Raw genomic sequence first — 115,867 nt, 5'->3', positions numbered from 1 at the left:
CAACCTCCATCAACCCCATATCTAACCTTCAATACCCTAAACCACAACCCCTCTCTATCAACCAGCATCCTCCAACACCATTTATCCAACAAAGCTACATTAAGTTCTCTGAAACGCCTAACCCCAAAACCACATACCTCCTTCCCCAAACAAATAAAGTCCCAATCAACCCAAAATATTTTCCTAACATCCTCACTACCTAAAAAAAACATTTAAAAAAAATACAATAGAGGAGATGATATCTGAAGGAGCTTTGAAGAAGGAAAGAAAGTAAACCAGACTACTAATTTTGGGCCTTTTGGCACTTTCCTTGAGGCAAACTAACTCCTAACAAATAGAAGAATATGTTTTTATTTCATTATGCAGTCATCTCTTTGTCTAATTAATTCTAAGCCAAACAAATAACCGTCAATCCATTACAGAAAAAATAAAATTAGTATTTGAAACTTAGAGAATAAAAATGTAAATGTCGCATAAAATTTTAGGGTTTTGCTAACGAGTGTCTTCGTACACTCTTTAAAGATTCATAATGAAAAAAATATTCTTTAAAAAAGTTAAAGATTTTGATTTGCGATGCAATAAATACACAGATTTTGATAAAATTTTACTATTTTAGGTTTAAAGAGTGTCCTAAAAGTACTCGTTAGTATTTCTCATAATTTTATCGCTAAATTAAGGACAAGGAAATTAGTGTTGAATTTTAAATAAAGTAATCAATTGATTTGAGAGAGAAACATATTTGAGAGTTGAGAGATAGTGTTAGCAATATATCCTCTAAAAAAAACTATTAGCAATATCTTTTCACAACTCATGTAAATACAACTCAAATGATAAAAATTGTACGAACATTCATTATTTTTTAGTTCTATGTGAGTTTTGCCACTATATTCTTTTGAAAATAAAAGTTTCATCTCTTCTCTCTCTTGAATAACCTTTGCTAGTCTAGTACTACTCCTAGTATATTAAGGAATAACCTTATGTGAGTTTTGCCACTATATTCTTTTGAAAATAAAAGTTTCATCTCTTCTCTCTCTTGAATAACCTTTGCTAGTATAGTACTACTCCTAGTATATTAAGGAATAACCTTAACTAGTATAACAGCTTAATATCTATATACACTACATTCTTGGCACTACGTGGTTTGTCCTAGGACCTCTAATCATCATTAAAATATTGACATTTTGCATTTACTTTTGGTAGTGTTTAGTTAATATTCTTCAATATCTAGGAGGACATTGATAGTATATGAAATAGGATAAGTGCTTAGTCCTCCAAACCACAACTTGATGTGGACCAAAAAGGAAAGCATATAGAGTACAACAACAAAAACGATTCACATGCATGAAATGACTGGGAAAAGAGTCGGTTTATGAAAATGCAATAACTAGCTGGCTTTGAAAATCACAAGGTTATATGAAGGGAAGGCTTTAGGGTTAAGAGCATCTAGCATCACCTCTCCTTGACGGCAATTGAAAGTAATATTAGTCCCCAATTTTGGTCCCAAACGTCAATCATTATTCATTAGTGGGCTATGTTGGCCAATATATCACTCTTTTAGAAGAATATCTTCCCTTGTGATTTTGTGCATGAATTTTTTTACCATTGGTGAATTACTGAAGTTTTTTTAGACATCAATATTTCACACAAACTTTTTTTTTTTTTTTTACAAAAAATAAATAAAAGAAGACATTTTTTTTTCTGGATATATTTCATATGGTGTCGGATTTTTGTGTCCAAATATAAGTGTTCCATGAATTATATTTTATGGATTTTTGCCATGATGTTTTATGGAATTTTTAGACAAAATTGTTTTAGACATCTCTTATTTTAATTTTAAATCCATCTATTATTTTCCTCTAAAAAAAAATCTACCTATTATTTTAAATTGTAAATAAAATAGTTAACATAAAGGTAAAATTACAAGCTTTACCTCAAAAAAATAAAGGTAAAATTAGAAAAGGAAAAAATGACGCCAAAAGTTTGTATTCCTTTGATGTATTATACTAGTATATATAAAATGTATAATAATAACATAAAGAACCCTTCAAAAAAAGAAACATAAAAAAGAGGAACCTAATTTTGAGTAAGCAATTTTCAATTCATCCAAGTTAAGCTCTCAATATTATTCAAGTTAATTGACTTTCTCCTCTATGTAGTTTGATTAAACCTCTATGTAGTTTGATTAAAGTTACCAATGAAAGGGTTACAGCCTAGTTTTAAAAATTCTTTTAACCTCTAGTTTTAAGGGTTACAGCCTAATTAAATTTATAATACTTGCATGTATAATATGGCAATTAATACATAAGTACTTGTCTTTATTTTATTTTATTTTGACAAGAAGTACTTGTCTTGATGTTAAAGCCCTTTTGACTATTATAGCAACTAGCATGTGAACGTGCCAAACAAATTCATTGAACACATTCTACTTCTCCACTAGTATTTGTTATGCGCTCTTATTTTGTTCATATACATACTTAGCTCATATGTGATGTTGAAAACTTTTTCCCAATGCCTTTATTAATTTGGGACTTAAAAGGGTAGGGTTTTGAAGAAAAATTATCCAGCAAAAAGAAGAGAAAGAGAAGGTAACCCTACCTTGCTGATTTTTTTATAGCACTAAAATCTTTCAATAAGAGTATGCATGATGCATATGCAAATGAAGTAATGACTTTAGATCTCCATTTTTTTTTTTACTTAATAACAATGATTATTTTTTCTTAATATAAATGATTTTTCTTAATAAAAAAAGACTTCATATGCTAGCAAAAAATCTCAACCTACCGTCCACTCTCTCACTTATAGGAAAAATGCCTATCACAAAGTTCACTTTAAGTCTAACTCTTTTTTAAGTAGTTGGAGTTCTCAATTTAGGAAACTCAGAAAATGAACAGCGGGAGAACTTAAAAAAAAAAAAAATATTGTTGTGGGTTCAACTCCTACACAAACATTTCTAATAAGTACTAATTGTTAACATGTTCTCGTGTTTAAGTCTTTGGATTGATGTTGTTTTAGAAGATTTAATTTTAATAAAATTTGAACAACTAGAAGAATTGAATGTAATTTAGGTTCTTTATTTTTGTCTATTCATGATTCTTATTATTTTGGTTTTTCTTAGATTTTCCTTACAGCGGAGACAATCTTATTTAAGACACTTTGAACAACTAGAAGATTTGAATGTAATTTAGGTTTTTATTTTTATTTTTGTCTATTCATGATTTTTATTATTTTGGTTTTTCGTAGGTTTTCTTTACACCGGAGACAATCTATTTAAGACACGGTCAAAATAAACATCGACATTTCCTAACATATTTTGGAAGGGGTTCTGTTCACTTTCCTCAAAACCCTCTCACGCGTCGTCTTTACTTGCAATTAAAGCATTCCGCTTTCTATGAGATTTAGGATGGGAAGGAAATATGAGAGGACTAAGGACAACGGCGAAGCTATAGTAATTTTTACGAGGGGGCCAAATGCAAAGAATTTTTTTTAGCCAAAGAAAAATTATCTTTTTTAAAAAATTATAGGCTTAATAGCTCATTTGGTCCCTCAATTAATTTCTAGTTTTCATTTTGGTCCCATATCTAATAAAACGCACGTTTTGGTCCTTCAATTATATCTCCGTCGGTCAAAAAAATCCCAAACGTTAACTAAATTCATTTCCGTTAGTTTTTTGCCACGTGGCCAAATCTTGGTGATTGATGTTTTTCATCCTCCTCCACCGTTGATGCCTTTCACCTTCTTGTTCGTAAAAAAATTCCAGAAGCAAAAAAAAAATTCATGGATTTTCATCCTTCTTCTTGTTCCAAAAACCCAGAAGCAAAAAAATCAATTCATAGAACAACAACATCAACATCAACCCAGAATCATCATGTGTGTTTACTGCTGGAAAAAAAAACCCATTTTTTGGAAGGAAAAAAAACCCATTTTTTTGGGCGTGTGTGTTTGTTGTTGTTTGTTGATGGCAGCTATGAAAAAAAAGAAACCCATTTTTCTGGGTGTGTTTCTTCCTTTTCACAAACCTCATCAGATCCTAATCTCACCATGTCAAAATTACAATCACAAAACCAAAAATCAAAAACTAAAAAACGAAATCGAAAGCTTTTGTTGCATAATCGATTTTGGCTGTGGCGTTTTTAGCTTTTGCAATTGAATCAGAATCAAGAATTGAGCTGAATCCACTCTGATAATGCTTGAATCAGTGTGAAGAATTGAGCTAGGGTTTTTGCGATTGTGATTCGTTCATTTGAGGAATTTTTGGTGTTTACCTACTCGCACCATAGAAGAAGACGGCGACGAGAGCGATGCCGGCCAATGTCGTGAAGAGCACCGCCGTCAGAGAACTTGACAAAACGTCAGAGAAGCCGTCAGAGAACTTGGCAGCCGTGAACGAGAACTTGGCAGCGGCGACGCCGTCAGAGAAGCACAGAGAAGATGAGATGAGATGAAGTTACTTGAATACCCCTGCCACAATTGTTCTTCGTTTTCTTCTCAAATGATTTTGCAAAACGTGATTTTGAGAAGTGAAGGTGAAAACAAACAAGACTTTGTTGTTTTGTTTTGATTTGGTTTGGTTTTCAATTTGAGGATTGATTGATTTGAGAATCATATTTAATCTGAAGCCAGATTCATATTCTTGTAGTTTGTTCTTGTAAGAATTGAATTATATTCATTGATTCAATTCTAGTAACAAAGATGAATAAGATGTTATTTAATTCAAGAAACCCAGATGTAGTATTCATGTGAATAAGATGAATTGAATTATTTATGGATTCTTCTATTTTGAAGATTAAAAAAAGGTTATGAATTGTAATGGGTTTGTTTCGATTTTTAATATTGAATATTGAGTTTACAGGTTTTTGAGAGGAGCATAGATAATGATTGAGTTTTTTAAAAAAATAATTTGAGTTTTCGAATTTACTGGGTTTTTGGGTTTCAAAATTTGAAGTTTGATGAATGTTGATAATGTGATGTTGAAGATGATGAACAAGAGAGATGGAGAAGATGAATAAAGGGAAAAGTAATTAGTTGTTGTTGTCTCACGGTAAGATAAAATAGACATTCATGATCCAACGGTCTTCTTTTTAAAAAATAAATTGAATGGTTTAAATTAAAGAAATTCATAGGGTCTATGGTGGACCACTCTTAATGTTGGTCCACCATAGACATTTGGGGTTAAACTTAACGGCTTGGGATTTATTTGACCGACGGAAACAAATTTGAGGGACCAAAACGTGCGTTTTATTAGATATGGGACCAAAATGAAAACTGGAAATTAATTGAGGGACCAAATGAGCTATTAAGCCAAAATTATATGTTAAATTTAAGGGTTAAATATGTTTAATCTCTATAAAATTAGGCTTCAAGGAGACAAATACATTCATAATTGAAAATTTTCTAAATAGACTAACAATTTATTTTTCAACATCAACAAATAAGCTATTTGTGTTAAACTATCGTTCATTTTATTTGACTATTGATAATTTTTGTTGCAAAAAATATGTTCACTGTAGTTGTTGTAGAGACCGTCAAAATAAGACAAATAAGTCTATTAATCAAGTAATTATTTTTTTAATATTTAAATTTATGCTAAGTTTTAGCAAATGAGTTTATTTACGTAGCTAAAAATATATTATTGGGGTTGCTAATTACATTAATATACCTAGTTATTCAATATAAATAAAAATTTTGGGGTAGCCAAAGCTACCCCTCAGATACAAAAGGATTCGCCCATGACTGAGGAAGGACGCGAATTTCATACCATGTTTGAGATTTTTTGAGAGGCATGAATAGACTAATATTTTTTTGCTTATTTTGGGGAGTATGATGAAAAAGACAAGTGATTTGTTGAATTTTTCAAAGTTGTCTAAACTACTCAAAAGACCTCAACATTCATTTGTTGAGTTTCCCATATTAAGGTGTTTTAATGCTTTGAAAATCCTCTCATTATATTCTCTTTCTCCACCTATCTTTTTTTCTTCACTATTTTTTTTTTTTCAAATTGTTTATTAACTAGAATTCATTTTTAAAACGAATGAGTAAGGTGTTCGAGATAAACATTTTGAGAGATATGAGAAAAGGAAAAGGGAAAGAAAGGAAGGCAACCACGTACCACCATAACATTCCAAAGCTCCACTTCAAGACATGATGTAGTTCCTTCAATTAAGCCCTAGTGGCAGTCGACCTCCCTAAAATTGATACTAAATTATGTCGTATTACTACCACTTTAATCAAACTACCAAACAAGCTTATCCTCTTTTTGACTATCCCATTATAACCGTCACATGTGTTAAAACAATTGTTCCAACAAGAATGACACTTTCAATTTTTAATATAATTTAAATTATTATTTTTTCGATTGCACCCACTAATAATTAAAATTATAAACATTAGTCTCCGTTGGTAAGGACAATGCATAATATATGCAAGGTCCGGGGGTTCGAATCCCTTGAACACCACAAAAAAAAAATTATAAGCATTACTCCCAAGTATTTTTTTTTTTTTTAACGAAATCACTCTCAAGACACATACTAAGAGAACTAAAAGTGAAAATTTCATATTGAATAAAACAATATTTTGGCTTTTAACATGCTGAATGCATGACTTTTAAAAAAAATCTATATTAAATTCTTTAACATGTTTCTTAAAGACATAAGTTAGTCTTTGCCATTAAGAAAAACAACGTAATAAATGTATTTTTTCTTCTTCGGAGAGAATAATAAATGTATCTTTTTTAGGTGTAAATCGGATATTTTTTATGGGCAATTGTAGAAATTAATCTCTCAACTCTTTAACATCTTTTTTAAATGTATCTTCGGAGACAAAAGTGTTATTTTAAGAGGCAAAAAATGAAACAACCAAAATTCATTTTTTTTTTTTGAAAGGAAACAACCAAAATTCATGTATCATCGGTATTGAACAAGAATAAATTATTTGCCGATTTTTTTTTAGAGGAAAAAATATATTTATATATATTATAAATGTATTTTTGAAACACCCTTTTGTTGAAGGCTCTTCCGAGAACCAAGAGTCAACCAAACATATCATGTGCACAGCTCGTGGTGAATAAATGAAAATGTATTTTGGCTTATCTAAAAAAACATGAAAATGTGTTTTGGTTTGCAAAGGTACAGTGTTATGTAAAATGTAGTTTTGGTTCGAAAACACAACAAAATAGGTGCATTGGCTTGATTCTAGACAAGCCATTAATAGCTCAATTCGATTTTACTTCATGAACGGAATTATGAACAATCTTACTAAAGGATCTAGTATGCCTGCACATTCAAGTTTTTCATTCGCTAGAAGGTGATAGAAAGCATGCAATGATCACTTTAGCTATGGATACTTTAATCAACTTGATAAATATATTTTGACACATAAATTTGATATCAAAATGTGACAACAATTTATATGGGTAACACACTTTAAATATATGATTAATCACGTTGAGTAGATGATTAATGAATATAATATAACAAATGTTGCAGTCATTAAGAATCAATACAACAAAATTAATTATAGGTTTGATCGTCATTAACCACAATTTTCAAGTGTATATTTGAATTCAAATTATGGTTGTTGAGTTTTGACTTAAAATTTAATGTTTGTGTTTTAGCAAAATCATGGTACTATTTAGGAAATCGTGGCACGATTTTGAATCAACAATTTGGAGTTATCGAATTCACAACAATCGGTACCCACCGTGGGGCAAGGGAGAAGCTTGTCAAGTGAGCATCATGGTTACAAAAGGTTACATCTTGGAGATAAAATCAAACATGGTTCAACAGAAGTGTATGGAAGCATTGAATAGTAAGGCGGTGATGTCGGGCAACGTAGCACAATCAAAGAAGGTAAAAGGTTAAAAGAGGAGGTCATGATGGTGATGTTGTGGCGGTGATGTGTGCTTTTAAAGGTCAAGTTCTGTATGGAGTTGTGGAGGTAACAATACTCAAGTTCAGCCTTAGAAGCAGTGATGACAGAGTGAAAGGCATAATGGATTTACACGTTTGAAAGTTGATGTTTAGTCTTCCACTAGTGACATTAAGAAGAGACAAATTGAAGATACCGAAATGGTACAACTATGGAGACCTTGGGTGATATGCTCTAGTTGTGAGTGAGGGAATTCTTCAACATGACGAAAGACATTTTGGGGGTTCACGAATGTATAACACGACTTGTGGGATTAACTGAAAAGACCAAGGGTAATTGGAGGCAAGTGAATCTTCAGGATGACGGATTTGATCACTCTGTGGAGCTGAAGAGATTATGGTGTAGACTTGTGGAACTACCTAAAAGTTCTAGTGTAGTTGAGTGCAAGGATCTTCAAGAGGGCGGGAGCCGTTCCGAGGTTTTAAGAGGTAAAGGTGAAAGCTTGTGTGACTATAAAGTGTAGTTGGATGCAAGTAGAAGAATCAGACTTGGAAGCTTGTGGGACTACCAAGTGGTTAAATGCAAGTGGAGGTGGTGTGTAGATCAAGGTTCAAGCAAGGATTTGGACTTGATGATTTTGTCTTGAGGAGTAGTCAATGCAAGGTTAAAGAGCAAAGTGATTGATGTTTAAATTTGCATTACCACAAATTTAGAGTCAAGGTGGAAAATTGTTAAGTTTTGACTCAAAATTTGATATTTGTGTTTCAGTAAAATCGTGGCACGATTTGGAAAATCATGACACGATTTTGAATCAACAATTTGGATGAAGAGAGAAGAGGTAGAAGTGTGGTATTTCGATAGGTGGATGCAGACAACTTTAACAACTTCATTGATATTAGTTTTTTGATTGATTTACCAATATGTGGCAGATTGTTCACCTGGTATCGGGGTGACGGTGTTTCGATGAGCAGGTTAGATAGATTTTTGGTGTATGCAAAATGGTGCAACTCTTGGCCCAATTGTATACAAGTGGCACACCAAAGGGGTCTATCTGACCATGTTCCCTTGGTGTTGAGTGTTGATGATGAAAATTGGGGACCTCGCCCATTGATGATGCTAAAATGTTGGGCAGATTATCAAGGTTATGCAGAATTTGTTCGTGGTAACTTGAACTCCTTTATTTTGGATGGCTGGGGCGGACATGTGTTGAAAATGAAGCTTAAAATGATTAAAAATTCCCTTAAGGCTTGGCATCAACAACACTCAAAAAATATCGAAGCCAAGATTGTGGAAGTTAAAAATCGAATGTCTTCCCTAGACTTAAAAGGGGACGAATTTGATTTGCTGGAAGATGAATCTAAGGAAATCCGTGAGTTAGCTGTTGAATTGCATTCTTTGTCCCGTGTGCATACTAGTATGAATTGGCAGAAGGCGAGGATGAATTGGGTTAGAGAAGGTGATGCAAATTCTAAATTCTTTCATAATATGATGTCAAACAGACAACGACGGAATTCTCTACATTTGATTCACGTTGATGGAGTTCTTGTCGAAGGAGTTCAGAACATTCGTACGGCTGCCCTTAATCACTTTGCCAATCAGTTTCGAGCTTCAGAGGGTGTTCGGTATGGGATTCAAAGTTTAAACTTCCGCAAGTTGTCTTATGCTCAGTCAGGTAACTTGATTCGTCCGTTTTCTTTGGAAGAAGTTAAACAGGCTGTTGGGGATTGTGAGAGTTTCAAAAGTCCCAGGCCGGATGGTATTAATTTTGGGTTTATTAAAGATTTTTGGAATGAGCTGAAAGATGACTTTATGAAATTTCTTCTAGATTTCCATCGTAATGGGAAATTGACGAAGGGTGTCAACTCCACTTTTATTGCTTTAATTTCGAAGGAGGCTAGTCCTCGGAAGCTTGCTGATTTTTGACCTATATCTTTAGTTGGCTGTATGTATAAAGTTTTGGCAAAGGTTCTTGCAAATAGGTTACGTTCTATCTTGAGTTTTGTGGTGTCAGATAATCAGTCAGCTTTTGTGCGGGGTAAACAGATTCTTGATGGCATTCTTATTGCGAATGAGGTAGTCGATGAAGCAAAGCGTATGAAGAAAGAATTATTATTGTTCAAAGTTGATTTCGAAAAGGCCTATGATTCGGTTGATCTTAATTATTTGAATTCCGTGATGCTTAACATGAATTTTCCAACTCTTTGGCGGAAGTGGATAATGGAGTGTGTCGGAACAGCTACTGCTTCGGTCCTTGTGAATGGGTTCCCGACAGATGAGTTCCCTATTCAAAGGGGGCTTAGACAGGGGGATCCTTTGTCGCCATTTTTATTTTTATTGGCGGCAGAAGGATTTGATGTTTTGATGAAGGCTTCAGTGTCGACAAATTTATTTAATGCCTATGGTGTTGGAGCTCAACGGGAGGTCAAAATTTCTCATCTACAGTTTGCTGATGACACTATTATTATTGGTAAAATGTTGGTTGAACGTTCGTACCATTAAGGCGGTGTTGTTATTACTAGAGGAGGTGTCAGGGCTGAAGGTAAATTTTAATAAGAGCATGTTGATAGGTGTAAACATTCCTCCAACTTGGTTGTCAGAAGCGGCTTCAGTGTTGAACTGTAAAACTGGTACAATTCCGTTTATGTACTTGGGTTTACCTATTGGTGGAGATAGTAGAAAACTCAGTTTCTGGAAACCGGTAGTGGACCGAATTATTGCAAGATTGTCGTTGTGGAATAATAATTTTTTATCGCTTGGTGGCCGTCTGGTTCTTCTGAAATCTGTCCTATCCTCTATCCCAGTTTACTTTCTTTCCTTCTTCAAGGCACCTACAGGTATAATTTCTTCTATCGAATCTATTTTTTTTTTTTTGGGGGGGGGGGGGTTGTGAGGTCTCTAAAAAAATTGCTTGGATAAAATGGGATTCAATTCGTTTACCTGTGAATCGAGGTGGTTTAGGGGTGCGAAGGTTAGGTGAATTTAATTTGTCTTTGTTAGGGTGATAAGTGTTTAAAAGTGATATATTTCGCATAGGAGTTTAGGCGTTTTAGTGACTTGTTTTGCAAGATTCTCTATGGAAAACTCCAAATATTGTGTTAATATGTCATTTATGCTTTTGAGCCTTAGTCTACCCTTTTTGTGCAGGAAATTACAAGCAAGGAGCAAGAAATGTCAAAGTTCAAAGAAGCTACGCCATTAGCGTGTCCTACGCTATTGGCGTGATAAAAAAATGCCAAAGGTCAGAGGGATACGCCATTAGCGCACCTGGGGCGTGGATCTGGAGCACTCTTGAAGAGTACGCTAATAGCGTATTCTGAGCTATTAGCGTACAATGTCCAGAGAGCTACGCTATATGCGTACCTGGAGCGTGGAAGCAGAAGCTGGGTTTGAAGAGCTACGCTATTGGCATATTTCACGCTATTAGCGTAAATGCTCCAGAGAGCCACGCTATTAGCGTGGCTGGAGCGTAGCAGCAGGGCAAGAACAACGTGGCAGGCTCCCATTGGCCAAATTATAGGCCGCCTTACCACGCTATTAGCGTGAGTTGCGCTATTAGCGCAGGTGCAAAAACACAGGCCATTTAAATAGCATTTTTACCTCTCTTTTAGGTATTCACTATTCCATTGAAAACATTTTACACATTTCTAGAGAGAGGTTAGAGCTATTTCATAGAGAGAAACACAAAGCAAGTGATTAAGGAGTAGATTCAACCCTAGATTCATTGAGACATCAAGGATCTTGGCATGGAATCTTCATCTTTCCTTCATTCCTTGCATTAGTTTACATGTCTATATGTAACTAACCTTCTTTGTAGTATTGAGGTAACTATCAAGCTATTATGTAATCTTTTGATCTTTTAATATATAAGGTTCTAGCTTAATGATTCAATATTGTTGTTATTCTTGCTTTTAATGCTTTCAAAGAGATTCAAGATGATTTGGACACAAACTCTTGAATCTAGAACTAGAATAACAATCTATCTTATGTTATATCACTCTTGACAAGTTTGTAAACCTTTGATAATTACTTTTAATCAAGATTTTAATGCTTTCGGATACTTAATCAGGCTGGACACGGTCGATTAAGTTATCCGATCGACTTTGTTATCGTTTAAGGAATTTGGACACGAATGTTTAAACGCTAACTTGGAAATAACGATGTCGCTTTGGACACGAAGGATATTGTAGAAATGATTGTAATAATATTGGTTATAAAGCTAGAGTCTGTTAATCGATCGAGAGATTGCTGCTGTTATGCTTGCTCGTTATCTTATACCGCAAGCGAAATAGTTCGATCCCCTCTCGTTTTTACTTTAGTGTCAAACATGGATATAGTGTTACACTCAAACAAATTATATCCAAACCCTTAATGTGAACGATTGTGTAAATGCTTATGATTAAACGTAACTCCCTGTGGAAACGATCCTATATATACTCACGTGTACATAGTTATATGACATGTAGGAAAAATCTTACATCAAAATGGCGCCGTTGCCGGGGAGAAACGGAAATTTTTATCATAATTATCGAAACAATTTTGTCATGTTAAGTCAATTTTGCACAAAATTCTTTCATGCATATACTTATACACATATATCATTCATTATTTTTTTATGCTAACCACCTGGTATAGTCTTGGTGAACTTTGTTTATGCGAGGTACCGTTGATAAAGAAGACCTACAATTTGATCCTGAAATTGAGAAAACTGCTAGGTTACTTAGAAAGCAAGCAAAGGAAGCTAGGAGATTAGCCAGGCTGGCTCAGCCGGAATCTTTACTTTTTATTCCTTCTCCGTCAGGTTCGGTGCATACTATATCACTAGGTGATTCTTCATCACATTCTTCTGCACATTCATCTCCGAGGAGTGATCCAGAAGTAGTCATGGCTAATGAAGATGAGAATGCTCTACCTATGTGGGTTAGTCCGAGGAGGCTAGCTAATCTTGGCAACCGTAATGCCAAATCTTTTGAGCTGAAGTCTGGGTTGATAAACTTGATAACTCATAACCAGTTTACCGGTATGGATCATGAGGATCCATATAGACATCTTACCAACTTCTATGTTACCGCCGGTACACTTGGTATGAAGGAAGATGAGGAAGAGGGTGTGTTTGTGCAATTGTTTCCTCATTCTTTGATCGGGAAGGCTAAGGAGTGGTATCTTGATCAACCAACTTCTTTGATGGAAAATTGGGGTGAGCTAGAGAAAGCATTTCAAGAAAGGTTCTTTCCGGAGGATAGGCATCTTGAGGCTAAAACTTCAATTACAACTTTTGCTCAAGGCCAAAGTGAGACTCTTTGTGAAGCTTGGGAGCGCTATAAATCATTGCTAAGGAATTGTCCAAAGCATGGTTTTGATAGCCAAATGCAACTATATCTTTTTCGTCAAGGGCTACAAGACATGTCCAAGACGATGCTAGATGCAAGTGCTGGAGGTTCTATTGCTTTGAAAAACCCAGCTGAAGCTGTCAAAATCATCAACCAAATGGCGCTCAACACAAGAAAATCTTCTCACAATCGGAATCCTAATCAAAGGAAAGCCGGTATTCTTGAACTTGAAGCAAATGATGCGGTCTTAGCTCAAAATAAGCTTCTCACTCAACAATTAGAAGCTATGCAAAAGGAGATGAAAGCTATGCCTAAACAAATTCTTGAATCTCTCAAGCAAGAAGGAGGAACCGCTCAAGTCTATACTTGTGGACTTTGTACGGGGGATCATCCCACCGGCTATTGTCCCGAGCCCGGTTCTTTTGAAGGGGAAGAGGTCAACTATGTGGGAAACCAACAAAGGCCTAACCAACCACAACAAGCCGGAACCTCACAACAAAATCCGGGTACTTCCAACTTCCAAGGAAGGTATCCGGCCAACCAACAAAGACCTTGGAGAACACCGTACAACAATAACTATCAATATCCACCATCAAACTACTACCAACAACCTTACCAACAACCATTCAATAATCAATACCAAAATCCACCACCAAATAACCCCCAACAACCGAATAATTCCCAAAGCACCGAGGAGGTCTTGAAACAATTCATGCAAGTGTCCATGGCTAACCAGAAAAACACCGACGCGTCCATCAAAGGCCTTGAAACGCAAGTTGGTCAGTTAGCTCAACAAATGGCTCAAGGTCCTCCACAAGGTGGAGCTTTCACCGCTAACACTCAACCAAATCCTAAGGAGCACAACAAGGCATAGCAGTCAAAAGCTATAGCTACAAGGAGTGGGAGAGTAGTAGGTATATGGGTAGGTGATGATATTGTTGTTGAAGAAAAGGATGATGAAGTTGTCAATGAGGAGGTCAAAGAGGAGTTCGAGGAGGATAGTGTAGAGATAGAGGAGGAAGTGTATATAAAGAATAAAGAAGCATTAGTTGAAAAAGAAAAAAATCAAAAAAGAGATCTAGTGGTACAAGAGGAGTTGGAGAGGAAGAATAAAGATGTGGGGAGAGATAAAGGGAAGAAACAAGTAGTTGAGAAGCAAGAGGTGGCTCAACGCTTACCATACCCACATGCTCCATCGAAGAAAGACAAAGAGCGGCAATACGCAAGGTTTCTTGAACTCTTCAAGAAGTTGCAAATTGATATACCATTCTCGGAAGCCTTGGAGCAAATGCCGGTCTATGCAAAGTTCATGAAAGATATCCTTTCCAAGAAAAGAAGAATCAACGATGAAGAGACGATCCAAATTGATGCCAATTGTAGTGCTATTATTCAAAGAACGTTGCCTAAGAAAGAGCAAGATCCGGGAAGAGTCACTCTACCGGTAGCTATTGGCACAACACGTGTAGGTAAAGCACTACTTGATCTTGGATCAAGCATCAATCTCATGCCTTTGTCCGTTGCCAAAAGAGTTGGTGACCTTTGTATAAAGCGGACTAGGATGATGTTGCAATTGGCCGACAAATCCTTTGCAAAACCACTAGGTATGGCCGAAGATGTTCTTGTAAAAGTGGACAAATTTATTTTTCCGGCTGATTTTGTGGTTATGGATGTCGAAGAAGATGAGGATGTGCCTATCTTAATGGGAAGGAATTTCATGCAAACGGCTCGGATGATGATTGATCTTGATGATAATATCATGAAGGTCAAGGTAAATGATGAAGAGGTTACCTTCAACATCCGAGAAGCTTTGAAGTACTCGAAAGACAAGGGTGCATGTTTCAAAATGGATGCAACCGAAGAAGTCATCTTGACTACTCGGAAGCAAGTGCACAATAGAACACCCCTTGAGAGTGCTTTGGTGGACGCACTCAATGCTATTGATGAAGACGAAGCAAGTGCCATTGAAGAGTGTTTAAAGGAGCTAGATTCCTTGAAGGAGGTTCTTCCTAATCAAGCCATACTTGAAGATTTGAAAGAAGAATCCAAGGAAGAAGCCAAAGTTGATGACACCAAGGTAGAATTAAAAATTTTACCATCTAATTTGAAATATGTTTTTCTTGAGAAAGATGGTACAAAACCGGTGATCATTAGTAGCTCCTTGTCCATCGATGAAGAAACAAAGTTGGTAGAGGTTCTCAAGGCCAACAAGGAAGCGATAGGGTGGAAGTTATCCGACTTGAAAGGGATAAGTCCATCTTATTGTATGCACAAGATCATGATGGAAGAAAACTTTAAACCGGTAGCACAACCGCAACGCCGCTTGAATCCAAACATGAAAGAGGTGGTGCGAAAGGAAGTAGTGAAGTTGCTTGAAGCTGGCATGATCTATCCTATCTCGGATAGTGCTTGGGTAAGCCCGGTTCAAGTAGTTCCCAAGAAAGGAGGAATGACGGTGATCACTAATGATAAAAATGAGTTGATCCCAACTAGAACCGTCACCGGATGGAGGATGTGTATAGATTATAGAAGACTCAATCAAGCAACAAGGAAGGATCACTTCCCCTTGCCCTTCATGGATCAAATGCTTGAAAGACTCTCCGGTCAATCCTTTTATTGCTTCCTAGATGGTTACTCCGGTTACAATCAAATCGCCATGAATCCAGATGATCACGAGAAGACAGCTTTCACTTGCCCCTTTGGTATTTTTGCTTATCGAAGAATGCCATTTGGCTTGTGTAATGCACCCGCAACTTTTCAACGGTGTGTTCAAGCAATCTTCTCCAAACTTATTGGTAAATGCATGGAGGTGTTCATGGATGATTTCTCGATTTTCGGTTCGTCATTTGATACGTGTTTGAATAGCTTGGATACCGTGCTGAAGCGGTGTATTGAAACTAGCTTGGTGCTCAATTGGGAGAAATGTCACTTCATGGTTACCGAAGGTATTGTCCTTGGTCATAAGATTTCTTCAAGGGGTATCGAGGTAGACCAAGCAAAGGTCGATGTCATAGGAAAGCTTCCTCCACCGGTAAATGTCAAAGGTGTGCGGAGTTTTCTTGGTCATGCCGGGTTCTATCGGAGGTTCATCAAAGACTTCTCAAAGATTGCAAAGCCTATGAGCAACTTTCTCAACAAAGATAAGTCTTTTGTTTTTGATAATGAATGTCTTGATGCATTTGAATCTTTAAAAGAAAAGTTGACCACCGCACCAATAATCATTGCTCCTAATTGGGATTTAAATTTTGAATTAATGTGTGATGCAAGTGATTATGCTGTTGGTGCGGTCTTGGGTCAACGTAAGGACAAAATTTTTCATGCTATTCACTATGCAAGTAAGGTTTTAAATGAGGCACAAATCAATTATGCCACAACTGAAAAAGAGTTACTTGCAATAGTATATGCAATGGAGAAATTTCGTTCTTACTTTGTAGGTTCCAAAATTGTTGTTTATACTGACCATGCAGCTATCAAGTATCTCCTTACTAAGTCCGACTCAAAGCCTAGACTCATCCGGTGGATGTTGTTGCTTCAAGAGTTTGACTTAGAGATCAAGGATAAGAAAGGCACGGAGAATCTTGTAGCTGATCACCTTTCAAGGTTGACAAACAATGAGGTAACCAAGAATGAACCGGAGGTTCGTGAAGAATTTCCAGATGAACGGTTGCTAGCAATCAATGTGAGACCGTGGTTTGCCGACATGGTGAACTACAAAGCAACCGGGTTCATTCCGGAAGATTTTGAATGGCAACAACGCAAGAAGTTCCTTCATGATGCTAACCACTATGTGTGGGATGAGCCTTACTTGTTCAAAATTGGAGCGGACAATCTCTTGCGTAGGTGTGTGGATGATGAAGAAGCAAAGAAGATCCTATGGCAATGTCACAATTCCCCCTATGGAGGTCACTTCAACGGGGAGAGAACCGCCACAAAGGTACTTCAATCCGGGTTCTATTGGCCAACTCTATTCAAAGATGCCAACTTACATTGCAAGCATTGTGATGAATGCCAAAGAACCGGATCAATGTCAAAAAGAAATGAGATGCCTCTACAACTCATCCTTGAAGTGGAAGTGTTCGATTGTTGGGGTATAGATTTTGTTGGCCCTTTCCCTTCATCATATTCAAATGAGTACATCTTGGTCGCTGTTGATTATGTGTCAAAGTGGGTGGAAGCCGTAGCATCGCCTAAAGCCGATAGCAAGACGGTGGTGAAGTTCCTAAAGAAGAATATTTTCACCCAGTTTGGTACACCAAGAGTGCTTATTAGTGATGGAGGATCACACTTTTGCAACGCACAACTTGCCAAGGCCCTAGATCATTATGGAGTCAAGCACAAAGTAGCATCACCGTATCATCCGCAAACGAATGGACAAGCCGAAGTTTCTAACCGGGAGGTCAAACGCATACTTGAGAAGACGGTCTCTACATCTCGGAAGGATTGGTCGGCTAAACTTGATGAAGCTTTGTGGGCATATAGGACTGCATACAAGTCTCCTATAGGCCTCACTCCTTTCCAAATGGTTTATGGCAAATCTTGTCATTTACCGGTCGAGCTCGAACATAAAGCCTTTTGGGCATTGAAGTTCCTAAACTTCGATCAAGAGAAAGCCGGTGAAAGAAGAAAAGTTCAAATGCATGAGCTTGAAGAATTGAGAAATCAAGCTTATGAATCTTCAAAGCTCTACAAAGAAAGGACCAAGAAGTATCATGACAAGAAGATCACTCTGAGACAATTCATGCCGGGACAAATGGTATTACTTTTCAATTCAAGACTGAGGTTGTTTCCGGGCAAATTGAAGTCTAAGTGGTCCGGACCTTTCATGGTTAAAGAGGTCAAACCGTACGGAGCTGTGGAACTTGAGGACCCAGTCACCAAAGCCAACTGGACTGTTAATGGGCAAAGGCTTAAGCCCTACTTCGGTGGTGAAATTGATCGGTGTTTGACGACGGTTTCACTAATCGAGCCATGATTTCTTCAAAATGTGTCAAGCTAAGGACGTTAAACAAGCTCTTGCTGGGAGGCACACCCAGTTTTGTAAGTATTTTTATGTTTATTGCATATAGTGGTAGTACATATACATTTACAAGCGGAATGAAAAACTTTGAAAAACTGATCCTGAAGCCTCACGCCATTAGCGTATTTTTCGCTATTAGCGTGGGAGCTCCAGAGAGCTACGCTAATAGCGTGGTTTTGGCGTGAGGGAAAAATTTTTGTGGGCCCAAGGGGAGTAACTCCCCTTAACTTCCCACAACCCACTCCTCTTATTCCTTTTACGGTTTCATTCTTCCCTTTCTCACTCTCACACACAAAAACTTCTCTCACTCACACACTAACCCTAAAAATCAAAACCCTTTTCTTTTGGGTCAATTGGTTCCAAGCATTCATCTTTACATCATTCATTCTATTGCTTGCATCCAATCACTGCACTAACAGGTTTGATTCTCTTCCTATCTTTGTTCTTAAATTTGAAAAAAAAAAAAACCATGCTTTTGACATGATTAGAGATGGTTAGGTTAGGGTTAGAGTTTGGATTTGTGAATAGAGATTGTTCTTTAATGATAATAGTTGGAAAAGGAACAATAATCATAACCCACATGCAACAAACATTCATCTTTTGATTTTGACCCATTTTGTAAATTTGAAAAACAAGGGTTTTGAATGATTTGTGTGCCAATGTTGTGATTCTGATTCCTTTTCATGATTCTATTGTGTTTTAGAGACATTGGATGAAACCTAGGGTTGAAATATGCTGGGTTGTGCTGAGAAATTGCAGGAACAAAGATTTTGAAAATTTGAAAATTGCAGGAACGAAGAAGTACGCTATTAGCGAAATATACGCTATTAGCGCAACTTTTCCAGAAAAATTTCGCTAAAAGCGTATCCTACGCTAATAGCGAAAGTTTCCCAGAAAAATTTCGCTATTAGCGTGACTGGCGCTATTAGCGTAGTTCTTCGTACTTGCCCAGATTTTCAAATTTTTTGATATTTTTAAATGACCAATTGTAGTTTGTGCTAATATTTTCTATGCAATATGTTGGTGTTTCCTGGTTTTGTTGCAGATGGCACCGAAAAATGTTGAAAAAACTACCGGGACTAAGCGTCCTAGAGGCAAAGGTGCCTCTTCCTCTGCTGCACCTGCAATCCCAAACCGTTTCCCCACCCCTGCCCACTCTGCCAGGTTTAAGAAGATGGCACAGTACAAAACCTGGCACGAGAAAACCTTTGACATTCACCCTAGTGGTGAGCATTCTGATATGCTCCACATTTTCACTGGTCGCAAATGGACCAAACTCCTCGTGCCCGCAACCGAGATTAACACCGACCTAATCAGGGAGTTCTATTGTAATGCTGTCCCTGATGCCTCACCCGCTACCTTTGCTGAGACTTTCTCTTGGACTTCTTACGTCCGAGGAAAGCAAATCCCATTTGATAGGGATGCAATCAATGATTTCCTTGAAAATGCTTTAAACCTTGAGCCATCTGAGGACCCCACAATGCCCACCTTGTGTACCTATGCTAAGAGAAACGCTCAAGGAAATTGGAAATATCAGCAAATTGAGCGTGATATAATGAACAAGGGTAGGCTATTTGTCAAAAATGACAAGGGAGAGATTAGGCATGCACTTACCAAGGAGATGACCGCTACTGCCCGCTTAATTTTCCAATTCCTTGTCCACAATGCCCTTCCAAGAGCCCATACTTCCGATGCCCCAAAAGCAGTTCTACCACTCATCTGGTGCATTATGAAAGAAGTGCCTGTTGATATTGCTCGCATCATTGCTAATGAGATGAAGGCTGTGGCTTTGAAAGTTGCCACTGGTGCTAAGAAGGTGGCATTGTTCTACCCGGGTTTGATTATGGGATTGCTGAAGGCTAATGGAGTGCCTATTTCTGGACCCTATGATGAAGATATTGAAGGGGCCATTACTGACACTCATATTCGCACCTGGGAGAAAACAGAGCAGAGGGCAGCCCAATACCATTTCTCTGATGATGAAGGTGGCCCATCTGAGGGTGCTGGTTCTTTTGACTTTTCAGGTTTACAGACCTTTATGCTGGAGCAGCAGATGCATAACCAGTACGTGAGGGACCAGAACAGCTTCTTAATGGACCAGAATGAGGCAATTTGGAGGAGCAACATGGGCATACACCAGGACCTCTACAATGCTCACATGCATCCGGGAAATGCTGAGTACCCGGTTATGACTCCTGAGCAGTACCAGGCTTATGTTCATTGGCCTGAGGGCAGGCCAAATCCTTATGTGGGGGTGGCTGATGCTGTTGATGATGAGGCGACACCTGATGATGCTGGAGTCGTGGGTGATGATGATGATGTGTACCAGGATCTTGATATGGATGATGCTGGAGAGGATGATCAGTGATCTGTTGGATTTTTAGTGATGTTTTTCTTTTTGCTTTATAACTCTTCGTTTTTATTTCATGTTGGAACATCTGTTTATTTTGGTTGTATTTTGTACTCTTCAAGCACTGTGGTTTTTAGTGCTTGATTTGTTACTTTGTTACTTTGTTACTTTATATTTGGTTTAATAACTTAGTTTTTTTTTTTTTTGGTTTTTAAATTATGCTTTGGATGAAATTTTTGTTTACATCTTGCTTGTGTCTCTCAAAAGAAAATTGCTCATGAACAATAAATCTTAAAGTGCTCCATGGAGCCATGTTTGAGCAAAAGCAGGTGAGTGATAATGATATTACTTGTGATAAAGCGTAAGGCCAAGGTATTGGTTTTCTTTTACTCTAGGTTTTTAATAAGAATTTGAAACTTGTACTTTGCACAAAATATATATCATTTAATTCTTTTCATAGACATAAATATTTTTGAACCACTTAGTACTTAACATAAATGTGAGGTAGCTTTAATCTGTTGTATATATGCTGGAGACCAATAATCACCGTCTAACTTGTTTTAGTTATGTTAAATCTGATAATTATTTTGAATTGTTTGAAAGCATGGAAAGGATCAAGGCACTTTTTGAATTGAGAGTAACCTACTTGACCACATAAAGCCTACCTGTGAGAAGAGCGAGTATCTGATACCCCAATCCGAGCCTAATGAATCAAGTCCTCAAACATGAACTGTCAATATTCATAAGCACAATGCTTGTTGAATTTGCCTGAAATTTTTCAAAAATCCAGTTCATGGTTGAATCTTATAGGACTTTGATATTTTTACTTTGTTGAACCCTTAACCTTTTTGTACTTTGTCCCTTGCCTTAGGATAGGGGAACATTCAATTAGAGTTTTTGTTGTATTCAAGTTGGGGAGAAAAAGGAGGCATTATATGTTAAGTTCTGGTGAAGTTGTAAAATAACCTGACAACATTGAATCAAAAAAAAAAATTGTACATTTGAAAAAGAATAGAAAAGAAAAGAAAAAGAAAGAGAAAAATCAAAAATAGAATAAGTTGTCAAGGTTATAAGTTTGATTGTTAATCACCAAAGGTTTTAATTCTTGGTAGGGAAGTATATGGATTTCAAGTTGTGATACAAAAAATGTTCCTCTTTGATAGGCTTTCTGATCAATTGCCCCACATATGACATTTCTTTTGTAGCCCGGCCAAGTTATAACCCTTGCAAGACCTTTTGATCCATGCTTTTATGCTTTTTGAGACGATATTTGGATGGACACCTAACTTAAATAGGATGTTAGCATGATTGTTGGATGTGTGTTCATTACCTCATTCATTGTTATCATTATATTGCATTTACTTTCAAAGAAGTGTGTTAGGTGTGGTTCATAGATAGATATGTTTATGTTTTGAAGTTTATGATGTATAGTTTGTGCTTAGGACATTTTTCGCATTCTTAGTTTGAACCTAGAGTAGCGGAGGACTTCATGCTTGTCCACGCGATCATTTTTGAATCACCATTTGTTTATTTTTGTTTTGAATTGTTTGACATCATGTTGAAAACCTTGTCCAAAGCCTTGTTAGTTTCCTTTTCAATTGATTTGTTTGAGGACAAACAAAAAGCCAAGTTGGGGAGAGTTTGATAAGTGTTTAAAAGTGATATATTTCGCATAGGAGTTTAGGCGTTTTAGTGACTTGTTTTGCAAGATTCTCTATGGAAAACTCCAAATATTGTGTTAATATGTCATTTATACTTTTGAGCCTTAGTCTACCCTTTTTGTGCAGGAAATTACAAGCAAGGAGCAAGAAATGTCAAAGTTCAAAGAAGCTACGCCATTAGCGTGTCCTACGCTATTGGCGTGATAAAAAAAATGCCAAAGGTCAGAGGGATACGCCATTAGCGCACCTGGGGCGTGGATCTGGAGCACTCTTGAAGAGTACGCTAATAGCGTATTCTGAGCTATTAGCGTACAATGTCCAGAGAGCTACGCTATATGCGTACCTGGAGCGTGGAAGCAGAAGCTGGGTTTGAAGAGCTACGCTATTGGCGTATTTCACGCTATTAGCGTAAATGCTCCAGAGAGCCACGCTATTAGCGTGGCTGGAGCGTAGCAGCAGGGCAAGAACAACGTGGCAGGCTCCCATTGGCCAAATTATAGGCCGCCTTACCACGCTATTAGCGTGAGTTGCGCTATTAGCGCAGGTGCAAAAACACAGGCCATTTAAATAGCATTTTTACCTCTCTTTTAGGTATTCACTATTCCATTGAAAACATTTTACACATTTCTAGAGAGAGGTTAGAGCTATTTCATAGAGAGAAACACAAAGCAAGTGATTAAGGAGTAGATTCAACCCTAGATTCATTGAGACATCAAGGATCTTGGCATGGAATCTTCATCTTTCCTTCATTCCTTGCATTAGTTTACATGTCTATATGTAACTAACCTTCTTTGTAGTATTGAGGTAACTATCAAGCTATTATGTAATCTTTTGATCTTTTAATATATAAGGTTCTAGCTTAATGATTCAATATTGTTGTTATTCTTGCTTTTAATGCTTTCAAAGAGATTCAAGATGATTTGGACACAAACTCTTGAATCTAGAACTAGAATAACAATCTATCTTATGTTATATCACTCTTGACAAGTTTGTAAACCTTTGATAATTACTTTTAATCAAGATTTTAATGCTTTCGGATACTTAATCAGGCTGGACACGGTCGATTAAGTTATCCGATCGACTTTGTTATCGTTTAAGGAATTTGGACACGAATGTTTAAACGCTAACTTGGAAATAACGATGTCGCTTTGGACACGAAGGATATTGTAGAAATGATTGTAATAATATTGGTTATAAAGCTAGAGTCTGTTAATCGATCGAGAGATTGCTGCTGTTATGCTTGCTCGTTATCTTATACCGCAAGCAAAATAGTTCGATCCCCTCTCGTTTTTACTTTAGTGTCAAACATGGATATAGTGTTACACACAAACAAATTATATCCAAACCCTTAATGTGAACGATTGTGTAAATGCTTATGATTAAACGTAACTCCCTGTGGAAACGATCCTATATATACTCACGTGTACATAGTTATATGACATGTAGGAAAAATCTTACATCATAGGGAAATGGTGCTGGAGGTTGTTGGTTGATAAAGATGGATTGTGGTATCGTGTCTTAAAGGCACGGTACGAGGAGGTGAGTGGTCGAATTCAGGAAGGAGGGAGAGAGGTGTCTGGTTGGTGGAGAATGATGTGTAACGTGAGGGAAGGGGTAGGATCAGGAGTAGGTAATTGGTTTGATGATAATATTAGAAGGGTGGTAGGAAATGGTAGTAGCACTTTCTTTTGGACTGATAATTGGCTGGAGGAAGTTCCCTTAAAAATTCAATTCAGCCGTCTTTATGATTCGGTGCATAAGGAGTGTTCGGTGGCAGACATGGAGCGCTGGGGGTGGGAAGAAGGCGGAAATGGGTGGGTTTGGAGACGGCGGTTGTTGGCTTGGGAGGAGGAGAGTGTTAGGGAGTGTATCACTTTGTTGAATAACGTTGTTTTGCAGGTTAATATTCAGGACCATTGGCGGTGGTTACTAGATCTTGTTCATGGCTACACGGTTTGTGGGACTTATCGTTTTCTCACAACTATTGAAGAACGGGTGGCCGATGGTGCAATTATTGATGTGTGGCACAAATTGGTTCCGACAAAAGTTTCACTTTTTGCTTGGCGTCTCCTACAAGACAGAAATTCCTACGAGATCCAACCTGGTGCGTCGTCATGTTCTTCAACCAAACGACAATTTATGTGTTGGAGGATGTGGTCTAATAGAAACGACGGATCATCTCTTCATAGGATGCGAATCATTTGGAAGTGTCTGGTTTTTAGTTTGTCATTGGATTGGGTTTTCTTTTGTTCCTCCAGGTTAAGTTAAGGATCATTACCCACAGTTTATTCACTTGGCGGGTTTGCCGCGACCTACACACTTTTATCTTAAAGTTATTTGGCTTGCTTGTGTTTGGGCAATATGGAAGGAGAGAAACAACCGAGTTTTCACTGATACGGTTATTGATCCTTTCCGTATTGTTGAAAAAGTAAAGTTAAATTCTTTCCTATGGCTATCTTCGAACTTTGAGCCTATTGCTTTTGTTTTTCACGATTGGTGGAGACATCCACTTCTTTGTATGGGTGTCTTGTAATTTGTTTGGTGCTTTATTTTTAGGTGGTGGCATCTTTATTAGGTGTTGTGGTGTTGTAACAGATATTAGGTGATTCATCACTTTAGCACACCTTGTGCGGGGTGAATCACTTTGCTTTTGAGCAATATATTCCATTTTGATTTGTTAAAAAAAAAAAAAACAATTTGGAGTTACCCGAATTCATAACAATGGTTAATGAATAACATGTATATTTGACACTCATAAAACATGTATATTTAAGCAGAATTTTGATGATTTTTGTTTTTGTTTTGAAGAAGCTAAATAACCCACCTAAATTGACATTGAGGAGAATCGAACATGACACCTTAAAAAGAAACACACTCCAAGATCTCAAGTCAAAATATCATCATGCCAACCCAAGTGAGTTTTTGATGATTAATATTAGATAAATAAGTTACAATTATCCACCTTGAGTCTAAATTTGTGGTAATGTAAATTTAAATACAATTAATCATAAAAATAATCGTTAATGAAGTTAAAAATTATGATTAATTGTGTTTAATTGATGATTAATAAGTTACAATTATATTCATTAATCATATGTTTGTTTTGAAGGTGATTAACACGGTATATAAACCATGTTAGCCATATAAATCGTTGAATTTTGATGTAAAATTTGTGTTAAATATACCAATTTAATCAATTTAGGTTACCCGGGAGATCAATATTTTATTGAAATTCCCATATTCATGGAGTATTGATTAATTAAACAAGACCCCTTGATAGTTTTGTCAAAAAAAAAAAAAAAAGACCCCTTGATAGTGATGGCCAAAAGATTGCAATATTCTGGGGATAGATACGTATAACTATAATGAATTGGAAGCACCCTTTTCATGACCATATTAGACCAAGTCTTGTTTGAGAGTTTTTTTTTTAAAGGTCGTCTTGTTTGAAATTTGTCATTATTCTTTTTTGAGCAAAAATTTGTCACTGTTCTTTTTTTTTTTTTTTTTTTTTTCTTTCAAGAATTTGTCATTATTCTATCAATAACCATAGGACAAATATCATCTTTTTCTTGTTAGTTTTCCGTCCTATTTCTTTATTGTAGTGTTCCTATTTAATTGACATTAGTAGTGAACACTCGATCAGGGCAATTTTTCTTAACATAAAGAATGTCTATGGAGTAATAATTAGAAGTAGTGATCACATCAAATAAACATCTTGTTATGTTGATTTAATATTAAATTGGACTCTGTCCTCGTGAGCTTAGCTCAGTTGGTATGAACAATGTATAAAATATGCGGTCCGGGGTTCGAATCCCGGCCACCACCAAAAAAATATATTAAATTGGACTCTTTCAAGATTTTTAGGACTCTTTCAAATTAAATTGGACTCTTTCAAGATTTTTAGGACTCTTTCAAGATTTTTAACATGAAAATGTTTTTTGATTTAAAAAATACATAATCCTTAAAAAAAGCATTGAAATATTTTTTAAGTATTCAAAATGGATTTTAATATAATTTTCGATATCGATAACTTGAAAATAACACAATTAATTGTTCTAAAAAACACGATTAATTAATGTCTAAGGTATTTGAAAGATCAATCTCATTTTGTTTGGGAGATAATCGAAAGATCAATTCAATATCTATTTATGTTTAAAAAAAACCAATATCTATTTAACTTTAAATAGTTAATTTGAAGATGTACTATTCCATTTATCATCTGTTTTTTTTTACAGATAATTTATCATGTGTTAGATAGAGTTATATTGGAGAATGAGGAGAAAGACACTAAGGAGAGTGCTGTTACTTGAGCCACAAGTAACACAGTTACGTGGACTGCAAGCTATTGCTTTAGTTTGTATCTTAAGTCATTGCACATATCATTGTTGCCTATAAATAGTTGATGTAACTCCACTTCACAATTAATGAACCAATTTTCCATTTGTTGCATTTCATAACAAGTTAGATACTAATTAGAATTAGTTCAATATTGTTTACTAGTTGGTTAATGAACTCCAAATAACAAATTGTTCGTGAGAGTCTGAGTTCAATTCTAAGGTGAAATAATTCTTGATCAGACTTTACTTTCCTTCCGACCGAACTTTGAATCGGAGCTCACTTGCTATAGTAACCGAAGGTTAACATTAGAAAAAGAAAATTGTTTACTGGTTAGCTATGATTAGTTTTTTTTTAATAGAGGAATTAGCCATGATTCGATAAAAGTTTGTTATATTACTGATTATACCTTAGGATTATTATATAAGGTACTTCATATACTCGTTGTATCACAACTTATCGACTCGGATCACTCACAAAATGACCATTGTTATGTCATAAACGAATAAGACACGTCATAAAAATGAGACGAGTGACCAAAGTTTTAAAAAAGTTCAAATTCTTAAAATAAATAAGTGGACAAGGGTGCATTGAAACATTTTTTTTTTGAAAGCCGCGTCACAAACTTTTTCATTTAGTTTTGCCATATTTCACAACATTTTGTCTTGTGAAAGCTCGACTTTCTTAGTCAGCATTTCGAAGCAAATTGATTTGTCTCAAATGTTCAGCAAAATACTAGAGGTATAGTTTTGTGCTTTAATGATTTACTAGTAAAAACACCCGTGCTGACGCACGGGTACAATTTAAATTTGAGTATTAAAAGTTAATTCATAGATTAATTAGGAAGATGAAACTTAATTTTGATTTACTTAGTTGCTGGAATTGTATAAATAAAAATGGGATATTGCAAAAAGGAGGTTATAGTGAATAGCGAAAGATATATATAATACTGGAATTTACAATGAAAAAATAAAGTTATAGATAATGCCAAATTGTTTTGGTTATGGTTACATAGTAGAAATAAAAAACAGAGAATTATGGATTATCATAAAAAAAAAACATGAGGTATAGTTTTGTGCTTTATTGTAAATGCCGCATGAGGTAACATTTTTTTTTCGAAATGCCGCGTCACAAACTTTTTCATTTAGTTTTGCCATATTTCACAACATTTTGTCTTGTGAAAGCTCGACTTTCTTAGTCAGCATTTCGAAGCAAATTGATTTGTCTCAAATGTTCAGCAAAATACTAGAGGTATAGTTTTGTGCTTTAATGATTTATATTCATTGCATTTCTTTAGACTAAGTTCATTGAAAAATCTTATCAAACTACTTTTTTTTTTCCTACAATAAAAACAAATGCAGAAAATCTTCACCCTATCCTTTGAAATAAGAAGAAGCACCATGTATTGAACAAATCATGCAATTGTGGTGGGGTTTTATTAAAAGAATATGTTAAATTATAAGTGGAATTGGTAGGATACCAAATGGGGCTTCCTTTGGGCATAGCTTGGGAGCAAAACAGTGACCCCATTTGATACCCGAGGCAAATGCACACATACAAAAGGTGGACCCTAATTGATACCGAAGGCAAAATCCTTATTAAGGATTGGATTTGGTTCATACGCTTTAGAAGAAAAAATAGGAGAAAAAGAGAACACAGTAAATTAATATAAAAGCTCAATAGAAAAATAAAAATGGGAAAGACAAATAACTAGGCCAAAACTACCTCACCTTCGTATGTCTCTTTAAGCTTATGTTTGATATCACGGTGGATATGACATAATACAATGATTTAAAGTGATTTTTCAAAAGCTAACTATAAAAAGTTAAATCACGATGATTTTGTCATACCTACGAGATATCCAACACACACTAAATCTTGCAAGTGACCCCTCTTTGTAAAAAAATTGATTCCCCTCTATTATGTGATTCTCCTTAGACCTTGGGTGAGCGACAAAATGACATAAAAAAACTCATAACAATGGTAGATTAGGGTTTTCTCTTTGAGGAATATGCTTATGATGAGTTAATTTTTGTTTTTTCCATACAAATTAAAAAAAAGTTTAAATATGTTTTTTTTTTTTGTTAATAGGTTAAACAAGTTTTTAGTCCATCTAAATATAACAACTTTAATTTTCACTCATGCTAATACAGACCCAAGTCCTTACAATAAGGAGAATATTCTAAGTCACCACATACTTACCAACTTGAGAAAAGTTATTTTGACAATTAAAAAATTGTCGAACATCGTATGAAAACACAGCTATATCATTAGATTATGTTTTTTTATTGATTTTCCTTTCTCTCTTCGTCTAATCGACAATTGGTTTGAGTGTATTGTGATATTGTGTCTATATATGATGCCCGATTTGTGATGTTTGAAACGTTAACAATAGAGATAACAAAATAGACAAAGGAGAAAGAGAGCAGGTTTTCAATAATGTGAATAACACAACTTATCAAAATAAGGGTTACAAAAAGAATATATAGTAAAAACATCATAAGACTAGATTAGACTACTAACTTAGAAATATAAAATGTCCAATGACACAAACTCAATACACTATTATCTAACACAAATAATACTGCTCTATCACCAACCTAGGACACAAAACTAAATGGAAATACAATCTTAATCGAAATACTATAACAAATTTCAACTTGTTCCTCCATGGGTTCTTGTACATGTCTAGGGATTATTCTAATTTGGTGATAGAGTTGAGGAATCTAATTTTTCATTTTGATAAAAAGACATGAATTACCTATGCTCTATGCTTGTTTCTAATGCTAGTTTTCACAAGAAATGTTGAATATTCACGAAGATATTACAAAAATGGGTTTGACTTTGAAATCAGTGTTTGACAAATATGTATTGAAGTTCAGCATTTAAGAGAAAAATCTTTTAACATAAATAATATTTGTTCTAAATCTGTTCTAAATTTTAACATAAATAATATTTGTAGTTGCACGCAGAAGATATCTAAAATGAAAAATGTCCGAAATGCACTTTGCCCTAGTGGAACTGCTAATGAAAAATCTATACCACATTTTGTGACCAATAATACAGTATATGCTAGAGGGTTGGTGAGAAATACTAATCTGCTACTATGACATATTATTGATGAGAGATTTGGCCCTGCATGTCAACATCTTCTGAACCTTTTGCAGATTGTATTTTTCATCATGATTCATGGGGTAGCCTTCACAGAACTAAACCACACTCGAGAGTTCCACACAGTAATCCTTAACCACACAATGTTATCAAGATTTTATATTATTCCTTGCTAATCAAACAACCTTGAAAATCACTCCTTTGATTAGTTAGTCCATGTGATCTTAGACATTGTTGTACCTTTTATTGTATGCCTTCATAACATGCTTCCCACGAGGTGGGGCTTCTATGCATGATATTGGTGCAACCATAAGAAACAATAGTACACTTCCACAACCCCACTTTCATCTTTTGCACAATTAATACATCAATCATAGCTTATTATCACTTATTACTTGCTATTTTCGTTGCTAAATACCAATTTGTATGCCAACAATTAGGTTAGTCGAATGGTAAGGATTCAGCTCACATCCTATAGAGTCTTTCGTTCGAATTCCACTGCCGATGTGATCAAGGACCTCGTTGGTAGGTAATATGTAAGTACTTATGCATTCTTTCCGGTTTCAGGATATCAAATATAATTATGCTCAATAGTATCTGCAACTTTCTTTCAAAAAAGACTCTTGAGACCAACATTGTGTTGCATGATTAGTAAAAAAAGACTCTTGAGACCAACATTATGTTCATTCTCCGTGCGCTTGAAAGAACATCGGTTGGAAGAGGTCAACCGTTTAAATGAATCTCAGTATGTTGAGGAATTAGTCTTGACTTTGGACCAAGGATAGTTGGACTCATCCGAAAGGACTTTTGTGGGTTTACCCTATCCTTGAGTAACAACCCTGTTTGGCTGCAGATTTTCTGCTTTTTGAAATAATTCTCTTTTGGCACAACCTCTGTATTGTACCCCAAGCAAGTGGGTTTAGCTCTCCAATCCATTATCTTTTGGAAAGATTCTGGTGAGATATTCATACGGGACCAGATAATTGCCAACTTTCACATGCTAAATTAACAAGTGAAAGATCTCAAGGAATTCTTATTCAACATTTGTATTTTATACTTACTTTAATACTTCATTACTTGGAATTTCTCCAAGCAAAAGTCAGAATTTTTTGTGTGCTTTATTCCTTTCAATCAAATACTTCAAACATCAGACAAACTATATATAATTCCTTTTCATCAACATGTGGCTTGAAGGCAACAATGAATGAACGGAGAATAGAAAAAAATTCTTGATTACACATTGTTATCTTAACCTTGTAATTCCATATTATTTATCAACATTATAACCTCACAAAATAGAATCAATATGCAATTGAACGTCAACTAATCATATGTGGGCCAGATGGGCCTTAATTGAATGGTGCTATATTTTCTAAAAAAAAAACTACACACATGTTCGGAAGTATACTTTTAGACGAGAAAAAAAAAAACTTTATTTTGCTTGTAAGTAAGCTTTTAGAGGGAAAAAACATCGTTTTTTCGGAAGTATACTTTTAAAGTAAATATAAGGGAGGGATGAGAAAAGAAACTCCCTAATCAGGTGTAAAAGGTCGTACTAATCAGTTGCGTTTTCATGTCGACCTATTCAAGTCAGGAGAAAAACATGACATATAAGGGAGATTAATCAATATATGAATGTGGATTAAGATAATCAGCAGCTTAATAATTGTGATTTTCTGTTAGTGGGGTTTAGACAAGTATTGCAACCCCTAAAAAAACCTCATTGGTCCACATGTGATGCTAACAAAAAGATCCATACTAATTCTGCTATAGTTGTCTGGTCTATCTTAAGATTTCAAATGTAAACACTAACCAATACGTTTCATACTGAATTTGTTCCTTCAAAGTAAGGGCCCATATTCAAATTCTTTATATATAATCTCCACCACCATTTCATTTGATGGAATTACCACCAAAACCACCATTAGAACAACCTAAATAGAAAAAGAAACACCATTTGTAGCTTCTTTGTACCCTCTCTTTGAAATCCAAAAATGTCTCCAAATGCATATGTAAGAAAATCTTCTGTCTGCCACTAGCAAGACTCTACCATTCCATCATCTTTCCTTCTATTTCTTCACAAGCTTTATTTGTTGAGACAAAGTGGAGGATTTTCCCTCCACGTTTTTACCACTCATTTATAAACTTAGTTTCTCATTAGATTAGACGCATAAGCTTCTTGTTTATTCTTTTATTTCAGCTTTACAAGGACAAGACATGAAAAAGTGGTTTGAAAGTCTGGCTATAAATATGGCCAAGTCCATAGAATTCTACCTCATGAATTGAAAAACTTAACTACTATACCTCTTTTGAAGCTTTGAGGATTCAATTTCAAAACTCATAACATGTCATTTTCCAGTCTTAAAAACTTCTTCCAGAGGTTCTGGTTGGACGAAATGGAAATGGGAAGTTATACACATAGCAGCTTTTTGTCTAGTGATCTTCTACCATCTCTTGGCGCCCGAACAAACCAGGAAACCAGACTACGAAAATACATAATATCCCCATTCAATCCTCAGTATAGGTGATGACCTTTTACATAGTCACAATATAGCATAATTCTTATGAATATTGTATCTGCATCTTCTCAAGTTTTCATGTATAATTTATTACAGGCTTTGGGAGTTGTTACTGATTGTTCTAGTCATATACTCAGCTTGGATATGCCCCTTTGAGTTTGCCTTTCTGACGTATAAGCAAAATGGACTATTCATAATAGACAACATTGTCAATGGCTTCTTTGCCATCGACATCGTGCTTACGTTCTTCGTTGCATACCACGATAGTCATTCTTCTCTTCTCATTGATGATCCAAAGAAAATTGCAACCAGGTGATATATATAGATATAAACTTTTCTTCCTTAGAAACTAAAATGAATGTTGAAAATCCCTACTTACTTTTCAAATTTCTACACAACATGTAGTTACATGTCCACCTGGTTTGTTTTGGATATCTGCTCAACAGCACCACTTGAGCCCATTAGTCTCCTCTTCACTACTTATGACAGTGAGCTTGGTTTCAAACTTCTTAACATGTTGCGATTATGGCGCCTGAGACGAGTCAGTTCTCTGTTTGCAAGGTTTGCCAGCATGTCAAATTTAATTTCATGGTTCTGGTTTAATCAATTCTTCTATTTACTAGAATATTCCAGTGCTTTCTTCCTTACTTGCACCTTTGCTATGTTTCAGACTCGAAAAGGACATTCGCTTCAATTACTTCTGGGTTAGGTGTACAAAGCTCACTGCTGTAAGCCATTAAACCTCATAAACTCCCCTACTTCCTATACAATTTCAAGGCACATCCAAGAACTGAATTTCCTCTTTCAAAAAATTTCAGGTAACCTTGTTTGCAGTGCACTGTGCAGGATGCTTTAACTATCTACTTGCAGATATGTACCCTGATTCCAAAAGAACTTGGATAGGTGCTATGTACCCAAATTTTAAAGAACAAAGTCTTTGGGACAGATACGTAACTTCAATATACTGGTCTATCGTCACGCTTACTACCACTGGCTATGGAGATTTACATGCAGAGAACACCATAGAGATGTTATTTGATATCACTTACATGCTGTTCAACTTGGGTTTAACAGCATACATCATTGGAAACATGACTAACCTTGTAGTTCACTGGACCAGTCGCACCCAAAATTTTGTAAGTACTTTCAATCTTAAGCTTCTTCTACTGCTGCTCAATTTTCCTGTGCCAGCCACATGCTATAATAATTTTATATTATACATGTGTTGGACTAAACTCTTATTATCATTCAGCAATGCCCTTCAAAGCTATTATCCAAACCAATGTTCAAAAAGTTAGTTACAAATACAGTGTAGGACTAGGCCCCACAATTGTCAAGTATATCTGAAATAGCACACCTAGTACAATCCTCTCGAGTTTCATGTTAAGTTAACCATAAGTTATTTTTGTCAGCTAATTGTGTCTTTTCTAAAACAAAAACTCGTTCAGATAAGAGGAAATTTATTTCTTCCCTCTTAATAAGAGAGGATTCATTTTGGTCACAGAGGGATACAGTCAAAGCAGCTTCTGAGTTTGCTTCAAGAAATCATCTGCCACGTCGCGTACACAATCAAATGTTGGCACACATTTGTTTGAGGTTTAAAACAGAAGGACTGAAGCAGCAAGAAGCATTAAATGATCTTCCAAAGGCGATTCGGTCAAGCATCGCACACCATCTCTTTTTTCCTGTCGTGCAGAAGGTCTACCTCTTCCAAGGAGTCTCCAATGACTTCCTTTTCCAACTGGTGATACCCCACATGTCTTTTTATTTTATTTTTTCACTTTTTGTCTCTTCTCCGGCTAAGTTAAAAGCAAGAAGATGAAGACCTAAAGTTTCAACATCTGACCCCAAGTAACTCTAATGATATAGGTTTCAGAAATGGAAGCTGAGTATTTCCCACCAAAGGAAGATGTGATACTGCAAAATGAGTCTCCTACAGACATTTATGTACTGGTTTCAGGCGCAGTGGTGAGTTGGCTAAAGCATGGATAGTCTAGTAACCATAAATGAATCTTAAAGAATGTCTACTAATATTTTTTTGTAAAATCTTTTCAAATGACTACTTTGTTGCAGAATCTCGTTCACTGCATTGATGGGAATGATCAAGTATGTCATAACTCATAATACTCAAACAGAACATGTTTTTTCTTTCGTCAAATTATGCAATGAAGCAACTGAATTTAACTTCCTATCCTTACATTAACAATTCAGGTGGTTTTTGACAAAGCAACTGCAGTGGAAGCATTTGGAGAGATCGGAGTTTTATATAATGTACCACAGCCTTTCACAGTTCGAACTACAGAGCTTTCTCAGATTTTAAGAATCAACAGAACATCCCTAATGAATGTTTTACAGGCAAATCCAGGAGATGCACAGATTGTGATGAATAACCTTTTAATGGTAATTAAGATATTCAAAGCTTCTAAACTCAACATGGGGAATATGTTGTATAAATTATATTTATCAATCATAGTAGGTTCCTAATCCTAATCATGTGTGATCTATATCTGACAGAGGTTAAAGGAGCGTGAAGGATTCGACTCTGAATATCCACACACAGATCATGGATTGGTTCTATATAAATTGCTAGGTAACACAAAAGAAAGCTCTTCTCAAGAGTCTACAAATAATTTACATGGCCATTCCTTAATGCATGAAGGAGAGAACATAAATATCAGAGACTCGCAGAATAATTTGCATATTGTGACTAATGATGTTTATTCAGACCCTAATAACATGATACCTGAGGATGGCAAAAGAGATCTCCATGCTGCTGTGCTGCCTGTGCATAAGGGGAAACTAGACATTGTTGAAATTCTGATTGAAAGAGATGCAAAAGCACAGAACCCAAATACCATAGGGTGGACACAAAAAGCTCTAGTACAACAGTTAAAAAACAAGAGCACTTCTGACCATACAATGTATTGTGAAAGCAAAAAATCAGATGAACATAGAATAGAGATTGTTGAGCCACAAATCCTTAACTTTGGCAAGAATGGCTCAACCCGAAACAGTAAACAGGACGGTATTAGAAATATCAACTTTCCATTAGAGAAAGTGTACACAGACACCAATTCAAGAAATTTTGATTGTCCAAGTGACATAGAAATGGCAAGGTTCACCAAGAAGAGGGTAACAATCCATTCGCCAAGTGGATGGAGAAGTAGCTCACATGGACAGCACGGAAAACTGATAATCCTACCTGATTCATTAGAAGAGCTGCTCAAAATTGCTGGTAAGCATTGAACCCTATAACTGAGGAACATTAGTTTGACACACGCATACACACACGTGGGAGAGAATGGAAAGAGCGATATCAGTCCCCCCCCCCCAACCCCCCTTCTTAATTTTTATGATTTTTGCTGAGGGAAGGGAAGAGAGATACTGCCAAAATCAAATGCAATAATCTGAACACAGAACAGTAGAACTCTGTACTGCTATTACTTTCAACTTCTAACTATTAACTTGCAAAACTGCAGGTGAAAAATTTGGCGGCTTCAATGCCACAAAAATAATTAATAAAGAGAATGCAGAGATAGACGACATTGATGTCATTAGAGATGGTGATCATCTCTTTCTTATTGGCGGTGATATTGACAATTTGAACTCATGATGTTAACAATGTAGATAGGAAGATAAGTAGAACCTTTAGGAACTTAATGACAATAGTATAATAACTTTTGAAAATGCCAAGCATCCAGCAAGATATTGGAAAATCATACAATTTAATTACAAAAGCTGCTCTTGGTTCTATGATTGTTGAAACAAAATTTACAGTCTCATCAAGAAGTCTGGTTGTAAATCCTAGAGAAAAAAAAAAAGTCATATAATTGAGTGACAGCCTCTGCAGCATTTTGCTGATGTACTGTATGTTTCAAATAATATTGGATAGTTTCTATATTCCCCGAGAACCAAGCTAATTAATTCCTTTACAACCAGAAGCTCTCTTGCTTTGATTCAGAGATGTCAGAGTAACTTCAAAGAAGCATCTCACACTGTACCAACACAATGGGGATTTCTAAAAACTGTCTATTGAATGCCTTTAATGAACAAAACTCATTTCTTCAAATTGATTGGTATAGGATGTGCTTCGGTGTTAAAGACAAATTTGTCCAATGGAATATGGGAGCTATCCCCAAAGAGCAAGTATAAATACTTAAGTGTTTCTCCTAGAAAGAAAGTCTCCATTTTATCTCTTCTAGGAGGAGGAATAACAGTTACGTCGTCCAAAGAACTATAGCCACCAGTACCAATCTTTGTGTACTTTTCAAAGGCTTCAAAGATTTGCCAACCCCATTCACGATATCTGTAAGACAATATATACATAAATGATTATTTGGGAAAAAACTCAAAAATAAAAATTAAGCCCATGTTCACTGTTTCTTAAGTATGGTGGTGACAAGAAATAAAAATATTAAGTAATCTTATACATAAGAAGGGGAAAGCATACTTTAGATCTTCTGTAATGCGGTACAAAACAAAGAATGACTCCACAGTCTCAGGTCTCAAGAGATTATGACGATCAGCAGGTCTTATTATGATGTCATTAATATATTCTGAGCTCTTATTTCCTCCATCATGACCTTGTTCAGAAAATTCCTGGGTATCAAAAGCATACATCGGAGGCTACATGTTATTTCTCCATTCTAATTACAATAAACCAAGTAAAAAAATACTTCACATATGCAGCATAAGAAAAATGAATTTTTTTTACAAGAAGCATCGTAGAAAAGAGGACATCAGTAGATGATGAAATTCATTGCTGCTTTTGAATGAGATCTAATACTCCATCAATCCCTTTTTATAAGCACCTTTTGGGAAAAAATTGTCCCTAAATATAAGACCTTTTCAAATCACTAGATACAACTATTGCATTTTCCCCAATAAACCTCTAATTAATACTCCACTAAGTCTCTTGGAATAGGAGAAGTTGAGGTTAACTGTACACATATACAGCCCCTAAATATATATATATACACACACACACACACACACACACACACATATACACACACACATATACAAAATGGTATATTAGGTACAACTATACATAATATAGACATATTAAATATGTTATATACTTTTTTTTTATAATATGTGAAAAGTGAAAACATTAAAAGGGGCTTATAAAAAAAGGACAGGGAGTATCATTTAATGAGTTCAAAATGTCATAGAAGTCCTACTAACCTCAGTATGAAAGTAAGCAATTTCAGGAGCCAGGCCAGTTGAAGTCACTGAGTACATCTCAAAGCATGTTTTAGCTAAATCTTCAGCAAGCTTCAAATTTTCTAGGTCTTCAAAGTTAAGCATATTGTTTTCCATAGCTCGTTTCTTTGTAAGGCCTTTAGTGGCACCAAGTGCAAGAGTTCCAGATAAGAAACACACCTGAATGACAACATTAACCAGATACCTCTTAGTTATTTGAAGTTCTGAGTTTCAGATGAAAGAGGGAGGAGAGAAAGAATAAAGACTTGAAATATGATTATGATTTAAAATGATCAATAATAATTTATTGCAAAAGACTTGGCACTAAAGAGCTATTTATACTAATACAAGACTCCAAATCCTTAATAAATAGGAAAATCGAGAAAATATCAAGTTAATAAATAAGAATTATAGAGACTAATCTTCTGAAAAAATCCAAGATATTGCAAGATATGAAATTAATCCTATGAGATAAACTAAGGTATTCTAACTTAATATCAAGATATTCTAAAAATATTTCATACATTCTAACAGTTGTGATCAAAGTGCAGAACTAAAATTTGGAGAGATAAAAATGAGGGCGGTAACAAACTATCATTTATAATCTGTTAAAATGCAGGAGGTAAACATCCTTTTCTATTAGACAAAACTGCTAGTAGAATATCAGCTAAAAATGCTGATATTGCAAATGTAAATGTTCCGGACCAATCACAGTATCACATTATCAGTATATGATGGTAGTACTATTTATCATAATATCAGATAGGTTGGGAATATCATAATATCAGAGACAATAACAAAACAAATCTGATACTTCATGAATATAAATATGAGCCGATAACGTCTAAGAAAAAACCATCAATAGTTCAGGACAATCAGACAGATACATAGCAAGTGCAGTACTTTTGCTTTATTTCTACTCCATGATAATTTCAATCAACTAAAGGCTTTAATATGTGTTTCGTCCTTGCAATTAAACCTCATTTAAAAATTGGTCCCTGTAATCGCTAATCCTGGCAATTTACCCTTGCATTGTTTAATCATTTAAAATTTCGTCCTTTGACCAACTTAATCACTGCCAACTCATCTGTTTACTGACATGGCGCTGTTAAATTGACTTTCACTTGACTGCTCATCCATCTAGGCATGGGAATGGACAAAAATGCCCCTCCTCTCTCCCAACAACAACACAAGCACAGAGAGAAGAAAATAAGAGAAGAAAATGGAAGAAAAGGAAGGAAAGGGCGAAAGAGGAAAGGGAAGGGGCGGCGCCGGCGAGATAGAGAGAAGAGAGAGAGCCGAAAAGAGAGAGAGAAGAGAGAAGGTTTTTAAAGATTAAAGGGTTGAAGATTTAATAGTGTCGACAGTAACAGAGGAGGAAACCACCGCCATGGGAGAGAGGTTGGGCCGGCGTTCATGTCGGTCGGAATAACCCAATATGGCAGGTTCGCCGCGGTGGTGGAAAAAACTCAGAGCAACAAACGCAACAAGGTTCAAACACAGAGAAAGAGTTGAAGAAAGTCGCCAGAGCAAGGTAGTTTCCGGTGGAGGGAAAGCTAAAGTTTTGGGCTTGAATGTTCCGATGTGTATTGGGTATAGACATCATTTGAGTTGTAGAAGTGATAAGAACAGTGCTATTGGTGTGAGTGGCGGCGCCGCCGTTAACCGCGGTGGTGAAAACGGTGGTCGTGAGTGAAGTGTGTGGTGATGTTTTATGCTGAAATCATGAAGCAACGTGCTCAAGTTTGTTGTGTTTTGGGTTTGACTCTCATCAAGTGTGGTGCTGCCTGTACCTTATTCTCTCTTCTTGTTCCATACATCTTCTACAAACTCTTAAAATCCTCTTCTGATTTGTAGCTTTCCCTAATGAAATTTTGTTCACATCTCATCATAGAAAAATAACAGTGGAGTGATGTGTGTCTAATGGAAAGGTGAATGAAGGAAACATACAATTACAATCTCAGAGATAGATTTACAATTACAATTCAGAAACTATGGTAAAGTTGTGTTGCTGGGAGAAGAACAAGGGGGAGTTGCAGGTGAATTTGCAAGGAAAGGAGAGGGAAAAGGAAGAAGATGAAGCCAGGGGTATTTTGGTCTTTCCGCAAGTTACATCAGCTAATCAGTGATGTGGCACTGATTAACTGGGTTGAAGGACCAATTTTTAAGTGATTAAATTTTGGGAGGGCAAAATTGCCAGGATTAACGAATACAAGGACCATTTTTTAAATGACCCCTATTTGCAGGGACTAAACACGTATTAAAGTCTCAACTAAAAAACTACTCCCTCCGTCCCTTAATGTAACCTCCCTTTGCTTTTTTCACATTTCTTAAGAAAAGTTGTCAGTGTAATTATTATGTCTGTTTTGTGTGTTAATATTACCATATTGTCCTTTGTTTGTATATGTATTAAATTTGACTTTTTAAATTTCAAGATAAGTTAGTGGTATTAATTAGGGATATGTTTAGGAAAAAAATAATAAATGCATCTAGTAATTTGAAAAGGGGTTTAGATTTAGGGACAAAAATAAAGTCAAATGGGTGGTTAGATATAGGGACGGAGGGAGTAAATAACATTCATGCAATTAGAAACTTAAAAATTAGGAAATATAGCCTACCAGATGATCCATTTTTGGGCTGAAACCACCATTTGATCCAGAAGGCAATTCTCCAACAAAAACTAGTCCATTTGGAACTGTTTTCTTAACAAGAAGATGCCTAACACCATTCATTGCTTCCTTATACATCTCGTATAAATATGATGAATTGCTATCGCTACTAGTTCCACTCTGAAGCCATACTTTGAGTAAGTACTCATAGTAACTGTCACCACGAGATCCCAGTCTAATATTTTCTCCACTAAACTGTCCAGAATCAGGGCTGCAATTAGTTAATAGAAATATCTAAATGTTAGTAGAGATCTACTGAGAAAGGAAAAGAAGATCCACGCCTGAAAGCGACTAAAAATATAGGGCAATAAAAGAAGCAATTAAACACAAACAAATTGAAAGATTTATCTATCAAGAATTATTTCAAATGAAAATTAATGTCCAGATACTAATACACTAATTGAATATATCTAATTCCATACCTAATGTAGATAGGAACTAGTCCTTCAACCTTTGGAAGAGTCTTTATGTGCTCCATGACTTTCATTGCCTCCAAACCATATTTCTGATCACCAGATACAGAACTGAGATAATTGAACTCGAGCTGCAATGTGGAAACTTCTGACGTGCTGCTCAGTCCACCAGGAGCGTTATGCGCTGACGAGTCATGCAGAACAACGTCACTAAATGGAATAGGAGTTGGACTGGATGTGAAAGCAGATAGAAGACGGTCGCCCAAATTTTTAGCTGTTTCTAGATAAACAGATGGTTTAGGTCCTGCATGAGTTATGTTCGTTCCTTGTTCCCCGCCACTTAGATGATATGCACTTAAAAGCCCTCCCAAAACCCGTATTGTAGTTTCGAATAAATTTACTTGACCTTTTTTGCTAATTCTCTCGGAAAGGTGTTCTTCAACCCACGATCCCGCTTCGGCAACAACTTCATCAATACCCATTATCATAGCTGTATCAAGAGCATCCACTACCGTAGCACCTAATCCCCCCAACCCGTCAGTTCCATGTTGGCTAACTGGCATAAGCTCATCATAACCCATGGCATATTTTTTGTAGCCCGACCACGCATGAGTAAAAGCTTCCTTGACTTTTTGTTGCCTAGTAATCCACAACGATTTGTCGTCTAGTGTTGCAGGTACATGGTTATTATTACTCACTTTAGTATCAGGTGGTAATTGAGGAGGAAGTCTTGGCGCCCGTCTCCAGAATTTCTTCAATCTTCCAGCACCACTATTACTGCTGTTTTCTGTTTCGTTATTTTGAACTCCAAATACTTGATCTCGAGAAACTACACGAGCTGGACTTGGGCTATGTGTCAGCACAAGGTATGTTACACCAAAGATCAATATCAAGAACAGAAACTTCCCAGTACTGCAGCTAATACAATCACGCTTTCGGTTACTGGTGAGGAAGCTCTGAGTAATAACCTGAAAAATAAAGAAGTAGCAAACATTTGTCTCTTTCCTTTTAATTTTAAGTAAACGACATAAAACATATTTAATGCAAGAAAGATAATACTCCGAATAAATCTCAAACTGACACAAGGCATAAGCATTCGGTACAATTTAAAAGTTCAAGAAGGGAAGCGACAAAAAGATTATTGGCAGGCTTTAGTTATGCACATATCTACTTTTTTGTATAAATCGGATATCTCCTCACGCAACTATATATACTAAATATGTGTTTGGATATGTGTCACGGTTTGCAAAATCACGGTGAATAGCCACAACAACACAAAAGCTCTACTTTGTCGCTTCTCATTTTCATGTCAAAAGGCCCATTAGTCGTTCGGTGGTGGTAAAAATAATTCAAACCCAACATATGCTAATTTCTTTAGCTAGATATTACCATATGAGATATGAGTGATAAATCTTAACCTAAATCGGTTTAAAGCCGTTGCATTCTCAGGACTCGTATTTGAACCTGAGACTACTAATTAAGCCGAAAGAGACTTGTAACATCTCATCTCAATCAAAACGCTTTTGCGACAGATATGCAGGCATTTGAGCAAGTTTAAACTAGAATTTGACATTAAAACAAGTATATCTATCTCAGAATATTCCAGAAAATAGCAAGCAACTAATTTAGCTAAGAAATTCTAACAGTAATGAATTATGAACATGCCAAAAAACTAAAAACATTGAATTAATAAATGAAGCGCATTTTGAAGTTGAAATCCGCAATTCTCAAGTTCTAACAGCAACAAAAACATGTTCCACGAAAAACAGAAAAACAAAATTGATATATCTATCTATAATAAGAGAATTGAATAGGGAAGGAAGCAACCTTGAAGAAAGAACGAGGGCGAAACTTGGCGTTATCGTAGTCAACATCTTTTCTGGAGTAGGGTAGAGACTTGGACATAGCTGGATCCGATTCGATCAGATCCAAATTCACAACAACAATAACAACTTAGGTGAGAATTCGATTGCGTATGAAGAAGAAGAAGAAGAAGAAGAAGAAGCTATGTAGCATAATCGAATCGAATGTAACGCGTCAACAACAAGAATCAATCACTGTCTGTCTGTCTGAATGAGAATGAGATCACCGATTACGATTTATTGAATCTCTTTGTTCGTACTATATCATTACATTTTTATTTCCCATTTTCTTCCATTGACTGACTTTCCATTTTTACTTTCACGCTGTCTTCCGGTGGTTAATTATTTCTTACATCTTTTATTTTCGCATATTTTTATAAAAAGGTGAATTCATCTATTTAAAAAACAAAAAAACTAAATTCAAGAGAAAATAAAAAGTTGTTATAATTGAGAAGTTGTTTTGGGTTTTTAATAATTGATTTCTCTATGTTAAACAAACATATAGACAATATATTATTATACGTGTCGAAGTTCAAACATCACACATCTCATTTATTTATCTTAAAATATGAATTTCAACCGCTAAGCTATTTGACAAAACAATAATTTGTGTTGTTTATTTATCTGTGTTAATTATATAGTTTGTATAATTAAAGTGTACATAACTAGCTACTAGGGACGTTTGCGGTTTAGTTTTGGTTAATTTTGAGATAAAAATTTGTTTGATTCAAAGATTATATTACTATGTAATTCACTTTGGTTTGAATTGTTTTACAGGAAAAATCAAATTTTATGTGATCCATTTTAGTACGTTTGAGTTTATTAGCATGTTTTGCCTCCACAACATGGTAGTATAGAGAGTGATGAAGGCATCCACAAGGTATCGCTCCAAGACAACTTTTTAGGAGTGTAGATTTTCGTGGCCAAAGAAAGAGTTGATCACATTGCGAACTAGGGACATATCAAATTGAGGACAAAGTAATTGTTTTATGCCTATGCTCCATGTGAAGTAAATGATCATGGAAGATCTAAGCATCTGACTAGGGGGTATAACATCATGAAGAGCAGATTATAGAGTAAGGAAACATTTTTTATAAGTCAAGAGCAAAATGACATAAAAAAGAATAGTGTCCAACTAAGGAAACTCATGAGAGAGGAGTTAATGAATGTTACTCATGCTTTTTACATGATAAACTTTGGTGGGGAGGAAGACAAGAACCAAATCATAACCTTAGGATCATAGATGATTTATGATCACTACTTGGTGATTCGACAATGGACACCATCATTCAATGTGTCTACGACAAAGATAGATAAAACCATGGTGTTGATAAGAATTTCGAGCACAAAGTTTGTTTTTTATGACGAAAGTGTTATGGGCTCTGACATCAATGGTTTGGCAATCATGTTAAAGTTGATCTTCAAACCTTGAAGGTAACTCGTGGAAGGTTTGCATGTATACGTGCATGGAAGTCGACCTCACAATACAAAGTGCAATACAATACATAATTATACACATTGTGGATGTTATGGTAATGTGATGAAAGATTGGACTCCTTCAATGATAATGTGATGAAAGATTGGACTCCTTCAAAAGAGAAACCATAAGTCATCGTGGTACCGAAAAGTTCAAGATCCTAACAAAAATTGGTTTATGCAAATTAAGAAGAAAAATAAAACTTGGTGTGACAAATTAATGTATTAATTCATTTATGATTTATTAAAAATCGATTAAAAAAGTCTAATGTATGTTGGATTCATTTGATAAAATTCATCAAACTTGTCCATTAAAAATAGTAACAAATTGGCGCCTTCGCTACAAATTCCTATAGCACCACCCTTCTTCACCTTGGTACTCTCTAAATCACTTGACAAGAAGCAAAGTTAACATCTAGCTTTTTCTATACAAGAGTGCATTTGAATCCATGACCAAACTCAACGTCTCCAAAAGCAATATGAATAGAAAGTTTGCTTGATCCCAACAAATTTGTGACAATAATACAATTTTTTTTGGCACCAAAAGTTAAAGCCCACTAACTACTAGTCATATTTCTGAATGGATTTGATTTCTGGTTTGTTGGTCGGTTCACTAGGTTTTTGAACCAAGTCACTTTTTTTTTTTGTTCTACATCCATACCATTAGCATAGTTGAAGGTTGCATTGCATAAACCAAATGTACTCTTATTTTTTGTTTTAACCCTTTATTTTTCAATGAAAATAGGCTTTAGTACTCCAAAGTTCATGTATATATATAGAGTAATTAGTAAGAGATCAAATTCAAATAATCCAATTCAATTCAACTCTAACTATCTTGATCCCAATTAAGTCCTTGGTTTTGAATAGATGATTACGTAGAGGAAAAAGCATTTTTTTAATTCCATATCCCCATGTATAGGGAAAAAAACTTCAACTTTTCATATTGAAGATCCCACATAAGTTGACCATTTCTTTCAACAATCTTAAACTTGTTTGCTTTTACTTTTTTCATCTAAAAAGCCGCAACAACCCATTGGAATTCCCGTTAATCCTCAATCTAAGTGCTACCTCACTTCCATAACTTTCTTCATTTACCACACAAATGCACCACAAAACTTAGCTTCTTCATTCTCATGGACAATCTCAATCAAACCTTCAAGTGCATACTCATAACACTGTTCTTTCTCTTCTTCCTCATGATTCCTCACACTGCTTCTTCTTCTTCTCCTTCTTCTTCTTCTCCAAATTCTTCTAACAACAACCAAGAGATTCAATCCCAAAACCCTTCTTCAACCAACACTGAGTTATCTCATTACCATCAAGTGTTCTACCTCAAGAACGCTGACCCTCCAATGTTTTTGAGCATACAAGAAAGAATCAAGAAGAGGAAAATGAACAGAAACGAGAACAAGAACATGATGAAGCAGAAGAAACACAGGAAACACAAGAAGAAGATTGTCAAGAACATGGTGAAGTCAAGACCTTTCTCTGTCATGCTTCCAAAGGGTTTTGTTCCTCCTTCTGGTTCCTCACCTTGTCACAATGATCAACCTAATTCGGTGTCGTTTCACTGTTATCTCACTTCAACAGAACCTTGAGGAATAAGGTTTCATATATATTTTATATATACATATATGTATTTAAGCAATTTACGGTGAAAGATGAGGAAAGAAAGTTTTCCACATTCGGTTATTGCTTGTGTCTTAATCCTTCTTGCATTAATTGTAGTGTATCACTTCCTCGATGACACTATTGTTTTCCCTTTTTTTTTTTTTTTTCCTCTTCTTACTTTTATTTTGATGTTGTAATAGAGAACAATAAGATTTAAGAGATTAAAAACACTTATAGTAGCAATATATAAATCACTGAAGATTTTGGTTCTTATACATATATATTTTCTGGTGTTCATGGCCTCTACACTGATATGCATGCATGCACCTTCAAGCTTTTCATTGTTCTTTAATTAGGCTCTTGGTCAGAATGTAAAAGTGAGAATATTTGCCTCTATCTTGTAATTTTTGGTCAGTTTTTTTTTCTTTTTATTCTTTGTGGTAAAATATGAAATATATATAAGATTGTCCACAAGTCCTAACTCAATCGAAAAAATTGCCTGCGGGCACCGTGATCGGGGTTCGAACCTCGACTCCCCTATTTATGTGTGTAAATTTTCAATTACTATTGTTATTTCGTCTATATAAAAAAAATATATATAAGATTGATTAGTTGATAAAGATAAACTTCTAATTAATCTACACAAATGTTTTTGTTTTGAATGGTGAATTGAATATGTTAGATATAGAAAACTTCGTGCACAAGGGGGTTCTCTAAACCCCATAGTCAGCTTAATAATTTTCAATAATAAATAAGACCTAAAACAAGTTTTAATTTATGGAACCTTTTCTTTGTTGTGGCCTTATAAAATTTATTGAAAAATAATTTTTTGTTGGTGAACCTAAAATGAGAGTTTTAGTAGCTTTACCCTTGTGCTAATTCTCCTAACCCATTACAACAATGGACACGCCAAAGAAACAAGAAAAAGATGGGAGGGGAATGTTGGTTTACGAGGGAAGTCTTGGGGATCATTCACATTCGGTTAAGAGCAATAAAACCTTAACGCGTTCGGTTATGAATCCTTCACTTATGTGTTGCTTAGCACTAATTTTTTCATCAAATATGAGAATTCTAATATACCTCACGCTTGCCACAACAGAGAAACAGCATAAGACCAGCAAAAGAACCACGTAAAAACCATAAAAACCAATAGCAAAACTAAGAAACAAGTAACAAAACAAATGTGAAATTAAATTCTGCCGAACTTGTTGAAGGTAATATACTAAACCTTGGTAAATTGTAATGCTTCTAAACAAACTCGTTTAAACTTTTGTTAATAAAGAAACATAACTTACTAAAATAAGTACATACATTTTTGAAGGGAAAATAAGTACATACATTTTTGAAGGGAAAATAAGTACATATACATAACTTCTAGTCTAAGAGTGTGCATATCAATATTAATTACTGGTAGAGATGTCTGTTATTGAAGGTATAACTTCATAGAATTGTTGCTGGAAATGTGGTTGTGATTGTTGCCAAAATATGCGGAAGGGGCACAGACCCAAGAGAGGGGCAAGAGGGGCATGTGAACTTGCATCGTTGGGGAGAACAAAAATACTACTACCATGTTTAAAGGCATTTTAGTTGAAGTTTCGTGGAGTTTACTTTTTGTTCCGTGCATGCAATGCAATGCATCGTAGGGATGGCGCTCTAGACGATGTGCCACACAAGTCGGATCCATGTCACCATAAAGATATATTTCGACCTTCTTTTTTGCAAAAGTATATATATTAAAAAGAATGTAATTGAGCACCCAAGATTCAAGAACATATAGTCTAGTAATTGTAGCATTGCTAAATTTAATGTGGTCATACTTGATTCATATAGAAAAAATATTAAGGTAAATTGGTTGATGAACTATATCAAAAGATAAACCATTTAGAAGAATTTGAGTTTAATTTCGGGTTGAAATAATTAACTTATCTCCCGACTAATATTTGCTCGCACTATAATAAGGGTAGAACAAATATTATAACCAATGTGTAACACATATAATTCATTTTAATAATGACATGAATTGTCGATTAAATGCATGTGGCATCTCTATATAGACGTCACACCATTGTCACGCTATAAATACTATTTTTTTTTTTACAAGACAGAGCTCAAGAAAAAAAATTAAGCGATTAAACGAATATCCTGAGGTATATATCTAAGCGCCAGAAATATCATAAAAAAGGAGACATTGAAGCTCTCTAGGAGGAGTCTCAATAATATGTAAATCAAAGGAGTCTAAAGATGCACTAAAATTAGCTAGCCAATATACTAATTTGTTTTCTTCACGCCAAGTATGGTTGATTTGAACTTGTCAACTCTTTTTTTAGATCATGAATGCGCCGAATAAGAGCATTCTCATTGATGAAACATTTCCCTGTTACTATGTCGACCAAAACATTGGAGTCGCTCTCCACTTGTAGGTGTGTGATTCGCCCTTTCTCTGAGCCATATCCATACCTATATACATGCCCCATATCTTTGCATGTAGTGCGTCGCATGAACCTATCTTATGAGCACAACTATTCAAACAATTTTCATTGCTATCACAGAGAAGTCCGCCACATCCCGAAAGACTAACTGAGCTTTTATGCGCACCATCATAGTTGAGTTTAATCCAATTCTCCCGAGATCTCTTCCAACCAATGAAAATAGTGTCAGTGTGCTGTGGTCATCCAGTTACGTATTTTGTTTGCAATTATTAACCATCTTTAATAAAAAATAGTTGAAGCGCACATGCACTAATTTACCTATAAGTGAAAAATTACAATGACAAATTTGACTTATTTTTAATTTCAAAATAAATAATCTCTCAGGACAAATTAATTTTACTGGTTTTTAAATTTCGCAATGATAATTTTCAGCAAATTGTTAGTAGCCAGAAGGGATCATGAAAGTAAAGACATGTGAAAACTCCACAAAGCAAAGCCTAAAAACAGAAAAACCCAATTTCATTTTCTATCCCTCCATCCCAAACCCAATAAACCCCCTACTAAACACATTGTTGAGTGTTCCTCCACTCCCTCTCCCACCCAAAATGTAAAAAAACCAAACCATGTCATTGAGGAATTTCATCAAACACCTTCACCTTCTCTATCTCAAACCCAAAAAACCCTCACCATTCCCCTCTCTCTTCACTCGTTCCCTTCAATCCACAACCCAAACCCTCCACCAAGACCAATACCAAGACCCACAATCCCTCCTCAAACAAGACCCCATCGAAATCTGCACCAATCTTTGGGTTAAAACCTTCTCTTCCCTAAAAACCACTTCATTCCCAAATCTCACTGGTTATCTCTCCAATTTCGATCTTTGGGTCTTCGCTTATCAACGCTCATGTGCCCATTTCACCGGAACTTTCCCCCCTCGAAATGCTATTCACACCTCCATCCTCCGTGATCTTCTCTCCCTTCGTAACGCCGTTCTTCGTGGTCGTTTTTGCTGGAATGACAAAACCCATCAATTGCTTCGTTCCCCAAACGACAAAAAGTTTTCAAAACCGTTATCAAAACGAAAGCTTGAAGCTTTTGTACAATCCAGTGAGCCTTGTTTTCAAGATAGGGTTGTTCAGGAGGTTTTGTTGAATATTCTGGAACCTGTTTTTGAACCTAAGTTTTCTCCGAAATCACACGCTTTTAGACCGGGGAGAAATGCGCATACTGTTATAAGAACAATTCGGAGTAATTTCGCGGGTTATTTGTGGTTTTTGAAGGGTGATTTGAGTGAGATTTTTGAGAAAGTTGATACTGATGTTGTAATGGAATGTGTTGAAAAGGGTACTAGAGATAAGAAAGTTTTGAGTTTGATTAAATCGGCGATGATGGGTCATGTGCTGCGGAGAGTAGTGGAAAGGGAGGAGTTGAAGAAAGATAAGAAGAGGAAAGCTACTAAGAAGAGGATTCTTAAAGAGAATGAACCGAAACCGGATCCATATTGGTTGAGAACATTCTTTAGTTTTGCTCCTGAGGAAGCTGCTAAGGTACCTTGTTATGGTCATTGTGGGATTTTAAGTCCATTGCTTGCTAATGTTTGTCTTAATGAATTGGATCATATGGTAGAAGAAATGATTGTTGAGTTTTTTAGGCCGTGTATGTTTGATTCTATATGGAAGTATTCGATTGATGATGGTTGTCATAATCCTGCTTGGCCCGAGTTTGTTCCATCAAGTGGGAAGGAAAAAACTAGGAAGATGGATTATATAAGATATGGTGGTCATTTTTTGATTGGGATTAGAGGTCCTAGAGAGGATGCTGTTGAAATTAGGAAGAAAATTGTTGAGTTTTGTGAGAATACTTTTGGGTTAAGGTTAGATAATTCCAAGTTGGAGATTGAACATATTGCCAGGGGTATCCAATTCTTGGATCATATAATATGCAGAAGGGTGATACATCCAACTTTGAGGTATACAGGTTCTGGAGGTAACATAGTGAGTGAGAAGGGTGTGGGGACTTTGCTTTCTGTTACTGCTAGCTTACAACAATGCATTCGTCAGTTTAGGCAGCTTCAGCTTGTTAAGGGTGATAAAGACCCCGAGCCACTTCCGTGCAATCCTATGTTGTATTCAGGACAAGCACATACGAACTCTCAGATGAATAAGTTCCTTGAGACCATGGCTGACTGGTATAAATATGCCGATAATCGTAAAAAAGTTGTTGGCTTTTGTGCCTATGTGGTTCGCAGCTCTTTGGCTAAATTGTATGCTGCTAGGTACAGGCTGAAGTCTCGTGCCAAAGTGTACGGAATAGCTTCACGAAATCTCAGCCGGCCACTGAGGGAGAGTACCAATAACTCTGCACCTGAGTATTCCGATCTTTTGAGGATGGGGTTGGTTGATGCGATTGAAGGTGTTCAGTTTTCGCATATGTCTTTGATTCCATCTTGTGATTATACTCCGTTCCCGAGAAATTGGATACCAGATCATGAGAGGGTGTTGCAAGAGTACATAAAACTTGATAATCCTAAATTTTTCTGTGACTTGCTCAGATATATTAAGCAAAAAGGCTTAAGTATTCCTCAAGAGGAAATTTCTCAAATGGTATGGGACTACAAAACTCTCGGGGTGCGGTATTTTCGTTCTAACAGGGATAAAGAAGTAAAAGCTGATTTAAAGGAGATAACTGAGTAAGTTTGGCATTGATTGAAAATTAGCAGAGTCTTCTAAATATCAAGGTTCTGCTTCAAAATTGATGCTCTCATAGAAAAATGGTTAGGGGCATTGTTGAACAATTTTCTATGTTGAGTGTAAAAGTCCTTTAAATGATATTCTAACAAGAAATGTTACTAGTTCATAGTGACATTATCTAAATGAAAGGTAAAATGTTCTTTGGAAGGGTGAAACTCAAATGAAAGTGTTGTAACTTGTAAATTGTAATTAACTGCTGACAGTATAGAACATGGCAAACATGTACAAACAGAACTTTATACATTGTTGAATTGTGCTTATAATCGTCTAGCTTTTTCATTGGATTTTACATAAAGGCTGAAATTTAAATATGTTGGGATTCTTTTCCTCCCTGCATGATATATTTTCTGTAACCTCATCACAAATCTTGTTGTGTAATCGTGATAGTGTCGGAAACCCAAATTACAATGCAATAACAGGAGTAATCGATAGAAAAATAAGGTCATTATAATGATTCAACATAAATTATTGAATATTATTAATTTTTTGCGAGACAAAATTAAATTATTTTACAGAAAGTAAATTATATTATTAAATAAGTTTTGTTTTGACAGAAACTAAACTAAATTAAATTATTTGTATTGCCGCTCTTGGGTAGAACTCCTTGGAAAAATGACTTTCGGTATATAATTGACCAGCTTAACTGTAAACTTGTTGGATGGAAAGCTAATCACCTCTCATTTGCTGGTAGAGTGACTTAACAGATGTGAATAGTGATTGGAATTGGTTGATGTTTGAGCAGTGGCTGCCATCAGATGTTTTGCCTAAAATTCAAGCAATGGCACCTCTAAATAATTTCAACGGAGAAGACATGATATTGTGGTCCGGTGACAACCATGGGAAATTTACTGTTGGATCTGCAAATAAAGATTGTGTAATTTTAATATTGCAGATCATTGTGTTGATTGGGACAAGGTTTGGAGCTTACGGGTTCCAGAACGTGTTAGGTGTCTTATGTGGACCATTTGTCATGATAGATTGCTTACCTATTACAAAAGATCAAGATGGGATGGGGAGTCCGATGTGTGATGTTTGTAACAATGTTATTGAAGATGAATTACATGTGTTGAGGGATTGTCCTAAAGCTATGGCCTTATGGTTAAGTGTCGTTCATTATGATGCTAGGGAGAATTTTTTCGAAGGAAATTTGCTACAATGGATTAGTTATAACATGAATTGTGAGGCGAATTGGAGTTATACTTTTGAGTGGAATGCTTTTTGGGATGTCTTGTGTGGTGCCTTATGGAATTGGCGGAATAAGGAAAAACATGCACCTAGTTATAATAGACCTTTAAATCCCAAGGTTGCTGTCATGAATATTGTTAATGCTTATGTTTCTGCCGAGAGGAATGCTGAGTTAATCACCAACGCGCCTAAAATGACGATGATGGTGGGTTGGAAGTGTCCACCGATGGGGTGGGTTAAAGTCGGCACGGATGGAGCTAGGAAGGAAGATGGTAGAGCGGGATGTGGAGGAATTATCGGGGGAGTGATGGTGAGTGGTTAGGAGGTTTCTCCAAGCATGTGGGTTTATGTAATGCTTATATTGCTGAACTTTGGGGATGTATGAAGGTCTTCGATATGCTAGGAGGTTGGGTTTGAATTCGGTGAAGCTGAATGTGGTTCTTTAACCGTGACTAGGACACTTTCAAATGGAGAGGCGATTAATCCGATTAGTCGTGGCTTGTTGCAAGAAATTAGGCGCTTGTTACAATTGGATTGGGAGGTGAAAGTGCAACACACGTGAAAGTGCAACACACTTTTCGCGAGGCAAATTCTTGTGCTGATGCACTATAGCTAATATGGAGTGTAGCATGATTTTGAGTATGGTGCACTTGTTAGTTGCTGACCAAATGGGGGTTACTTCCCTCATCACGTTAAGTTGTAATTTTCTCTTTTAAGCCTTTTGGCCCTCTATGCGATAAAAAAAATATATATTTGTATTGCATTCAAATAAATATATAATATTTCCCCAAAAAAAAAAGTTTTAAAATTTATAAACGTTTTCACAAAAAGAAATTCAAAAAAGTATCTTATCTTATAATATTCAGTTTTGTTGCGTAGGTTTTAGTTTTTTAAATTGATTTGGAGATATTAACACTTCTACCCATCTTGGATCATCTCTCTCAACACCTTCCATCCTTTGTGACAATCTCATGCCACCTTTTTCTTTTATAGCAAAATCTCATGCCACCTTTTTTTTTTTATAGCAAAATCTCATGCCACTTATCTTACTCGAAATCTAGTATATGTATATCTAAATTTTTTAAATGAAGTACAGGTCTGCCCTCAAACCCTAGATAAACCCTAAGCAAGCTCCACAATTTTAACCTGCCCACAACCCTGGCGGGAAAACCCTAGGACTTCTGTTAGGAAAATGACTGCATTACCCTTAAGTTTAAAAGTTGTGAAGTGCAATACAGCAGGCGGCAAGTTGGTTAATTCAAAAAACCAATTCCATCTGACACACGTTAACTAGGCCTATAGGCTTCATGATGACTATTGCATGTGGGTGAATTTGTTCTATACAAGCCCGTAGAGTCCCTCCTTCAATCTCTATTTTCTTTGTAACTTCTTCTTTTCTCCCTTTCTCTTTATCTGCAAAAACTGAATAGAGAAAAACCATCACCACCTTCAATGGCTTTCAACTGGTATCAGAAGGAACACGATGAACAGGGATTGAAACCCTTTTGGGTTTGCGTTTTTGTTGGCCGTCCACGCTCCGACGACGGTCACCGCTGTTTAGGATCTGCTTCCAGTTCGGTTTTCTGAGTAGTTCTCTCTCTCTCTCTCTCTCTCTCTCTCTCTCTCTCTCACTCTCTCTTTCTCTCTCTTGGAGGTAACTGGTAAGCCTGTTTCAACCATTTGGGGTTCCATTTCTCTCTAATTCTCTTACTGGGTTCCTGTTTTCTGAATCATTTCTGCCCTCTACGATCTTCTTTCACCATTGTGTTGATTGATTTATTTATGATTCATCTGTACTGGGCTGATAGATTCGATTCTGAATCGTATCAGAATTGGGGGGTTGAAATAAGAGATTTGTTTTATTGATTAAACAATGTTGTTTTTGAGAATGAAAACTGATAAAAAGAATTGTGGGGTTTTGTTTCCTTTACAGTAGTAAGGCTATGTATTTTGCAACCTAACAATATGTTTCTTTTGATTTGACAGGTTGTACAACACAGTTTGTTGCTGAATAATTTCTTTTGTTTTGACAGGTTGTACAACACAGTTTGTTGCCGAATAATTTCCTTTGTTTTGACAGGTTGTATAACACAGGTTGTATGACAACAAGTGCATCCATTTTTCCCATGTGTAAATTGAGGAAGAATGTTCAGGAGTTGTCTGGATCAGGAAACAATTTATTCAAAGCTGAGAAGGGAGGAAAGGATTACATGTGGTATTATTCACATATTTGAAAATATCTAACTGAATTTACATGCCTTTTTTTTTGTTTCCTTCCTTGATTTTTTTTAAAGGATCCTTCCTTCGAATTTATGTTATATTAATTGAGATAAGTAAACTGGATTTTCACTATAAAATTAATGATAATCTTGATTTTGGCGTGGAATTTGTTGATGTTGATGTTAGAATTTCGATTTGATTTGTGTCTGACAGAGTGGCCGCATACAAATTTGGACGATGTGTATGAAGTAGTAGCCAAACCTCCACTGGAGTTAGCCATGGAATGGCATCAAGATTGTAGAAATGGGAATGTGATGTTTTTATAGCTGTACGAAATTTAGCATCAAGTATGAGTCATTTACTTTGATAAAAGCTACTTTGCATTTGAACTGTTTGATAAAAGGATCACTAGAACTTAATCGAGGCAAGTCTCATTCCTATTTCCTTATATGTTCATTTCTTTCATCTTTTTCGTTTTCTCTTTTAGATTTATGATTTTTTTTTCCGTATCTTATGATGGCGGTGCTGATAGGTTTGAGTTCAAATGTTGAAGATGATGGAGAGTGAAGCTTTGATGAGAAGGTGACCCTTTGTCAAGTTTCTTTCCACTTCAGTTATTTCACTTTTTCCTTTTTGTTGTTCTGATTTTGTTTTTTTAGCTTTTGTCTCACTGTGTTGTGTCTTTTTTGTCTGGTATTTTATTTTCAGAATTTGAGGCAGACGAAGTGAGCGTGCAAACTGAGTGAGTGTGACAGCTTCTTCGATGCTAAAAGTATTTTTACGGTAATAGGTTTTCAGTTTTTTTATTGAAAATATGTGAATTTAGTTTGCTTCTTTAATTCACCTTCTTGATTGTTCAATCTATCTTCATTTTTATTCTTTCCTTTCTAAAATGAAGTTACTAAAAAATCCATATTGTTGGCAGAAAGCTCTCTGTGCTAGCTTACACAGGTTATTTTCTGCACTGGTTGAATATTGTTGTATTGTAGCTCGTGGTGACAGTTCATGCAGTGGTGATTACCTATAGCAGCTCGCAGTAATGGTATGTTTCACAATGGTATACTTCTCTGTCGTTGTACATCACTTAGGGTGTTTACTTCTCAAATTTCACTTTTTTGATTGTTTCTTACTTTTACTAAATTTAATTTGTGACTTTGATTGCATATTTATTTGTGTTGATGCAAAAATTGAATGTTGCTGATCTACGTCTCTGAGATTGTGCATGTTTGTTACTTCACAAATATCACTTATTTTGATTTTGATTGTTTCTATTACCATATATATTTCAGGAATCACAATTTGCCTTACTATGCATATCAAGCTACTTCTTTTTGCATAGCTAGATTTACACTAGACATAGTCATGTAGATTAAATCATTTTCTCATTTTGAAGACATTTTTTTTTCTTTCTATTCTTCAATCTTTAGCTTATTCACGTATGTATTCAATTTCTGTAATTTTATTGTGTGCTATTGATATACTCTATCTTACAAGTTTACCACTCAATATTTGATATTCACAATATATTGTGCATATTGGTTCGCAAGCATGAGAAGTTTCTTTACCCGTGACATCTATAATGGGAGGCCATATGAGTTTTTATGCATTTTGTATTCAATTCTTTATAAGTTGACATATTAAAGATGACTACTATGCATCTAAATATAGATAGATAAATGTGATCTCTATTGTGATCATGACTTTATAGTACTGTTGTTAGTTTCTCCAATTTCTTCAAAAATGTGTTTCTCCAATTTCTTTTCATTATTTTGTAAACAGAGATTCTGCTGATCTGTTCATTTTTTCTATGTCATTTCTTCTCTAATAAGTTTAGTTCTTTACTTACTTTGTTGTATACTTACAGGTAAAATTGTATATATCATACATTAATCTGCATTTGTCCATCCAAGATAAAATTAATTAGGTATACATGACATTATAATTGGTATTGGTAGTGCTCTTACTTGAGCTTCGTGATTGCAATTATTCGTTCCAATTTCTTTGCTTTTTCTATATATTTCAGTTCTGTATGTGATTGGGTTCTTTTGTATATGAATGAGAAGTCGATTGACAGGACACTTACATCCTTTTATGGTATTCATCATTAAATTTCTATCATTCTCTTCATTTTTGCAGTTGGAAGCCCTCATAAGCAAGACAACAATAAAAGATGCAAACGTATTCGCACCGGTGCCAGTTGGATGCTTAGATGTTTTTTGAAGGAAAATGTTTAGCTGTTGTTGTTGTTAGTGACTGATATTATTACGTGTACGCACGGGTGTAGAATACTTTGTTGTATTTAACGTGTCTGATATAATGTTGTTTTTCGATTTCCAAACTGTTAAATTTGGATTTCCAAATTCTGTTATCTACCGAAGTTGTTACTAGGTTGAGTCACGACCAGGTCGCTCTCTTTAAGACGTTTCGTGGCACTACCCAAAGTTGTGCAAGGTAGACTATCAACCACGCCGCCTCCAGGATAAAACAAGCCCAGCTACAACTGTTCGATCAACTACTGCACTGTAGAAAAATCGTTCGAGAATTACACCCTCAAAATATGGCTCAATCGTTTGATCGAAGCCACTCGATACGGTACGTAACCGCTCTATTCGAAACCGTTCAAATTAATATGGTATTATTACCATTCTATTATGGTGCTGAGACCACTCAAATATGGTGTTACCACCATTCTAACTTCTCCAAAACATGAATATGACACTACGACCACTCAAATATGGTGATACCACCATTTCTCATTAAAATAATATAAATATACTGTTAAGATCATTCTTTAATATGATCTTAATAGTACTCAATATTCCGAAGAATCGTATATTATCGAAGGGACTATGAACTTAAGACCACGGGACTATGGTCTTAAGAACACTCTTAATACCGAAGGGACAGAAAGGAGTAGAAGCAGAAGAAACTTGTTAAAAACAAGTCGGAGGGAGAAGAGAGGAAAAAACACAGGAAGCATCGACTGTGAATTTTCGGTGTAAAGAACCAAATGGGGCGAGCTCTCCTTTTATAGGGAGAGTTTGTAACAAAAAACGAGTGACTTGGGGATTAAGTCTGCTTAATCCTTAAGCAAACACGTTTTGTTTCTTAATTGGATATATCCGGAAGTTTCTGGATATGCTTTTGGATCGGGTCGGGTCGTAACAAATGAAGTAGATAATATAGTCACAAGGAAGGGGGGGTTTGAATTGTGACCCTTTTAAAAATTAAACCTGTCACTTAAAATTTTATTCTCAAGTTGAAAACTTGGAATGGTTAAGTTAACTGACAGACTTCAAAACGTTCTGAAGTGTTAGTCTGAAAAAACAGTTTAAACAGTTAAGTTAATTAAATGTGTTTGTGTGTGTTGTGTTCACTGAAATTAAAGAGTAAAGAGAAGAGAAAAAGGGCACACAGAAATTTATAGTAGTTCACCCAATGTGGGCTAGTCTACTCCTCACAGTTTTGTGAGATTTTCCACTATGATGCTTGAGATAACTTCTCAAATCCTGCACCGTACAACTCTGTTCACCTGAACAATTACACAACCTGTATTCTCTAAGCCTCAGCAGGCTTGCACCTTTCTTGCTAAGTTACCTACTTAGACTTTACACCTTTCTGCTCAACCTAATACTTTAGTACCCTTAAAGCTAGATGAGACTTTGTTTACAATTTGTATGGAGTTTGTATGGAGTTTGAATGATATAGATCAGACAGATGATAAATGGAGGAAGAGATTTATCTTTAAAAAGATAAGAGAAATATTGATGTACACTTTGAAGACTTCTTGGAATCTTTGTGATGATCAATGTTTTTGCTAAAGCTTCAAACACTCTTATGTTGTTTTCTTGTATGCTTTGCAAAGGTGTGTGTTATGCTGAGGCCTTGATCTCTTTTTATAGAGTTTCTTGAACCTTTGTAGCCGTTGGAGAGTGTCCACTGGTCTTGTGCCAACAACTATACTGTTCATGTCAGAAAAAGCATGGAGCAGGATCGAACTTTCTGAACTCAGGGGACTTCAGAATGTTCCTTTTTGTTTCACTTAGGATGATTTGTAAGACTTTCATTTGATGTAATCAAATCCTAATAGTGAAACATTTATGAAGTGCAGCTTAGAAAACATCTAGGATGATATTCTTGATGGAATATTCCTGATGTTTTGTACTTCAAATGTTCATAGTCTTGAATGAACATTGAAGATGCCCTCTTTGACTTTAATCAATTAAATGCCTTTATTCCTTGATTGATATTAGTCATTGTACTTTACTGGGCTTTTATTTAAGTCACGTAGACCTTGCATGTTCTTCATTTTGTTCATGAATATCTGGGCTTGGTTCTTGATGTTCATCATGAACAACCTTCTGAACTCTGTCCAACCTTCTGAACTCATTTTAACTTTCTGAACTCTGACTGAGTTCTTAAGTCTTTATGTCCTTTGATTCTTTGTTTCTTGGTATGAATTGAAACTTGTTCCTGTCTTAATTAACCACTCAAGAGCACAAGTTAAATACCAACAAATTAATCAAAGTCCATTAATTCCTTAATCATCAAGGTTTGTTATCTTTAAAATTATTTAGGGATTTTGCCTCAACAATCTCCCCCTTTTTGATGATGACAAACCTATGATTTAGGATAATGGATTTTGATTATATATATGAGGAGTTTCAGAGCTGAAAAATTTATTTTGATGCTCCCCCTCATTTTTATAATTCATGCAGTGAGTTTTTAAAAGCTTTATAAAGCTCCCCCTCACTTTTATAATTTATGGCATAAATAAAAACATTCATATTTGAACCAAAATCATATTCATTCTCATTGATATTATGCATTCAGTACAATTTTATGATTCCTATGGTTCAAAAACAAAAAAGAAATTATAAATGCATATGTGATCAAACAAAAGGCAAAAAGGTGAAGTTTTAAGAACTTCAACCAACAAGTTTTGATCACTGACCTACTTAGGGCCTTAACCTAGAAACTTAAAGACATAATTATAATTATCCTAAAGCTTCTCCCCTTTTTGTCATCTGCAAAAAGTTAAGGAGGTACAAGACAAGACCAGAGAACTAAGGGGTGGAATCCCCAGAGTCAGAAGAGGGCTCAGAGTCAAATACACTAGGATCTTCAAAAATAGGAGGGTCCATGGCAAGACCAGGAGCTTGAACATCAACTGTCCATTTAGCTAGCACACAAGCAATCTTATGAGTCTTAGTGGAGACCCTAAGAGCCCTGGCAGCCATTTTCTCAGCTCTGGATGGTTTAGCAGAGGGAGCAGGAGCAGATGCTTCAACCTTTTCCTTAGAAGGACCATCTTTGGTGACAAAAGTATCCAAAGATTCAAAGAGGTCAGGAATGTTTGGCAGTTTGCTAGTGTTTTTGTTTGTGACTGGTGGTGGAGAAGGTGCCACATTTGGAGTGGGCAGAGGAGAAACAAAAAACTTTCCAACTTCTGATTCCATGGTGGAAGTGGAGAAATTAAGATTCTGATTTTGAGGAGTTTGTTGAGCCATGAGCTGGACTTCAGCAGAAGGTAGTGATCCTGATGCTTGAGGAATGGGGTCAACAGACATTGCATTATCTTGAGGCAGATTTGGTTCAGCAGTTGCATTTGTCTGAACATTCTTCATTGGGTCACATTCAAATCAGAGCTGGGATCTTCCACATTCAGATCAAAACCAGCTTGATTTTCTTCTTGCTCAATCTCTTGAGAGTCCATGTTATCATGTCCCTCACTCATCCTTTGAGAGACAAGAATTTCAGCCACATCATGCATGTCTTGGTCATCTTCCTGAGGTGCTTCTTCAAGATCATCAGCAACTTTCTGAGCTGTTTTCTCAGTATTTTCTTCAACTCTATCAACTTTCTGAAGTTGATCAGCATGTTGTTATACCCTAATTTTGGACCTAAAAATACTAGTCAATTTTTCTTTTCTTGCATTATAAGTCATTTGAACTATCTTTGATCAATTGCATCTTTCTCTGCATTTTATTTCAATGTTATTTGCAAAATTTACATGCAAGGGTATTTTAGTCATTTCCTGTGTCAAATTTCTCTCAGTCTTTCAAAATTTTGTTTGAGTCCTTTCAAGTGGTGTGAATATGTCTCTGTTTCATTCTATGTCAAAATCCATTCCAAAATTTGCATTTGAAGTCATTTTGAGTCAGTTTTGCCCCTAGGGGCATCTTGGTCATTTCAAGTGTCAAGTTACTGTTTAAATCCTAAAAATTGCCTCTGAGTCTTTTAATTTTGCTTGTATGAGTCTTTGATTCAATTCCTTGTTAAAAATCCATTTTAAAATTCGTATCTGAGTCATTCACAGTCATTTTAGCCCCAGGGGCATTTTGGTCTTTTCACACGAAATTTCGGCAGAGAGGTACTTTAAAGTACCTCATTTAGGCCATTGGTTCATTTTAGTCCGTTTTGTCAAATTTTAGTCGTTTCGCTTTACGTTATTTTCCAATTACCAATTTTAATTCATTTTATTTTTATTTTTGGTCCTAAATTCCTAAAAATTGTATTTTAGTCCTTTTGTCCAAGTCATCAGGTCTGTACACGTGTCAGTTTCTCATTTGTCCATCTGTCCAAAAGTTTGTTACAAGGTCCAGCGCCACATGGCAGTTTGTTATTGGCCCAGGCAGTTACACAGTCAGCTATAAAAGCTGACTCAATGGTCAAAGGATCCATTCAACACAATCCAACTCAGCACTAACAACTTTTCTCCTCTCTCTCTCCTTCATTTCGGATCAAACGCCACAAAATCACAGAAAAACCTCAAGAACGTTCAAGAACAAGATGAATATTCATCTTCATCCTCAATTCTAATCACCTATTGCCAGTTCCAGAATCATCATCAATTACACAAGGCAAGCACAAATCACCAGAAAACGAAGCAAGAACAACGCTAATTCGAAGATTCACAGCAAATTCGAGCAGCTCTCAGGTGATCTTCTTCGAAGATCTTCATCACTGAGCTGGTTGGTTCCTCTCCTCGCAATCCAAGCCAGAGGCGATCACGAGAAGAAAATCAGAGAAGAGAAGAAGGAAAAATGAAGAATCAGTGAGTGTGAAGAGAAACGGTCCAGGAAGAATCAAATTCAACGAAGATTCGAAGCAATTTCATCAGAATCGAATCAGTTTCGTCCAAACCGAATCAACATTCACAGCAAAACCGGTTCAAATCCCCAATCTACGCCTAATCCAAAACCCTAGGGTTTCGAATTGGACACGAAATCAAGAAGCAACAGCAAAAAGATCTGGAACTTGCAAGGATTGGAACGGTTAGGGTTGAACAATTTCCAAGGAATCAAGAAGACGTAGACGGAAGAACGAGAAGGACGAACGAACAACAACAACGATTGTTCGAGCATCTCCAAACAGATCGAAAAGGAGGTAAATCGTCTTATCCTTGTTCATCTTTTCTTCGTTTCTTCCTCAAAAACCGTAAGCATAAATACATGGATTCATGACTAGTCCTCTTTCCTCCTTCGAAATCAAGCTTGGATCCATAAAGAACATGAAAAAAGATTCACAAAAACTGAAAAAAGATTTGAAAACCATGGGGATACCAAGTTTGACGGAGAAGACGAGAGCTTCTCTCTCTTCTCTGCATGTTAGAGAGAGAAGGAGAGGTATGTTATGAGACTCTGGACCGGTTTTTGACCTATATAGGGAGGTGAACCGGACCGGTTCACGTGAACCAGTCTGGTTCACCTTTGATTTGATTCTAAATGCCTGGCCGTTAGATCTGAACTAAGGTGACGTGTATGGCTTAGATGTGTTCCTGTTGTGTACCTGATTTGTTTTACCATGCGCCTTGTAATATGGACCGTTAGATGTAGGGTTTGCTAGATCTGGATCAATCCAATGGCCCCTGAGGCATCTGGATGATCCAGATCCAGTGCTAGTATTGGGCCTGGGTCTCTTTCTACTGAACTTCGCTTTCTTGCTAATTTGTTGCTATTTTACACACTGTTTCCACTTTTTACACCTCCTGCATGATAAAAATTTCTTCAATAAATTCCAAATAAATTTCCACATCTTTTTTGATAATTTTCTTGATGCTTCATAACCTTTTTGCATAATAAATCTTGATAAAAAAAATATATATATAGCTTTTTCCTTGTTTTTTGTTAAAACTAGCAATTTTCTTGTAATTTTTAGCTTAAAAGCCTTTAAAAAATTCCAAAAAAATTCATATAGATTTCTTGATATTTTTGTAGTATTTTGTGATAATTTTCACATGTTAAAATTGGTTAAAAAATAAGGTGCTAATTTTCTTGGTATTTTTGTTATATTTTGTGCTAAAAATGAATGAAAATTTACTTGATTTTAATCCAAATTGCTTGATGAATGTTGGTGACCTATACTACTTGAGTTCATAGGATTTTAGCTACTGTTTGTGTTTAATTTTGTTGCATAATTGTGAATTTTGGTAGGTTACTTAGCTTACAAGTCATTAGGTAGTTAAATAATGTAAATATGCTCCAAATTTGTTTTAAAAATGTCAAGTAAATCATGTAGCCTTAATTCCCATTCCAAAACTTGTTTCTAAACCTTTAAAATGCAATTGGAATGTGAGAATTATGGGTCACTTGGTTCTTGCATTTTATGAACAAATTTTAGCCATGTTTGCACTTATTTTCTATCTTTTATATTCTAGTATTTCTCTTATTTCACCTCTTTGATATTGCCTTACGCTACTAACCTTTTCATTTCATGTTTCATATTCATCATAAGCATCTCTATTTCATCCCATTCTCATCTCCATTTTTCTTGCAATGTGATTTGTACCAAAGTTAGAATGTAAACACTTAGGAGTTCTTGTAATATTTTACTTTCATGCTTTTAATTTCTTGGCAAAGAGGCCATAGAATGTATCTAGGGTATGTTGTAAAGGACAATGGACTCTAATGATGTACACCGACACAAGCACCGACACATGCACACACACCACTTTAGATATATAGTTAGAATATGCATGTTTAGATGTATGTTTAGGATTGTATGTTTAGATGAATGTTTAGGCTTTATACTTAGAAAAAATCAATTTTCCAAACAAATATGAACAACATCACTCAAATCATTTTCAAAATAAACCTTGGGATCAAAATCCCATTGTATTTTCTTTTCCATTTTCTTAATCAAATTTCAATGAAAATAATCAAACTTTGACTTCTTTTGCAATTCGCTAATCCAACCTCACTATTTCCTAATCCCATGCCCTTGAGGCCTCTTTCTATTCTTCAAAATTCCATTTTCAAACTTAAAATCAACCAACGAAAACAAAAACATTTTTTGAGAGAGAACTACGGTGGATTTGATCCCTTAATCGGGTACGTAGGCAAGGAACAAAATTCCTTCAATTCAACTAAAATAAAAATCCAAAAACATTCTTCTCCCTCCAATTCTTCACTTAGCAAATTTTAGGTGTAAATAACATTTTCAAATAGCATTTAAAAATAAAGCGCGCGCGTAGAAATTAAAGACGGTTCCTATAGGTTACTATAGTCGTTATGGGTGCCTAACACCCGTAGCGAAAACAACTCCCGGACCTCGATTCTCAAGGGTTTTGCTTACTTTTTCCCTTCCCAAGAAAAAAATAAGATATCACCGGTTTAAAAGGTTCAAACTCAATCAATGTTTGACACCCGAAAACCAAGATAAAACAGCTGGCGACTTCACTGGGGAGATTCGAGAGTTACGCCTAGTTTTTATTTCCACATTTGCGCTTGTATTTTTTACTTGCTTCTTGTACTTGCTTTCTCATGTGAATAAATGTTTAATTTCTTGCAAACGTGTGGGGTGAGAATATCAAAAGTCCTGCACCCGGGCTGAGTGAACTTAGGATTTAGGAGGGATATAATCGACAATTCATTCCGGGGGTTGCCTCGTGTTTTGGATTATGCGATCAATCCCACATAGCTGAGGCATTTTGGAGGTAATGTTGTCGGCGCGAGTTGTCGCGTTTAGGCACTTTGCTTCTAATTGTTCTATGACGCTATGAACCGTAGATAACCAAACCCATCCATGGCCATTTTCTAGGATGTAGTGCGGAGGCTAAACCGGGTGTTGTCTCGAGTTTTGGTCGTCACGCGATACTACACTCAAGTTAGACCTTCCACGTATAATCATGGAGCGAGGGTTGTCTCGTGACACCATGAGATACGTCGGAGAGGTTGCAACTTGGGAACCTTTTTAGAACCCGGTCACTATTATCCTAAAACCCTAGTTTCACCGGACGCCGTGTCCACCCATGACTCCTCGACTTTGGAACTTCAAACCCACCATGTTTTCTCCGAACTTGAACATAATCATGCATTCATGCATACATGCATACATGCATAAACTTTTTGTCATGCATTGTTATCGAAGGGCTTAGACAAGCTGAAATTGTAAACATTGTAGGGATGAAGATGACTAAATCCTACAAGTTCAAGGAAGTGGATTTGGCTAGTTTGAGGGATTTGGCACTCAAGATTGAGGATCCGACTGGTTTCCGACGCCGTTACGGGGCTTTACTTCCTATTCTCCATACTAATGTGGATGAGAAGCTTGTGCACACTCTAGTGCAATTCTATGATCCGGGGTATCGGTGCTTCACTTTTCCAGACTTTCAGTTGGTGCCTACTCTAGAGGCTTATTCTTCCTTGATGGGTTTATCTATTGCTAAGGGGATACCTTTCTCAGGACCTGAAAATCCTCCTCCTCCATTGGTTATTGCTAAAGATCTCTATCTCAAGACCACCGATGTCTCCAAGAATCTTGTCACTAAGGCACACATCCGAGGGTTCACTTCAGAGTATCTTCTTGGGAAAGCCAACCTCAATACCACTTGTCAGGACACTCTCGAGGCTATCCTTGCACTTCTCATCTATGGGCTTATTCTCTTTCCGAATCTTGACGGCTTCGTGGACATGAATGCTATTATGATCTTCCACTCCAAGAATCCGGTTCCTACTTTGCTAGCTGACACATACCATGCTATCCACGATCGTTCCGCCAAAGGTCGTGGATACATTCTTTGTTGTGTGCCTCTCCTCTATAGGTGGTTTATTTCGCACCTTCCGCAGTCTTTCCACGACAATCCGAGGAATTGGTCTATTTCACAGAGGATTATGGCTCTCACTCCTAATGAAGTGGTTTGGCTCACTCCCGCTTCTTGGGTTAAGGAAATTATCTTTGGTGGTGGAAAGTTTCTTAATGTACCTCTTCTTGGTACCCGGGGTGGAATCAACTACAACCCGGAGCTTGCTTTGCGACAATTTGGTTTCCCGATGAAAGATAAACCCATCAATCTTGCTACAGCTCCTTACTTCTTTCACTACTCCAATGCTCCCACAGGCATAAGAGAGGATTTCATGGAAGCTTGGACTAAGCTTCGGAAGAAAGAGGTGAAGCATATGGGTGTGAGGTCCGGTATCGCTCATGAGGCCTATACACAGTGGGTGATAAACCGAGCTGAGGAGGCTGGTACGCCTTACCCCTCTATGAGATATGTGTCTGCAACTGTTCCTACCATGCCTTTGCCTCTACTCCCACCTACCCAGGAGATGTATCAGGAGCACCTAGCTATGGAGAGCCGGGAGAAGCATCAGTGGAGAGCTAGATACTATGAGGCTGAGAACTTGATCATGACTTTGGATGGAAAGGGTGAGCAGCAGACTCATGAGGTCTTAACACTGAAGAAAGAGTTAGCTAAGGCTAAGAGAGAGATCGAGGAGAAAGATAGGCTGCTTATGAGGGACTCCAAGAGAGCTAGGGGTGCCCGTGACTTCTACGCACGATACTGCGACTATGAGTCCGACTCTGAGGACGACGCTTCCACTTCCTATGCTTGAGGATTTCCATTTCCTGTTGTTATTTCCATGTTGGATTTGTCTTGTAAAACTATATGTTAGTTGTTTGATTCCCGTTTATGTTAATTGTTGTTTAGTAATGTTTACGAGTTCATAATTTGTCTAAAACCCTTCGATAACCTAAAAAGAGTCTTTTTTTGCATATACATCAGCACATTTCATGCATCATATGCATTCATTGACCACAAAAAAAAAAACTTCTCTCGTGCTCATTGCCTCCTGGTTTTGTCCGCCGCAGTCTGAAAAGTGGCTCGTGTTCGCAAAGTCTACCAACCAGATAGAATTCATCAGACAAGATTTCACAAGAGAAGGATAATGGCTAACTTTGAAGAAGAAAATGCTCAGCTCCGTGCCGAATTGGCTGCTATGAAAGAAGACTTGGCTAAGGCTCATGACGCTATGTCCGCTATGATGGTTGCGCAGGAACAACCAGCCACTTCTGTTCCAGTTACTGCTGAGGTGATTCCCTCTATCCCACTGTCTACTGTGGCTACTGATGTTCGTTTTGTTATGCCCAACGGCCGTCCTTATGGCCTCTCAGCTTACTATTCTCCTAATACTGCTGCTGGTGTCTCTGGTTTTGCTGGTCAAGGACAGATTCCTGCGTCTACTGCTATGCCTCAAGTAACTACTGTTGTTACCGATCCTATTATACACATTGTGCGACAGGTAATTGATGTTGATACTCCGCGTGGACAAGATCCCGCAATGGAAGCTATGAGGAAACAGTTGAGGGAGTTGGCTGGAGAACTCCGTGAGGTCAAGGCTAGCCGGGGAAACAATGGTGCTCCTACTAAAGCTCGCGATCTATGCTTGGTATCCCGATTTGAGGTTCCTAAGAAATTCAAAGAGCCAGAATTCGACAAGTACAATGGGACTTCTTGCCCCCATAACCATGTTATCCGGTATGTCCGAAAGATGGCTAACTATGCTGACAATGATGCACTGATAATCCACTGCTTTCAGAGTAGCTTGACAGATGATGCAGCAGATTGGTACACTAGTCTGAGCAAAGATAACATTCATACCTTTGAGGAACTCGCTGCTGCTTTTGAAGGTCAATATGAGTTCAATACCCGTCTGAAGCCAAACAGGGACTCTCTTAAAGCCCTATCTCAGAAATCAGATGAGACCTTCCGCGAATACGCACAGAGGTGGAGAGGGGCAGCTGCCCGTGTTTCTCCTCGACTTGATGAGGAAGAGTTAACGCAGACATTCCTGAAGACTCTAAAGAAGGAATATAAGGAGAGAATGATAGTCTCTGCCCCAAACAACTTCTCTGATATGGTTACAATGGGAACGCGTCTAGAGGAGGCCGTCCGAGATGGTATTATTGTCCTAGAAAAAGGTGAATCTTCAAACAGTGCACCAAAGAAGTACGGTAACGGACACCACAAGAGAAAAGAATCTGACGTAGGGATGGTGTCTGGTAACCCATCTGCAGCTGCTACACAATTACCCCTGCCTTATCACTACATGCAATACTCTCAACATCCTTTCTTCCCACCATTCTATCAGCAATATCCTCTACCACCGGGTCAACCACCAATGCCCGTCAATGCTATCCCCCAGCAAGTACAACAACAGCCTCCTGCTCAACAGCAACGGCAGCAACAACAGGGTCCCCGACCCAAACCTTCTTTTCCAACAATACCAATGCTTTATGGTGAGCTGCTCCCAACTCTACTTGCTAAGGGACACTGCGTCACTAGACCAGGCAGGCCTCCGCCTAATCCATTGCCTCCCAGGTTCCGTCAGGACCTAACATGTGAATTCCATCAGGGTGCTCAAGGCCATGATGTCGAAGGTTGCTTTGCTCTGAAATATATTGTGAAAGATCTGATAGAAAAGGGACGGTTGACTTTTGAGAACAGTGTTCCTCATGTCCTTGACAATCCGCTTCCGAACCATGCTGCTGTCAATATGATTGAGGCTTTTGAAAGGATTCCCGTTCCTCAAGAGGATCCCATGTTGGATGTCCGCAATGTCGTTACTCCCTTGGTACCTCTACATATCAAGCTCTGCCAGGCTTATCTGTTCAAACATGATCATGATTCTTGTTCAGAATGTCTGCAGAATCCTATGGGCTGTTGTGTTGTGCAAAATGATATCCAGAGCCTGATGGATGACAAGTACTTGATTGCCAGTGATGTATGTGTGATTGTGCCAGTGTTCCATGACTCTCCTGTTGAAAGTGTATCTCAGGCAAAGAATGTTGAGCCTTTGGTGATCAGGCTACCTGGCCCGGTATCTTATACCTCTACCAAAGCAATTCCTTACAAGTACAGTGCAACCATGGTTGAGAATGGAGTAGAAGTGCCTCTCGTATCCCCAGCTACAGTTGATAATGTTGCTAGTGAAGTTACAACTCTGAGAAGTGGAAAAGTCCGTCCACCCTTATTTCAAAAGAAGGTGGTGACACCCATTGCTACGGTAACTCCACCAGTTGTCCCTCCTGTTGACAAGAACACCGGCCCAGCAGGCCAATCTATTGAAGAGTCCAATCTGGACGAAATCCTGAGACTTATCAAGAAAAGTGACTATAAGATTGTTGACCAGCTGCTACAGACTCCTTCAAAGATATCCATCCTGTCTCTGCTCATGAGCTCTGAGGCTCATAGGAAAGTGTTAATGAAGATACTCGAGCAAGCTTATGTTGACCACGAGGTCTCTGTGGATCAGTTTGATGGGATAGTGAGTAATATTACTGCCTGCAACAACTTGGGGTTCGGTGACGATGAGCTCCCCGAAGCAGGGAAACGCCACAACTTGGCTCTACATATTTCTGTACATTGTGGATCTGACCTGATATCCAACATATTGGTAGACACTGGATCATCTCTGAATGTAATGCCTGAGTCCACACTAAGGCAATTAAGTCGTCATGGGATCTCCCTGAGGGGTAGCAGCTATCTGGTTAAGGCTTTCGATGGATCCCGCAAAGATGTTCTCGGGGAAGTGGACTTGCCAATTACCATTGGTCCTGAGACGTTTCAGATTACTTTCCAAGTTATGGACATCAATGCTTCCTACAGTTGTCTCCTCGGAAGACCATGGATCCATGACGCTGGAGCAGTAACTTCCACTTTGCATCAGAAGCTCAAGTTCATAAGGAATGGTAAGATTGTCACTGTGCATGGTGAAGAAGCATATCTAGTTAGCCAGGTATCATCGTTCTCTTGTGTTGAAGCAGGGTCCGCTGAAGGGACGTCGTTTCAAGGCTTGACCGTGGAGGGTGCAGAACCCCGAAGGGCTGGTACTGCTATGGCTTCACTGAAGGACGCCCAGAAGGCTGTTCAAGCAGGGCAAGCTGCTGGCTGGGGCAAAGTGATTCAGATTCTGGAAAACAAGCGAAAAGAGGGCCTTGGATTCTCCCCGACATCTGCTGTTTCAAAGGGAACTTTCTACAGTGCTGGGTTCATCAATGCTATTACCGAAGATGCTGCTGAAAGAAGCCATGTGCCTACATTTGTTGTACCAGGAGGCACTGTGAGAAATTGGGAAGCCATTGATGTTCCTTTAGTCATGCATGCTTCCATGTAATGTGTTTTGTTGCTCATGTTTCTTGTTTTCAAAATAACAATCCTTTCGCTCTGCCCAAGGCGAAAGTGATATCTTTGTAAGGGCGTGTTTGTTTCGGCATTGCCGTTAATCAATAAAAGTTGTCGTTTTTCTCACGACTCTTTGTTTTTTTTTTTAGTGCTTTTTTTCTTGGAAATAATGGTAATGCCAGAAAAAACCAAAACATCTGTATTTTTCTTATTAATTTCAAAAATCTGCATGAAAAACTTTTTTCTAAAAATCATCCCAATCATATTATGCAGATTGAACCATAATAAACCCGTTGAACACAGTGACCCTATGGTTCCTCCAAATTTTGAATTCCCTGTATATGAAGCTGAAGATGAGGATGATAATGATGAAGAGATACCGTATGAGATCACTCGACTGCTTGAGCAAGAAAGAAGAGCCATTCAGCCTCACCAGGAAAAGATTGAACTCATCAACCTGGGTACTGAAGAGAATAAGCGAGAGATCAAGATTGGTGCTGCACTTGAGCCAGAGGTGAAAAAGAAAATCATTCAGCTTCTCCATGATTATCCAGATGTCTTTGCATGGTCCTATGAAGACATGCCGGGTCTAGATCCCAAGATTGTGGAACATCGGATACCGACAAGGCCTGAATGTCCTCCTGTCAAACAGAAATTGAGAAGGTCTCGTCCAGACATGGCTCTTAAGATCAAAGCTGAGGTGCAAAAGCAAATTGATGCGGGTTTCCTCATGACAGCTGAATACCCTGAGTGGATTGCCAACATCGTACCAGTACCAAAGAAAGATGGGAAAGTTCGAATGTGCGTGGATTACAGAGATTTGAATAAAGCTAGTCCAAAAGATAACTTCCCATTGCCTCATATTGACGTGCTTGTTGACAGTACTACTCAATCTAAAGTGTTCTCTTTCATGGATGGTTTCTCTGGTTATAATCAAATACGAATGTCTCCTGAAGATAGAGAAAAGACGTCCTTCATTACTCCGTGGGGAACATTCTGTTATAAAGTGATGCCATTCGGCTTGATAAATGCTGGTGCTACCTATCAAAGGGGTATGACCACTCTGTTTCATGATATGATTCACAAAGAGATTGAAGTTTATGTTGATGATATGATTGTGAAATCAAGTGATGAAGAGCAGCATGTTGTGTATTTGAAAAAGATGTTTGAAAGACTGAGAAAGTACAAGCTGCGGTTGAATCCTAACAAGTGCACGTTTGGTGTAAGATCTGGAAAATTGCTAGGCTTCATTGTCAGCCAAAGAGGAATTGAAGTTGATCCTGACAAAGTCCGAGCCATCAGAGAGATGCCGGCCCCTCAAACTGAGAAGCAAGTCAGAGGTTTCCTCGGACGCCTGAACTATATTTCAAGATTCATATCTCACATGACTACTACTTGTGGTCCCATTTTCAAATTGCTCAGAAAGAATCAGCCTGTTGTATGGAATGATGAATGTCAGGAAGCTTTCGATAGCATCAAAGAATACCTGTTGGAACCACCTATCCTTGTCCCGCCAGTGGAAGGGAGGCCTTTGATTATGTATCTGTCAGTGTTAGACGATTCAGTGGGCTGTGTTCTCGGTCAACAAGATGAGACTGGTAAGAAAGAGCATGCTATCTACTATCTGAGCAAGAAGTTCACCGACTGCGAGACTCGGTATACGATGCTTGAAAAGACTTGTTGTGCTTTAGCCTGGGCTGCCAAACGCCTGCGTCATTATATGGTGAATCATACAACTTGGTTGATATCCCGAATGGATCCAATCAAGTACATCTTTGAAAAGCCTGCTGTTACTGGAAAGATTGCACGTTGGCAAATGTTGTTGTCTGAATATGATATTGTGTACAAAGCTCAGAAAGCAATCAAAGGAAGCGTCCTTGCTGAGCATCTTGCTTGTCAACCTCTTGATGATTACCAGCCAATTAAGTTTGATTTCCCTGATGAAGAGATTATGTATCTGAAAGCAAAAGACTGTGAAGAACCACTGATCAATGAAGGGCCGGACCCCAACAGCAAATGGGGATTGGTGTTTGATGGTGCTGTTAATGTTTATGGTAAAGGAATTGGGGCCATCATTGTAACTCCGCAGGGGCACCACATTCCTTTCACCGCTCGAATAACCTTTGACTGCATAAACAACATAGCTGAATACGAAGCATGCATCTTGGGCATCGAAGAAGCCCTTGATTTGAGAATTAAGCACCTTGACATCTATGGAGATTCTGCACTTGTTATTAATCAGATAAAGGGTGAATGGGAGACTCATCATGAGAAGCTGATCCCGTACCGTGATTATGCAAGACGTCTGTTGACGTACTTTACAAAGGTTGAGCTGCATCATATCCCTCGGGATGAAAAGCAGATGGCTGACGCTCTTGCTACTCTGTCTTCCATGTTTCGGGTGAACCATTGGAATGATGTGCCCGTAATCAAAGTGCAGCGTCTCGATAGACCCGCTCATGTGTTTACCATTGAAAATAGGCCAGATCAAGCTGATGAAGATGTGAATGATAAAAAGCCTTGGTATTACAACATCAAACAATTCTTGCAGAATCGTGAATATCCACCTGGTGCTTCCAACAGGGATAAAAAGACTTTGAGACGATGGGCTAGTAGATTCTTTCTGGACGGAGAAATCCTATACAAGAGGAACTATGACATGGTCTTGTTGAGATGTGTTGATAAACAAGAAGCTGAGAAGTTGATGCATGATGTACATGATGGTACCTTTGGGACCCATGCTTCGGGTCACACCATGTCAAGAAAGCTGTTAAGAGCCGGCTATTACTGGATAACAATGGAACGTGACTGCAACAAACATGCCAAAAGATGCCACAAATGTCAAGTTTATGCTGACAAGATTCATGTGCCTCCACATGCTCTCAATGTTATCTCTTCCCCATGGCCTTTCTCTATGTGGGGTATTGACATGATCGGAAGGATTGAACCGAAGGCTTCCAATGGACATCGTTTCATTCTAGTGGCAATTGATTACTTCACCAAGTGGGTTGAAGCTGCTTCCTACGCCAATGTGACCAAGCAAGTGGTTGTCAAGTTTATCAAGAATAACATCATCTGTCGATATGGTGTTCCCAACAAGATCATCACTGACAATGGTTCCAATCTGAACAATAACATGGTGCAAGCTCTATGTGAAGAATTCAAAATTGAACATCACAACTCTTCTCCTTATAGACCTCAGATGAATGGTGCAGTTGAGGCCGCTAACAAGAACATCAAGAAGATTGTTCAGAAGATGGTCACTACTTACAAAGACTGGCATGAAATGCTACCTTTTGCCTTGCATGGTTACCGTACTACGGTGCGCAGTTCAACCGGGGCAACCCCTTTCTCTTTGGTATATGGTATGGAAGCAGTTCTCCCTCTGGAAGTGGAGATTCCATCTCTTCGAGTAATCATGGAAGCAAAATTAACTGAGGCTGAATGGTGTCAAAGTCGGTACGATCAATTGAATCTGATTGAAGAGAAACGTATGGATGCCATGACTCATGGACAGTTGTATCAAGTGCGAATGAAGAATGCTTTTGACAAGAAAGTCCGACCTCGAGAATTCAAGGAAGGCGAACTTGTATTGAAAAGAAGGATAAGTCAGCAACCCGACCCAAGGGGCAAGTGGACACCTAACTACGAAGGTCCTTATGTTGTCAAGAAGGCTTTCTCTGGTGGTGCTTTGATTCTTACACACATGGATGGTGTTGAACTCCCAAATCCTGTCAATGCCGATATAGTCAAGAAATACTTTGTCTAGAAAGAAAAGAACAGCGTGGTAGGTCGAAAACCCGAAAGGGCGGCCTAGGCAAAAATGTGCTTCCCGGTGGATCGAAAACCCGAAAGGGCGATCCAGGCAAAAGTTAGGGACAAAAAAATGAATATGAAAAAGCTCGCTGAGATTGTACGCAACTCAGGCAAAAATGAGCGCCTCGATGAGCCGAAAACCCGAAAGGGCGGTTCATGCAAAAATGAGGTTGACAACAAAAGACAAGTAACTATATCTGGCAAATCACCATCACCCCTTGGGGCATCTGCAACTGTCAATGATCTTCTTCATCAGAGGCTTCTGTACTTGTGGATTCAAAATTTCTATGAAATGTAGCGGTCGTCGTGTTCAATGTATCACCAACCAATAAAATTACCATTTTCCAAGCTTTGTAAATCTGTGAAGTCATGCCTTTGGCTGACCCTCACTCTTCTACATCAATTTGAGCCTTTCTATTGTTTGAAACTCTATTTTTCTTTCTACTTTCAATGCTTTATACACAAAACATTTTCTTTCTATTTTGATAATGTCAATATCTGAAACAAACGTTTTTGAAAAATTGAAAAATCTTTTTCTGTCTATTTTGAAAGCAAACCTGAGCAATATGGTACGTTTCAATGAGACATGCATGAATAAATGAGTGTCAATGTCTATTTCAATACATGTTACAAACAGGTTACTCCCCAGGATGATCTGTGGTCAATGGCAAGAATGAAAAAACAGAATGAAAATGAAAAATGAAAAGAATACAAATAAAGAGCTCGCTAAGTTGAAAACCCGAAAGGGCGGCTTAGGCAAAAATGAGCACCCCGCTGATTGACAACCTATGAAGGCAATTCAGGCAAAAATGGGGCAATGCAAAGAATCTATTCCCCGGTGAATCGAAAACCCGAAAGGGCGGTTCAGGCAAAAGTGGGGTTTGAAAATGAGAAATGAAAGAATGAAATATTGAAAAAGCATTGACCACAGATGCGAACATCCAATGTTTACCCAGCACTGACACGCCTAGCAACGGCGACCTGTATCCAAGGACTTTCCAAGGGTCCCTCCTCTACAAGTTTTATTGCCCTCAGCCATGGTTTTGATACGTCTCCCAACGACGGTCTCTCCAAAAGAGGTTTTTCCCCTGTGAATATGTTGCAGCACGAGCCACTACGTGCCCAATCTTCCAATGTTTCGTCTGCCTTTGTGAAACTTCTCTGTCAAACTGCCAATCAATCATGCATTTCAAGCATTCATACATGCATAATCATGCATTTTATGTGCTCATACATCCAATAATCTCGCTATACCATACATACATGTTGCATATCCAACTTTCAACTGCCAAAATCAATGCAAGTTTCCACTCTCCAACTTCAATTCCAATCATGTCGACTGTCAAATTCGAAGCAATTTCCAATGTCAATCCTAACCTCAATTTCAATGTCAAACTGTCAGATTCAACTCAATGTCAATTGTCAAATTCGATGCAATCTCAACCTTCCAATCTCAATGTCAATTTCAACTGTCAAATTCGAAGCAATTTCCAGTCTCCAAATTCCAAGTCCAATTTCCAATCTCCAATTCCAATTCCAGTTCCAATGTCAATATCCAATGACAATGCCAAATTTCCAATCTCCAATTCCAATGACAATATCCAATGTCAAATGTCAATGTCAAATATCCAATGTCAAATGTCAATGTCAAGTATCCAATGTCAAATGTCAATGTCAAATGTCAATGTCAAATATCCAATGTCAAATGTCAAATGTCAATGTCAATGTCAATGTCAAATGTCAATGTCAAATATCCAATGCCAATGTCAATGTCAATGTCAATGTCAATTTCAATTGCCAAGCCAATGTCAATGTCAATGTCAATGTCAATGTCGATGTCAATTTTCAACTCAAATCAATGTCAATTTACTCTTGGGCCAACAAAAATGGTCATGTCTACTTTCAAATCAAGTCAATGACAATTTACCCTCAATTGGTATCTTGTTAAACCAGACTTTCAATTTGTATCTTGTTACTGGTCAAGTGCCAGGTTCAATTCAAAAGAAGAACCACTTGTACCTGCTTATATACCTATGCTTCCGGACAAACGGCAAGTTCGATAGAACAGTTTGTACCCAGCTTATGTTCTATTATCGGTCAAACGGCAAGTTCGATAGAACAGTTTGTACCCAGCTTATGCTTTGTTATCAGTCAGACGGCAAGTTCAATCTGAAGAACAGTTTGTACCCAGCTTATGCTTTGTTATCGGTCAAACGACAAGTTCGATCTAAGAGAACAGTCTGCACTCTCCCACATGATGTGGTGATAATCCAACAAGCAAGTTCGGTCCAAAGAAACAGCTTGTATCAACCCTTTTGTCTATGTCTCCAGCCAAACAGCCAGTTCAATCCAAAAGAACAGTTTGTGTCTGCCTATCTGTTTGTATCTTCAACCAAGTGTCAAGTTCGATCCAAAGAACAGCTTGTATCTGCCTATATGTTTATGCTTCCGATCAAGTGTCAAGTTCGATCCAAAGAATAGCTTGTATCTGCCTATATGTCTATGTTTCCGGTCAAGTGCCAAGTTCGATCCCAAGAGCAGCTTGTACCTGTCTATTTGTTGCCCGTTCTTTCTACCTTGATGTCTATAAATCCCTTGGTGGTGTGACACAGCCCGTAGATTCCGGTTCGATTGTCTTGCATTCATAAATGAAATGTTGCATGGCATTCATGTTGTTTGAAAATCTGAAAGTGTATTTTTATGTCCAAAAGCAGTGCAAATGTTAATATTTAAGTATCTTCGTCCCGTCAACTCTAAGACTTCGTCTCTTGACTCTCCGGACAAAGAAACTTAAATAGGGGCAGCTGTTATACCCTAATTTTGGACCTAAAAATACTAGTCAATTTTTCTTTTCTTGCATTATAAGTCATTTGAACTATCTTTGATCAATTGCATCTTTCTCTGCATTTTATTTCAATGTTATTTGCAAAATTTACATGCAAGGGTATTTTAGTCATTTCCTGTGTCAAATTTCTCTCAGTCTTTCAAAATTTTGTTTGAGTCCTTTCAAGTGGTGTGAATATGTCTCTGTTTCATTCTATGTCAAAATCCATTCCAAAATTTGCATTTGAAGTCATTTTGAGTCAGTTTTGCCCCTAGGGGCATCTTGGTCATTTCAAGTGTCAAGTTACTGTTTAAATCCTAAAAATTGCCTCTGAGTCTTTTAATTTTGCTTGTATGAGTCTTTGATTCAATTCCTTGTTAAAAATCCATTTTAAAATTCGTATCTGAGTCATTCACAGTCATTTTAGCCCCAGGGGCATTTTGGTCTTTTCACACGAAATTTCGGCAGAGAGGTACTTTAAAGTACCTCATTTAGGCCATTGGTTCATTTTAGTCCGTTTTGTCAAATTTTAGTCGTTTCGCTTTACGTTATTTTCCAATTACCAATTTTAATTCATTTTATTTTTATTTTTGGTCCTAAATTCCTAAAAATTGTATTTTAGTCCTTTTGTCCAAGTCATCAGGTCTGTACACGTGTCAGTTTCTCATTTGTCCATCTGTCCAAAAGTTTGTTACAAGGTCCAGCGCCACATGGCAGTTTGTTATTGGCCCAGGCAGTTACACAGTCAGCTATAAAAGCTGACTCAATGGTCAAAGGATCCATTCAACACAATCCAACTCAGCACTAACAACTTTTCTCTTCTCTCTCTCCTTCATTTCGGATCAAACGCCACAAAATCACAGAAAAACCTCAAGAACGTTCAAGAACAAGATGAATATTCATCTTCATCCTCAATTCTAATCACCTATTGCCAGTTCCAGAATCATCATCAATTACACAAGGCAAGCACAAATCACCAGAAAACGAAGCAAGAACAACGCTAATTCGAAGATTCACAGCAAATTCGAGCAGCTCTCAGGTGATCTTCTTCGAAGATCTTCATCACTGAGCTGGTTGGTTCCTCTCCTCGCAATCCAAGCCAGAGGCGATCACGAGAAGAAAATCAGAGAAGAGAAGAAGGAAAAATGAAGAATCAGTGAGTGTGAAGAGAAACGGTCCAGGAAGAATCAAATTCAACGAAGATTCGAAGCAATTTCATCAGAATCGAATCAGTTTCGTCCAAACCGAATCAACATTCACAGCAAAACCGGTTCAAATCCCCAATCTACGCCTAATCCAAAACCCTAGGGTTTCGAATTGGACACGAAATCAAGAAGCAACAGCAAAAAGATCTGGAACTTGCAAGGATTGGAACGGTTAGGGTTGAACAATTTCCAAGGAATCAAGAAGACGTAGACGGAAGAACGAGAAGGACGAACGAACAACAACAACGATTGTTCGAGCATCTCCAAACAGATCGAAAAGGAGGTAAATCGTCTTATCCTTGTTCATCTTTTCTTCGTTTCTTCCTCAAAAACCGTAAGCATAAATACATGGATTCATGACTAGTCCTCTTTCCTCCTTCGAAATCAAGCTTGGATCCATAAAGAACATGAAAAAAGATTCACAAAAACTGAAAAAAGATTTGAAAACCATGGGGATACCAAGTTTGACGGAGAAGACGAGAGCTTCTCTCTCTTCTCTGCATGTTAGAGAGAGAAGGAGAGGTATGTTATGAGACTCTGGACCGGTTTGTGACCTATATAGGGAGGTGAACCGGACCGGTTCACGTGAACCAGTCTGGTTCACCTTTGATTTGATTCTAAATGCCTGGCCGTTAGATCTGAACTAAGGTGACGTGTATGGCTTAGATGTGTTCCTGTTGTGTACCTGATTTGTTTTACCATGCGCCTTGTAATATGGACCGTTAGATGTAGGGTTTGCTAGATCTGGATCAATCCAATGGCCCCTGAGGCATCTGGATGATCCAGATCCAGTGCTAGTATTGGGCCTGGGTCTCTTTCTACTGAACTTCGCTTTCTTGCTAATTTGTTGCTATTTTACACACTGTTTCCACTTTTTACACCTCCTGCATGATAAAAATTTCTTCAATAAATTCCAAATAAATTTCCACATCTTTTTTGATAATTTTCTTGATGCTTCATAACCTTTTTGCATAATAAATCTTGATAAAAAAAATATATATATAGCTTTTTCCTTGTTTTTTGTTAAAACTAGCAATTTTCTTGTAATTTTTAGCTTAAAAGCCTTTAAAAAATTCCAAAAAAATTCATATAGATTTCTTGATATTTTTGTAGTATTTTGTGATAATTTTCACATGTTAAAATTGGTTAAAAAATAAGGTGCTAATTTTCTTGGTATTTTTGTTATATTTTGTGCTAAAAATGAATGAAAATTTACTTGATTTTAATCCAAATTGCTTGATGAATGTTGGTGACCTATACTACTTGAGTTCATAGGATTTTAGCTACTGTTTGTGTTTAATTTTGTTGCATAATTGTGAATTTTGGTAGGTTACTTAGCTTACAAGTCATTAGGTAGTTAAATAATGTAAATATGCTCCAAATTTGTTTTAAAAATGTCAAGTAAATCATGTAGCCTTAATTCCCATTCCAAAACTTGTTTCTAAACCTTTAAAATGCAATTGGAATGTGAGAATTATGGGTCACTTGGTTCTTGCATTTTATGAACAAATTTTAGCCATGTTTGCACTTATTTTCTATCTTTTATATTCTAGTATTTCTCTTATTTCACCTCTTTGATATTGCCTTACGCTACTAACCTTTTCATTTCATGTTTCATATTCATCATAAGCATCTCTATTTCATCCCATTCTCATCTCCATTTTTCTTGCAATGTGATTTGTACCAAAGTTAGAATGTAAACACTTAGGAGTTCTTGTAATATTTTACTTTCATGCTTTTAATTTCTTGGCAAAGAGGCCATAGAATGTATCTAGGGTATGTTGTAAAGGACAATGGACTCTAATGATGTACACCGACACAAGCACCGACACATGCACACACACCACTTTAGATATATAGTTAGAATATGCATGTTTAGATGTATGTTTAGGATTGTATGTTTAGATGAATGTTTAGGCTTTATACTTAGAAAAAATCAATTTTCCAAACAAATATGAACAACATCACTCAAATCATTTTCAAAATAAACCTTGGGATCAAAATCCCATTGTATTTTCTTTTCCATTTTCTTAATCAAATTTCAATGAAAATAATCAAACTTTGACTTCTTTTGCAATTCGCTAATCCAACCTCACTATTTCCTAATCCCATGCCCTTGAGGCCTCTTTCTATTCTTCAAAATTCCATTTTCAAACTTAAAATCAACCAACGAAAACAAAAACATTTTTTGAGAGAGAACTACGGTGGATTTGATCCCTTAATCGGGTACGTAGGCAAGGAACAAAATTCCTTCAATTCAACTAAAATAAAAATCCAAAAACATTCTTCTCCCTCCAATTCTTCACTTAGCAAATTTTAGGTGTAAATAACATTTTCAAATAGCATTTAAAAATAAAGCGCGCGCGTAGAAATTAAAGACGGTTCCTATAGGTTACTATAGTCGTTATGGGTGCCTAACACCTTCCCGTAGCGAAAACAACTCCCGGACCTCGATTCTCAAGGGTTTTGCTTACTTTTTCCCTTCCCAAGAAAAAATAAGATATCACCGGTTTAAAAGGTTCAAACTCAATCAATGTTTGACACCCGAAAACCAAGATAAAACACATGTGAAGCAGTAACATTCTGAACTGCAGCAGCAATGGTTGAATCATTTTTCTGAGGTTCTTCTCCAGGGTTTGTAGCAATCTTGGATGCTTCTTGAGTTGGCTCTTCTCCTTTCTCATGAGAGACAATTCCATCTTGGATCTCCCTTTGACCAGCAACTTCATCTTCCTTCAGAGATTCCTTAACATTCTGATCTTCTGCATGCTGTCTGAGAATGTTCTTTGCACATTCTGCAACTCCTTGGAAGAGACTAACAACTGGGGGTTCATCTTCCTTTGGAGGAGAATCAGCCATGTCATCATCAGAGGCTTCATTTTCTTCTTGCCTATGAATACTTGACAAGTTCCTGACTTTTTCAAGTTTTCTCTTCTTTGTTACCTTAACTTTCTGATCTGAGTGCCTTTTCACAGATCCAGTAGTTTCTGAGGTTGTAGGAGTTGGCATGTTTGAGGTGGTTATGTGAAGTTGAGCTAGAGTCTTTGAGGTGAATCTCATGAAGGTGTAGTCACCTTCTTCTCCTTCAAGATCAACTTTAGCAGCTCTAAGAATGGGGGTGATATGCATACCATAAGCAAGGGCAGCATTTGATTGTTTAGGATTCATACATGAGTCTATCATGTGTTGAAGAATGATATAGCAAAGATTCAACTTCTTCTTTGTGATTAGGTGATACATGATGCAGAGATCTGTGTCTGTGACTGCTTCAAAAGTACCACTCCTTGGAAGCAGGGTGTGCCTAATCATGTTGTGTAAAATCTTTGGGACATCTCTTAGATTGGTGGAGTTGAAAGGGTGGTCAGGTTTGGTGTACTCAACTATGAGTTTGTTACGACTGACTTTCATCTTATCAAACCAGGAAGGAAAGAAGAGTTCATTACCTTCATTAGGAATTCTCAAAGCTTTTGAGAGGAATTCCTTGGTAATCTTGATTTCTACTCCCTTGACAGTGGTGATGAGCATCTTTTCTTTCTTCTTATCCTTGATTCTCATTGAGCTATAGAATTCTCTTACTAAATCTTCAAAGGTGAGGTCTTGGAGGGACACAAAATGGGTCCATTCTTGAGAATCAGTGTATTCTCGTAGGTTCCAGTTTTTCTTCTTAAGATCAGCAAAGTCAAAATATTTTGATTTGCTTACTGGTCTTTGAGATTGTTTTGCTTCCTTCTCAGCCTTCATCAAGGATGCAATCAGTTTGACATCCTTTCCTTTTCCATGCTTGGGAGGGTCAGCTTCCTTCTCTTCTTCTTCTTCAGATGAAGTGGAATTCTTTTCTGAAGGTTCAGATGCTGGAGGAGTCTCAATCACTTGAGTCTTTCCTTTCTTCTTCTTAGACTCAGCTTTTGAAGCCTTCATGAACTCAGAGAGAGTTTCGTCACTATCATCCTTTTCTACGGAGTCTGTGAGATCTACGTGAGAAACCGTTTTGGTTTTGGAGGATGAGGATCCAGACATAATCCTTGAGGATTTTCTAGTTGCCTTAGGTTTAATAACCTTCTTCTTGGTCTTAAGTTTGGATGATTTGGTATTTTTGGAGGGTTCAGTGATTGGGATAATTTCGTCTGGAAGGATGGTGTGGACAGGGGTTTCGTTCAGAGGTGATGAGTTTGATTCAGCAGCGGTTTGAGATGGTGGTTGAGAACGAGCAACAGGGGTTGAGTCATCTTCAGACAATGGATATGTTGTTTTGGTTCGAGCCATTTGGGAACGAAGACAGAGACAAAAAATTTTAGGTTTTGAAGAGAGAGGGAAAGAAAGAAATGAGAAATTTTGAAGTGAGGAGTTAGTGAAAGGAGTAGTTAGATATATAGAAGTGAACGTGTGAGAGTGGAGAAGTGAAAGAAGTTTGATGATGGCAATTTTTATGGGGAAAGAGGAAAAGAAAACGGTACAGAGAGGAGAGAGAAAAAGTAGCCGTTAAAGGAGGGAAGTAGAAAAGGTGTAGTTGACCTTTTTACCATTGCCTAATGGTTAAAAACCAAATGAGGCTTCTTTTAGGTTAGCATTAAATGCTAGAGATATGGAAGGATCCTAAAAGAAGTAAATAATCATTTTATAAATGAATTATTTAATTTATCATGAATGTCAGTTCTGAACTTTTTTTTATCAGATGCGAACATTCTGAACTTGGTTGAACATTCTGAACTTTGCAAACATTCTGAACTTTGCAAACATTCTGAACTTTGTAAACATTCTGATTTTGGATCAGAGAGCATCAAGGGGGTTGGTCTATGGCCCTTAGTGTTTACAGTGATCAACCTTTGTTGGGATTTTTCATGATTAACAATTTTTCTTTAATAAAATTGAATCTATCCTCAACTAATGGTTTTGTAAAAATGTCAGCTAGTTGATTTTCAGTATCAACAAAGCTTAAAGCAATATCCTTTTTCTGAACATGGTCTCTAATGAAATGATGCTTAATTTCAATATGCTTAGACCTAGAATGTTGAATTGGATTTTTAGAAAGATTAATAGCACTTGTATTGTCACACATAATAGGAACATTTGTGTACCTTAGTGAATAATCTTCCAGCTGATTTCTGATCCACAAAACTTGAGAGCAACAACTTGCTGCAGAGACATACTCAGCTTCAGTTGTGGAGAGTGCAATGGTGTTTTGCTTTCTGCAAGACCATCCAATCAAAGCTTGTCCCAAGAATTGACAGGTTCCACTTGTACTCTTCCTCTCAACTTTGTCTCCAGCATAATCAGCATCACAATAGGCTACAAGATCAAAACTAGAACCTTTTCTATACCAAAGGCCAAGATCAGTAGTACCTACTAGATATCTAAAAATCCTTTTAACTGCAGTTAAATGAGATTCTTTTGCACATGTTTGAAATCTAGCACATAAGCCTACTGCAAACACTATGTCAGGTCTGCTAGCAGTCAAATATAATAATGAGCCTATCATGCCTCTATATTCTTTTTCAGAAACAGATTTTCCATTCTCATCTTTATCTAAACTTGATGATGGATGCATAGGGGTGACCATGATTTTTGCCTCATTCATTTTATATTTTTTAAGAATGTCTTTGACATACTTTTCTTGACTTATGAAAATTCCATTTGGATGTTGTTTGATTTGTAAACTAAGGAAAAAACCAAGTTCACCCATCATGCTCATCTCAAATTCACTTTGCATGAGATTGGAAAAGTCTTCACACATTTTTATTTTTGTGGCACCAAAAATGATATCATCAACATAAACTTGGACAATGAGTAAGTCTGAGTTATGAGTTTTTCTAAAAAGTGTGGTATCAATTTTTCCTCTTGAAAATCCATTTTCAATTAAGAATGTGCTAAGTCTATCATACCAAGCTCTAGGAGCTTGTTTAAGACCATAAAGTGCTTTGGTTAGCTTAAAAACATGATTTGGTTTTTCTTTATCTATGAAGCCAGGAGGTTGACTTACATAAACCTCTTCATTTAGAAAACCATTTAAAAATGCACTTTTCACATCCATTTGAAAAAGTTTAATGCTTTTATGAGCAGCATATGCAAGAAGTATTCTGATAGCTTCTAACCTTGCTACTGGTGCAAAGGTCTCATCATAGTCAATACCTTCTTGTTGATTGTAGCCTTGAGCAACTAACCTTGCCTTGTTTCTGACAACCTTACCATTTTCATCAAGCTTGTTTCTGAAAACCCATCTTGTTCCAATGATGGTTTTCTCTTGATTATTTGGGACCAGGTTCCAGACTTTGTTCCTTTCAAACTGAGAAAGTTCTTCCTTCATGGCCTCAATCCAAGAATCATCAATAATAGCTTCATTGATTGACTTGGGTTCCATTTGAGAAATCATTGCCATGTTGGTATCTTGGAAGGACAATCTGGTTCTTACACCATCAGTTGTGCTTCCAATGATTTGATCTACAAGATGATCTCCTACCATTCTCCAGCTTCTGGGTGGACTTTGGAGAGTCTGATCCTGAACATTCTGATCATCTTCTTTCTCTACTTGACTGTCAGTATTTTGACTGAGAACATTCTGAAGTTCTGGAACATTCTGAAGTTCTGGTACTTCTGTGTCTTCACTTTCTTTTGATTGAGAGTGCTCATCATATTCATCAAATATGACATGCATACTAATTTCAACTGTCTGGGTTTTTAGATTGTACACTCTATAACCTTTAGAAGTTGTAGAGTATCCTAAAAAGATAGCTTTATCTGATTTAGGATCAAACTTACCCAATTTTTCTTTATTGTTCAAAATGTAGCAATAGCAGCCAAATATGTGAAAGTAAGATATGCTAGGTTTAATGTTTTTCCAGAGTTCATATGGGGTTTTATTAAGAACTTTTCTTATTGAAACTCTATTCAAAATGTAGCAAGATGTGTTAATGGCTTCTGCCCAAAAATAATTTTCAACATTTGATTCATTTAACATTGTTCTAGCCATTTCTTGCAAAGTTCTATTTTTTCTTTCAACAACTCCATTTTGTTGTGGAGTTCTTGCACAAGAAAAATTGTGTTTAATACCATTTTCATCAAAGAATGTTTTGAAGGATGCATTTTCAAATTCTCCTCCATGATCACTCCTAACTGTGATGATATTAGAACCTTTTTCATTTTGAACTCTTTTGCAAAAATTTTGAAATGCTTCAAAAGATTCATCTTTGTGTTTTAAGAATAGAACCCATGTAAATCTGGAAAAATCATCAACAATAACAAAACCATATCTTTTGCCATTTAGACTTGCAGTTTGAACTGGACCAAAAAGATCAATGTGAAGAAGCTCTAAAGGTTTCTGAGTTGAAACAAACTCAATGGTTTTGAAACTACTTTTGACTTGTTTTCCTTTAACACAAGCTTCACAGATCTTGTCCTTTTCAAAACTGATCTTTGGCAAACCTCTAACTAGATCAAGTTGAGAAAGTTTAGCAATGGTTTTCATACTTATATGACCAGCCCTTTTGTGCCAAATCCATTTGTCTTTTTCAAGAGACATAAAACAGGATTCTGCGGGCATATCATTTAGTTCTAAAACATATAAGTTCTTTCTCCTTGATCCATTGAAAAACAACTTGTTAGAGGGAGTTTGTCTTATTTCACATATGTTAGGTTTAAAGATCACTTCAAATCCACTATCACATAATTGACTTATGCTAAGTAGATTGTGTTTTAAACCTTCTACATACTGAACATTTTCTATTTTAGCAGAGTTAGGCTTACCTATAGTACCTTTACCTCTGATCTTACCTTTGTCATTATTTCCAAATGTCACCAGTCCTCCATCCTTCTTTTCAAAGGTCAGAAAACAGTTCCTGTCACCTGTCATGTGTCTAGAACATCCACTATCCAAGTACCATGGCTTTGTTCTTGCACCTTGAGTCAGGACCTACATTTGACAAGACAAAAACTTTAGGTACCCATGTAATGTTGGGTCCTTGAGGGTTAGTTCTTCTAAGAGATCTTTTCTGATTGTAACTTTCTGTCTTGTATGATCAGATTTGTTACAGCAGGAACACATCTTCTCAGCTTTCTCAGCCTTTTGTGAACTTTCTGATCTATTGAGATGAGAACGTTCTGAACTAAGATTAATTTTATTTTTTCTAATAAAATTCTTCTTATGAAAGCATACAGACACATCATGTCCTAATTTATCACAGTAAGAACATTTCAGTTTCATTTCAGCTTTTTGAGGTACAAAACTTTTAATAAGATTCTTGTTTGGATCCTTGAATCCTAAACCAGATTTTTTATCACTTTTGCTTTGTGATCCCAAAATGTTTTGAAATGTTTCTGTAGACTTTATGAAACATGTAAGATCATTTTTTAATTCCTCAATTTCCTTTTTCAAAAGAATGTTTTCCTTTTGTACCTCAGAAGGTTTGGAATGAATGTTCTTCTGTTTCTTGTTTAACTCTCTTTGTTGTTCAGACATTTTAAAATGAGAGTCCTGTAAGGTTTGTATAATTTTTCTAGATTCATCATATTTGTTTTGAAGTTCTTCCTTTTCTATTTTTAGTTCAGAAAGTTCCTTGATTAATGATTGACATCTATTAGTTAAGAAGTTAGAATCATATAAAAGACTATCAAGTTTGCTTTCAAGATCTTTATATAGAGGATGAGTTTTATAGACAATTACCTCTTCTTCATCATCATTCTTTGTATTCTTTTGGAGATTAGTGCCAGTTCATCTTCAGCTTCTTCTTCATGAACTTCCTCAATTTCTTGTGTTTCTTGCACATCATCTTCAGTTACTGATGAGGTTTGTTGAGAGACTTTCAAGGCAAGTGACTTGACCTTCTTTACTGGTTTGTCTCCTTGAAGTACAACTTCATGAGCTCTGAGTGAGCCAATGAGATCTTCCAGGTTCATAGATTTTAAATCTTTAGCCTGAGTAATTGCAGTGACCATAGGTCTCCACATACTTGGAAGGCATCTCAATATTTTTCTGATTCTCTCATGAGTGGAATATGCTTTTCCAAGAGATCTCATTTCATTTACTATTGTAGTAAATCTGGCATACATCTCATCAATGGTTTCATTTTCACTCATTTCAAAGACTTCAAACTTTCTGACTCCAATGTCAATTCTAGTTTCTTTGACATGAGATGTTCCTTCATGATGTATTCTCAAAGTATCCCATACCTCTTTGGCATTCTTGCATTCATCAACTCTTTCACTTTCTTCCATGGTTAGTGCACATGATAAAAAGAGTCTAGCTTTAGAGTTTAGTAATACCTGAGCTTTTTCATCAGTTGACCATGCACTCTTATCTTTGATGGTGTCTTCTTTGGTCTTTGGAACAAAGTCTCCATCTGTGATTACTGACCACATGTCATTGTCTTGAGATCTGAGAAAGAGTTCCATCTTGCCTTTCCAGAAGTAGTAGTTTGATCCATCAAAAAGTGGTGGTCTGTTTGATGATCCTCCTTCAGCTATGTATTTGACTTTAGACATACTTCCTTCCTGAATCTTTTCTCTAACACTTGTTTAAGTGTTCAAACCCTTAGAACCAGGCTCTTGATGCCAATTGAAGTAGATAATATAGTCACAAGGAAGGGGGGTTTGAATTGTGACCCTTTTAAAAATTAAACCTGTCACTTAAAATTTTATTCTCAAGTTGAAAACTTGGAATGGTTAAGTTAACTGACAGACTTCAGAACGTTCTGAAGTGTTAGTCTGAAAAAACAGTTTAAACAGTTAAGTTAATTAAATGTGTTTGTGTGTGTTGTGTTCACTGAAATTAAAGAGTAAAGAGAAGAGAAAAAGGGCACACAGAAATTTATAGTAGTTCACCCAATGTGGGCTAGTCTACTCCTCACAGTTTTGTGAGATTTTCCACTATGATGCTTGAGATAACTTCTCAAATCCTGCACCGTACAACTCTGTTCACCTGAACAATTACACAACCTGTATTCTCTAAGCCTCAGCAGGCTTGCACCTTTCTTGCTAAGTTACCTACTTAGACTTTACACCTTTCTGCTCAACCTAATACTTTAGTACCCTTAAAGCTAGATGAGACTTTGTTTACAATTTGTATGGAGTTTGTATGGAGTTTGAATGATATAGATCAGACAGATGATAAATGGAGGAAGAGATTTATCTTTAAAAAGATAAGAGAAATATTGATGTACACTTTGAAGACTTCTTGGAATCTTTGTGATGATCAATGTTTTTGCTAAAGCTTCAAACACTCTTATGTTGTTTTCTTGTATGCTTTGCAAAGGTGTGTGTTATGCTGAGGCCTTGATCTCTTTTTATAGAGTTTCTTGAACCTTTGTAGCCGTTGGAGAGTGTCCACTGGTCTTGTGCCACGTGTCATGGGACCCACCAACTTACACTTGAATTCTGGGCAAAACTGATATACTTCAGAATGTTGTTGTGTTCTTGAGAATACTTCAGAATGTTGTTGTGTTCTTGAGAATTTTCCAGAATATTGTTGTGTTCTTGATTATCTTCATCTGGGTTCATGTGAATTGACGGTCAGATGTGCATCTGGGCTTTTTGCAGATGAATGTCACATGAATTTCTGGGTTGTACTTGAAGATTTGCTTTGTACGACTTCAGAATGTTCCTTGGTCAGATTTTCTTTGCAATCTGCCTTGGAACAAGTGCAGGATCTCATAAAGTGGAGCTGTCACTTTCATTCCATGCTTTAGGGGATTTGGTTTGCTTTGTACAGTACCAACTCCCTTATGTGTCGAAATCTTGTTGAAAAAGATTTGATCTTGCTTTTGTCTTTGCCTTTTTCTTTCCAACAACTATACTGTTCATGTCAGAAAAAGCATGGAGCAGGATCGAACTTTCTGAACTCAGGGGACTTCAGAATGTTCCTTTTTGTTTCACTTAGGATGATTTGTAAGACTTTCATTTGATGTAATCAAATCCTAATAGTGAAACATTTATGAAGTGCAGCTTAGAAAACATCTAGGATGATATTCTTGATGGAATATTCCTGATGTTTTGTACTTCAAATGTTCATAGTCTTGAATGAACATTGAAGATGCCCTCTTTGACTTTAATCAATTAAATGCCTTTATTCCTTGATTGATATTAGTCATTGTACTTTACTGGGCTTTTATTTAAGTCACGTAGACCTTGCATGTTCTTCATTTTGTTCATGAATATCTGGGCTTGGTTCTTGATGTTCATCATGAACAACCTTCTGAACTCTGTCCAACCTTCTGAACTCATTTTAACTTTCTGAACTCTGACTGAGTTCTTAAGTCTTTATGTCCTTTGATTCTTTGTTTCTTGGTATGAATTGAAACTTGTTCCTGTCTTAATTAACCACTCAAGAGCACAAGTTAAATACCAACAAATTAATCAAAGTCCATTAATTCCTTAATCATCAAGGTTTGTTATCTTTAAAATTATTTAGGGATTTTGCCTCAACAATCTCCCCCTTTTTGATGATGACAAACCTATGATTTAGGATAATGGATTTTGATTATATATATGAGGAGTTTCAGAGCTGAAAAATTTATTTTGATGCTCCCCCTCATTTTTATAATTCATGCAGTGAGTTTTTAAAAGCTTTATAAAGCTCCCCCTCACTTTTATAATTTATGGCATAAATAAAAACATTCATATTTGAACCAAAATCATATTCATTCTCATTGATATTATGCATTCAGTACAATTTTATGATTCCTATGGTTCAAAAACAAAAAAGAAATTATAAATGCATATGTGATCAAACAAAAGGCAAAAAGGTGAAGTTTTAAGAACTTCAACCAACAAGTTTTGATCACTGACCTACTTAGGGCCTTAACCTAGAAACTTAAAGACATAATTATAATTATCCTAAAGCTTCTCCCCTTTTTGTCATCTGCAAAAAGTTAAGGAGGTACAAGACAAGACCAGAGAACTAAGGGGTGGAATCCCCAGAGTCAGAAGAGGGCTCAGAGTCAAATACACTAGGATCTTCAAAAATAGGAGGGTCCATGGCAAGACCAGGAGCTTGAACATCAACTGTCCATTTAGCTAGCACACAAGCAATCTTATGAGTCTTAGTGGAGACCCTAAGAGCCCTGGCAGCCATTTTCTCAGCTCTGGATGGTTTAGCAGAGGGAGCAGGAGCAGATGCTTCAACCTTTTCCTTAGAAGGACCATCTTTGGTGACAAAAGTATCCAAAGATTCAAAGAGGTCAGGAATGTTTGGCAGTTTGCTAGTGTTTTTGTTTGTGACTGGTGGTGGAGAAGGTGCCACATTTGGAGTGGGCAGAGGAGAAACAAAAAACTTTCCAACTTCTGATTCCATGGTGGAAGTGGAGAAATTAAGATTCTGATTTTGAGGAGTTTGTTGAGCCATGAGCTGGACTTCAGCAGAAGGTAGTGATCCTGATGCTTGAGGAATGGGGTCAACAGACATTGCATTATCTTGAGGCAGATTTGGTTCAGCAGTTGCATTTGTCTGAACATTCTGAACTATGATTGCAGGATTTTCTTGAAGTTCCTGAATCATTTCTTGAGTCTCCTGAAGCATTTCTTCATTGTTATCAGGCTGTGCATCTTGGTACACATTCAAATCAGAGCTGGGATCTTCCACATTCAGATCAAAACCAGCTTGATTTTCTTCTTGCTCAATCTCTTGAGAGTCCATGTTATCATGTCCCTCACTCATCCTTTGAGAGACAAGAATTTCAGCCACATCATGCATGTCTTGGTCATCTTCCTGAGGTGCTTCTTCAAGATCATCAGCAACTTTCTGAGCTGTTTTCTCAGTATTTTCTTCAACTCTATCAACTTTCTGAAGTTGATCAGCATGTGAAGCAGTAACATTCTGAACTGCAGCAGCAATGGTTGAATCATTTTTCTGAGGTTCTTCTCCAGGGTTTGTAGCAATCTTGGATGCTTCTTGAGTTGGCTCTTCTCCTTTCTCATGAGAGACAATTCCATCTTGGATCTCCCTTTGACCAGCAACTTCATCTTCCTTCAGAGATTCCTTAACATTCTGATCTTCTGCATGCTGTCTGAGAATGTTCTTTGCACATTCTGCAACTCCTTGGAAGAGACTAACAACTGGGGGTTCATCTTCCTTTGGAGGAGAATCAGCCATGTCATCATCAGAGGCTTCATTTTCTTCTTGCCTATGAATACTTGACAAGTTCCTGACTTTTTCAAGTTTTCTCTTCTTTGTTACCTTAACTTTCTGATCTGAGTGCCTTTTCACAGATCCAGTAGTTTCTGAGGTTGTAGGAGTTGGCATGTTTGAGGTGGTTATGTGAAGTTGAGCTAGAGTCTTTGAGGTGAATCTCATGAAGGTGTAGTCACCTTCTTCTCCTTCAAGATCAACTTTAGCAGCTCTAAGAATGGGGGTGATATGCATACCATAAGCAAGGGCAGCATTTGATTGTTTAGGATTCATACATGAGTCTATCATGTGTTGAAGAATGATATAGCAAAGATTCAACTTCTTCTTTGTGATTAGGTGATACATGATGCAGAGATCTGTGTCTGTGACTGCTTCAAAAGTACCACTCCTTGGAAGCAGGGTGTGCCTAATCATGTTGTGTAAAATCTTTGGGACATCTCTTAGATTGGTGGAGTTGAAAGGGTGGTCAGGTTTGGTGTACTCAACTATGAGTTTGTTACGACTGACTTTCATCTTATCAAACCAGGAAGGAAAGAAGAGTTCATTACCTTCATTAGGAATTCTCAAAGCTTTTGAGAGGAATTCCTTGGTAATCTTGATTTCTACTCCCTTGACAGTGGTGATGAGCATCTTTTCTTTCTTCTTATCCTTGATTCTCATTGAGCTATAGAATTCTCTTACTAAATCTTCAAAGGTGAGGTCTTGGAGGGACACAAAATGGGTCCATTCTTGAGAATCAGTGTATTCTCGTAGGTTCCAGTTTTTCTTCTTAAGATCAGCAAAGTCAAAATATTTTGATTTGCTTACTGGTCTTTGAGATTGTTTTGCTTCCTTCTCAGCCTTCATCAAGGATGCAATCAGTTTGACATCCTTTCCTTTTCCATGCTTGGGAGGGTCAGCTTCCTTCTCTTCTTCTTCTTCAGATGAAGTGGAATTCTTTTCTGAAGGTTCAGATGCTGGAGGAGTCTCAATCACTTGAGTCTTTCCTTTCTTCTTCTTAGACTCAGCTTTTGAAGCCTTCATGAACTCAGAGAGAGTTTCGTCACTATCATCCTTTTCTACGGAGTCTGTGAGATCTACGTGAGAAACCGTTTTGGTTTTGGAGGATGAGGATCCAGACATAATCCTTGAGGATTTTCTAGTTGCCTTAGGTTTAATAACCTTCTTCTTGGTCTTAAGTTTGGATGATTTGGTATTTTTGGAGGGTTCAGTGATTGGGATAATTTCGTCTGGAAGGATGGTGTGGACAGGGGTTTCGTTCAGAGGTGATGAGTTTGATTCAGCAGCGGTTTGAGATGGTGGTTGAGAACGAGCAACAGGGGTTGAGTCATCTTCAGACAATGGAGATGTTGTTTTGGTTCGAGCCATTTGGGAACGAAGACAGAGACAAAAAATTTTAGGTTTTGAAGAGAGAGGGAAAGAAAGAAATGAGAAATTTTGAAGTGAGGAGTTAGTGAAAGGAGTAGTTAGATATATAGAAGTGAACGTGTGAGAGTGGAGAAGTGAAAGAAGTTTGATGATGGCAGTTTTTATGGGGAAAGAGGAAAAGAAAACGGTACAGAGAGGAGAGAGAAAAAGTAGCCGTTAAAGGAGGGAAGTAGAAAAGGTGTAGTTGACCTTTTTACCATTGCCTAATGGTTAAAAACCAAATGAGGCTTCTTTTAGGTTAGCATTAAATGCTAGAGATATGGAAGGATCCTAAAAGAAGTAAATAATCATTTTATAAATGAATTATTTAATTTATCATGAATGTCAGTTCTGAACTTTTTTTTATCAGATGCGAACATTCTGAACTTGGTTGAACATTCTGAACTTTGCAAACATTCTGAACTTTGCAAACATTCTGAACTTTGTAAACATTCTGATTTTGGATCAGAGAGCATCAAGGGGGTTGGTCTATGGCCCTTAGTGTTTACAGTGATCAACCTTTGTTGGGATTTTTCATGATTAACAATTTTTCTTTAATAAAATTGAATCTATCCTCAACTAATGGTTTTGTAAAAATGTCAGCTAGTTGATTTTCAGTATCAACAAAGCTTAAAGCAATATCCTTTTTCTGAACATGGTCTCTAATGAAATGATGCTTAATTTCAATATGCTTAGACCTAGAATGTTGAATTGGATTTTTAGAAAGATTAATAGCACTTGTATTGTCACACATAATAGGAACATTTGTGTACCTTAGTGAATAATCTTCCAGCTGATTTCTGATCCACAAAACTTGAGAGCAACAACTTGCTGCAGAGACATACTCAGCTTCAGTTGTGGAGAGTGCAATGGTGTTTTGCTTTCTGCAAGACCATCCAATCAAAGCTTGTCCCAAGAATTGACAGGTTCCACTTGTACTCTTCCTCTCAACTTTGTCTCCAGCATAATCAGCATCACAATAGGCTACAAGATCAAAACTAGAACCTTTTCTATACCAAAGGCCAAGATCAGTAGTACCTACTAGATATCTAAAAATCCTTTTAACTGCAGTTAAATGAGATTCTTTTGCACATGTTTGAAATCTAGCACATAAGCCTACTGCAAACACTATGTCAGGTCTGCTAGCAGTCAAATATAATAATGAGCCTATCATGCCTCTATATTCTTTTTCAGAAACAGATTTTCCATTCTCATCTTTATCTAAACTTGATGATGGATGCATAGGGGTGACCATGATTTTTGCCTCATTCATTTTATATTTTTTAAGAATGTCTTTGACATACTTTTCTTGACTTATGAAAATTCCATTTGGATGTTGTTTGATTTGTAAACTAAGGAAAAAACCAAGTTCACCCATCATGCTCATCTCAAATTCACTTTGCATGAGATTGGAAAAGTCTTCACACATTTTTATTTTTGTGGCACCAAAAATGATATCATCAACATAAACTTGGACAATGAGTAAGTCTGAGTTATGAGTTTTTCTAAAAAGTGTGGTATCAATTTTTCCTCTTGAAAATCCATTTTCAATTAAGAATGTGCTAAGTCTATCATACCAAGCTCTAGGAGCTTGTTTAAGACCATAAAGTGCTTTGGTTAGCTTAAAAACATGATTTGGTTTTTCTTTATCTATGAAGCCAGGAGGTTGACTTACATAAACCTCTTCATTTAGAAAACCATTTAAAAATGCACTTTTCACATCCATTTGAAAAAGTTTAATGCTTTTATGAGCAGCATATGCAAGAAGTATTCTGATAGCTTCTAACCTTGCTACTGGTGCAAAGGTCTCATCATAGTCAATACCTTCTTGTTGATTGTAGCCTTGAGCAACTAACCTTGCCTTGTTTCTGACAACCTTACCATTTTCATCAAGCTTGTTTCTGAAAACCCATCTTGTTCCAATGATGGTTTTCTCTTGATTATTTGGGACCAGGTTCCAGACTTTGTTCCTTTCAAACTGAGAAAGTTCTTCCTTCATGGCCTCAATCCAAGAATCATCAATAATAGCTTCATTGATTGACTTGGGTTCCATTTGAGAAATCATTGCCATGTTGGTATCTTGGAAGGACAATCTGGTTCTTACACCATCAGTTGTGCTTCCAATGATTTGATCTACAGGATGATCTCCTACCATTCTCCAGCTTCTGGGTGGACTTTGGAGAGTCTGATCCTGAACATTCTGATCATCTTCTTTCTCTACTTGGCTGTCAGTATTTTGACTGAGAACATTCTGAAGTTCTGGAACATTCTGAAGTTCTGGTACTTCTGTGTCTTCACTTTCTTTTGATTGAGAGTGCTCATCATATTCATCAAATATGACATGCATACTAATTTCAACTGTCTGGGTTTTTAGATTGTACACTCTATAACCTTTAGAAGTTGTAGAGTATCCTAAAAAGATAGCTTTATCTGATTTAGGATCAAACTTACCCAATTTTTCTTTATTGTTCAGAATGTAGCAATAGCAGCCAAATATGTGAAAGTAAGATATGCTAGGTTTAATGTTTTTCCAGAGTTCATATGGGGTTTTATTAAGAACTTTTCTTATTGAAACTCTATTCAAAATGTAGCAAGATGTGTTAATGGCTTCTGCCCAAAAATAATTTTCAACATTTGATTCATTTAACATTGTTCTAGCCATTTCTTGCAAAGTTCTATTTTTTCTTTCAACAACTCCATTTTGTTGTGGAGTTCTTGCACAAGAAAAATTGTGTTTAATACCATTTTCATCAAAGAATGTTTTGAAGGATGCATTTTCAAATTCTCCTCCATGATCACTCCTAACTGTGATGATATTAGAACCTTTTTCATTTTGAACTCTTTTGCAAAAATTTTGAAATGCTTCAAAAGATTCATCTTTGTGTTTTAAGAATAGAACCCATGTAAATCTGGAAAAATCATCAACAATAACAAAACCATATCTTTTGCCATTTAGACTTGCAGTTTGAACTGGACCAAAAAGATCAATGTGAAGAAGCTCTAAAGGTTTCTGAGTTGAAACAAACTCAATGGTTTTGAAACTACTTTTGACTTGTTTTCCTTTAACACAAGCTTCACAGATCTTGTCCTTTTCAAAACTGATCTTTGGCAAACCTCTAACTAGATCAAGTTGAGAAAGTTTAGCAATGGTTTTCATACTTATATGACCAGCCCTTTTGTGCCAAATCCATTTGTCTTTTTCAAGAGACATAAAACAGGATTCTGCGGGCATATCATTTAGTTCTAAAACATATAAGTTCTTTCTCCTTGATCCAGTGAAAAACAACTTGTTAGAGGGAGTTTGTCTTATTTCACATATGTTAGGTTTAAAGATCACTTCAAATCCACTATCACATAATTGACTTATGCTAAGTAGATTGTGTTTTAAACCTTCTACATACTGAACATTTTCTATTTTAGCAGAGTTAGGCTTACCTATAGTACCTTTACCTCTGATCTTACCTTTGTCATTATTTCCAAATGTCACCAGTCCTCCATCCTTCTTTTCAAAGGTCAGAAAACAGTTCCTGTCACCTGTCATGTGTCTAGAACATCCACTATCCAAGTACCATGGCTTTGTTCTTGCACCTTGAGTCAGGACCTACATTTGACAAGACAAAAACTTTAGGTACCCATGTAATGTTGGGTCCTTGAGGGTTAGTTCTTCTAAGAGATCTTTTCTGATTGTAACTTTCTGTCTTGTATGATCAGATTTGTTACAGCAGGAACACATCTTCTCAGCTTTCTCAGCCTTTTGTGAACTTTCTGATCTATTGAGATGAGAACGTTCTGAACTAAGATTAATTTTATTTTTTCTAATAAAATTCTTCTTATGAAAGCATACAGACACATCATGTCCTAATTTATCACAGTAAGAACATTTCAGTTTCATTTCAGCTTTTTGAGGTACAAAACTTTTAATAAGATTCTTGTTTGGATCCTTGAATCCTAAACCAGATTTTTTATCACTTTTGCTTTGTGATCCCAAAATGTTTTGAAATGTTTCTGTAGACTTTATGAAACATGTAAGATCATTTTTTAATTCCTCAATTTCCTTTTTCAAAAGAATGTTTTCCTTTTGTACCTCAGAAGGTTTGGAATGAATGTTCTTCTGTTTCTTGTTTAACTCTCTTTGTTGTTCAGACATTTTAAAATGAGAGTCCTGTAAGGTTTGTATAATTTTTCTAGATTCATCATATTTGTTTTGAAGTTCTTCCTTTTCTATTTTTAGTTCAGAAAGTTCCTTGATTAATGATTGACATCTATTAGTTAAGAAGTTAGAATCATATAAAAGACTATCAAGTTTGCTTTCAAGATCTTTATATAGAGGATGAGTTTTATAGACAATTACCTCTTCTTCATCATCATTCTTTGTATTCTTTTGGAGATTAGTGCCAGTTCATCTTCAGCTTCTTCTTCATGAACTTCCTCAATTTCTTGTGTTTCTTGCACATCATCTTCAGTTACTGATGAGGTTTGTTGAGAGACTTTCAAGGCAAGTGACTTGACCTTCTTTACTGGTTTGTCTCCTTGAAGTACAACTTCATGAGCTCTGAGTGAGCCAATGAGATCTTCCAGGTTCATAGATTTTAAATCTTTAGCCTGAGTAATTGCAGTGACCATAGGTCTCCACATACTTGGAAGGCATCTCAATATTTTTCTGATTCTCTCATGAGTGGAATATGCTTTTCCAAGAGATCTCATTTCATTTACTATTGTAGTAAATCTGGCATACATCTCACCAATGGTTTCATTTTCACTCATTTCAAAGACTTCAAACTTTCTGACTCCAATGTCAATTCTAGTTTCTTTGACATGAGATGTTCCTTCATGATGTATTCTCAAAGTATCCCATACCTCTTTGGCATTCTTGCATTCATCAACTCTTTCACTTTCTTCCATGGTTAGTGCACATGATAAAAAGAGTCTAGCTTTAGAGTTTAGTAATACCTGAGCTTTTTCATCAGTTGACCATGCACTCTTATCTTTGATGGTGTCTTCTTTGGTCTTTGGAACAAAGTCTCCATCTGTGATTACTGACCACATGTCATTGTCTTGAGATCTGAGAAAGAGTTCCATCTTGCCTTTCCAGAAGTAGTAGTTTGATCCATCAAAAAGTGGTGGTCTGTTTGATGATCCTCCTTCAGCTATGTATTTGACTTTAGACATACTTCCTTCCTGAATCTTTTCTCTAACACTTGTTTAAGTGTTCAAACCCTTAGAACCAGGCTCTTGATGCCAATTGAAGTAGATAATATAGTCACAAGGAAGGGGGGGTTTGAATTGTGACCCTTTTAAAAATTAAACCTGTCACTTAAAATTTTATTCTCAAGTTGAAAACTTGGAATGGTTAAGTTAACTGACAGACTTCAGAACGTTCTGAAGTGTTAGTCTGAAAAAACAGTTTAAACAGTTAAGTTAATTAAATGTGTTTGTGTGTGTTGTGTTCACTGAAATTAAAGAGTAAAGAGAAGAGAAAAAGGGCACACAGAAATTTATAGTAGTTCACCCAATGTGGGCTAGTCTACTCCTCACAGTTTTGTGAGATTTTCCACTATGATGCTTGAGATAACTTCTCAAATCCTGCACCGTACAACTCTGTTCACCTGAACAATTACACAACCTGTATTCTCTAAGCCTCAGCAGGCTTGCACCTTTCTTGCTAAGTTACCTACTTAGACTTTACACCTTTCTGCTCAACCTAATACTTTAGTACCCTTAAAGCTAGATGAGACTTTGTTTACAATTTGTATGGAGTTTGTATGGAGTTTGAATGATATAGATCAGACAGATGATAAATGGAGGAAGAGATTTATCTTTAAAAAGATAAGAGAAATATTGATGTACACTTTGAAGACTTCTTGGAATCTTTGTGATGATCAATGTTTTTGCTAAAGCTTCAAACACTCTTATGTTGTTTTCTTGTATGCTTTGCAAAGGTGTGTGTTATGCTGAGGCCTTGATCTCTTTTTATAGAGTTTCTTGAACCTTTGTAGCCGTTGGAGAGTGTCCACTGGTCTTGTGCCACGTGTCATGGGACCCACCAACTTACACTTGAATTCTGGGCAAAACTGATATACTTCAGAATGTTGTTGTGTTCTTGAGAATACTTCAGAATGTTGTTGTGTTCTTGAGAATTTTCCAGAATATTGTTGTGTTCTTGATGATCTTCATCTGGGTTCATGTGAATTGACGGTCAGATGTGCATCTGGGCTTTTTGCAGATGAATGTCACATGAATTTCTGGGTTGTACTTGAAGATTTGCTTTGTACGACTTCAGAATGTTCCTTGGTCAGATTTTCTTTGCAATCTGCCTTGGAACAAGTGCAGGATCTCATAAAGTGGAGCTGTCACTTTCATTCCATGCTTTAGGGGATTTGGTTTGCTTTGTACAGTACCAACTCCCTTATGTGTCGAAATCTTGTTGAAAAAGATTTGATCTTGCTTTTGTCTTTGCCTTTTTCTTTCCAACAACTATACTGTTCATGTCAGAAAAAGCATGGAGCAGGATCGAACTTTCTGAACTCAGGGGACTTCAGAATGTTCCTTTTTGTTTCACTTAGGATGATTTGTAAGACTTTCATTTGATGTAATCAAATCCTAATAGTGAAACATTTATGAAGTGCAGCTTAGAAAACATCTAGGATGATATTCTTGATGGAATATTCCTGATGTTTTGTACTTCAAATGTTCATAGTCTTGAATGAACATTGAAGATGCCCTCTTTGACTTTAATCAATTAAATGCCTTTATTCCTTGATTGATATTAGTCATTGTACTTTACTGGGCTTTTATTTAAGTCACGTAGACCTTGCATGTTCTTCATTTTGTTCATGAATATCTGGGCTTGGTTCTTGATGTTCATCATGAACAACCTTCTGAACTCTGTCCAACCTTCTGAACTCATTTTAACTTTCTGAACTCTGACTGAGTTCTTAAGTCTTTATGTCCTTTGATTCTTTGTTTCTTGGTATGAATTGAAACTTGTTCCTGTCTTAATTAACCACTCAAGAGCACAAGTTAAATACCAACAAATTAATCAAAGTCCATTAATTCCTTAATCATCAAGGTTTGTTATCTTTAAAATTATTTAGGGATTTTGCCTCAACAACAAATTTATTTGTTACGCGTAGCGCTTACGGATAATGATTAAATTAATTAATTAATTAATTTAACATTTTCAAGTGACAAAAAAATATATATTAATTTTTTTTAAGCGTTCACCCGTTCACAAAATTGGGTACCTCAAGGGCACACCCTTGGAGGTCACTTTTCCCATATATAAACACTTACTAGTTGGGGTGACCGTTCAATGTGGGACATTTTTAAGTCACACCCACACACTAGTTTTTTTCATAGTGTTTTTCTTTCCAATTTTCTTCACTAGAATTAACTAGTGTTCCAACAATCCCCCACTTGACTTCAAAATGGTTTCGTAAAACGTTTCCATAAGATTTGCTAATATACAAAGGTGTCGCCAACAACTTGAACCTTTGCATAGTGGAAGGTATTCTGATTTAACAAGAGTTGCTTACAGCATTGAACTCTATCTCAGACATAGAATCCACACACAAACCTTTTCATAGGTGTATTCTAAAAGCCCGTGCGTTTTAAGGCCCTGCACGTGTATCCCGGTTTTAACGAATGCTCTAGGAATTCTGCCTTGAAATTCCATAGGACTGGCCTAAGTTCCACATTCGTATAGGTGAGTCTATCAAGGGTACTCCTGTAGCTGTGTACCCCACTCAACATAGAGTATAGATCTCATTAAGAGTTACTATTACCTCATCCTTCTTTCGCTGCAGGATCATGCTTTCTATATTCTTTCTCTCATAGCATGTTCTACCACTTCATGACTTGTTTTTACCCATTGAACCTATTTCTTGGGATCTCCAGTCATGTAGGTCGGGTTACCATCACTTGTGGGCTATAGGCATTAGTCCCATCCTACTGGATGTTTCTTGGACTTTCTCTCTATTAAGTCCTTTCGTTAAAGGATTAGCTAAGTTTTCATTCGTACGTACAAAATCAACTCTAACCGCTCCATTTAGAGATACACTCTCTAATCGTGCTATGTTTTCGCCTTATCTGTCGTCTCTTACCATTGTAATAACGATTCTTAATCTTTGCAATAGCCGCGGTACTATCACAATGAATTAACACAGCTGGTAACGGTTTCTCCCATAAAGGGATTTCAGCTAGCAAGGATCTTAGCCAACTTGCTTCTTCACTAGTTTTCTCTAGTGTTCTCATCTCAGATTCATTCCACAGTGGACTGAGTCAATATCATTTGTTTTAACAAACAACTCCTTTAGTGATGCTCAATGTGCAAACACTAGTCGCTAAATATTCATCTGAAAGATGTTCTATTTTATATCTTGTACCATTTAAGTACAATATGTTACTCCTAGTGAAGTAATCTTAGAGTCATATTCTTCTTAAGGCACCTCATGACTCTTTCTATAGCATGGCAATGCTTCTCATCCGTCTACTAGTAAACTTGCACAAGAGTTTCACGACATCGACAATGTCGGATCTAATACATTCAGTGGCATACCTAAGTGCTGCCAATGATGCTCGTATATTCTGTTTTTCTAATTCCATCTCAAGTGTTCTTACACTTGGATCATAATATGTGATTGCAAGTTTATGGTGAAATAATTACATTTCTTTAAGATCTTCTCAACTTTGTGAGATTTATCAAAAAAGTTATCTTTTCTGATCTAGTAACCAAGAATTACTTCAATTTTTTTGTTTAGGTCTTTCTTATCAATGTTGTTGATAAACAATGATTTCACATAATTCATAACATGAATCTTTAAATCAAATATGAGCAAGTCGTCTTCATAGAGACATATGATCGTGCAAATATTATTTGTCACTTTCATTCACTTTATACTCATTCGATAACATTAGAATGTCAAATTTTTCATGCCATTCCTCAGGAGTTTATTTTAGACCATTCAAATAATTATCTAACTTACAGACCTTGTTTTCTTGTCCATGAATTGCAAAAATTTTCAGGTTGTTTCATATAGACTTGTTCTTCTAGTTCACCATAAAAAGGCAACTTTCACATCCATTTGGAGTACTTTCGAGTTATAAACGGCGGCTAAAGGGACTAGTACTCTTATGGATATGATTTTTGTGACTGGTGAATGAATGTCGAAGAAGCCTATATTTTTCTCTTTGTTTAAAACCTTTGACTACAAGGAAAGCCTTGTATTCATCAACCGTACCATCAGGTTTTAGTTCCTTTTTTTTCAAAAATCCAAATACAACCGATTGGTTTTGCAACTACGAGACAAGTCAACCAAGTGTCATGTTTTGTTAGACTCTAGAAAATTCATTTCATCGTTTATTGCTTTTGCCATAATTCAACATCCAATGAGGATATAACTTCTTTATGGCTTAATGAATCTTCTTCCAATGTATAAACCAAGTTCATACTCTTTAGCAATTTTAGCTTTCTTACCTCCTTGAGGTTCTATAACATCTCGTACGATGTTTTCATAACTATTTCTGATAACATGAATGTGATCAGATTTAGTGCCCCCACTAGTTCTTAATTTTTAAAGGGGAATTTAATTTTCCCCCACTAATATCGTGCTCCCATTAGAGCCCCCACTAGTGCCCCCACTATTCTTTAGTTAAAGGGGTAAATATTTACATAGAATTCGACATATTTTAAATTCTATGATCACTTTAACATTTAGGTCATAAAACCTATATGTTTCGTTATTTATCGCATACCCGATGAATACATATTCATAGGCTCTACTAGTGAGTTCAACTCTCTTGGGGTCCAGGATCTAAATATAGTCCAGACAATCCCAAGTTCAAAAAATAAGACAAGTTGGATTGTCTTTTCTTCAAAAATTTCTTAATTAGAATTTTTGTCTTTAGACTTGGGTACTCTATAAATTTCAATTTTCGTTATAAAAAATTGAACATTCAAGCATATCAATTTTATTTTTCCAAAGTTCACAGTCATCAATAAATATGATAAAAATATTATTTTATCATTTCTATTTTATGTGTCATCAAATTAACACATATCATTATGTTTAGAGATTCATATCCTCTAAATTCTAATTTATATGAACTTTTGATTCATATATCTTGACTGCAATAAATAAAATTGTTTAATTATATAACTTTGGAATTAAGTCCAAGTTACTCAAGTTTTAAAATTTAAACACTTGTTCGTGATCAATTTTGATATGTCAAATATTAAAATCACACAACTAATAACATAGAAGGAGAATTTAATTTTTTAACATACCATCAAAGTGCAATCTTTTTCACAAGAGTGCATGGTACACAAGTCTCTCTTTAAGTCTAAGTCAATTCAGTCTTATTCAATAGAAATCTGAAATTCAGATTCTTTCTTAAACATAAATAGAATTTCACAATTCCATTTATTTTCCTTATTGCATATTTACAAGTTTGGATTATGTAAAACGATCGATGCATATGTTTATCAATTCTTGTTAAAGATTTGAAAACCAGTACGTGATATCAATGTTTTTTAAAAAAAAAAAAACAAAACACTTTTAGAATTCAGCATAACAAAATATTTTTTATGTTTTGTAACAAACTATACTTGTTTGGTTCTGTAACAAATAATTTGTTTTGTAACAAATTATTGTTTTCATCAAATAAATTTTTTAGTAACTAATAATTTGTTTTGTAACAAATTATTGTTTTCATCAAATAAATTTTTAGTAACTAATAATTTGTTTTGTAACAAATTATTGTTTTCATCAAATAAATTCTTAGTAACTAATAATTTGTTTTGTAACAAATTATTGTTTTCATCAAATAAATTTTTAGTGTTGTTGATTGAAACAACAATCACTTCATCGTTTCATTCGAAAGATGTAAATCTATAGCTTGATTTATCCTTGATGTATTTAGGGACAACTTAACCTCAATATGTAACTTCTTCGGTAGACATAGCATATAGAAACGTCTTAAAATTGTTGTTTTTGGATTTCCAAACTGTTAAATTTGGATTTCCAAATTCTGTTATCTACCGAAGTTGTTACTAGGTTGAGTCACGACCAGGTCGCTCTCTTTAAGACGTTTCGTGGCACTACCCAAAGTTGTGCAAGGTAGACTATCAACCACGCCGCCTCCAGGATAAAACAAGCCCAGCTACAACTGTTCGATTAACTACTGCACTGTAGAAAAATCGTTCGAGAATTACACCCTCAAAATATGGCTCAACCGTTTGATCGAAGCCACTCGATACGGTACGTAACCGCTCTATTCGAAACCGTTCAAATTAATATGGTATTATTACCATTCTATTATGGTGCTGAGACCACTCAAATATGGTGTTACCACCATTCTAACTTCTCCAAAACATGAATATGGCACTACGACCACTCAAATATGGTGATACCACCATTTCTCATTAAAATAATATAAATATACTGTTAAGATCATTCTTTAATATGATCTTAATAGTACTCAATATTCCGAAGAATCGTATATTATCGAAGGGACTATGAACTTAAGACCAAGGGACTATGGTCTTAAGAACACTCTTAATACCGAAGGGACAGAAAGGAGTAGAAGCAGAAGAAACTTGTTAAAAACAAGTCGGAGGGAGAAGAGAGGAAAAAACACAGGAAGCATCGACTGTGAATTTTCGGTGTAAAGAATCAAATGGGGCGAGCTCTCCTTTTATAGGGAGAGTTTGTAACAAAAAACGAGTGACTTGGGGATTAAGTCTGCTTAATCCTTAAGCAAACGCATTTTGTTTCTTAATTGGATATATCCGGAAGTTTCTGGATATGCTTTTGGATCGGGTCGGGTCGTAACAAATTTATTTGTTACGCGTAGCGCTTACGGATAATGATTAAATTAATTAATTAATTAATTTAACATTTTCAAGTGACAAAAAAATATATATTAATTTTTTTTAAGCGTTCACCCGTTCACAAAATTGGGTACCTCAAGGGCACACCCTTGGAGGTCACTTTTCCCATATATAAACACTTACTAGTTGGGGTGACCGTTCAATGTGGGACATTTTTAAGTTACACCCACACACTAGTTTTTTTCATAGTGTTTTTCTTTCCAATTTTCTTCACTAGAATTAACTAGTGTTCCAACATATAATGAATTGTTAATTCCTGTTATTGTTACTCATGTGATTTTGTAATGAAATTTCAATTAGATTATATTTAACATGCTTTTAATTTACTGTGTTCATTATCGACCCGAGCGAAGCGCGGGTGCACCATCTAGTTACACATATATGAAACACATATGTTGATATTCATTTTGTCCGTGATCTAATGAGCATCGGAAACTCAAAATTCAACATGTTAGCCCTACGGATCAATTAACAGATTGTCTCACAAAACCTCTCTCAAAAGTTCACGGTCACCGTTTGCGAAACAAGATGGAGTTTTTGATGGTACTCCAATCAAGCCATAAATGTAATTTCGTAGCAATGCATTGCAAAGTCGATTAGCATTCAGATAGCATAATTGGATGGCATATTCAAATCCATTGATAGCATAGCTGGTTATCAATGCATTGTCTTGCCAATTGTATGGTAATCGAAGCATAAAACCGAAAACTGTTACAAACACCAAGTAATGTTTGAATTAATCGAGTTTAAACAACAAATAATACTAGTAAATAAGGTAGAATTCATCAAGTTTTGATTGGCCACGTTAACAAAAGAATGTAATTGTAAAAAAAAAGTAATATAACTATTTTAATTAAATACCTAAGCTAATTAAAAAAAAATTACAAACACTAGATTAAATTACAAATTTGTGAAGTGTATAAACATGTAACTCATTCTTTCCATCCTAATAAAGTATAAGGAAGAAAAAAAATCAAAAAAAGTTTGTTGTTGAACTTGGATGTAAATGTTGTTGTGGTGTTTGTTCTTCTTGGAGATTGAAGGCTGAGAGAGGAAACGACCTAGCAATCCCAGAGGAATTGGCAAACAAGATCTTGTTGGAAGAAGGATCATCAACGAAGATCGTTGATACCGGGAGCCATATGAACAACTCTTTGGTTTTAACACCGGTGATCCTTCGCATAACATGTTCCTCCACGAAGGCCGTGACCTCTGTATCAAAGGAAACCGTGCGACCGATGGCATTGAACCGGTGAACCTTTTTTTGTCTTTGCTTGAGCCACACGAAACCCGTGACACGGTTGATACCCATTTCCACAATGTTGTCCAAAGGAAGCAATCCTCTTGGAAGCAACATTTCATCTAGGAGAAGCCGTGATTTTTGCTTGCATATTGCTTCCCCTTTGAATATCTCTGCCTCATTCCTTTGTTGCTCTATAATTTGATGTTGTTGGCATGCCATGTTTTTTCTTTGTTGCTTGATATATCTGATTTGTTTGTTTATATTGAAAATTAAATTTATGTTTAATGAGGTGGGAATTTTTAATAGAATTACCTAGAATTAGAATGGGAATAAAAGGGGTGGATTTTTTGTAGCTAGGGAACAATGACACTTTTTGTGCGGCCGAAAGGTGTGGTAGTTAAAATAAGGATGGGTGGTCATGGCCTAATGTAAGAGCTATCTGTTTTACCCCTATGATCATCCAAAAAAAGAAAAACAATCTATTGAATCCTCTCACATTATATTATTAAAAGAAACAACGTTGAAATATTATCATGATTTTTGTGACTCTCCACAAGGAATATCCTAATCATTTCTTTCAAAAAATAAATAAATTATCTTCATCATTTTGTTAACCAATTTATTATGGTATGATCATGATGAGTCCTGATCTGTTCTATTTTATATCTCTATTTAGTATTTTTATTGCATTGATGTAGGACATGTGGCAAAAAACGATTCAATGGTTATGATCTAAATTATGGAAAATATTGTGCTCGAATGAAACGAAAATTAAAAGGGTTGTTTGAGAGTTAGTAATTAGGCTTGAGTTTTTCTCTCAATTTCGTTTGAATTGGCTTATAGACGTTTACTTTATGAACACAATGATGTCCATATAATTTAGTTGGGTATGTATCTCTCATCAAATCAATAAATGTCATGTCATATTTTCACATTAATTTATTTTAAAATAAATTTAAATGCTAAACAAATTTTGCCTATAGGGTATGGTAGCCAACCAAACTTCAAGATACCTAAGAATTTACCTTTTTTAGACTTATCTATCGACTAATATAGGCATTTGTCTGAATGTTTGACGAAGTTTTTTCTTTTGTGTTGATCGAGTGTCTTTCGTGCACAAATTGCAAAGATTAATCTTTTGAACTGATTATGATTGCAATGGATGACAAAATCGTTTTTCAAACTATTTAACACTACACTATTGTATGCTTTCTTAGAGCTGAATCTGAACTCAAGAAATCTGGTTAAGCTGGAAGCCGAAAAGAAATTCATTACCATGATATAGTTTATGAAAAAACTAATAATACGTCCATCAATTATTGCGAATATACTTTGATAAACTAACTTATGAAGAAAAAAACTTACAATTCTAAATAAATATTTACTATATGAAAATTGCAAAACACACATGCATATGAACATGGTTTATGGCTTTATTTTACCAATAGCATGATTTATGGTTCAAACTTTGAAGACAAGTTTTATAATTACTCTTCTTTTGCCCTTTTTCTCCTTTTAGACGTATGTAGGCAAAGAGTGAATAATACGTTGATTTGAGAGTTTTCATTGCTTTCTCCGTTCCAAGCTACCTATATGAATTATAGAACCTTTCATTTATTAGTATTAAAGAAATCGTTCTCATAATGATTCCATTGTTTTTTCCACTCTTTAGAGTTTAGAACAACAATAATTTAAGACAAAAAAAAAATGGAGCATAGAGAAGATTCGGAAAGGAACAAGTACAAAAGAGACGAATTAGGAAGGAAACATTCCTGTTAATGTAACAGGTTATCAAATGGTGTCCTTGTCTTTATCTCTTTAATAGCCTGTCAATTTTGTTGTTAAATTATTATGAGTTACGTTAACAAGTGTTCTTGCTAATGATTTAAAAAAGAAAATAATTGATAAATTTTATTTAAAAAAGTTATCTTTTAAAGTTTCAATAAGTTGAATACATCATTTACAAAATAAAATTCTTTAAATTTCTTAAGAGTGCATGGTTTTATGATATTTGTTAGCATGTCTCAATTATTATCACCTCTTCAATTTAATCTTTAAAGTATATGAAATGTGTCAATTCAAACTCTAAAGTATATGAAAATTTGTTATGTTAGTCCTTGACATCTTAATAGTAGAGATTAAATTGACAAATTTTATATATTTTAAGAACTATGATATTTATATACTTTAAAAATTAAATTGAAGAGATAATGATATTTTAGAAACTACATTGATGATTTAGTGCTAACTGAGATAAGTTGACTCATATTCGACAATGACATGAGAATGAAGCACTGTCACATAGACATAGATATCAAACACTTACATGCCAACACAATTAATTACTTGAGTAAACCACATAATTGAAAGTAATCACATGTGTTAGTGTTGCGTTAATGTCGAACACAAACACATGTTATTTGAAACACACCTTCAATCAGAAGTGTCGGTGTTATAGAGAATGAGATCAACTCACGTTGCCGATTTAAAGACCTCGTTGATGGATAAATTATAAATACATCCGTTAACATTATGCGCCGATCCTCGACAGCCAACTCGCGTATAAACTTTCTATGAAAAGAAAAAAAAAATACTAACACTATTAGGTTCTTTTAGCTTTAGTTTTTGTTTTGCCTTCTTTTCTACTCTTGTGCTAGGTGAATCAAATATCAATCATTGGATTCACCCCACATTGTAGAAAGATACTTGTGGCACCCACCACAACAGCTACCATTATGAACATACAAATCTGGTGCTGCCCTTTTGGTTCTTCTTGAACTAGACATTTTCTTCAATGTGGTCCCATCACTGCTCTTGAGATTGTGCCTATACTCTACTGCCACTTGTTCAAAAACTTCCACCTCAAACATGTTCAGCTTCAGTTTAGGATTCATGTGATCCCTAACAAATGCAAAGGGTAGTTGATCTCTTGGATTAAATGCCTCCAACTCATTGAACATTAGACATGAGAAAAGGTTATTTCCTACTCCATGCCTCCTCAATATTAATGCACTGTCTGGTACATCTGCCAAAGCCAATTGAAACAGGACACTTTCTAAACTTTTGTGCGCACACAACAGTATTATTAGTCATGGACGCAGTTAATAAAAAGTTTCAAATTTGATACTAACATTATATTGTTAGTTGAAGGGTGGAATAAGTGAATCTCACTCTTGATTTTAATCAACTGAGCTAAATAAACATTGTGCTTTTGTAAGAATTGAGAATTGATCACTGAGAATATCAAAAACTAGCAACATTATTTTTATGATCAAATGGTGGTGTAAAATTCTCATGTTCATTATTAAAATAATATCCTCTTCACACTCTTCCAGGTTGGTACTTATAAAATACCATGAAGTGTATTTTTCAGAAGCCAAAAAGGTAGTAGTATAACTATATTAAATATTCCATAATATGCAGCACATAAAATAGATTGATGTTGATTTATAAATTTGAATTAGGTTTATATTACTTAATGCTTTACTAAGGGATTAAGTTTAGTGTTTAATGAACTCCACTAAGAACGAATTGTTTACGATAACATAAGTTTGAATCTTGACCGTAATAAACATTGGTAGGACTTAATTTACCTCTCAATCAAACTTTGAATTATTAAGACTTTTTTACTAAACCAAGGATAAGACAAAAAAACTTACTTAGAACATGTTTGGATTAGTTGTGGATTTTTTTTTTAAAAAGTCTGAACAAAAACTATAATTTAGAGCTTCAACAAAATTATGGTGTCACCGTAATTTTTAACTCATTGTAAGGCCAACCAAGCACTTACCTGGCAACTAATTTGCTTGCTTGAGCATGTGATATCTCAAATCCTCAACCAGATTTATTGTTTCAATCTTCATTTTTAAGTATTATTTAGGTGTCCAAAATATGAAAGAGTAGTTACCTGATGCATAGGGCTGCTTGCTAGGACTCCATGGTTGCAATCCATTTTCACAGTATGTCTCCATCTGCACCTTCAATGCATTAACATCCCACCATTTCTTCCACCTAGCAGTTGCCATTGCTTCTTCCATTGTATGAACATAAAAAGGGTGTTTTGATATAGCCATATCTACATTCTCATTTATAACAAGTGAATGAATCAACAACAAAGGATCAACCATTAGTTGTAACTTTGCATCTATCCAAATACTGAATTGTGAATTTGGAAATAGTCTATGGACTAAATATTTTGGTATAATCCCATTCATTGCTGGGCTCTGATACAATTCATCTTTTGCAACCTTCACAAGCCTCCACACACCTATCTTGTATTCTTTGGATTTTATTGAAATCATTCCATGATGTTCAAGTCCTTTGAGGGTAACATCGTCCACAAACATGAAGAAACAAACGTTTTCTAATGTTTTGGTTCCAAGTCCCTTTGGTTGTCTTATTTTGTCATGGTCATTGAAGATTGCTGAAACTACTACTACATTGTCACACTTTTCCATGGCCATTCTATCTGCATCAAAACACAAATAAGCAAATTACAATCCTAAATAATGATTAAAAAAAATTACAATGAATTTTTGTGTATCTATGACTAAATCGTGGTTGTGGTTAAAATCGCATGAAGCGCAATTCTGTGTATGTTTGGATTGGCGGTGAGTTTCACAAAATCACGATGGCAACATGATGACGTGAAGCTCCAAAGTGTAGCTTTTATTGAAATCATTGTGGCTCAACCGTCAATTCATACATGCACTTTATATAATATCAAAGATCGCGAAGCGAACATGATTATTATCGCGACAGCGATTTAAAACTTCGTTAGAATATATTAATTAAAACCAATAGAAACATTTTGGTTGAATATTTCCAAGTGAATTATGATTTATACGTAACTAACCAGAATTACTGATTGGAAATTCTTTGAGAAATCCACATGGAACTTCAATGCTATCATTTGGATGATTAAAATAAGAAAACCTCTTAACATTGCTGAAATTCCCACCAAAAGTACCAACATTGCCCTGCATATACCTAAGAACACGATCATTACCTCGAGATTTTTTCCGAAAATTCTCGATTTCATCGACAACATCCCAATAATCTGAATACATAAACAACAACCCATTAACAAAAAGTTATGATCTTGATCATAAAAACATGAAGGGTCGTTGTAAATTACCTGAAAAGAAAACAGGGGAAGAACACGTAGAACGAGTGGTTGAGACAGCGTATTTATGTTCACCATAAGAAGAAGGGTAATTGAAGAGAGAATTGAGAATGGGATCTGAAGGAGATGATCTGAAGAAGCATTTGGATTGGGAGAGGGTGGTGTAAAGAGCAAGAAAAAGAGTGGTGAAGAGATAGAAAAGTGAAAAACAGAGGAGTTTTGATTTGAGAATGAGAGGTTTGGAAGTTGTTATTAGCTTCCCCATAAGTAGAATAATAAAAAAGTGATTATTTTTGGGGATTTGTGTGACATGGATTTGGTTTGGGATTTTACTTTTGTGAAGTGGAGAATGGGATTTTGATTGATCATGTGTTGGTTGTTGAATGACCCACAATGAGAGACGGTTACTTGTCAATTTCGTCAACAATGTAAACTTTGTTGTTATCTAAGTGGCCTTTCTCACAAGAGCAACTTACATAAAAAAATTATTTATTTCATTACATTAATTCATAACCTAACTTTGTACTCTCCTCCTTTCAAAAATAAAATAAAAACTTTGTACTCTCCTTACTTAATTTTATTGAAAAGATTAAGCAGGAGTAATCTTTGAACTATTGTATTAATTTTATTGAAAAGATTAAGTAGGAGTAATCTTTGAACTATTGTTCAAAAGAAGAAAAAAAAAACATAATTTCTTAAAAGGAGAAATGTTAGGGTGACAGACACCCTCTAACACACTTTTTTAATACACTTTAATTAAAATTTGCAACATCATATATTATTTCTATTCCATTAATGTAACTGGTTCTCCAAGTTGCCGAACAAAAATGTCTCAAACAAAAAGTTGTTGAACGTAAACAAAAATTGGCATTAGCTTTTTTGTTCACTCTCTTTCTCCTATGACCAGCATTGTGTCATTCTCTTTCATCTTCACCATTCGTTTTTTTTACTAGTATGTTCACCATTCTTACTCGCTTTCATTCTATCATTAATGAGTATGGGCATTTCCATTCAAATCAATAATTAGAAAGAGGAAAAAAACAATAAAATTAAAAAAAACAAAATTTGGGGATTTAGGTTTTTTTAAGGAACAACTTCATCTTTTTCGCATATTGAAAACCGGTGCATATTAAAAAAAATCATCTTTGAATAAATGTAGCTTATTTGTAAACGATGTTTCCATGTTTTAAAATGAATGTCCAATTAAATTAAATTTAAATATAGGCCGTGTTTGGTAACACAAAAAAGCTAGCTTATAGCTTGTTGGACTAGCTTATAAGCTCGTTGGATGAAAACGTGGTGTGTTTGGTAACAAACTTTTTTCACGAGCTTATAGCTTTTTCTGAGAAGCTAATTCAAGTAGCTTTTTAGCTTGTAGCCGGTAGCTTTTTACGTTTTCTTCCAATAATAACCTTATTATTTTATTTTTATTACATTTTTACCTTTTGTAAACAAAGCAACCGTCGTCCCACTCACTCACCACTCCCCACGTTTCGTTCTGTTTTGCTTGTGAAGGCTGATTTGCATAGTGTTTTAGTGTTCCTTTATCATGTATTATGCGCCTTCTTGTTATATTTTTTTTAATAAAAAATTTCTTTGCTTTTAAAAAAAAAAGGTTTAAATATGACATTGGTCCCTGCACTTTTACCATTTTTTGGCTTTGGTCCCTACACTTTTTTTTGTTTGGCTTCAGTCCCTGCAGTTTGTAAAAATTTTGTCATTGGTCCTTATGTTAACTTTCAGTTAAAAAAAATGTTAAAACTAACGGTGTGCCACGTGGACCAGTTATTTCACGCCACGTGGCACACTAAAAAACAAAAATTCTATAATTAGAATAAATAAAATAATATAATTGATTTTAAATGGTTTTTATATATATAGAAAGAAAAGAAAGAAATGAAGCGAAAGGATTTGAGAAAGAAAGAAATTAAAGGGGGGAGACCCATAGAAAGAAGGAAAGAAATGAAACGCTGAAGCTTCCTGAAATGGGAAAAATGGCTTTTACAATTTCAACTTGAACCACCTCAAAACGAAAACAAAGGCTTCCAACGAAAAAACGCAGCTCATAGTAAACAGAAATTCAATGAAAATGCGAACGGAAACTATAATGAGAATGCAAAATCTATCTGATAAATGATGATGGATGTCGAAATCGAAAGGTAAGGCAAGGCAACAGATCAAATTTGGTTCCGGTTGAAACCGTACAAAGCCATTTTCCCCCATTTTATCAGAGCTTCTGCCTTTCTGCGTTTCTTTTCTTCTTTGTTTCTTTATATCTTTTTTTTTCTTTTTAATTTGTTATTTCTAATTAATTAATAATAGTAATATAAAAACCATTTAAAAATCAATTATATTATTTTATTTATTCTAATTATAAAAATTTTATTTTTTAGTGTGCCACGTGGCGTGAAATAACTGGTCCACGTGGCACACCGTTAGTTTTAACATTTTTTTAACTGAAAGTTAACATAAGGACCAATGACAAAAATTTTACAAACTGCAGGGACTGAAGCCAAACAAAAAAAAGTGCAGGGACCAAAGCCAACAAATGGTAAAAGTGTAGGGACCAATATCATATTTAAACCAAAAAAAAATTGTCACTTTAATCCTTTAAGTTGAAATGAATAAATCTTAATCTTAAGTATATAATAAATCAATATCTTGAAGATACACAAAGTCTAGTATAATTCTTTAGATTTGTGAAATGATAATTTAGTCATTTATATTAACGTATATGATCGAGTTTATTCATTTTAAAATTTAGCATTATAGTATGTTGATTTTGATGTATGAAGAAGAGACCAAAGACAATACGTAACTTTCATAGGTTTTAATGAATGTTTATTTTCAAAGGTTATATTTTTTTTTTGGATATAATTTTGATTTTTTTTTCAAATTAAATTGTCATGTACTTTTATGTCATTTTATATTTATAACAGCTTAGTTTACCAAACACATTATTTTTAATAAGCGAGCTTTTCAGCTATAAGCTACCAGCTATCAGCTATCAGCTAGCTTTTCAGCTACCAGCTAGCTTATCAGCTATCTGCTAGCTTATAGCTTCTTTTTACCAAACAGAGCCATAATGTCAATTGTATATAGTTACTAGAAAGAATCACCTATTTTAAAAGTTGCGTCTTTACTATAAAAAAAAAAAAAAGTTGCATCTTTAAAGACACTTGATATGATTTCTAAACACTTACAAACCATTTGTGTGTAACCAATCATATTAAATAGAAACAAAATTATGGAAAAAGGGTAACGAGGAAGGAATAACCCTTCATTTAGGCTTTGTTTGGGAGTTTGGATGGGAGGGGAGGGGAGGGTTTTGGAAAAAATGAAGGAGTAAGTGAAAGAAATAGAAGACATTGGGAAGAGAGGGTTTTGAAGGTTAATTTTTTACTCATAATAAAAAATCTCCCTCATTTGGGGGAACTCAAAAATTGCATTGGGGGAGGGTTTTGGGGGGTTATGGAGGGTTTATATGAATTTTTCAAATTCAATCTATGTTGTTATAATATTCTTAAAATTAAAAGTATATTAATCATAAGTATTAGTTTATCATTATCTAAAAAACCGTTCTTTCAAAAAATGTGAATTGTTTGTCCATTTTTCTATATATTTCCAACCCTCCAAAGTCATCCCCTCCCTTCCCCTCCAAACTCCCAAACAAAGCCTTAATATTAGAATTAAGTGAGGAAGATATGATATTAATGAGGATCTACAAAGCCAAAATCAAAACAGTTAAAGAGAATTAACTATTAATTATTTTTTAAGTGTCATCAATTGTCTCTTTAGGTAGTTCTTCTTTAGTAATGATTTTGTCTTGATTTCCTCTCTCTATCACTTTGTTTTTGTTTATTTTTGAGCAAATCGCTTTGTTTTTCTTGATCTATTGGGTTTTGGCATTTGTCCTCTCAATTGCTTTGTTTCTTTTTTTTTCATTTTAATATTGCTCTTGTTTTAATAAAAATAAAGTTAATAAACATTTTTTTGATTGAATGAATAGTCAATAAATTTTAGTTAAAGTTGAAATGTTAATCTTTAATTGAAATTATATTTGATCAGGCTTTCCATGTTTCAGAATCAAATTTCGAATTCGCTAAGTTTCATTTCTCCCTTATAAATTTAGGCTCATCTTCTTTAGCCTAAAAGAAAACTGAAGTTCGCATATCATTTGGGATATAGTTTGTTAGTTGGATCGACTTATTGTGTTATTGTATTAAAATTCTGCAAAATTTTGCAGACCACACAATAGATTGATCATAGAGTTGTTGTTATGTAGCCGACAAGTACTAGCGTCGACGGAAGGATCAGGTCTGGTTTTGGTGTACGGGGATTGAAAATAAGGCTTATTGAAGACAATGTTTTTAGATTACAATTTTGATGCAGGGCGGTAATTAGTTGCTTGGAGCAATAGAGGTAACAAAGTATCTTGCTGGTGGTGCTGAGAAATTGGCTAAGAAGCTACAAAATCAAGCTTCTAGCTGAACGCGGGAAATTGTCGTGATTTTGTAGTAAAAGTGGAACACTTACTGTGCAATGTCGCATAGTTTGATTACAATGCATAGTGACACAAAAAGAAGGAGGAATATAGGGATGGGAATAGGCTAGGCCGAGCTAGGCTTTGCAAGGCCTAAGCCTGGCCTGCCATATTTTTTCAAAGCCTAAGCCTGGCCTGCGGCCTGTCATAGGCCTACTTTTTAGGTCTGAGTCTGGCCTTCTGAAAGCCTGATACGGCCTGCTAGCCTGTTTAAAAGTCTATATCTTGTGAACATCTTTAACTAAGCAATGTGATCTAAGTTTAAATGGACTAGCGAACTAATAGTTCAATTAGATTAAACTTTATTTGATAATCAACACAAGATTTTAATGAATTCGACTATATATTGTATCATATTTCTATTCTAGTTTTTTTTTTTGACAAAAACAAAACGAAATTCATTCATTCAAATTGATAGAGTACATCAGATGCAAACATGGCTAAAAACGTAAAGGGTGAATCTGCGAACAAACTCACAGCACCCAAGTTAATAGCATAAAACGGCAAAATGCCTCCAAAAAATATGATAAAACCTAAGTCACCGAAATTCACATGCTTCCGGATCCGCAACGTTGACGCCCAAATCATTTGTTGAATTTGTAATTGACTGATGCTGATCTTTCAATAGGAACTAAACGAACACCACGACAAGACGCGAAATCAAACGCCGCACAAGACGACGAACAACACAACGCCGCACTTACACGACGAAATCACAAAAAAAAAACACAAAAGAAGAAACTTGATCTATGTAAAAACCACTTATTTAGATTGAAAGAAAAGAGAAAAAAGATGTAGAGGGGTGATTCTAGGTCAAAAAATGACCTAAAACCACCCCTCCTCGATGAACGAAGGGGAAAGAAAGTTTAGAGAGAAGTTGGAGTTTCTCTCACTAGAAAACTAGGGCCAGCTTTTTTTTAGTCCTTACATCTATATATGCAAAAAATTAATGTATACTAATAAAGCTTAAATTATTGAAAAAGTTTACAAATTTATATTTTAATTCAAATTACAAAATATAACATAATAATAAATAATATTATTCATATTACTTAATTAGGCCGGTCTAATAGGCTTAAGAGACTTTTTGAGAGGCCTGTGGCCTGACCTTTTAAGCTAAATAGGCTTAAAAAAAAGCCTAGGCCTTCTCTATTTAAGAAAAAAGTCAGGCCTGACCTGGCCTGTCGTAGGCTAGGCTGTAGGCCCCTGTAGGCCGGTCTGGCCTATTCCCATCCCTAGGAGGTAATATACATTGTCGGTGTAAAAACATTTTACACGGTCAATTAATTAAAACTCT

The 115,867-nt window shown here is 36.1% G+C and overlaps 8 protein-coding genes, 1 long non-coding RNA gene and 1 pseudogene across 16 annotated transcripts; 5 read left to right on the top strand and 5 right to left on the bottom strand.

The window, feature by feature from the left end:
- Positions 1-9,807: 9,807 nt before the first annotated feature.
- Positions 9,808-69,532, top strand: LOC146944319 (uncharacterized; annotated as a pseudogene).
- LOC146944324 (potassium channel KAT3-like) lies at positions 31,570-36,080 on the top strand. 7 transcript variants are annotated; one of them, XM_085742717.1, is made up of 13 exons: positions 31,570-31,673; positions 31,862-32,185; positions 32,277-32,492; positions 32,586-32,741; positions 32,851-32,908; positions 32,999-33,316; positions 33,685-33,924; positions 34,050-34,148; positions 34,254-34,286; positions 34,392-34,580; positions 34,695-34,770; positions 34,906-35,415; positions 35,660-36,080. In XM_085742717.1, the coding sequence occupies exons 2-13, from the start codon at positions 32,007-32,009 to the stop codon at positions 35,791-35,793; spliced, it is 2,208 nt and encodes a 735-aa protein (XP_085598843.1). In that variant the 5' UTR covers positions 31,570-31,673; positions 31,862-32,006; the 3' UTR covers positions 35,794-36,080. The 7 variants fall into 7 exon arrangements, with proteins under 7 accessions (XP_085598843.1, XP_085598840.1, XP_085598838.1 ...); XM_085742714.1 differs by having other exon boundaries at positions 34,695-35,415; XM_085742712.1 differs by having other exon boundaries at positions 33,667-33,924; positions 34,695-35,415.
- MNS3 (alpha-mannosidase 3) lies at positions 35,828-42,571 on the bottom strand. The gene is made up of 6 exons (XM_085742719.1): positions 42,295-42,571; positions 40,477-41,435; positions 40,004-40,265; positions 37,368-37,565; positions 36,631-36,779; positions 35,828-36,486 (listed from the first exon to the last, which is right to left on the bottom strand). Exons 1-6 carry the CDS (start codon positions 42,370-42,372, stop codon positions 36,237-36,239), a joined length of 1,896 nt encoding a protein of 631 aa, XP_085598845.1. The 5' UTR covers positions 42,373-42,571; the 3' UTR covers positions 35,828-36,236.
- LOC146944322 (uncharacterized) lies at positions 44,640-45,646 on the top strand. Its single transcript, XM_085742720.1, has one exon. The coding sequence runs from the start codon at positions 44,939-44,941 to the stop codon at positions 45,401-45,403; it is 465 nt and encodes a 154-aa protein (XP_085598846.1). The 5' UTR covers positions 44,640-44,938; the 3' UTR covers positions 45,404-45,646.
- Positions 48,300-50,858, top strand: NMAT1 (Intron maturase, type II family protein). The gene has a single exon (XM_085742718.1). The coding sequence runs from the start codon at positions 48,469-48,471 to the stop codon at positions 50,536-50,538; it is 2,070 nt and encodes a 689-aa protein (XP_085598844.1). The 5' UTR covers positions 48,300-48,468; the 3' UTR covers positions 50,539-50,858.
- LOC146944320 (uncharacterized) lies at positions 53,439-56,313 on the top strand. 2 transcript variants are annotated; one of them, XR_015028134.1, is made up of 4 exons: positions 53,439-53,995; positions 54,214-54,582; positions 54,709-55,042; positions 56,137-56,313. It is a non-coding gene; the product is annotated as an uncharacterized LOC146944320 (long non-coding RNA). The 2 variants fall into 2 exon arrangements; XR_015028133.1 differs by having other exon boundaries at positions 54,214-55,042.
- Positions 69,533-76,967: 7,435 nt separating the features above from the next.
- Positions 76,968-81,514, bottom strand: LOC146944318 (uncharacterized). Its single transcript, XM_085747935.1, has 2 exons — positions 79,815-81,514; positions 76,968-77,046 (listed from the first exon to the last, which is right to left on the bottom strand). The coding sequence occupies exons 1-2, from the start codon at positions 81,512-81,514 to the stop codon at positions 76,968-76,970; spliced, it is 1,779 nt and encodes a 592-aa protein (XP_085604061.1).
- A 7,621-nt stretch (positions 81,515-89,135) lies between these two features.
- Positions 89,136-91,730, bottom strand: LOC146944317 (uncharacterized). The gene has a single exon (XM_085747934.1). It carries the CDS (start codon positions 91,728-91,730, stop codon positions 89,136-89,138), a length of 2,595 nt encoding a protein of 864 aa, XP_085604060.1.
- A 12,690-nt stretch (positions 91,731-104,420) lies between these two features.
- Positions 104,421-105,167, bottom strand: LOC146944316 (uncharacterized). The gene has a single exon (XM_085742709.1). It carries the CDS (start codon positions 105,119-105,121, stop codon positions 104,633-104,635), a length of 489 nt encoding a protein of 162 aa, XP_085598835.1. The 5' UTR covers positions 105,122-105,167; the 3' UTR covers positions 104,421-104,632.
- A 2,011-nt stretch (positions 105,168-107,178) lies between these two features.
- Positions 107,179-110,461, bottom strand: LOC146944315 (transmembrane protein (DUF616)). Its single transcript, XM_085742708.1, has 4 exons — positions 110,040-110,461; positions 109,758-109,961; positions 108,810-109,370; positions 107,179-107,927 (listed from the first exon to the last, which is right to left on the bottom strand). Exons 1-4 carry the CDS (start codon positions 110,290-110,292, stop codon positions 107,572-107,574), a joined length of 1,374 nt encoding a protein of 457 aa, XP_085598834.1. The 5' UTR covers positions 110,293-110,461; the 3' UTR covers positions 107,179-107,571.
- Between the last annotated feature and the right edge of the window lie 5,406 nt (positions 110,462-115,867).

The sequence above is a fragment of the Medicago sativa genome, chromosome 2 (assembly GCF_051527215.1).
Source record: "Medicago sativa cultivar Bolivia chromosome 2, Bolivia_mono, whole genome shotgun sequence".
NCBI lineage: Eukaryota > Viridiplantae > Streptophyta > Magnoliopsida > Fabales > Fabaceae > Medicago > Medicago sativa.
Note: the sequence above shows the minus strand (reverse complement) of the source record. Positions and strands in the feature narration are given on the sequence as shown.

Excerpts from the sequence above, each read along its gene's own strand:
- LOC146944324 (XM_085742712.1), top strand. The coding sequence starts at position 32,007 with ATGTCATTTTCCAGTCTTAAAAACTTCTTCCAGAGGTTCTGGTTGGAC. Across the intron at positions 33,317-33,666 it reads CCAGTCGCACCCAAAATTTT|GATTCATTTTGGTCACAGAG; the intron begins GTAAGTACTTTC and ends TTAATAAGAGAG. Across the intron at positions 34,581-34,694 it reads TGATGAATAACCTTTTAATG|AGGTTAAAGGAGCGTGAAGG; the intron begins GTAATTAAGATA and ends TATATCTGACAG.
- MNS3 (XM_085742719.1), bottom strand. The coding sequence starts at position 42,372 with ATGTCCAAGTCTCTACCCTACTCCAGAAAAGATGTTGACTACGATAAC. Across the intron at positions 41,436-42,294 it reads GCCCTCGTTCTTTCTTCAAG|GTTATTACTCAGAGCTTCCT; the intron begins GTTGCTTCCTTC and ends TTTATTTTTCAG. Across the intron at positions 40,266-40,476 it reads CTAGTTCCTATCTACATTAG|CCCTGATTCTGGACAGTTTA; the intron begins GTATGGAATTAG and ends AACTAATTGCAG.
- LOC146944322 (XM_085742720.1), top strand. The coding sequence starts at position 44,939 with ATGGACAATCTCAATCAAACCTTCAAGTGCATACTCATAACACTGTTC.
- NMAT1 (XM_085742718.1), top strand. The coding sequence starts at position 48,469 with ATGTCATTGAGGAATTTCATCAAACACCTTCACCTTCTCTATCTCAAA.
- LOC146944318 (XM_085747935.1), bottom strand. The coding sequence starts at position 81,514 with ATGGCTCGAACCAAAACAACATATCCATTGTCTGAAGATGACTCAACC. Across the intron at positions 77,047-79,814 it reads AATGTTACTGCTTCACATGT|CGTTGTTCTTGCTTCGTTTT; the intron begins GTTTTATCTTGG and ends TCTTCGAATTAG.
- LOC146944317 (XM_085747934.1), bottom strand. The coding sequence starts at position 91,730 with ATGGCTCGAACCAAAACAACATCTCCATTGTCTGAAGATGACTCAACC.
- LOC146944316 (XM_085742709.1), bottom strand. The coding sequence starts at position 105,121 with ATGGCATGCCAACAACATCAAATTATAGAGCAACAAAGGAATGAGGCA.
- LOC146944315 (XM_085742708.1), bottom strand. The coding sequence starts at position 110,292 with ATGGGGAAGCTAATAACAACTTCCAAACCTCTCATTCTCAAATCAAAA. Across the intron at positions 109,371-109,757 it reads ATTTCCAATCAGTAATTCTG|ATAGAATGGCCATGGAAAAG; the intron begins GTTAGTTACGTA and ends GTTTTGATGCAG. Across the intron at positions 107,928-108,809 it reads CAAGCAGCCCTATGCATCAG|ATGTACCAGACAGTGCATTA; the intron begins GTAACTACTCTT and ends TGGCTTTGGCAG.